Source organism: Setaria viridis, chromosome 7, assembly GCF_005286985.2.
Source record: "Setaria viridis chromosome 7, Setaria_viridis_v4.0, whole genome shotgun sequence".
Lineage (NCBI taxonomy): Eukaryota > Viridiplantae > Streptophyta > Magnoliopsida > Poales > Poaceae > Setaria > Setaria viridis.
The window spans coordinates 30,446,224-30,572,593 of NC_048269.2; the positions used below are offsets into that span (position 1 = coordinate 30,446,224).

Below are 126,370 nucleotides of genomic sequence, written 5' to 3' on the forward strand. Positions count from 1 at the left end.
TTGTCTGGTTCGATTCGTCAGGTTAATGGTTAGGGTTCTGATCTGTTCGCGGGTATCGTGATCTCTTGTTCGTGCGAGAGGATTGTATGGTTTGGGAATGGTTGGATGCGTGGCATGGTGCGGAATTTCGTTTTCATTCTGGGAGTTTGCTGCTTCGCTGCAGGCTGCGTCGGGGGCGGTGCAGTGCCAACTGATGGATATGGTTCATCCTGGAGTGGTGCCGATGCATAAGGTTGATTTCGATGCTGATCCCTTCTTGGTCTTTCGAACTTCGAACTCGATTGATCTGTATTTCGGTGCGGACGCGTTGGTGTTATGTTGTTTATTAGTTGACTGCAAGTTTCTCATTTGTGCGTGTTTGCAGGTTAATTTTGACGCGAAGACAGAATATGATATGATTCAGAACTACAAGGTTCTTCAGGATGTGTTCAACAAGCTGCGCATAGTCAAGGTACTGGCTGCCAGCCTTTTGATTGCGCGCTTGATGCATTTTGATCTGTGGAATTTGTGCATGATCTTCTCCTGTGCTTGCCATTGGTGAATAATGTGGGTACAATAATAGTCAGGCTTCTGTGGTAGCTTGTGTTCCAATTTGGAATGGATGTTTGCAAATTCAGCAAGACATTAACAGTTATACAACTCTATAAGAAACTTGCTGCATGGCAATTCCATTGTAGCTCTTCTGTGTAAATTCTAGTCTGCAGCATTGCTGTTTGGTTGGGTGCAGCACACGTACAAAGTAGTGTAGAATCTGGCAGACTGGCATGCTATTGGATAACATGGAAACACAAGTACCATTTTTGATCAGGTGCTGCTAGATAAAATGGAGATAAAAAGGAGAGTAAAATGCACTGTCGGTCCTTAAACTTGTAAGCATGTGTCATCTAAGTTGTTCACCACAGTTTCAAAGTGTCTCAGTCAGCATCTGCGTGCCTACATGGCATGCTGAGTATGTGCTAGTGTGGACTCATGAGGTGCCTGATAGCTTAGGCCTACACGGCAGCGACCCCCTCCTTTCTTTCTCCCTATCTTCTTCCTCACCGCAGCGGAAGAGGGACCAGCGGTCCCAAGATGCTCGGATTACAACCGCTCAAGTTACCTTTTCTGTGCATTGGTCCGAGGATGAGGAGGACGGCATCATCGAACCTGCGCCGCTCCTCCCAGCCGATGAGGCAGCCGACCTGCTCGCCAGGGTGTGCCCGCGCCCACAGACGACGGACGCCGCGCGCTAGACTAGTGTGGCGCTCAGGTCCTTCTCATCGCAGTACACCTCGCACATGACTCCATCGGGCCGCCGCTCGCAAGCCGGCTGAGTGCCGTGTAACTCTGGGAATCCACTGGGAATTCAATTTGTCACTCTATTCAATGATGAATGTGGAATGCTTAGAGGTTTTTCACGAAAGTACCACCACCATGTCACCCTTGATCTACCTTATTTGCTATTTTTTTTCCAATCCGAGCGAGCAGAGGAAGCAAATAGACAGCGGATCAAGATTTCTTTCTCTGCTTCTTTTCTTTCGATTCAATAGCAGAACATTTCCTTCTCCCAAGTCTCAAACTCTCTCGTCTCCATGAGCAAGTGTGCAGCCGCCGCCACCACGCTCTTTGTCCTCTATATTTTCTTCATTCTTCTACACGCACAACCACCGACTAACTTCTTCCTCTTGGTCCTTTACCACTAAACCACCACCAGCAGCTGCTTCCACAAATCCCCCACCTCAGTCCCTCCATGCGAGCAAGCAACAAATCCACAGCACGTTGCAGATACCCACCTACTCCCTCTCCGCTGCAAGTCCCCACATGGCACATGGTTGTCCATACGTGCGAAGCTGCGCTCCAACGTGATGGTCCATGACGGGCCATCAGCTGCACATCCGAGCTCCTCGGTGAGCAGCTCGTGCATCCTCTCCACAGCAATCGCTCTCTATTTGGGTTTTGGGACATGGCAAGCTGCTGGTCCCTCTTCCGCTGCATGGAGGAAGAAGATAGAGAGAGGAGGAGGCAGCTGCTGTGTGGACCTAAGCCATCAGCCACATCATCAGTCCACGTTGACACATAGTCAGCATGCCATGTAGGCACACGGATGCTGACTAAGACATTTTGGACCTGTGGTGAACAACTTAAGTTTGAGGAGTTGAAACTGCAATTTCAGAGTTCATGGACCTAGATGACATACACTTTAAGTTACAAAAAAAAGATGACACACTCTTACAAGTTTAAGGACCGCCAATGCATTTTACTCTAAAATGGACAACAGTGGTGGTTGTTTCTATTGCTAATTTCATAGGGCAATTTTATATCACCACAATAATAGGGATATTACCTTTTTCATCTACTCCTTTTTACAAGGGTGGATGTTGTACTTCCACATGAGCATCAATAACAGTTTATGCTACTGGAATGTTAACTGATTTACAGCTCTTTTTCTAACAAGATGAGTCAAGATTGCTTCATCTGGGTCATGCTGCTGTCATTTCTAGTCATTTTGCAGCATGGAAGTTCTTTGTTGCTCTCGTAGATGATTATGTTTTCTTGCAGAATATTGAGGTCAACAAGCTTGTTAAAGGACGACCATTGGACAACTTGGAATTTCTTCAGTGGTTGAAAAGATACTGTGATTCTGTAAACGGTGGAATTATGAATGAGTACGATGTCTTGAATCTTGATTATGTTGACTGTAATAAAAAGTTGTCCCTTACAAAGGAATTGAGAAAACTGTCTTCTTGTTTCAGAAACTACAATCCTGTAGAAAGGAGGTCCAAGGGATGCAAAGAACGTGGCTCAAAGGGTTCCAATAAGTCATCTAAATCATTGCAGGCGAACAGACTTTCTGGTGGTGATTCAGCTGACGGAGGTAACAACAATTCATCTGACCTTTGATTAAGTGCTTGTCTATAACTAAATCACATGGCTGCATCTAGAAACCATCCTTTGCTTCATCCTCAGTGCATTTGTTATTATAAACCGAAATAGTAAACTACAGGGAATGTTACTCACTTGTCTACTTATGCCTTATTACTATCTCCATGCTGATCTGATTACGCAGGCCCTGGAGTTGGAAAAGTATGTAACACTTTTGCTGAAGAGCATTACGTAGAACAGATTCAGCAGCTGTCTGAAAAGGTATGGGTTATTTACTTCGGGTTGCTGGTTACATTTATGTACATTCCATTTAAAGTCGGAGTCATTGGAGAAACCTTGGTAGCATTTCTAGTGACCGGCATGGCAGTCAACTCTTATTTCAAATATTACATTATTTGGTAGCTGTTTATGCTGATAGATGTGGCCTTTAATCCAATCATCCCATGATGTCGAACTTCACAGGAACAGTAATGATGTTGAATTAAATATAGCTGTTGATATGGTACTTCCTTTGTTGAAAATCAGATTGCAGACCTGAAAGTTTCTGTGGACAGCATGGAGAAAGAAAGAGATTTCTACTTCTCGAAGCTGCGTGATATTGAGATACTGTTTCAACGACCTGAGTTGGAGCATCTACCGGTAAGAAAAAAAATCAATTTGATATTCATGTGTTTGCACAGGAATGGTTTGAAATTGTGTATCCTAGCAACTTGAACTATCAGAAAATATTATTATGCCCTTTCTAGTGTGTTTCTCTGAGCTTAAGGGACTGTTATACTGTTATCCAAAAGTAGTCTACTAGTATGTTATATCCAAACGAGTGAGTGAATGCCATCTGAGCTCACATGTGATTCAGGAACTGAATAATATGGGTGTCCAATCTTTTTTTTTCTTGAACCGCAAAATAATTTTGAGTTATACTTGTTTTTCTTTCTTTAGGTGATTCGCTAATGACCTGAACTTTCTTTTGACAGATGACTAAAGCTGTTCGGAAGATACTTTATGCGGCTGATGCAAAGGATTCACCACTACCTGATGCGAATGATATAATCACCAAGTCACCAGGCTTGTTCTCAGACGAAGCCGAGTGAGATGTGCACGCTCCATGAGCTAATTTGTGGCTATCTATTGTCCACCATCGTAGTTCTGAATCTGTAGCTGAGCAAATCACATTTGACATGAGCCGTCATTGCATGTCAAAAACAGTTTTCCTGTAAGAACTTGCTACTTGCGAGTAATTAACTAGTTATGTTGAATTCATGCTCAACGTGCCAGTCCCTGTGTGTCTTCCGGGGAGAGATTTTATTCTGGCATCTTTGACCACAAGTTGCTTGTTTATCTAATGTTCTACCTGCACGAAATTATTCGGGATTGGTTTGAGAAATGTTTAGCACGATAATTGACCTGTGCACTTCATGCACAAGTAAACTTAAACTCCAAGACTCCCGGTGCTAGAACATGGATGCATGAGTGTTCAAAGTTGCAACTCATGTGGAATCGTAGACCCATCAGGACTTAAAACCTCGTAGCCACTCACAAGTTACAACTGGAGTTTGCAGCAAGGCCTAGCAGCATTGCCATCTATAAAAAAAGGGCGGAATCACTCTTGGTGAAATCTTAGCTAACTCTAAGCACACTCGTCCAACAGCTAGGCACACAAATAGGAGTCCGGAATAAAGCAACGATAGGTTGATATGGCACAACCGAGATAACTTAATCTGTGTTCAAGCCTTCTCGGGAACAATTCAATGCTAAACTGCTTAGAATCACGTGGAACCAGAACTTGTCCCTGAAGCGTTGGGTTCCCCATCATCCGAAGCCCTGATTTTACGCCTCCCCTTGGTACCTGAAGAAAGCCATACCATGGCAGCATTATCATCAGCACTGGGGATGGGTCCAATATTGGCTAAAGCATATCTCCGAGCATAGATGAAACCAAACTGTGTTTTGCCAAGCAATGCTTATCACTCCAAATGGTAGAGGAAGCATATGTACCTGGGACATAACCTAGTACCCTTTCGTGGCTAGCGACCATGGCGGAAATGAAGAATACTGTATGTTTCATTGTGTGAGTCATTGTAGGCCTCAGAATCTGCAGTACCCAAACAATAGAATCACAACCTGATATTTCACAAAAGAGGAAGGGGACAAACTGTATGACAAAATATAAAGGAAACCCAACCATAAAAAAACATGAAGATTCATATTTTTGGGCTGGTCTCATGGAGATTAAAGATCAATTTCTATCAACGGGAAGGTTTGAAATTCACAATGGGAAACAAACTAAATTCTGAGAGGATAAGTGGGTTGAAAATGCACCTTTGAAAGAAAGATTTCCATCTTTGTATAATATAGCTAGGAGAAAAAATGATACAATTGCCAAAGTTTGTAGTTCTGTACCTCTGAATATCTCTTTTAGAAGAGCTTTGACAGGTGACAAACTAATAGATTGGCTACATTTAGTGGCCGAGGTGGCAGTGTATAATTTAGATGAATAGAATGATATGTTTCTTTGGAATCTGAATGAAAACAATGAATTCACAGTAAAGTCAATGTACAGAGAAATTATGAAACAGGAAGGATCACCCTCTTTGTGTGTCAAGATCAAGATCAAGGTGTTCTTTTTGAACCGGGACTAAAAGGTCCCCTTTAGTCCTGATTGCAAATACCAACCGGGAGTAAAATGTAGCGCACCCACTTTTCTCCCGGGCCGAAATTAAACCGAGATTAAAAAGGGTGGTATCTAAAGTCAGTTCTCTAGTAGTGCTTCTTTCCATTTAATCCCAACCGAATAAGAGAAAGTCTTCCGTGGACCTCCAGGCCTCAAATTTTGTTGGCCATGCATACGTAGCTCTGAACTAATCGGTTGAACTATGTATCTCTGGATCAACGGTAGCCAAGAGTCCGATGATCACTTGCACTTGATTAACTTCCCGTTGATATTTCTGTTTCACCGTAGAGCCGACAAATATATCTATATCGGCTTCCAAAATCCGAGCCGCCATAATATCCAGGAAGTATCTTTGTGATATAATCTGACGAGAGCCCCTTGAATAGGCAATTTGTAGTTGTCATTGGAAATGGTTCGTCCCACTGCGGAGCCGATAGATGTATCAACTGTTTTTCGTGGAGCCGACAGAGGTATCTGTATCAGCTATTTTCTCAATCCAATCATTATGGCGATAGATTTCTTTATGAGCAGTTGGCTGGATCTAATAAATATTTAAAGGCTTCATCTTAAACTTCATCTGAATGATACGTAGCCGATAAATTTATCTAATCAGCTTTCAGTAACAATGTTCTGAGGCAGTATAATAATAGAATCATGTTGCGTCTTGATCGCCTTTAGATTTTCTATTCAGGTCCCACCGGGCATGCTAAAAATACGTTGACGCAAAAATCGGACCATTGACTCCTGTGACACACTAAAGGTCTAGGAGATTTGCTTCAATCCGGTGCAGGTCCGGTAGATCGGCGCGCGTGATAGCGAAAATAGTCCTTTTGGAGTTCGAGGCAACCGGCCGGTCAAGCCGATGTGATCCTGGCACCAACAGTGATGATGGTGTAGCAAAATAAAGCATGATGAATAAATTATCAGCTATGAAGCCGATTCCAGTATCCTGATGAGTGTGAGTAGTTCATCAGCTATCTAGCCGATACAACACAGTTGGCGATAGTGAAGCATAAAAAACCATCGGCTAGACCAATTGCACACGTAACATTAGTTTTTATCAGGCAGACTCTTTGAATTGTCGGTACGTAGCACTACCAGGCTTGTTTTCTGAAATACAAATGAGTTAATAGCATTATGCATGAGCCTTCTTGCATGTCAGACAGTCAGAGGCATACTTCCGCGGAGTGATTTAATTTGTTCTGTGATCTTTCATTTTGCTTCTTGTTTAATTTGCTTGTTCAGTTGTTTGGCCGATATTAACGTTGGAATCTGAACAACGATACAATGAGTCAATGACAGATAGACGTTCACATGAACGCTAATGTTTATGGTTAAGAGGTTCCAAAGGAAGCGAACAACACTGGGACTGGAATTAATGACTCAATCACGAGAAAGAACAGGGCGGATCTAGCGTGGGGGCTCCCCCTACAGCCATGAAACTCCATTGGAGCAAAAGGTGGAGGAGGAGGAAAAATGAGGAGGAAGATGAAGAAAGCAATGAAGAGATGAAGGTGGGAGAGGAAGGGGAAGAGAGCCCCCCTACTTCCCAGGCCTGCATCCACCCTAAGCCGAGCTTCCACGATCTTCCTGATCTCGTCTCAGTCAGCTCCGTCCTTGCCGAAGCTTGTCCCCGAAGCGTTGGGTTCCCCATCATCCGAAGCCCTGATGGCACGCCTCCCCTTGGTACCTGAAGAAAGTCATGCCATGCATATGGCAGCATTGTCATGGTGGATCCAATATTGGCTAAAGCAAGTCTCCAAGGCTGTAACCAAACAGTATTTTGCCTGGTAATGCTTATCACTCCACATGGTTGAGGAAGCATTTATACGTACCTATTAGTACCGTTGTGCGTGCAAGAACCACCTCTGAAATAAAGAACATTGCAAGTATCATTGCGTCAACCATTGTACGCATCAGAATCTGCAGTACCCAAACATTAGAGTTACAACATGGCACAGTAGATGAAGGATACAATTTATATGACAAAATATAATTAGCCAACCTCATATGCCTTATTACTCTTTGAAACCGCCCTGAATCTCTCTTCCAAACTGTACATTTTTTGCTCAAAGTCGCACCAAGCGTCGTCTGCTTCCCGCGCAAAACTGTAGCTATATGCAGCATTGTTAGCATTTTCCACAGCATCCTGAAGCAAGATGTGGCCTACTGCGGCCACACCCCTAAACGCGCCAAGGAGTGAAAAATTGGACTCATCATTGAACTTCTTATCATGCGTGTCCTTTGCTAGCTTAACGAAGATGGATACATACATCATGAGGGTCTGAATTTCAAGGGAGAAAATTAGTACACAATTACCAGTACAATCGAGAGTTGTCCACATTACTCGCAGAGTTACCTGCTTTGTTGTGTATGGTGAAATTCCATCGTGCTTATCTAGTCTGAAACCAGCATTGTTCTGGAATCATTTCAACATGAAACAATTGAGTAATACTGCATACATAAATTAGAAGACATGGAGGTGTGTTGAGGGAATAAAAAGTCAATGCTGTTACCATGACTTTAGCAGCCAACCTCACACCTGTTGCAGCTATCATGCAAAGATACAAGGAAAATGTTGTGGCTTCTATGTGCTGCAATTCCCACAAAAGCAAAGTCAACATGCATGTAGAGACCTAACATATTTCACTAAATTTGTAAAATTTAACCAACGGTTTCATTGTGCTAAATATTCAACATCCCTATGGCGTTGATTTTAGGATGGCCATACAAAGGGCTAAATACAGACCTACAGGGGAGCTTTGAAAATATACTTTCTTATTGATTATCTTCTAACTTTGGGCATTCTTGCTGCTGGTGCTAATAACTCTCCGTGCAATTATTTTACCCAATTTATTGGAAATGAGACTTACAAAAATGCTGGTATTCCGAGAAGTCATCGCCTTCTCATACTCCTCAATTTTTTCTATGTCTTCTCGAAATGGCATATCCTTTGAAAACAAAAGGATGTCAAACAAGCATTAGGGGGAAAAAAATGTAATACTCAATGTCAATAGAAGGAAGATGCATGTTTTGTTATTAACCAAGCAATCATAAAATCTTTTCAATCACATAACAGAGGAAGAATGACCTTATCCAACTTTATTTGCCAAACAATTGTGAATAGGGAAACATTCAACTCTAAAATAGGAGTAACACTTACTTTTTCCATCTCGTAGGTCTTCTTAAAGCTCTCATGAAACGTCGTGACCATTGTCTCGATCTAAATTGAAGCAAACCAACAAATAAAAACTCATATAAAACAAGACAGACTTGGGAACCTAAGTAAGATAAATAACTCCTCATCGTACCCAAGAAACGTCACTTAAAGAAAAAAAATAAAACTATTTCTTTATATATATTTGTGGCGAGCTGGCATAGGATTTACTCTACGACACCACTTTACTTATTCTCACATTCTAACAAGTTAAAAGGATATGAAGAGTTGAGACAGTATTTAGATGTATGAAATAATAGAAGAAAATGTTAGTTCTGAGTGCCTTTTGGTTAGATTTTATTTTTATTGTACAATCCCCATGCATAAAATCTGGAGCATGGAGAAGGTTATTTTCTTTAAAAAGAATTGTAGGATTTAAACATAAATCCGCCTTAGTACGAACATGGAATTACTTTAAAAAGAATTGTAGGATTTAAACATAAATCCGCCTTAGTACGAACATGGAATTAATTTGGACGTCTCTATTTTTCATGTAATAACTGCTGATGATCTATCTAGCTATGGCATGATCGAGATAGGCAGGCTGGAAGAGAGATGAATTTAATTTGTTACCCAGCGCTTCTCGTCGTCCGGATCCAGGCCGGAGGTCCCACCGCCGGCGCCTTTCCGAGCACCGATCGCATGTCGGTGGGCCGTCCTAAGCGTCGACGTCCTGACGTTGAGCGAGGCGCTGCCTCGCCAGCCGAGTGGACGGACAATGCGAGGCGACGAGGTACTGAGGCTCAGCTGGGGTGCGCGCACGACAAGGCCGGATGGACACGGCCGGAGCGCCGCCATCCGAACGCCTTCAATCGATGGAGTTTAGATGGTTTTTCTCGGCGAGGGGGTCGTTTTGCTTCTCTTCATCTCTCTGTGCTTTGGAGATTTTAAAAAGTGGCGAGTTGTGGTACGACTTGAACACGTACAAAACAATGTTTTTAGTCGGACTCTTTGACATTTTTTTTTTATTTTGGACTTGGTACGTACGTGTGGCAGGCTTGTTTTGAGACGAATTTTGTGGAGCTGCAATCTACTAGGATGAACGTATGAGTTAGCGCTTAGGTTGTCAAGTACATGTGCATGCTGTTGTTTGCATGGGATCCATTCAAGCTGACTTGGATCCATTCAAGCTGACTTTAGTCTTGTGTGGCGTGAGGGCCGGGCTGAATGGGCTTAGTCCCGGCCCGCTCTTTTGTGTGGCCACAGCCCACAGCACAGGCTATAGACTATGGATTGTGGAATCAATATGTACACCTGAATTCTTTTTTCATGGAGGAAAATACAAAATTGCTTAGATATGTCTGATCATCCTACCGAAGGTACCACCACGATTAGTCACGATTTTTTTTCAGTTCCAGAGACATCCCGTACGGCCGTACATATGTGCATTTAAAGTATTATCTTACATGGGCGTTCAAAAAGAGCTCGCTACTCTAAGGGTGTGTTTGGTTGCATACACCACATGGTGCACGCATGGATGATCCTGGATGGGGTGGTTCAACCAATTTACTTGTACCGTAGGATTCACTCTAATTAGTAGAATAATATATTAAGTGGGATGGCCTCATCCTGGATGAGTTGGTCCAATTCACCCAACCAAACAAAAGGATCATTGTTATTTTGAATCATTTCATACATGAATCAAATGATACAACCAACCAAACATACCATAAATTGCACCCCACGTCCAAGTTCAGTCTTACATGTTGACTTCATATCTGTCACTCCACAGAAGCACGAAACATCTGAAACATGACGCGTCTTGCATTGAACCAAACTGAAAATAAAAGGCAGGAGTAAACATACGTAATCGAGAAAGTAAATTTGAGGCCCAATGTTATAGCCCATGTAGTTGTCTTCACCATGTAAAATATAATAGCAGGAATGTTGGTCTCCTCCAACAAAGATGGAACGACTATTTCACTATTCCTTAATTGCAACAAATTAAATAGCAATGGTGGAAAACTAGTCCATGATTTTTTGCGAACCTACAAACAAACAGAACGACGAATTTATCCAATTTAAGGACACTAAGATATATACCTTACACAGAACAATTGAACATTAATTGGCAAAGGACTTTGATATCTGAATAGACATAGTTTATGAAGGCTCATTACATGAAAAAAAAAGAGAGAGATTGCTCAAATGAGCACAAACCGAAATGACAGGAAAGGCAAGATAATTAGAACATCTCATTTCGCTCCTGAAGAAACTATTCAGAAAATGAAACTAACAATTCTCAGACAAAACTACAGCCGAGAAAATAGTATGTGATGAGATTAAAAGAAGAAAAGAATGGTGGTCAAAAGAAGCAAACAATTTCCTCTATATTTGAGGTGCTCAGTACCAACTAACTCCATAGATATAGAATATGTAAGAGACACACAATGAGATCATCTAACCCATTTTACACATACAGATAATTTTCCCCATATATTTAGTAAGCAATGAAACAAAGGATTATTTCATCAGGTCTTTGGAAACAGATGATATACCATATCAATAGCTGCACTGAAGGCCACAGGTTGTGCTGCTGGACCTTGTAACAAACTTTTCTGTAAAGAAAAAACCTAGAAATTTATGATTTGTAGGCAATTATCTCAAACATTCTTCCATAAACTTCTGTGAGTCTCCATCAACTTGAAAGGCAAAGTTTTAGATAGTGCTAGTTTGTGAGTATCCTTCTAACATGTGGAAAACACGACTCACTTCAGAACATTATCCAATGGATAGGCTGAGTGATTCACAGAGCACTCTGAAACAGCTTGCAATGCACATGCCAAAAGTGAAGGTATGGAGTCACGTACTGACGTACTGCAGGTCTGCAGCCACAAATTTAAGAGGACACCAGTTCAATTGATTGGCTCGCTATATCACCATAAAAGTTGGAGTAGTTTCCAATTATTGAAGCAAGGTTGCACTTTCATACTCTCATAGAACCAGCACCAAGATATCGTTATCTGGCTGAGCAGCAGACCTCAAGGACGGCTCTAGAAATGGGACTATGGGAGGCAAAAATTTGCAATATCGTTATCCATATATGTAGTATGCTATTACAATCACTGAGGCTTTGCAATACTTTTCTGCTAGGACCATCGACCATGATGTATTGATGTATGTATGTATGACTCTCGATACTCGATGAGCTCTCGATACCATCTGATTCGCAGCGCACATACGATTCAGGTGTTGAATATTCTGGGGGTGGCTAATGTTTTTCATCTAGATTTTTTTTGAGCCACTAATTTATTTAGAGTTATAATCCTTGTCCTTTCTGGATGGTTTACTGCTGAACTGAATTTTCGTTTTACAGTTGACAGATGGCCAAAGCGTTTCAGAAGATACTTTATGCAGCTGATGGTGATGCAAAGGATCCACCAGATCACCACTACTTGAGGCGAACGTTATAATGGGGAGCTTGTTCCCAGATGAAGCAGAGTGAGATGTGCCGCTTACATGAGCTAATTTTATGGCTCTCATCTATTATCTGCGGTCTAGTTGTGAATCTCTAAATGAGTAGATAACATGTGACATGAGCCTTCTTGCATGTCAAAAAGAGAATTCCGTGGAGTGATTCAATTGGTTCTTGTAATCTTTTTGCTCGTTGTTATTTAATCTGATGTTCTGCCTGGAACGAAATTCTATTGAGGTTGTCTTTGCGAAGAGTTTAGCATGACAGTGCACACAATCTTCCTGCACAGTGAAACTCGGGAGTTCCAGTATTCTACACGCTTCCTGCATGGAAAAACTTAGCCTCCAGCAGGCAAATGCGACGAGGCCGTCCAGCACTTTCTTTTTTTTTAATAAACAGGAGGGTGACCCCTACTGATTATATAAAATAGGTAAAACAAGTACAAAGCGAAAACAAAGTAAAAAAGAGCAAAAGACTAAAACAGAGAAAGGAGGGGGAGAAAAAAGGAGTTCAACCAGCAAGTTACAAAGCGTCTACCCAGTCTAACATTAGGGGCTGCAAATGGGTCCTAGCCCTATGAAGAGCTACCTGACGAAATTCTGAAACAAATTTCCTTGTGACGTCCCTGATCGTCCGAGCCACATTATTGAAAGTCCAATCATTTCTGGTTGTCCAAATACTCCAAGTCATGAGAATTATGATTTCCATAGAGAAAGGTAAAAGTAGCTGTCTTCGAATACTATTGAAGATGGAGGTGGCCGATCTGGTGGAGGGGTAAGAGATGCCAACCGAGCGCCAACACATCTTGGCAAAATTGCATCGCAGGAAGAGATGTGTTGCTGTCTCACGTTTTTGTAGGATGCACATTTCACAAGTTGTGGATTCCAAAACCATGGACCTCCTGCTGAGGACATCTTTGGTATTAACTCTGTCTTTTATAAGTAGCCAAAAGAAAACTTTGTGCATGTTTTGACATTTTGATCTCCATAGCCAACTGTGGATCGGGTGAGCTCCTCTTTCTCCGATGAGGGTTTTGTATGTCTTGGAAGCTGAGAAGATAGGATTACCCCAGCTGTAAACCCATATATCTTGAGGCTGTGGATTGTCTATCTGTTGTAAGATTTCTTGTAATTGTGCGAACTGGCCATGTGCCTCTGCTGACAAAGGGAGATGCACTGTATTAAGCAAATGGCCTTGTAAAACCTCCTTGAGTGTGATTCTTTCATCTTTTGCAAAGGAAGCTAGCTGTGGAAGATCACGGGATAGGAGATGATTGTTCCAAGAATCCTTCCAGAACAAAACTGTACTACCATCCGAAACTCTAGCAGAAGCTATCCCCTTGTATAAGTCAATGAGTTTCACTATGTCTCGCCACCAGAAGGAACCTTTCCTACGCCCCAGGGAGGTTACCATGTTGATAATAGCTTTCCCAGAGAAGATGTACCCAGGGAGTATCCACTTTGGAGAAAAATTTATGCAGGAATTTGAGCAGGAGGGCTTCATTTTGAGTGTTGATGCTGATGACCCCCAAACCCCCTTGTTTCTTGGGCAGACACACCAAAGGCCAAGCCGCTTTAGATGGTTTCCTAGATGTCAAGTCCGAACCTCGCCAAAGGCAGTGCTTTCTAAATTTATCAATCTGGGCAATGACCCCTTTTGGAAGCTTGAAGGTAGCCATGTGGAACATTACCGTTGATGTTAAGACTGAATTGATAAGTTGTAACTTTCCTCCTTGAGATAGCATGGTAGAAATACCACCCAACTTCCTTTCTACCTTCTTAATAACGGGAAGAAAATCCTCAATCTTCGGTTTGGTCATTCCCAGGGGCAGGCCAAGATAGGTAAAGGGGAGGGAGCCAGCTTGACAATTGAGCAAGTTAGCAAGGTCCTGCAGGATTTCTGGACTCGTGTTTATGGGGACCATAACTGTTTTGGCAAAGTTGACCTTCAGGCCAGTGGATTCTGCAAACATGTCTAGGATGGATTTTAAGTGTAGGAGTTGACTCTGATCTGCTTCCATGATTAACAGGGTGTCATCTGCATATTGAATAACTGAAAAATCCGTGCCCGCCCCATTTTCAATGGGTAGTCGAATCCTACCTTCCTCTTTGGCTTTGTTGAGAATGGACTGCAGGAGGTCTGCCGCTAACACAAAGAGGAGCGGGGAAAGTGGATCACCTTGCCTGACTCCCCTTTTGCAATGGAAAACTTTCCCAGGTACCCCATTCAGAATTACCGAGGAGGTTCCTGAGGTAAGAATACTTTCAATCCATTTGATCCATATGTTCCCGAAGCCTTTATGCTTTAGGATTTCCAATATTGCCCGATGCTCTATTTTGTCAAAGGCCTTTTCAAAATCCAATTTAAGAATGACCAAATCCTTCCTAGAGGCTTTACATATGTGTAAGAACTCAAAGGCTCAGGCCAGGCAATCCTGGATGCTTCTGGACCTGATGAAACCATATTGATTTTTATGAACCAGCCTTGGGATGACCTTCTGAAGTCTCTCAGCTAGAATTTTGGTGAGAAGCTTGGTTGATGAGTTAAGGAGAGATATTGGTCTGAAGTCCCCCACCTCCAAAGGACAGTCTTTTTTCAGGATGAGAGTGATATATGAAGAATTGATACTCCTTACACATACTTCCCCATCATAAAAGGCATCACAAAGGGAGTAGAAATCATGAGCTATCAGATGCCAGCATTTCTTTATAAATTCACCATTAAAACCATCTGGACCAGGCGATTTGTTGGCAGGTAAATCCTTAATAATACGATCAATTTCTTGTCTTGAGAAAGGTGTTTCTAACAGATCCAGGTGATCTGAGGGAATTAGAAGAGATTGGAGATCGAAGTACATGTGAGAGAAATTGCTTCTTCCCATTCTGTCTAAGCCCAGCACTTTCATCCATACAACCGGTGAAATCGTTTGTGAAATCTAAGCCACTCAAAAATGCATCAAACAATATTAGAGCAACGATCCAATAAAAGACTGATGCTTGCTTGAACGCAACTGTTATGTTTAGGAGGTTCCTAGTAGGAAAGAAAACATCACAACGGTTCTTGAACTAGAATTAGTAGTGACTCCACGAACTCTCAGCTCTTCTTGATCTCCAGCCTCAGATTGCGTCGAAGCCGCTGTACTTGAGGTTGGCATTCGCATACACGATCTTGAAGTACATGACGAAAGAGGTCAACCAGGCCCACGAAGAACTCCATCTTGTCCACGATGTCGGCCGAGAGCGGCACCATTGGGTCAGGGTACTCCGAGATATTGTCATCCTTGAAGAAGGTCCTGCGGACGAGCTTGATACCCTGAATGCAGTTGACCAGGGCATCCGCCCTCATGTACCCCTCCCTGGCCTGCTCCTCCAAAACAAGGAAAGCTTGCCCGGCTACGCCCAGTTCCTGCCACAGAAGATTCATCGTCACAGGTTAGTTTTTCTTCAACAACAACACATACAAGGTCAGATAGGAACAGAACTGTAAACTGCTATCGAGTCTACCTTGACTACGTCCGGATGGACATCCTCCTTGGCCAACAGGAACTCAACCATGGGCGTGCACTTCTTTGCAGTACTGAAGGCTTCGTCCAGCAGCGGGCTCGTCGGGGTGGGGTTGGCCACGAACGCAATTGGGCGCTGCGAAACCTTGAATATCTCCATCTCCAATCGGAACGTCGACACCATGGCTTGAAAATCAGAGCACCCAGTTGTTTGGTTAGTATTTTCAAACTAGAACGGAGTACCGACAGCTGAACCTGAACATAGATGGGAAATAAGAAAACAGCAAACGAACATAATCTAGGTCAAGAAACAATGAGATTCTTCCTCAAGAAAAAGATGTAATCTTTATCCAGTACTTGCATAGTTGTGTTCAAAATCATAGGTAAACACGAAAGAGTTTGATTAGTTGATTCAGACAAGAACAAACGCCCATGGGTTAATTTTTGTGAACAGCTAGGTACTTGCAGTCTGTCCAAATTTTAAAATCAGACAGCTGGCATACTGTCCAAATTTCAAAATCAGACAGCTGGCATACTGATGAAAGTGGGAGTAAACAACAGTCTCATAAACTAGGCTAAGATCTGTTTAGCACACAATTGAGACAAGATCCAAAACGATGGAGAAAACAAACTGGGCCAAAATTTGGCCCATTGAGGGGGCCTCTCCACCGATTTACACTAGGCTGCTAGATGAACGAAACTCTCAACTTCTAGATTGGCACAACACCACATAACCAAGTAAGAATGCAAGATGCAACACGACGACGAAACGAAGCGCGATGGTGGATAGTAGGTGTGGGTACCTCATGGTCGGGGGACACTTGGTCGTCGTCGCTTCCTCCCGGCACGGCACCCGCAGCGGCCACCACCACCGCCAACCGACGACTCGTGGTCTTGGAGGCCAGGAAGATCGTGGGGATCCCCAGCGCCAGCGTGTTGCCATGACGAGGCGGTGCTCCGGTAGAGATGAAGCCGTAGCAGGTGAAGCAACCGGCCGGGGACGACACGGCGGCCGGCTGAAACTCAGAGAAACCAGTTGTTTGATTAGTCCTTTGAAACTAGAACGAAAAGTAGGCAGTTGAACCTGAATATGGATGGAAAAAGAGAAACAGCAAAAAGAACATATACCGCGCCAGGATTTTGTTCAGAAATCGTTCTTGTGAGAAAAGATGTAACCTTTACGCAATCAGGGTGGGGTTGGCCACAAACGCAATTGGGCGCTGTGAAACCTTGAATATCTCCATCTCCAATCAGAACGCTGACACCGGCCTAAAAATCAGAGCACCCAGTTGTTTGGTTAGTAGTTTAAAACTAGAACGGAGTACCGACAGCTGAACCTGAACATAGATGGAAAATAAGAAAACAACAAAGGAACATAATCTAGGCCAAGAAACAATGAGATTCTTCCGTAAGAAAAAGATGTAATCTTTATCCAGTACTTGCATAGTTGTGTTCAAAATCATAGGTAAACGTGAAAGAGTTTGATTAGTTGTTTCAGACAAGAACAAACGCCCACAGGTTAATTTTTGTGAACACCTAGGTACATGCAGTCTGTCCAAATTCCAAAATCAGACAGCTGGCACACTGATGAAAGTGGGAGTAAACAACAGTCTCATAAACTAGGCCAAGATCTGTTTAGCACACAACTAAGACAAGATCCAAAACGATGGAGAAAATAAACTGGGCAGAAATTTGGCCCAATAGGCTGCTAGATGAACGAAACTCTCAACTTCTAGATAAGCACAACACCACATAACAAAGCAAGAATGCAAGATGCAACACGGCGACAAAACGAAGCGCGGTGGCGGATAGTAGGTGTGAGTACCTTGCGGTTGGGGGACACTGGGCCATCGTCGCTTCCTCCCGGCACGGCACCCGCAGCGGCCACCACCACTGCCAACCGACGACTCTTGGTCTTGGAGGCCAGGAAGGTCGTGGGGATCCCCAGCGCCAGCGTGTTGCCATGACGAGGCGGTGCTCCGGTAGAGATGAGGTCGTAGTGGGTGAAGCAACCGGCCGAGGATGACACGGCGGCGGGCTGAAACTCAGAGAAACCAGTTGTTTGATTAATCCTTTGAAACTAGAACGAAAAACAGACAGTTGAACCTGAATATGGATGGAAAAAGAGAAACAGCAAAAAGAACATATACCGCGCCAGGATTTTGTTCAGAAATCGTTCTTGTGAGAAAAGATGTAACCTTTACGCAATCAGGGTGGGGTTGGCCACGAACGCAATTGGGCACTGCGAAACCTTGAATATCTCCATCTCCAATCGAAACGCCGACACCGGCTTGAAAATCAGAGCACCCAGTTGTTTTGTTAGTAGTTTCAAACTAAAACGGAGTACCGACAGCTGAACCTGAACATAGATGGGAAAATAGAAAATAGCAAAAGAACATAATCTAGGTCAAGAAATAATGAGATTCTTCCTTAAGAAAAAGATGTAATCTTTATCCAGTACTTGCATAGTTGTGTTCAAAATCATAGGTAAACGCGAAAGAGTTTGATTAGTTTTTTCAGACAAGAATAAACGCCCACGGGTTAATTTTTGTGAACAGCTAGGTACTTGTAGTCTGTCCAAATTCCAAAATTAGACAGCTGACACACTGGTGAAAGTGAGAGTAAACAACAGTCTCATAAACTGGGCCAAGATTTGTTTAGCATACAACTGAGACAAGATCCAAAACGATGGAGAAAACATCCTGGGCCAAAATTTGGCCCATTGAGGGGGCCTCTCCACCGATTTACACTAGGCTGCTAGATGAACGAAACTCTCAACTTCTAGATCGGCACAACACCACATAACCAAGCAAGAATGCAAGATGCAACATGGCGATGAAACGAAGCGCAATGGCGGATAGTAGGTGTGGGTACCTCGCGGTCGGGGGACACTGGGCCGTCATCGCTTCCTCCCAGCACGGCACCCGCAGCGGCCACCACCACCGCCAACCGACGACTCTTGGTCTTGGAGGCCAGGAAGGTCGTGGGGATCCCAGCGCCAGCGTGTTGCCATGACGAGGCGGTGCTCCGGTAGAGATGAGGCCGTAGCAGGTGAAGCAACCGGCCGGGGACGACACGGCGTCGGGCTGAAACTCAGAGAAACCAGTTGTTTGATTAGTCCTTTGAAACTAGAACGAAAAACAGACAGTTGAACCTGAATATGGATCGAAAAAGAGAAACAGCAAAAAGAACGTATACCGCGCCAGGATTTTGTTCAGAAATCGTTCTTGTGAGAAAAGATGTAATCTTTACGCAATCAGGGTGGGGTTGGCCACGAACGCAATTGGGCGCTGCGAAACCTTGAATATCTCCATCTCCAATCGGAACGCCGACACTGGCCTGAAAATCAGAGCACCTAGTTGTTTGGTTAGTAGTTTCAAACTAGAACGGAGTACCGACAGCTGAACCTGAACATAGATGGGAAATAAGAAAACAGCAAACGAACATAATCTAGGCCAAGAAACAATGAGATTCTTCCTCAAGAAAAAGATGCAATCTTTATCCAGTACTTACATAGTTGTGTTCAAAATCATAGGTAAACGCGAAAGAGTTTGATTAGTTGTTTCAGATAAGAACAAACGCCCACGGGTTAATTTTTGTGAACAGCTAGGTACTTGCAGTCTGTCCAAATTTCAAAATCAGACAGTTGGCATACTGATGAAAGTTGGAGTAAACAACAGTCTCATAAACTTGGCTAAGATCTGTTTAGCACACAATTGAGACAAGATCCAAAACGATGGAGAAAACAAACTGGGCCAAAATTTGGCCCATTGAGGGGGCCTCTTCACCGATTTACACTAGGCTGCTAGATGAACGAAACTCTCAACTTCTAGATCGGCACAACACCACATAACCAAGTAAGAATGCAAGATGCAACACGACGACGAAACGAAGCGCGATGGTGGATAGTAGGTGTGGGTACCTCACGGTCGGGGGACACTGGGTCGTCGTCGCTTCCTCCCGGCACGGCACCCGCAGCGGCCACCACCACCGCCAACCGACGACTCGTGGTCTTGGAGGCCAGGAAGATCGTGGGGATCCCCAGCGCCAGCGTGTTGCCATGACGAGGCGGTGCTCCGGTAGAGATGAAGCCGTAGCAGGTGAAGCAACCGGCCGGGGACGACACGGCGTCGGGCTGAAACTCAGAGAAACCAGTTGTTTGATTAGTCCTTTGAAACTAGAACGAAAAACAGACAGTTAAACCTGAATATGGATGGAAAAAGAGAAACAGCAAGTAGAACGTATACCGCGCTAGGATTTTGTTCAGAAATCGTTATTGTGAGAAAAGATGTAATCTTTACGCAATCAGGGTGGGGTTGGCCACGAACGCAATTGGGCGCTGCGAAACCTTGAATATCTCCATCTCCAATCGGAACGCCGACACTGGCCTGAAAATCAGAGCACCTAGTTGTTTGGTTAGTAGTTTCAAACTAGAACGGAGTACCGACAGCTGAACCTGAACATAGATGGGAAATAAGAAAACAGCAAACGAACATAATCTAGGCCAAGAAACAATGAGATTCTTCCTCAAGAAAAAGATGCAATCTTTATCCAGTACTTGCATAGTTGTGTTCAAAATCATAGGTAAACGCGAAAGAGTTTGATTAGTTGTTTCAGACAAGAACAAACGTCCACGGGTTAATTTTTATGAACAGCTAGGTACTTGCAGTCTGTCCAAATTTCAAAATCAGACAGCTGGCATACTGATGAAAGTGGGAGTAAACAACAGTCTCATAAACTGGGCTAAGATCTGTTTAGCACACAATTGAGACAAGATCCAAAACGATGGAGAAAACAAACTGGGCCAAAATTTGGCCCATTGAGGGGGCCTCTCCACCGATTTGCACTAGGCTGCTAGATGAACGAAACTCTCAACTTCTAGATTGGCACAACACCACATTTCCAAGTAAGAATGCAAGATGCAACACGACGACGAAACGAAGCGCGATGGTGGATAGTAGGTGTGGGTACCTCACGGTCGGGGGACACTGGGCCGTCGTCGCTTCCTCCCGGCACGGCACCCGCAGCGGCCACCACCACCGCCAACCGACGACTCTTGGTCTTGGAGGCCAGGAAGGTCGTGGGGATCCCCAGCGCTAGCGTGTTGCCATGACGAGGCGGTGCTCCGGTAGAGATGAGGTCGTAGCAGGTGAAGAAACCGGCCGGGGACGACACGACGTCGGGCTGAAACTCAGAGAAACCAGTTGTTTGATTAGTCCTTTGAAACTAGAACGAAAAACAGACAGTTGAACCCGAATATGGATGGAAAAAGAGAAACAGCAAAAAGAACATATACCGCGTCAGGATTTTGTTCAGAAATCGTTCTTGTGAGAAAAGATGTAATCTTTACGCAATCAGGGTGGGGTTGGCCACGAACGCAATTGGGCGCTGCGAAACCTTGAATATCTCCATCTCCAATCGGAACGCCGACACTGGCCTGAAAATCAGAGCACCTAGTTGTTTGGTTAGTAGTTTCAAACTAGAACGGAGTACCGACAGCTGAACCTGAACATAGATGGGAAATAAGAAAAACAGCAAACGAACATAATCTAGGCCAAGAAACAATGAGATTCTTCCTCAAGAAAAAGATGCAATCTTTATCCAGTACTTGCATAGTTGTGTTCAAAATCATAGGTAAACGCGAAAGAGTTTGATTAGTTGTTTCAGACAAGAACAAACGTCCACGGGTTAATTTTTATGAACAGCTAGGTACTTGCAGTCTGTCCAAATTTCAAAATCAGATAGCTGGCATACTGATGAAAGTGGGAGTAAACAACAGTCTCATAAACTGGGCTAAGATCTGTTTAGCACACAATTGAGACAAGATCCAAAACGATGGAGAAAACAAACTGGGCCAAAATTTGGCCCATTGAGGGGGCCTCTCCACCGATTTGCACTAGGCTGCTAGATGAACGAAACTCTCAACTTTAGATTGGCACAACACCACATAACCAAGTAAGAATGCAAGATGCAACACGGCGACGAAACGAAGCGCGATGGTGGATAGTAGGTGTGGGTACCTCACGGTCGGGGGACACTGGGCCATCGTCGCTTCCTCCCGGCACGGCACCCGCAGCGGCCACCACCACCGCCAACCGACGACTCTTGGTCTTGGAGGCCAGGAAGGTCGTGGGGATCCCCAGCGCCAGCGTGTTGCCATGACGAGGCGGTGCTCCGGTAGAGATGAGGCCGTAGCAGGTGAAGAAACCGGCCGGGGACGACACGACGTCGGGCTGAAACTCAGAGAAACCAGTTGTTTGATTAGTCCTTTGAAACTAGAACGAAAAACAGACAGTTGAACCCGAATATGGATGGAAAAAGAGAAACAGCAAAAAGAACATATACCGCGTCAGGATTTTGTTCAGAAATCGTTCTTGTGAGAAAAGATGTAATCTTTACGCAATCAGGGTGGGGTTGGCCACGAACGCAATTGGGCGGTGCGAAACCTTGAATATCTCCATCTCCAATCGGAACGCCGACACTGGCCTGAAAATCAGAGCACCTAGTTGTTTGGTTAGTAGTTTCAAACTAGAACGGAGTACCGACAGCTGAACCTGAACATAGATGGGAAATAAGAAAAACAGCAAACGAACATAATCTAGGCCAAGAAACAATGAGATTCTTCCTCAAGAAAAAGATGCAATCTTTATCCAGTACTTGCATAGTTGTGTTCAAAATCATAGGTAAACGCGAAAGAGTTTGATTAGGTTTTTCAGACAAGAACAAACGCCCACGGGTTAATTTTTGTGAACAGCTACGTACTTGCAGTCTGTCCAAATTTCAAAATCAGACAGCTGGCATACTGATGAAAGTTGGAGTAAACAACAGTTTCATAAACTTGGCTAAGATCTGTTTAGCACACAATTGAGATAAGATCCAAAACGATGGAGAAAACAAACTGGGCCAAAATTTGGCCCATTGAGGGGGCCTCTCCACCGATTTACACTAGGCTGCTAGATGAACGAAACTCTCAACTTCTAGATTGGCACAACACCACATAACCAAGTAAGAATGCAAGATGCAACACGACGACGAAACGAAGCGCGATGGTGGATAGTAGGTGTGGGTACCTCACGGTCGGGGGACACTGGGTCGTCGTCACTTCCTCCCGGCACGGCACCCGCAGTGGCCACCACCACCGCCAACCGACGACTCGTGGTCTTGGAGGCCAGGAAGATCGTGGGGATCCCCAGCGCCAGCGTGTTGCCATGACGAGGCGGTGCTCCGGTAGAGATGAAGCCGTAGCAGGTGAAGCAACCGGCCGGGGACGACACGGCGTCGGGCTGAAACTCAGAGAAACCAGTTGTTTGATTAGTCCTTTGAAACTAGAACGAAAAACAGACAGTTAAACCTGAATATGGATGGAAAAAGAGAAACAACAAAAAGAACATATACCGCGCTAGGATTTTATTCAGAAATCGTTCTTGTGAGAAAAGATGTAATCTTTACGCAATCAGGGTGGGGTTGGCCACGAACGCAATTGGGCGCTGCGAAACCTTGAATATCTCCATCTCCAATCAGAGTGCCGACACTGGCCTGAAAATCAGAGCACCTAGTTGTTTGGTTAGTAGTTTCAAACTAGAACGGAGTACCGACAGCTGAACCTGAATATAGATGGGAAATAAGAAAACAGCAAACGAACATAATCTAGGCCAAGAAATAATGAGATTCTTCCTCAAGAAAAAGATGCAATCTTTATCCAGTACTTGCATAGTTGTGTTCAAAATCATAGGTAAACGCGAAAGAGTTTGATTAGTTGTTTGAGACAAGAACAAACGCCCACGGGTTAATTTTTGTGAACAGCTAGGTACTTGCAGTCTGTCCAAATTTCAAAATCAGACAGCTGGCATACTGATGAAAGTGGGAGTAAACAACAGTCTAATAAACTGGGCTAAGATCTGTTTAGCACACAATTGAGACAAGATCCAAAACGATGGAGAAAACAAACTGGGCCAAAATTTAGCCCATTGAGGGGGCCTCTCCAACGATTTACACTAGGCTGCTAGATGAACGAAACTCTCAACTTCTAGATCGGCACAACACCACATAACCAAGCAAGAATGCAAGATGCAACACGGTGACGAAACGAAGCGCGATGGCGGATAGTAGGTGTGAGTACCTCGCGGTCGGGGGACACTGGGCCGTTGTCGCTTCCTCGCGGCACGACACCCACAGCAGCCACCACCACCGCCAACCGACGATTCTTAGTCTTGGAGGCCAAGAAAGCCGTGGGGATCCCCAGCACCAGCGTGTTGCCATGACGAGGCGGTGCTTTGGTAGAGATGAGGCCGTAGCGGGTGAAGCAACTGGCCGGGGACGACACGTCGGCGAGCTGAAACTGAGAGAAACCAGTTGTTTGATTAGTCCTTTGAAACTAGAACGAAACGCAGACAGTTGAATCTGAATATGGATGGAAAAAAAGAAACAGCAAAAGAACATATACTGCGCCAGAATTTTGTTCAGAAATCGTTCTTGTTAGAAAATATGTAACCTTTACGCATAACTTGGGTTCGAAATAGCAGATGGTTGCGCAACACGAAAGAACAAGTCAAGTCACGAAAAAAAATTGATCAGATGATCACAGGAATGCACGCAAAGAAAAAAAATCCAAGATTTTTCTCGGCACAGTAACAATTTGGCCAAGATTCGGCCCGTTGGGAGGCCTTTCCACCGATTGAATGACTAGATCGACACATGCAAGCGCTTGACGAAACAAAGCGATCTCGCCGGTAGGCCTCTCCATCGATTTACACTAGAGGATACTGCTAGATCGGCACGACACACAAACAAGCAAGATGCGGCACAGCACACAAACAAAGAACGCAAGATGCAACGCGACGCGATGAATGAAAGCGTGACGCTGGTAGGTGTGTTAGCGTTACCTCGCGTTTGGCGGACGCCGTGACGTCGTGACTCCCTCTCGGCGAGGCAGTCGTAGCGGCCACCACCACCGCCAGGCGTCCACCCTTCAAGGCGCCCACGGGGACGACCGACAGCGCGCCGTGACGTGGCGGCGCTCCGGCAGTCTCGAGGCCGTGGTGGGGGAGCTTGACTCCGGCGAAGGCGCCATGGACGAAGTAGCCGGTCGCCATGGCTATTCCTGCTCTCGCTACGCAAATCTACTAGTATGCTCTGCTCGCTGGCTACTTGGCTTGTGTAGTTGTGTGTGTGTTGCGGAGGGGCACAGGGTTTCTTTATAGACGTGGTCGGCCGCCGGACAGGGGAGTTGGAGTGGGAGGGTTGGAGGCTGATCCTGCAAAGTTTGTTTTTCTGCAGGAGATGCTTTCCCCGGCCGTCAATAAAGGAAAAGATCCTTCCTCAAGGCTGCAGCATGCAGCTTATTTCTGGCACCAGAAGTTGTCGCCTAGCGAACAGAGGCTGGGGGAAGGACCGCACGGTGGGAATGATCGCGGTAGTTGGAGCTTGATCGGATTGTGCTTGAGACCTGCTTCGAACTGGCCATGCATGGGTCACGCAGCACAGGCGACCAAGCTGATCTCTCGTGCGGTGCGTGTATTGTAGATCGCCGGAGCGGCTGGCCGGTGCTGGTTCACCGATCCTCCGTCTCCGTCACCGTCAGCGTCCATCGCAGGGGCCACGTCAAGCGACTAGCGTCGAGCAGCTGCCGTGGCCGACAAGGCTGCATGCAAAGGCTTGGCGGCCGCCTGGGGCCTGGGGCTATAGTACAGCAGCACCTGCATCTATTGTACTATCTGTTGATCAATCAGTTCGAAATTTCCGCCGTGGTCCTGCGCCTTTGTCCTCGCTGAGGACCCGGAAGGTCGCTCTTGCTACGCGCCCGTGCGCAGGCGAGCAACATGAGACCGTTGAACCTACTCCAAGTACTAGTTTCCCAAAAAGTGAATGACAATAGCTAGAGGCTCTTAGCATGTGTTTGGACGGGAGACAATGAAGGATGGGACGGTCCCATTCTAGTTTTGTGGGATGGGACGGTCCCATCTAGTGTTTGGTTGAAATAGGATGGGATGGTCCTGTCTTGTGTTTGGTTGGAGAAGTTGAGGTGGGTGATATGGATGATATTTTTGACACCGTTAGCTACATTATGTGTGGGTCCCACATGTCATCCTATACCCATTCTATTTCTTTTTTCCTTTTTCTTTTTCCCCTTATCTTCTCCACGCCGCCACCCCCTTGCTCCACCCCGCTGGTCCTGGCTGCGGAGCTCGCCTCGCCCCCGCCATGGAGGGCCGCCTTCTCTCCCCACCAGGCCGGCCTGCCGCCTCACCCAAGCCGGCCGCCGCAGCTCATCCCGCCGGGATGGCTCCGCCCGCGGGATGGCTCCGCCTGCGGCCACCTCCGCCTATCGGGATAGCTCCGCCTGTGGCCGCCTCCACCTGTCGGGATGGCTCCGCCCGCGGCCACCTCCGCCCGCCGGGATAGCTCCGCCCGCGCTGGGGATGGCTCCACCTGACAGGAGAAAACAGCGCTGACGGGAGAAAAGTGGGATGCCCCCGTTCGCTCATTTTGGAGGGATGGGGGTGTCCCGCATCTGGAGGGAATATCCCCTTGTGGGGATGGACTCATCCCTAGTGTCTCTGAACCAAATAGTGGGACGAAGTGGGATCGTCCCGTCCCATCCCACTTTATCCCTGGAACCAAACATACAATTAGGGGGCGCAGATTCACAGGTTTTCTTTACACACAAGAAACATATAGCTGGCCAGGTGCCTTAGGCTGCGTATGGATCATGGAGTGCTAAAATTTAGCGAGTGCTAAAGTTTAACACTTCCACCCATTACCACTCCATTTGGAGACATGATTAATGGGTGGAACTAAGATTTATGAACTGTCATTTTACTCCTTGTCTTGGCATCTCAAACCCCCCCCCCCCCCCCACCCCCCAAAAAAAACTTTGCCAAGCCACTAGCACCCATAAGCAGGTCCCACCCCCCCAAAAAAAACTTTGCCAAGCCACATAAGCAGGTCTCTCCTAGGGAATGCTTTTACACCTTTTTAAGTGGGGTAAAGGTTAGTGCTCCCATTAGCACTCACCATTAGTACTCGAGTTTGGATGTGCTAGTGCTCAATTTTAGCACTTTTACCCGTTAACACTTGGATCAAACAAGGTATTCTTCCTTTTTTTGTAAATAGAATTTTTGAACACGGAAAACCCAGCTACCAACCAAACATAATTGGCAAAATACTTGTTTAACTAATACTGTCAACGTAGATTGATTCCAACTACTTTTCCACATTATAAATTGGAAAAGCACACCTCCAAGTCTCGTTGACCGGTCGATGTAGATATTGTTTTGTTTCCATCGTCAGGCAACACGTCCCACGGATGCACGAGGACGTGCTAGAGATGCTCCATGCATTGCATCGTTTAATAATTGTACCAAAACTCACTTCAATGCAAGAATCACGTAGTGCTGCTTTTGCCATACTCAAACAAAATAGAGTTTGTCTCAACACTCACCAGTGAGCACCAAACTCTGAGAAACATCTTTGCAAGCTTACTGGGGGCAGGCCCGATATTGCATAACCTCATGGGTGCTTTGGCCTGCGCAAAAGGGAAAGGACAGAGCCTACATGTATAGAAGCAAACAATATACCCTATGATCTCATACATCTTGGAATTGTTTTTGAGGACACTGCTTTGCAGAAAAACTTCAAGTTAATTCCAGCATGTGCATGAGCGACTGTTTTGAGTTTCTTTCGTCCTGTGACACGACGGCTTCTCAAGTCCCAAGCTCCCCAGTACCTGTACATGGATGAATGGGTGTTTGAAGTGGCTACTCATGCATGCTGCATGCATGTAGAATCATACCCCATCAAGGTGCGCCGTGCACGCACCACGCGAGGGAGACGGAGCAATGCTGCCCTTCGATCCCCATGCTGCATATATAAACTTATAAAGGAACACGGTACACGTACGTACCTGCATAATAACAGCACAAGGGTTTCAACGAGTCGGTCGTCGGCGAGCACATGGCCTTGCCTTTCGATCCCCATGCCACATGTATCACACACCAGTTCTAGTGTTATGCTAGGTCTCTATATGCTTCCTCAGCCGGCCACCAAACCAAACCTATTGCTCATGTCCTAGCACAAACGGAACGGCTACACCACAGCAGCGCACACGACCTTCGATCGGCAGGCGAGGGTGGCGACGGAAGGCTGCCATTTTCTGTTTCTCTAGATTCGAATGCTTTGTAGTGTCGCCACCACAAAGCATCCCACCCTACTTCCGTTGTTGAGCTCGGCACAGCGGCGGCCCGAGCTCTAGTGGCGTGCTCCAGCCGCGCCGGCGTTCCGCCCTTCTCCCCGTGGTGGCAGCCTGTCAGCGGCGACCTTGGAGGTAGAGAGAGACGGGGGCAGGCTGGCGAGTGGCGAGGCAGAGAGGAGAGAGGGAACGGATAAGAGTGGAACCCAATCAACATGGAAAGATATGCTATTGACTTACGTCAGGTTGAGCGCCATGCTTTTCTCTCTCTTCGTTTCTCTTGCCTCCACATAGGATGAAAAATGATGTGGATCCTAATATGGTAACCATTACGGGTATCCTAGGACTTGTAATGGTACTTGGTAATAGTTGTTACTTCCGTGTTCCGTTCATTTTCGACTTGCTTTTAAGCTATACAGCAGGAGGCATGGGCATCATCCGGCCCATGCATCCAACATTCCAGCTTCCCTAGCGTCGTGTCGTTTGTTCTCCGTAGGACCGTAGCACACTTGACGTGCGCCGCGCATTGCCGCTTCTACCGGTGTACGGCGCAGAGCGCGCCCCGGTCGGGATTGTTTCTCCTTGGAGCGCAAGGCTCCGTGTGGCCGGATGCCAACTCCCAAACGGCCTCCCCGGCCATCGCACGAGGCAGCGACAGCTGCACATGCGCAGGAGCTGATCTGATCCTCTGCAAAGGAAGGAGCTCTTTCTCTTGACCATCTCGCGATTCTCAAAGGTCAGCGCTGGACCCCCATCTCCTCTGAAAAGCAATCAGGAAAAAGTAACCTTCAGGGAGGGTGATTGGAAATTAAAAGCCTCCATCTCCATGGATCGGGAGGAGTTTTGCTCTCGCATTATATTTGGCATTGGGATCCTTCGTTTTCATATATCTAAAGGACAAAAAAAACAAATAATATCTACAGTTTGATAGGGTTTTACTAAAAAAAAGGCAAATCTTTGGCAACCCTCCCTTTTTTTTCAGATGTAGGGAAATGAGGGGGCAACAACCCGCCGGACGCTACGATCAGCCCGCACGAGAGGTTAGCTTGGTTGCCTGCGCGCCCATGGCCAGTTCGAGGAAGGAAGCAGCTGCCTCCGGCTCTCAGCAGTAGACCATGGCCAATAGGACTGGGCATACTTAACCGAGAACGAACCGAATTCCCCGAGAGGGAACTGAAATAACTGAAACTGAGAAATTCTATCACTGGTTCGGTTCCAGTTCCTTACTAATCGAGTTAAGTCCAGTTAATTCGGTCCTTACTAATCGAGTTAAGTCCAGTTACTGATCTGTTCGGTTCGGTTTGACCGAATGCCCAGTCCTGATGGCCAAACGTTGCAACCAGCGCCGATCGTGCAGTTCGTGCTCTCGTGCCTGTGCCTCTTCCGTCGGTTCTCTCCTTGCCATGCGACAGCCCCTGGACCCTGGTGGCTGGTGCACAGACTGCTCATCTTGTCGAGTGTTGCCTGTCTCTCAGCCAGAAATCAGATGCCTGCAGGTGCAGGGAACGGGAGAATCTGGACCAGGACCACCTCGCAAGGCCAGCCACCACCGGACGTCACCACCTGAACGGCTGAACGTTTCTCTGTTTTCTTTCTTTCTTCTTTTGAACGGGTCACGGCTCACGTACGGGTCACCTGATCAAACGTTTGAATGGAAAAATGAAGTGCTTATTTTTTTTAAAAAAAAAGTTGAAGTGCAACCCCACGGTTTCTTTTGCACCGATTGGAGCGAACGTGTCATCCCGCACGCACCACTGCACCAGCAAGACCGATCCGGTCGGTGCACTCGGACTCGGTAAACTTGGAACTAACGTTACGTGTTGCAAAATTAATGATCTATTCATTCATTTTTACTTAGTACTCCCTCCGTTCTTGAATATATGACGTTTAAGACAAGCAAATTAGTTCATTTTTAAACTAACTAGCTTGTTCTAAACGTCATGTATTTAAGGATGGAGGTGGTCTTGACCGTTCACGTTCGTCCACGTTCGTTTAGAGGAAGAAGCACGTAGGTTGCGTGACAAAATCGATCGTGGTTACAAATCAAGGCAGACCAGCATAGCCAAACAAACGTGTCATCATGCTCCGGAGGCCGGGCCGGGATTCTTGGCATGGAGCACCTCGGCTGACCGGCCGGCCGGATCGCAACTTCCAACTCCAACCGCCTCTGCGGCTCTGCCCATGGCTGCTCTGCCTTTGAGCCGACAGCAGCAGAGAGCCCAAGCTTACGGAAAGGAATCGGCATTCAACAATGTGCGTGCCCAGGCCCACCCCCATGCGCGCGCCGTTCCATCGAACGCGTAGTATGCCCGAGTGCCTAGTGCAATTTTTGTCACAGCATCTTGGTTGGTTCCTGTCCAAACTATTTTAGGATTCAGTTCAAGAATAAAAAAAATGCTCTTATGCACAAATGCAACCTAAACGAACTATTGGCTCGGAATTTACGAACTGACCAATTTTTTTATCTAGAACAAATTTAGGATAAGGAAAGAGCACTACATGACTTCGATCACGGAGCTACTATCACGCCACGCATCGGTGTATCTCTTCTTGTGCATGCGGGCGCGCAGATCGCCGGAGCCGAGCGGCCGGCGGGTGCTGGTTGGGGGCTGGCTCTTCACCGATCCTTTCCATCACGGCGTGCGCCGCCGATAGCAGGGGCCAGTGGGACACGTCCAACGTCCAGCAGCTGCCGTGGGGCCAGTGGTCACAGACAACGCTGCATGCAGGCGACCTGCCCGCCTGGGGTTGCTGCATGCAGCGCCTGCAGCAGAAATTTCGCCGCGGAGCGTGGTGCTGCCTGCTGGCTGCTGCGCCTTTGTCCTCGCTGGTGACTTGGTGAGGATTGCTCTCGCTACGCGCCCGTGCGCAGGCAGGCAACATAAGCGTGCACACCATTGAACCTATTGCAAGTACTTAGTGTGGAGAACAAACAGGTAGAGGCTCTTAGGTTGTGTTTAGTTGCCTAGCTTAGATTCAGCTTGGGTAAGAGTACTTAGCCATGGCCAAGGTTAGCCTCTGTGGCGGCCGGGGAAATGAGTTTTGTGTTTGGTTTGCTGGCTTAGTTCAGCCTGATCTTCAAAAAATCATTTTTAGTTATTTTTGTAACCAATTCACAAGCTTTCCTCAACCACAAGAAACATAACTGGCTAGTGTCTTGTTTTCTTATTATTTTTTTTAAAAAGAATGTATGAACACACAAACAAAAAACTCAATTACCGACCAGACATAATTAATTTGCCACATCATAAATTGCAAAAGCACAAGCCAAATCACCCATGAGACTATGCAATAACTGCATCACCCATAAGACCCATAACTGTCGGTTGGCAAAATGGCAAGGGACACATGGGATATAGAAACACATAAACTTGCATGTGTTAAGTGGAAGGAGACATGCAAACGAGTGTCGGGAAAAAAAACCCCACTAATACGGTTTTTGCAATTTTCTCTTAACTTCAGCATAGTAAGGCGTTGCAATGTTAGCTATCCTACCCAGCAAGCTCACAAACGTGATTATCAATTGCCACTACTCTCTTAAGTCTTCGAGCCATCAGATTCCTCTTCACTTGAAGCCCTTGCAGCACGCCTCCCCTTGCTACCTGCAGAAAGTTGGGCATTGTCAAGTTATTATCATCGACACAACAGGACGGTGTTTCGTCTAGCAATGTTTTCATGCCAAACGGCGGAGAAAGAGTATTTACCTGGGATATAGCCTAGCACCTTTTCGCGCCTGGTGAGCATTTGCGAAACAAATAATACTGTAAGTGCCATTGCCTTCTCCATTGTAGGCCTCAGAAGCTGCAATACCCAAATTAAATGTAAGATTACAACACAACACAAAAGGGGGAGCCACTACTACAGAAAAGCAAATTGTAGTCCTTAAGGAGACTGTGTAGAAGCAAACAATATACCCTACTACCTTATACATCTTGGAATTGTTTTTGAGTACTGCCCTAAATTGGTCTTCCAAATTTTTAATATTCTGCTCAAACTCGGGCCAACTGTTGTCTGTGTCCTCGACTAATGAATTGTAGTTCCACGAGCCATATTCAACAGAGTCAACACTTTCAATAGCATCCTTAACTAAGATGTGGGCTATTGCGGCCACACCCCTAAAAGCACCAAGAAGAGAGAATACAGAGTCATCATCAAATTTCCTATGATATGTGTCCTCTGCCAATTTAACAAAGATGGACACATACATCGTGAGGGTCTGCATTTGAAACAAGAAAGTTATTGCACATTTACGCAGTACAATTTAAGAACTATCCACACATGAAACATAGTAATGAGTTACCTGCTTTGTTGTATGTAAATAAGTTTCAGCTTGCTTATCATGTCTTAAAGTTGCATTGTCCTGAGATTATCTCAAAATGAAACAATTAGTGTAACACTTGATATGCACAAATTAGAACAAATCATTTTGAGAAAAAAAAAATCAATGCGGTTACCATGACTCTGGAAGTCAACTTCACAGCTTTTGTAGCTACCATGCAAAGATGCAGCGATAACGCTGTAGATTCCATGTCCTGCAATAATTCCGACAAAAGTGAGTCAAGTTTATCAGCGTGTTCCTAGTTCCTAAGCATCTTTTCCATTACCAATTATTGTGCTAAATATTCGACATCCCTATGACATAAGGATAGGGAAACTATGAAAATATAGTCATAACCTTACTATTGGAGTTTTTTTCCTGCTAGGAATAATAAATCTCATTACAGTTTTACTCAATAAATATTTTAGGAAGGGGACTCACAAAGATGCTAGTGTTCCAATAGGTTATTTTCTTCCAATATCCGCAAATTGTTTCAATCTCCTCGCGGAACGACATATCCTTTGGAAACAAATAGATCAAAAACAAGCATCAGTAAAAAAAGATATAAGATATAATGATTCTGCCACAAAATAGAAGTAATACGGACCTTATCAAATTCACAGTTCTTTAATTCCTCTGCAAAGTTTTTGAATTGCTCGTCTGTCTGAATTAAAAAACATCAGCAAATAAAAATCCACATAAAACAATATATATGATCCAATAACTAGTCAACTTTTGTATATTTCTAGTGTGTATAAAAGTCGTATAGAAACTGCATTTTACTGATTTTGCAAACAATTGATAGAAATAATAGAAAGTATACTTTCAATGTTTTTTAATGCTAATACGTCCTTAAAAAGCAGAGAGAGCATGTTATTGCACTGTAGTTTTTTCCTTTTTTCGATAGGCATCCGCCCAGAGAAAACTTAATAAAAACACATTTGATTGGATGGCTAGGCTACCCACTTACAAATTAACGCACAATTAAAGACATCTACTCTGCTAACTAACTCTACTAACCCCCTCCACTAACCAAACTAACTCTACTAACATGCTTGCCGCGGCTGCACCTTCGCCGTCACCGACCAAACCACCACACAATGCATACGCACCTCTGACAACATGATCGATGACTCACGGTGCAACCAAGGATGGCCGAAGCGAGACACCAAGCCAATAGCTCCTAAAGCAATAAGGTATTCTAGACAGCGCCTCCAGAAAGGATGCAACGTCGGCGGCGGCGAACCCGCCTAGGATCTGGGCAAAGTTTCCTCCGAAGACTCCCACCAGAGGAAGGCCACTGCATTCGCTCCCGCCAAGACCGCCATCGCCGCAAACAAACCTCGCCGCACAGGACCTGCAAAAAGCCACCCACGCAAGGGAGGCCGGTGTGCATCTAGCTGAAACTATACACACTGAAATCTTCTCCAATCCAAGTCGAGTACTACAATTTGACCTCATCTGCCGAGAACGGATAACTTAAATTCCAACAGTGACATTATAAAAAAACTGTGATAAGTGAGGGTCAATGGCATGTAATGTAACCAAGAAGATGAGTGCATTAATTGCGGTTGGGAATGTCACTACACGAATATGTTTTAATAATCTATGGGGTGTTTGGATACCTTTGCTAAACTTTAGCAGCTAAAGTTTAGCAAAGTTTAGCAATAAATTTGTCAAACCTAAACTTTGCTAAATTATGGTTGCTAAACTTTATCCCTTTAGCAATTTGGTTGCTAAATTTGGGGGCTGGACACCCTTTGCCCCTCATTATTGCTTGTGTGGACCCCCTCTCCCCCCCTCGCATTAAATAAGGACATACAAGTCTTTCTACACTTTATTAAATGTTGTTTAGCCCATGGATCCAAACAACCATGGCTAAAGTTTAGCAACTCAAGTTTAGCAAAGTTTAGCTGCTAAAGTTTAGCAAACGGATCCAAACAGGCCCTATATATTTGCAAAAGAATTCAATGCAAGTGTGTAGGCATTCACAGCACTGTGGGCCAGCAGAGATCGGATCATGGCAAAACTATCATAGATTGAAACACATACTATGCAGCCGAGAGTGATAAGACGGGCAATTGAAGTCGTGTTACCAAGTGCTTGCCGCACGGCTCCAAGGGCCAATCGGGGTCGCCTCTTTGAACACCGATTCCGTGACGGTGGCGCAGCCGGGGAGCCGCCGCCCTGCCTGCCAACCCGTGGCTGACGAGCGAGGTGCTTGCCTGCCGTCCGAACGCCGGGACAACGCGAAGAGAAGACGACGGGCTGCCGATGCACGGTCGGCGCACGCCCACGACGACATGGCCGGATGAGCACGGTCGGAGCGCGGCCATGGCGCCGAACCTTAGGTTGGATTTGGTTCTTATTCCGTTATTCGTGGGGGCTTTGATCGCTGTACGTGCTTTTGATATGATATTTACATGAGTTGCGACTTGCCCGTTGGTGCTACGACACGTACCGTCTCGTTGCATGCCAAGCTGTAAGACGGCAACGCAAAATTGGGCCATACTGTAGCTTCGATCGCGTGACTAAGAAAACGGCCCAAATCCAACCGTTACTAAGAAGCAATGCGTATCGAATCGAGCCCGGTCTCTCCCTGACGGGGCCGGGGTGGCCGACCCAGCAACGACTCGGTTTTATCAGCCCAACTGCGTAAGAGGCACAATTTTTTTTCACCTAAAAATTTCCCCAATTCACACACCATCTCCATCTCGTCGCCGATCGATTCATCGATCCAACTCCACCTCCACATCATCAATCAATACATCGCCGTGCCCCCGATCCAACCACACGAGTCGACACAGCCCCGCGATCCCCTCTCTCCCTCTTCCCTCCTCAGATTCGCCGCGATCTAGCCGGCGGCGGGCGGCGCGATGGCGGGGCAGAACCAGCGGCTCAACGTCGTGCCGACGGTCACGATGCTCGGCGTGATGAAGGCGCGGCTCGTCGGCGCCACCCGCGGCCACGCGCTGCTGAAGAAGAAGTCCGACGCGCTCACCGTCCAGTTCCGCGCCATCCTCAAGAAGATCGTCGCCGCCAAGGAGTCCATGGGGGAGACGATGCGCGCCTCCTCCTTCTCCCTCGCCGAGGCCAAGTACGTCGCCGGGGACGGCGTCCGCCACGTCGTCCTCCAGTCCGTCCGCGCCGCCTCCGTCCGGGTCCGATCCCACCAGGAGAACGTCGCCGGGGTCAAGCTCCCCAAGTTCACCCACTTCGTCGACCCCGCCGCCGCCTCCGGGGGGCCCTCCAACGCGTCCCCGAGCCTCACGGGCCTCGCCCGCGGCGGGCAGCAGGTAGCCGCCTGCCGCGCCGCGCACGTCAAGGCCATCGAGGTGCTCGTCGAGCTCGCCTCGCTCCAGACATCCTTCCTCACGCTCGACGAGGCCATCAAGACCACCAACCGCCGCGTCAACGCGCTAGAGAACGTCGTCAAGCCCAGGATCGAGAACACCATCAGCTACATCAAGGGGGAGCTCGACGAGCTCGAGCGCGAGGACTTCTTCAGGCTCAAGAAGATCCAGGGCTACAAGAAGAGGGAGATCGAGCGCCAGAGGGCCAACGCCAAACTATTCGCCGAGGAGCAGCTCGCCGAGGATCTCGCGCTCAAGAGGGGCATCTCCGTGGGGGCTGCGGCAAATCTGCTGGTTGCTGGAGGGGAGAAGGACGACGACATCATCTTTTGATTACCTAAATCATTCAATCGGTGCGTAGAATCATCAATGCCTTGTCCTTCTGTTCTGGATCTGGGATCAGAAACTTTCACAATATGTGTTCGCTGCGATGATTTCTTTAATTCCTATATGGATCCATCCAAGTTACCTTCCCTAGATGTGTACATGATGTCCAAAAGTATTCCTGCCTGTGATAATTCATCTGAATTCTAATTTAGCCATTCATTAATATGAACAAGATATGCTATTAACAACCACATGGCTGAAATTTTCATGCATACATGGTATCAATATCTCACTTTGCATCATGTTTGTATTGTACACTTGCAGATTGGTCGCGTTTGTTGTATTCCTGCTTGTGTTGGTTATCTGAACTCTAAAGTGATGTTCATTCGTGAAATTAAGATTTCGTAATCACAAACACATTAAATTACTCATGGCTACATGATATTACCGTTGCACTTCATCTGGAAACAATATCCGCTTTAGGATTTTATATAGGAACCGGATCTTTGCTCCATAATGTTTCGATGGAAGTGGCCACTGGCAATTAAGATTTGCTGAGCTTCCTATCATTATGGTTCACTTTTAGATTGGTCACACGGTATCTAATAACCAAAAAAAGGAAGATATGGCATATATTACTAAATCAATAGCGGTAAGTGTGGTAGGGTATTCTAAACAATTTAGCAGTTTATCTTAAACTGCAAATTAGCAGCAGTAGCCACTATTGTTCCAACTTCCAGGTGTTTGTTGCACAGGTTGGAAAAGGACAATACCTACAGAACTTCATATACTCCTTGTCATATCATATATGCATATTTTTTATTGATGAATGTTATGTTTCTCTGGAAAAGGACCTGTTAAAATATTTGTGCACCATTTATTGCTGAGAGAGTTATCAAGTGATAAATTTGCAGATTAGGGAAAAAAAACTATTGCTGCCCCCTCTTGATTTTTCTTTGAGCTCATCCACTGGGAGCTAGAGGAACATGATGATATGAGAAGGGAGGGCTGGGAAGGATGGTAGCGCCAGCATTGCAGAAGTAGTTTTACTTTGCTCCTAATCTAATGTGATAGTGTCAGACACCAGGATAAAGTTTATGCGCAGTTTGCGAAGTACGAACATTAGTGTAACAGAGCAATCAGATTCTTTTCATGGCCTGTTAAGTTCAACACTTTAGCATTATGTCAGATGTGGTAGCTCAGGATAGAGTTGAAGTGTGATTTATAAGCACCTGGGTAACACTGCATGTAGATTCTTAAATTTTGAAGGCCAGTTCAGTTTAGCTTTCAGCTTGTAGGTTGAAGTTACTCCTGTTAGTTTGTTTGAACCCAAGTTCACTGGATGCACTGCTCAGTTATATTTTTTTCGCAAGGCACACCAAAGAATCAGTTATGTTAACTTATCATTGGCGTGCATTCTGGACCTTATCTGAAATCTCAGGATATTTTTAATTAACTTTAAATGCAATATCATTTTTCAGCAGTAATAAATGAATATGTGGATAAGAGGAGTTGCAGTCTGTTTCACACTGTACTACTAACTGCTTTATTCACGATTAACAGTTCCATTGGCACTTCATTTCATATATATGTACATGCTATAACTGGAAATCTCTGTTTTTCAACATAGATGCAGCGCTGCAGCTGTTTAGATTTTCATTGCTTTATCCTGAAATTGCTTGTGTCTGTATGCGTTATGGCTGCTATGATATGCTTCATATGCTAGAAGTGGATTTTGTTTTGGCCTGTGCACTCTGTCGCATAAAATCCTGAGTGTATGAGCACATGTATAACACTGCAACCCAAGGCCAATTCAATTTAGCACTTCAGCTCTTCATAGTTGGAAGCAAGTCCTGCTAGTTTTGCTTGAATTGAAAGTTCACTGGGCATGGGTTTCTCTCACATTAAGAACTCAATTATATTTTTTGTAAAGCACATCAATGTTTCAAGCATTGCGGACCTGACCTGAAGTCTAATTATAAAACCACAATTTTACCACTGCCAATTTGGTTAACATAGTGCACATGCTATGATTGAAAATGTCAGGTTTCTTATTTGCACTAGGTGTAGCCTAGTTTAGAATTTACCATGCTAAGATGTTGCACTTCTCTTGCTGGGACTGGACATCTCACTTTGTATGGCATGTGTGTACTTCCCACTCTTCTTTTTGAGACAGTGATGTTTACTTTGGCTTGAATGATCTGATCAAATGTGTCATGCTGTTTATACCTTTCAAATACACAGGTGTAATCAACACACATGGAATTAGTCTATTTCATCTCCAGATTTTAATGGTTTGCTTCTCCTTGCAGTGGCAGAAACAATAAGTCGATGCTGGTGCTCCAGAATTGTACCTGTTCATAGAGTGATGGCGGTTTTGTTTCAGTGATGAGTAATCTGGAGCCTGGTCATCCAAGACCCTGAATAATCTGTACTTGGAAACCAAACATTGCCAATGAACTTCAGCACGGAGTGTTATGTGCAGCTGGTGTAGTAAATTCATTTGGACCATATTTCCCTGCATGTTCATTATAGTTGTATTTATTTATTTAGAGGTGCGTGCGGATTGCTGTACTGCACCTGCTCTGAAGTCGCAGAAAATGTATTTGCTTCTGGATGTGCATTCTGATGCAGTTCGTTATTTTGTTTCCTTGCTCGCCTGTTGGTCTAGCCCCTGGGAATGAATAGTGATGTGCCTTTGTGCGTATCTGCCTGCGTCAAACCCATCGCTGCTGTGTGCCTGTCTGGTTGGCCGAGGATGCTGCCGAAGGAGCCCATGTTATTTCATCTTCACGCCTAGGCTACCAAAGGAACCCATGTTTTATTAGCTTCACGTCTATGCTGACCATTGGCCGACACTAATGGTCAAGCATGTGCATATGCGTATTGCTAATCATGCCAAATAGTGCTGCAGCGTGTGCTGTTTGCAGGTGTACATCACATGGGCGTCGTTGTCTCACTCAATTATCAGCAATTCCACATGTATATTGCATCAAAGTTGGAAGCAACTCCTGTTAGTTTGCTTTAGCAGAAAAATGTCTAAATTCTACATGCGCACAGCCAATTTCCTCGGTATACCACATGACATGTCTGCAAAATTATAAGAATAACAGAAGGGCTTTGAAAACCCGTCTCTGGTAATTGCTTGTTTGATAGCTCTGAGTAGGGCAGAGAGAAGCCTACATAGCAGCTAGTGTTCTGCCAGCAAAGGTGGAACAAAACTGAAATTCTGGAGTGTCTGCTCAAAGATGTGACCTACTCTCAGCAAATTCCCCTGGATAAAATGGCAGAAGTAATATTTAGTGGGCTCTGAAAGTAGAACTGCTCAGATCCTGAAACACCACAGATTAATATCCAATACTATGTCAGCAACAACAGTACATTACCTCACTGAATGGTGATCCGATCATCTGTAATCCAACTGGGAGCCCCGCAGCTCCACCTTCAACAAATCCGCAAGGCACAACCAATGCAGGAAGCCCGGCCAAATTAACATTGACCTGCGTAAGTTGTCATTTGCAACCCCTTCAAATTTCTATCATGAGAATTAATGTAACAGCTTGAAGAGAATTTCTTGTCGGCAGGTGCTTTAGAATAGAGACCAAAGTAGGCACAAGTCAACATCAACCAAAGAAAAGAAAGTATTTAATACCGTCATGATATCTCCTGCATACATGGCTAATGGATCATTTATCTTTTCACCTGCCAAAAAGATTTGAGTTATCAATCCTGAAGAAATCAGGGAAGGGACCATACTCATAAGCAGATTACATCATACCTATCTTGTAGGCTGCTGATGGCGCAGCTGGTGAAATAAGAATATCATATCTTTCCAAAGCATCTTTGAAGCTTTCCTTAACCAATGTCCTCACCTACTACAGTGCACGTACTTTACTATTTTTGGTGGCATAAAATTGCTAGTAAGCGGTAAAATAACTAAAACACAAACATTGAATTGGATGCCACAGCTCTGATGTTACCTGCTGCGCTCGTTTGTAGTATGCATCATAGTACCCAGCAGAAAGAGCATAGGTTCCCATCAAAATTCTCATTTTCACCTGGAAAGAAACAACAAAATTACTTTGTGATGTAACTCAAAATGAAAACAACTGTTTCAAACACAAAAGGTCCAGGCACTATCCAATACTACAGATCCACTTGTACGCTATGTGAGTACCACTTGTATGCTATGTGAGTACGATGTAATAAAGATGAGTTAACATTCCAACTACCACACTGTTAGCAACAATACATGCCCACAATGGGCAGACCTACATGTGTAGCCTCAATTCACAACAGCCAAATGTGTCTTTAATTCTGAAAGCTTTGCTTATCGAGAGGGCAGATATGTTTTCTAAATTAGAAAAAAATCTACTTGATATTTGCAAGAAGAGTGGAGCATATAATTGTCTCTTTAATTATAATACTACTCAAGATCCAGTGCCTATCCAAGGTCACTAAAACACTAGAATGAAAACACATTCAGACAAAATTTATGGACAATGTGACTAGCCTCTGAACTGTGATGACATGGGACAAGTGCATAACTGTACACAATGTGACAGCTCTGGTCCTAAGTCCTAAGCAACCTGGTCACTTTGCTAAGGTGCATGACTACGTCTGTAGAAACAGCATGCACAAATATTGAGAAGTCAACTGATGAGTATACTAGTGGAGTATGGTTATGATGTATTGATCTGAGAATGCTGTACCTCGTGACCCAAACCGTTAGCCCGGGACTCTCCATAAACCTCGTTCAAATCATCAGCTGAAACCTGCCTTCCATACCTGAAAATGGTGTTCCAAAACATAAATCCTTCACTGTGAAAATACAGGTAAAAGAATAAGGTTTAGTTACAGCAAGATCACCTGATACCATCATAGCGTGATAGATTAGATGAAGCTTCAGATGAAGCTAGTATGTAATAAGCTGGTAAGCCAAGAGAAAACGAAGGCAGTGAAACCTGAAATATGATAGAAGAAAAAAGTTCAGTAAATATTTCTTTCAGAAATCCATTGTAGAAAAAGGGAAAATATATACTTATTTATTGTTATATATTTAGGAAAGAGGAAAGTATCAAACCTCTTCCACCACAGATCCAAGCCGTTCCAGGTGTGAAGCAGCACCCTTGATTGATGATACAACTCCAGTGTCCACACCTTCTCCAAGAGTTTCTTGTATAATCCCAATTCTTACACCATTTAATGGTTTTGATTCAAGTGAATCTAGAGAGACTAACTCTGATGCATAGTCTGGAACATCCTGAAAAAAGTGACTAAAGAGATCAGGTTAAGCAGCAATGAACCCAATTTTTAATGTTTGCCTTCAGATTGCTAATGGATCATGATCCAATTGCAGAGGTTTATAATTCAAGAAGTATAAAATCAGTTTAAGGTGTTATTAACAAACATGCAAGCCTACCATGTGGTATAGTCCCTCTGCAATCTGTTTTTAATTGTTTTGAGATATTATCCTATAATCTCTTTTCCAACCAAGGGAAAATGACCCATGTGGTGCCTTTTCTTACTAATGAAAAACACAAAACAGTTAGGTAGGTGAAAGTGCACAAGTAGTCCTTATCAGAACACATTGACATTGACAGGATCACTAGCAACCAATACATATCAAACCATGCAATGTCTGCAAGGAAATTTAGTCTGGTGTCCAAGCGTAGAACTAATCCATACAGCTCAATGAAGGAAACAATGTGTGAAGTCACAGACTAATAGTTATTGCATTGTCTGCCAACAACAGCAATAATCAAGCGGTTGACTTGCAACTATACCAACCAAGGTTAAAACTTGAGCATAGTTCCCAACTCACTCGCACAAGAACGTATTTGAACTGGAAGATAAAAGGAAAATGTAATTTTAAGGTGAAGCCTCAGTTTCTTTACCTGCGAACTGCTGGTTGAATCCATCTTGTCATGGCCCGCGACAACAGACAAGATGGTTGCAGTGTCAAAAACTGATGAACCAAAGCATCCCACAACATCCAGCGATGAAGCATAGGCCATGAGGCCAAAACGAGATACCCGACCATAAGTTGGCTTCAACCCCACTACGCCACAAAACGACGCAGGTTGTCTCACACTTCCACCTGTATCACTTCCTAGTGACACTACGCACTGTCTAGCAGAAACAGCAGAAGCAGAACCACCAGACGATCCCCCGGGCACACGTGAATCATCCCACGGATTTGTTGTCACCTGCATATCACCAACAATATCTGTCACATCACTCATATCTGCATCTTAGCGCATGAATGGTATGTTGAGATGGAGAAGATTGCAAGTGCATGTTTAGTTCCTCTTCAAAAGAAGTTTCGACACGCAACTAACCAACTACATGTATTAATATGGCACTAACATTTTCCTGGAACCAACAAAACTCGTAACAGAGTTTGGCAACGTCACAAACAGTGTCGCCACATTTTCGTCTCACTGGCTGCTACCAACCAACGTAAAAACACTTACCATGCTCGACACTTGTTTTTGATATTTCATCCCAAACGGCAATGCTCAAAGTTAAAACAGTCCCGTTGAAATGATATGAGAATCTGGTCCCCAGACCTGAAACGCAGAGCCCTCGGTGGTGCTCCCCATGCCGAATTCGTCGAGGTTCGTCTTCCCCACCACAATGGCGCCAGCCTCGCGCAGCCGCCGCACCGCCGTGGCGTCGTACGCCGGCCGGTATCCGTCCAGTATCCGCGACCCGCCAGTGGAGGGCATGTTGGCGGTGCAGAGGTTGTCCTTCACTCCCACCAGCACTCCAGCGAGCGGCCCCACCGCATCCTTCTCCCCGGAGGCAATCCTCCGGTCGAGCTCCTCCGCCTCCCGCTCTGCGGCGGCGTCCGCGACGTGGATGAAGCTGCGCACGCTCGGCTCGGTGCGGCGGAGGCGGGAGAGGTACTCGGAGGTGATGTCCACCGCGGTCCTCTCGCCGGAGAGCAGCGACTCGCGGATGGAGAGGATGGACGATGTGGCGGGCCCCGGGGCTAAGGTCGTGGCGGGAGCGGATTGGACGGAAGAGACGGCGGTGAACCGGCGGCGAGCGGGAGTGGGGAGGCGTCGGTGGGAGATGAGGAGGCGGTGGGCCTGGAGAGGGGGCGGCATGGCGGCGGGCGCCGGGAAGGTTCTCCGGCCGACGCCGGCGTGCGTGGGTTTTGGGGATTGCGGATGAGGAGTGGGAAGGGGGAAGGTGCGAGGATTTGGGATTGGGATGGGAGGATACGACGGGTGGATTGGAGCCACGTGGGACGGAAAGTGATGGAACGCCGTCCGATCATATCAGGAATCGCTGCAGTTAGGCTAGGCGAGAGAGATGAACAGCCAACGCATTCATCTTCTACGAGGAGCTTGAGAATTTTCTTTTCCTTTCTTTCTCGTTCATGTGTGCAAACATTCTGAAACATTTTTATGTCTCGTAGAGGCTCTAAGCTTTGACATTTGACTGATTGCTATAACAAAGTCAAAAAATTTACAAATGCAGATAATGCAATTGCTTCAAAATAGTTTAACGGGGATATATTCACTCTCCGAGCAAATCCCAGGCTTTTTAAGATGAACTCAACTATTTCAACTACTTAGCAACAATATTTTTACCAATATTCATCGAGTTAGAAAACATAACATCAACTCACAGCAACTGTTGAGCACACCATAGTCAAATGCCATTAAACATGACAACAACGGATAGAAATATACAAACTTAGTTGTGAATCATACCAATCATGATTCTCGGTCTCAAGTCAAAATGAATACCACAACAGCTGTTAGATTAGATGGATGGGTTGCTACCTACCCTAAACCATCAAATGCGAAAATGTCCATCTCAACAGAATTAATTATGCACGTTCTTCCACTCTCACATGTATTGCTGATGAGATCCCATGTTTCTTACTCTCTTATATTAAATTGATTTCTACCATATTTTTCCTACTAAAATAACTTTGCGCTATATCAATACCAACTCCTAGTAGTTTATGATTGCTTTTAGTTTGACTTTCCAACCTGCTTTTGCTTCTTAGGGCCTGTTTGACAACAAGGTGTTAAAGTTTAACACCCGTCACATCGGATGTTTGGATGCTAGTTAGAAGTATTAAATATAGGCTAATTACAAAACTAATTGCACAAATGGAGTGTAATTCGCGAAACGAATCTATTAAACCTAATTAGTCCATGATTTGACAATGTGATGCTACAGTAACCATTTGCTAATGATGGATTAATTAGGCTTAATAAATTCGTCTCGCGAATTAGCACAGGGTTTTGCAATTAGTTTTATAATTAGCTCATGTTTAGTTCTCCTAATTAGCATCCGAACATCCGATGTGACACTGTTAAAGTTTAACACCTCATATCCAAACACCCCCTTAAAAAGCCAGTAGCCAAACTAAAGGGACATGTTGTAGATAAGGTGCTATCACAAAAGTAGCTTTTGTGTAGTTCGATTTTCACAGCACCACTGGGCTTGCTTTCAGCAGCTGTGAGGGCGTCACTTTCGTGGAAATTACCTGCACTGCCACTCCTTACGTGCGTACCGATTCGTTTTTCTTGTCATCTCCCCTCTTTCTTCTCGAGCGGCGGAGCACCGCGACTCAGCATCCACCCGCACGCCGCTAGGGTTCCTGGGGGCGCACGGGGTGAAATGCGGTGGCCGGCCGGCAACGCTGGTGACTTCCCTCTCCACCACCCTCTCCACCCCCCTCTCTCCTCTTCCCGCAAAGGCCATTGCTAGGGTTCCCCTTATTCTCCAGCAATGCACGGGGTAAAACGCGGCTGTCGACCGGCCACGCCGGCGGCGGCTCTCTCCGCCCCCCTCTCTCCTCCTCTCGTGAAGGCAGCAGCAGTTGGCATCAGTCGCACTCACGGTGGCCGGCGGATCTAGGTCCCTCCGATTCCTCTCTTTCTTTCCTAATGCCGGCGCCTGCTCTTTTTGGTCCTAACGCCGCCGCTGGCTCTACTGTAGGCCACGACCCCTTTGTTTGACTAGCACAAAGGAGCCTCTCCGATCTAGCACGTCCCTCATCTCCTCCAGGCTTTCCATGCAGGAACCGGCGGACGGCGCCCCTCATCTGCAAGAACAGGGCAGGTAAGGCGGAACCGCCCAAATTAACCTGGCTAAAGTACACTTAAGCCGCTTAACACGCGATCAGGTACTTTAAATAAATCAACTTGGTCGTCCGTCGGATTTCATCCGATAAACCACTTATCTCAGGATCGAGAAAGCAAGACTCGCACGAAGGTGAGTGGTTACAGAGATTACAACAGTCCATCTCAATTAAGCAAGCGCATTAAATTATTACAACCTCAAGTTCAAAATTCAAGCAAAGTTTGCAGAGTTCTCAAATAACAGAAATAACTGAGCGGAAACTAAACATCGTTGCGGGATATCATGACGAAGCCGATCATGACATCAATGATCCCGATCCTCGTTGTCCAAGGAGGGATCCCACTCAACCGTCCAACCAGGAGGAAGTTGGGAAGGCCAAGTGCCACTTGCAGCGAGCTCAGGGGCATCAACATCACCTGAAAAGATGTGCCACAACAAAGCTGAGTGACTACGCTCAATGAGACTTAACCGACCGGTGGTACTACTCCACCCACACCTAGACATGCAAGCTTTTTGGCTCTGGGGTTTTGTTTTTACCAAAGCCGACTAGTGTAGGTCCTTACTTTCAATATTTTAGCCACAAGTTCTATTGTTGTTTTACCATTCTAAGTTAGCAACTATACTAAACCAAGCATAGTTTCCAAGCAATTAATACAGGTAACAAAATTTGATCATCATCATCTTTCATTCTTACTCAGTGTAGCATAGCGATCAAGTAGTCCCAAACTGTGAGAGGCAGACAAATCGATTCAAATTTCTTAATCATGCATGGCGAACCTAATCCCATGATATCCGCGCACCGCGAAGGATCGCTTCATTTGTCAGTCGTCCCCATCGATTCCCAGACCCGTGTCGGGCCCACTTCCCTTGGTACAAGGCTCCATAGACCCGGCTTCTGCCGTTCTATGACCGCGCTTGTCACCACATGCGGCCACAAGGGAACTCCATTCCAAAGACATTGGAACGATCCGCTCACATTCCGATTCAATCAGGTACTAGGCTTCCCCATCCCATACTAGTATAAGATTAGTACTTTCAACACTTGATCATGAACACAATCACATCTCGACCTTAGTCCAGTTTCATGTAGACAGATGGGGCAATCCACCAACCACCAAAAACAGTTCACAGAGCCCTGCCCCGTCCATCGTCTTTATAGTTGTAACGAAAGGAAAGCAAACAACTCCTATAACTCGCGAGTGACAGGAAATCACTCGACTTTTACCGAGTCCTATTAAGCATTGCATCTACTCGACTCAATATACTAGTGCTCATATCAAAGGGTACTACGTTCATGCATCTACGGTTTCCATCAATTCCTAAAAATGTAAATGCACAATCAAAGCAACCAAATATATTGCAAGTACTTAAAGATAGGAAATCATGCCCCTTCACACGGGAAGTTAGGGAACTGGTCCTCAGCTTGCTCCGGTACGGGCTCGGCTCCGACTTGCTGTAGATCAGCTACGGCTCCTTCTTCTGGTGTCGGGTGAAGCTCGTATATTCCGTCAGCAAGGTTCAGCTCTACATGAAATGCAAATGCATCAAGTTCAATTTTCATGCTTTCTCATAGGATGCAAAACACGAATTAACACTGCAGTATAAATTACATCATGACCACATTCACCTAAACAAGGTTCTACAGCTTCTTTATCTGCATAAGGTAAGATATGTTGTGGTATAAAACATGGGATTGATTTGATGGTGATTGGGTACATATATACAACTTAACTTTATTAAACTTCAGAGTGGGAAGGTATCCTAGTCTGAATATTTTTTTTACCTCTTCCAAAAGTTAACTTTATCATTACTCAAGGTTTCTTTCTTCCATTTAGCTAGGTTAATCTTCCAAATTTTATTTCTATCTTCAAACAGTAAGCTATGAAGCCACAAATTTAACAAAAACTTAATTTTGTCATAGATAAGCTACTGCATAAATTTAAGGTCCATTGGAGGTGCATAAAAAGAATTAGAATTACTTTATTACCCTAAGGGAGCATATACTTAAACATTTTTAAATAAGAAACCACAACGAATTTGCATATGAAATTTTAACAATAGGTTCCAGAGGTGAAATAGAGCCTCTGGTGAATTTTTCATACTTTTTAGTGAAGGGCATTTTTTTCCATACATTTACCCTATTTATTATTCCCTAAAAAGGAAAATGGTTTTCTTCCTACTTCTGATCAGGTTCCATATTTTTCCTACAAACTACACTACACCACTGACTTATTCCAATTTGTTTCACATTTTTATCATCTCTGTTTTAATTATTGTGCAAAAAGATAAAAGCAACCTTAGATTTCGATGATAAAACTAAAATAGAGATTTAAACATCTGAGCTAGGCTCCACATCATTTTTATAAGATTCCATTCTCTAAAAAAACACTTGAGAGTTGGATTTACTATTTTAGCATTTTTTGCAATTTATTATGATTTAAATGGCTTAAACAAGGATTAAAACGTATAACATTAATCCTAGCAGAGACATCTTCCAAAAGTATTTTTATTAGAAGCTACACTTTATACTGAGTCTAGCAAAATTGGTTTGATATTTGTTTGAATTTTCTACGAGTTTTGGTGAATTTCTAAAGTTAAATACATTTTCTGCCAATTATAAAAGAAAAACCTCTGCAAACTTACGGTCTAGCTCCTAGGTCTATAGGTTAAACGCGTAGAGGTCCCTAACTTTTAGCGCTAAGGCCCCTGGAAGAAGGAAAAAAGGCACAAGTGTGTCCTTGGCGGTGCACCCGGCGGCGGTCCGACCCAATTCCGGCAATGCGCCAGCCAATCCAGGGCAAGAAGTTGCGGGGGAGGCATGGGAGCTCATCGGGAGTCAATTGGCGGTGGTTGGGGGTGCGGAGGAGGCTTGGTGGAAGCGGAACGGTGCAAGGGTGGGGAGCTTCGGGTGGCGGCGAAGTCCGATAGCGTGCCGGCGTCGTCAGCATTAAGAGACCCCAACAAGCGGCTTGGAAGCTTCGCGTGGACACGACGGAGCTAGCGGTGGGGGTGGCGAGGAGCGGGAGCTGCGGAAGGGGGAGCTCCATGGAGAGGTGGCTTGGCAGCGGGCGTGAAACAGAGCAAGGAAGCGCGGCGAGGTTGGGCGAGCGGGGGAAGGGGGCAAAAACGGCGTCGGACCTCAATTTATAGGACCGGGGCGGAGCGGCTAACGAGGCAAGGCCGGAACTAGCAGCTGGGGACCGGAGGGGAGCCGGGGCGCTGCTGTGGCCATCAATGGCGGCGGCACCATTGGCGGACAGGGGGGGTGACCGCGCGGGGTGAGGCAAGTGAGGTGATAGGCTCAAGCGAAACGAGCGTGCGCGTGAGGAACGGCTTTACCGGGGCGTCGGGTTGGCAAGGCGGGCGCTCGAGGTGTCGCGGTCGGGGCGGCGGTTGGTGGAGGTGACGGTGTCGGGAAGGCATCCGTGGGGGTGCGCGTGCTCAGGGCCGGGCGTGCCCTCAGGCGGAGCGGGGTGGCGCATGCATGACAGGGCGACCGTGTGCTCATTGGTCGCGGGGCGCACGAGACGTCTCCCTGCCGCGGCCGGAGACCGAGCGGAGGTGTTGCACCGGTGAGCGGCGTCCACATGGTGGGCGGCGAGCGGAGCGCGTGCTCGGGCGCACTCTGGCCGAGGGATCCGCGGGATCGCTTCGCCGAGTCGATCTTCAACCGCCAAGATCTCCCAATTCTTGAACTGTGCAATATTAACTTCCTTTACAAAAGTTGTAGTCCTCAGATCCAAGTTCAACTTTCGTAATTGAACCGACTTCAAATTCGCAGCAGATTTGAAGATACAAAGCTTCAAAGTTTGGAGGAACGTCGGATTTCCAGACTTAGGGAAAAACGGCGGTTTGGCCGATTTTTAGGTTTTCGGCTTACTTGAGCCCTAATTTTGAAAAGCTTATGATGCAAATTTGACCAGAGTCCAATCGAGAAAGTTGTTGTATCAACTTAGTTCTCAAACTCGTATAAAGGATTTTGCTGGTATTCTGTTCAAGTTTTGTGAGATAAGCTTAAGCCAAGATGCATGGTTGAACTGCTTCCAGACTTGGCCTAGATTGCTGATTGAGGTTGGGTTGACTGAACTAGCTGAATTTGACTGGGGTTTTGGAAGCCTTCTGCGTAGATTTAGACTTTACTCCTTTAGTCAAACTTGTTAAGGGCTTGAAGCTCTAAAACTTTTGTATAGGGCTCATCTTGAGTTTATTTTGAAAAATTCTAGATAAAGAGCTTCAAAGTTGGGGCTTTATCTATTTTTCTTAAACGGACACAGTTTTGTACTTCTGAGTTTTTGAAGGTTTTATTCTCAGATTCAAGCAAAACACCAAAAATAAAAGTTGTTAGGAAAGTTGATTTCTACAACTCTTAGTTGGAGAGATTTTTAAGTTCTTAAGCAAAAACCTGAGTTATGTTTTAAACAGTTGTTTAGCTTGTAAGGGCAAAAGCGTCTTTTTACTTGTCTTCACAACTACCAATTGTTCTTCTTTATGCTCTAATTAATTTATTTAAGATTAAATATATTTTAATTAGGCTAGGTTATTACAGTAGGTACCTCAAACTCCCCCCTCTTCCATCCTAATGATCTGCAGCATGTTAATTATTAAACAAAATTGGTATAAGATAAATTGGTGGATGCATGATTGTTACTAGTTGTGTGATAAATTGGTGGATGCATGATAAATTGGAGGATGCATGATTATTATTGTTGTTGTTATGATTGTGAATTGAATAAATTTTTTTTCTTTATACAAGAATGGCTGATAAGGCAGATTGGTGTGATGCTCATGTGAGGAATTTCATTGACATATGCAAAGGAGAGATAGAAGCTGGGAGTAGGCCCGTGAAAATTTTCACTAGGATTGGTTGGAAAAATCCGGTAGCTAAGTATGAAGAAAAAACTGGGCTGAAGCAAACAAAGAAACAATTGAATAAAGAGTTGGACAATATAAAAAGGAATATACATGGTTTATGGAGTTCAAGAATTCTACCATTGGCCGAAGTAAACTATTGACTGCTCCAAGGATTGGTGGGATGAACACCTAGCTGTAAGAACTGTGTATTGTCCTTTTTTTTCATTTATCATTTTGCATTCTTCTATATGGGTTGACTTGCTAACTTTATCCATTTAATTTCAGAGATGCAACAATGTATCAAATGCAACCATGTTAGGTTCAGAAAATAAGGACCGAAGCACCTTGATGATCTTCATATGTTGTTTGATAAAATACATGTTAGCGAAGCAAGTGCATCTTGTGCTAGAGATATTTCCTCTGATGACTCAAGTGATGAGGATGTGGGTGAGATACAAAGAACTCCAGATAATGATGATGTCAAGTTAGCTACTTTGAAAAAAAATCAAAACTAGGAAAAAAGAAACGCAAGGACTCCTCTACTGCTACCGATGAAAAAGATGAGAAAAGCCCATTCTTTCGAACACATGTTTGAAGATAGAAACTACAGCAGAGAAGATCTCCACAAAGTGTTGAAGCATCATCAGCACCTCCAACCAGCCAAGTCCCTAGCATTGCAGAGGTCATGAAGATAGTGAAAGATTGTGGGGTGCAAGAGAAAACAGCTCTAATGCATACATCTACCTTTCTAATTGTCAAGTCTAAATTTAGGGAGGTCTTTAGCATGCTGGAAACAAATAAAGGAAGGTTCAACTTGCTTGATGCAAAGGAGTTGATGAGGCGCGTGTAGAAGCTTTCAGTTATTTATTTCTAGTGTTGTGTTGCAAGAATCATTTATTTGCTTCTATTACTTTTGAACCATTTCAAATAATGTTGCTTGTACTCTAAAAGATTATTTACTTGAATTATTGCTTCTATGTTGAGAACCATTTATTTGCTTCCATGTTGAGAAACATTGTTGTCCACATTACTATAATTTAGTTGTGCCATTGTTGTCCATATTTTGATTCTGTCATTGTTGTCCAAATTTTGGTTGTGCCATTATTGTCCATGTTTTGATTCTGCACATATCATTGTTGTCATAATTATTAATCTATTAATATCTTGTGTAGATGGCTAACAACATGGAAGATTTGGCAAAAAATGGACAAAAGGGTCTACTGCTTCTTGCTGAACTTTTCCAGCAGGTTGCCATTATTGGTGAAATGGGTTACCAGTACACTGAGCGGTATTTGCACAAAGGATAACTGAACTTCAATGGGTTACGAGGTGCATGGGTCGTCCGAGATACTTCTATAAGATGTTTCAAATCAGCACTAATGTTTTAATGGCACTGCATGACTGGCTAATCTTGAACTACGGCTTAACATCAAGCAATATTCTTGTGGATCATTGGAGAACTCCAATCATTTTCACAAGTTAAAAATCGTTTTACCCGATCACTCCGAACAGTTCACACTAAATTTCATGAAGTACTGAATTGTTTGCGCAAGTTAGCAAAAGACAATATCAAGTCAAGATATCCTACTTTCTGTACTAAGCATGATAAGGTCAAGGAGGAACATTTCTAGCCTTATTTCAAAGGAGCTATTGGAGCTATCGACGGTTCACATGGTCCAATAGCAATGCCAGCAAAGGAAGTGGTCAACCACACATGTCGACATGGCTATACATCTCAGAATGCGCTAGCTGTTTGTGATTTTGACATGAGGTTTATCTTTGTGTTTGCTGGTTGCCCAGGTTCTGCACATGACACACGGGTCCCGAATCACGCGTTAGCAAATTTTCCTTCTTTTCCCGTACCTCCTAAAGGTATACATGTTTCGTTACTGGTTGTCAATATTTCTATTGTTATTTGCCTTTGTTGATTTGGTTTTATAGGTAAATATTACCTCGTGGACTCTGGTTATTCAAACCGAATAGGATATCTCGCCCCTTTTAAAGGAGAGTTTCAATTTTGTAATGGGCGTGCTCCTCAAGGAAGGATGAGGTGTCCAATTTCTTGCATTCATCTCTTCGAAATGTCATTGAGTGGGATTTTGGAGTCTTGAAGCAAAAGTGGTGTATTTCGAAGGGCATTCCAAGTTTTCCTACTCGTACTCGAAAGCATATAATTATAGCTTGTATGGCATTGTATAATTTTATTCGTGACAACAATTTGCAAGATAAGTTGTTCGATAGATGTGATGCTGATGAGGAGTACCTGCTACAACACAGTGCCACAGCACAAACATAAGGAGATGACACTCCAGATGGAGAGAATGAGGATACCATGAATACCATCTTAGTAGGATAGCCGATGCTTTGGTTAGTGCGAGAGGGAGATAGTTATGTTGAAGAACCATATGTCTTTTGTAATATTCTATCATTTTATTTATATGGACATATGTTAATGGTGAATGCGAAACTTGAAAAAAATTAAGTTTCTCTTTTTTAAATGGTAATTTGCATGCAAATTAGTGAAGAAAATAATGTTTTACAGTAAATTTAAATATCAGCAGTCTCACGGGTGCATTACATATATTTCTTACCAAATCTATAATTTCACCTATAATTTCATAATTATTAAAAAAATGACTTTCAGCTTTCTAGCAGCTCACAGCAGCTCACGGCTCAACTAAACGTAACCTATATCGACACAAGGCGCTGCTTACTTTTTTTTAAATATATTCGGTTACACTCGTGAGAAGAACATGTATTGCTGGGATACATGTACGCATAACGCATGCTATACCCAGGGAAAGACGCTCATGGAAGTGAAGGCAAACAGTGGCACGCCCGCGGAAGGCGAGCAGCTTGGGTGGCTCCACCCATAGATTGGTGTGCTGTGCGCTGGAGGGGAAAGCCATCAGCCACATCGCCCTCCCCTTAAAAAACCTCCCTCACCTGCGGGCGGAGCTTGCGAAGCTCGCCCACTCCCTCCCACCCTCGCAACCATCAACCGTCGCCCACGTTCCCACCGCCGCCGCCTCTATATCTCCTCCCTCCCCCCTCGCATGCCCCGCTCGCCGCCGCCACTTCCCCCTCCTCCTCCTCCGCCTCCCGCCCCCAAGTGACCCGCGGCTCCTCCCTCCACCGCCGCCGCATCTCTTCCTCGCGCAGCCGCCGCCGCCGCCGCGAGATCTCCGGCTGCCCGCGCCATGGTCGCCGCCTCCGGCCTCGCGCTGCCGCGGGCGGCCGCACCCTGCCCGGCGCGCACGCGCGCTGTCCCCCGGGCCGGCTTCCTCCGATTCGCGCCGCCGGTGGCGCTGCCACCGCAGCAGCTACGGTGCTGCGCGTCCACTGTCGACGATGGTGTGGTGTCCGCAGAGGCCTCCAAGCCCCGCCTCCCCAGGTGACTCCGGTCCCAAAGCCCATCTATGAACCTCATTCACGCAATGATTGGGCTGTCGTGACGCGATTGCTGAAGGTCTGGATGCGGTTTTTCTAGTCTGCTCTCGTGCAGACGGTGTGATTTTCGTGCTATTCGTATGCTGGGTGTGTTATCGCCGTTTTTTTTTTGCGGGAATGGTTTGATTGTTTCGAGATGCTTATTTTGGTTTTGGCAGTTTTCTGCGAAGGCTGGCTCCAACTGCTGCATAAGGTAGCTCCGGGACTTGCTTTTCTGTACTTATGAATTATATGTGCTTCTCATGATCGAAATCCAGTAGTTCCATGTAGTCAGGATGTCCCATGTAGTCAGGATGTCATAACTGCTCCGGATGCTCCATCCTTTGATGCTCCGATGGTGTCAGTAGCTTAGATGCCTCGAGTTGATAGTATTACCATGTCTCACCACTCACTGGAATAGGCCACCCTGATGTATAGAGTGAAGTCGACGGTAGGCCATGGTTTCCCTGATTATTGACTGGGATCTGCATGTAGTGTGGTTGTCCATTAGATGTGCTGGTGATTGTTGCCGTTTTTGTAGCTGCCACTGTATGGCAATATTTGTGTTGCCCCAACTGTATTGCTAGTATTAATTCATTTAACTGTGCCCCCCCTTTTTTTATCATGGAGCCTACAATATCCACCAGTGGGATGACCTCTATTAGATGAATAAAAATTGCAGAGTGGTTGGTATGGGCTCAAAGCTCGTTGGGTGCGGATCGGCCATCCCAACACTTAGCATTTCAAATGATAACCTGTCGAAAATAGTTGAAACATCAGATGAATGGATTGCAGCTCGGACTGGGATTCGGAACAGACGAGTTCTTTCAGGTAATTATGTTTCTGCCCTCTTTTTAATTATTTCGATTAAGCAAAGCAATCAAATTAGGGACAGTTGTGTTCCCAAGATTAAATATGCACAGCTTGTTTGTTGTTATTCATTTTTTGGTTGAGTGATAACTGAAACGTGTCTAATGTGTGCAAACAGTTTGCTATACCACTTTTGATTCTAGAAGTAGATGACATGAATCATAATGATTTTGTTCTGTCAAAACATTTAAGGAGTTTTTTTTCATAGGCTCTGTTTGAAAATTATGGAAAGACTATATGAACAAAAAAGAATGAGATGATGAAGTAAAAATATAATGATATCAAGACTTGTTATGTTGCCTGATTGTCTTCAAATCTACATAAATAAATGCAGTGTTTTGTGGTTTGTCTGCTGATCTGCAGAGTAACCAAATTGGCTTAAGTCAACACCTAGAAGAGTTCTTTTACCGTCCTTGGAGTGGTACCGTTGACTAAAACATGGTACTAAAAATTGGTACATTAGTTACCAAATTATGGTACCTCTTGGTACTTTTTCCAAGGACTGTGAATAACATCAACGCAGAAATTGATTTCCATCTACTTCTATTGGATAGATCTCAACAGAAAACTGCTATAGTCATTGTAAGTTTGTGTGGTATTACATAATTTACTAAATATGTGAGTAATAGCATTTAAAGCTGGTGTCTGTGCGTCAGCTGGAAATTTTATTTTTATTGTCACAGTTTTAGGTGCAATAGTTTCTTAGTTTTGCTTCATTACCTAATGTTTCTACTTTTCCAATGTTTACAGGAGATGAAACATTGCGAGGGCTCTCAATACAGGCGGCACAAAGGGCACTTGAGATGGCTCAAGTAAAAGCTGAAGATGTGGACCTTGTTCTCCTTTGTACATCTACTCCAGATGATCTGTTTGGAGGTGCCGCTCAGGTATTATGTGACACATTTAAGCATTAGTACATCTGTCACTGATATGATAGATATAACATTTTGAATTCTGTTTCCATACGCGAGAAGCTGTTTCCATACCCGAGAAGCCTCGCATGGCTCTTAGAATGGTGAAGCCTGCCTCTGTAAAAAAGTTCGAAAAAAAAACTTTGTGTAATCTTTCGAAATGAAAACCAACTATTCTGAAATGTTCTATGCTAATGTGAAGCTATGTGCATTATTAAACATGACTAATGGCCCTGTACTCCTCTTATCAATTTTCTGCTAGCATTATAAAAGCTACTGCTCATTTATAATTCAGTGGGCACCATCTTTTGCTTGAGACGTTCACCCGTAACACGTGCCTGGTTTGAAAGATCAGTCACTAATAAGGAATTTGTTATTGATATAACTGCTCCTATATTGTCTTGTTTTCTGTTCAGAGCAGGTTAAGCAACTACTCTGTTTTGGTGTTCAGTAATGAGTAATATCAACATGGTAACAAAATCATTTGTATAATGCAAGCAGGTGCTGACGGAAGTGGGGTGCACAAATGCATTTGGATTTGATATTACAGCTGCCTGCAGTGGATTCATTGTTGGCTTAATCACAGCTACGCGTTTTATCAAAGGTAATTCAGTATTAAATATTTATGTAGCTGGTGCAGATGCTCTCTCAAAAATCGTATATCATTTGGTTAACACATGGCACTGTTGTAGGCGGGGGTATTCGGAATGTCCTAGTAGTTGGTGCAGATGCTCTTTCAAAATTCGTAGATTGGACAGACAGAGGTACATGCATCCTTTTTGGCGATGCTGCCGGTGCTGTGTTGGTTCAGGTATAACCTATTTGCTGTGTAAATATTGATATTCTTCCCCTTTCCCAGTAATTAGTTAATGTTCCATGGCTAAATCTGATGAAACATAGATGGGTCTTTGTTCAGTAAAAGCATGAGGGACTATTAATTACGAATCTTTCTTCAAATTCTTTTGTCCAATTTCTCAGTTTAGAATTTTTCAGGCATGCAGTGCTGATGAAGATGGCTTGCTAGGTTTTTGTGTTCAAAGTGATGGCAATGGACAAAAGTGCGACTTCCTTCTGTAAATTTTGAGATACTGTTAGTCCATTCTAAATGTATGTTGGCTTACTTGGTTTCTCTTAATTTACTTAGGCACCTAAATGCTGCAACGTCAAATGATGAGTCAATCTTATCCAACACCAATGGTGTTCCTGGATTTCCACCAAAGAAGGCAACCTACTCATGCATTCAAATGAATGGAAAGGAAGTTTTCCGCTTTGCTGTGCGATGCGTGCCGCAGTCCATTGAGAAGGCTCTCGAAGAAGCTGGTTTGCCTGCCTCCAGTATCGATTGGTTGTTGTTACATCAAGTGAGTGTCCTTACTAAGAATATACTTGACCTGAAGTGTTGCTGTTCTAAATGATCTTCTGTGTTGCAGGCTAATCAGCGGATTATTGATGCTGCTGCCAGCCGTTTAGATATCCCATCTGACAAGATTATTTCAAATCTTGCTAATTACGGCAACACCAGTGCAGCATCCATCCCATTAGCATTGGATGAGGCTGTTCGCAGCGGCAAGGTGAAGACCGGTGATATTATTGCGGCTTCAGGTTTTGGAGCTGGACTTACCTGGGGTTCGGCCATTGTCAAATGGGGCTAATTATTCTCCGTGAAGTCAGTGAACCATGGCAACACATCAAAGATATTGCTTCAATGGCTCTGCATTGGCCTCGGGGGCCTATGTTTGTTTAGTGGTTCATTTCCCCCATTTCTCTGTGCAACCTTTTTCTTTTGCATCTGTCGGTCTTTCTTGCACATGAAAAATTAGTGGCATTTTGTCTTATTCATCAATTCCTTTGGTTCATTACACAGCTCAGTTGTCCATGTGGTTAGCAGAAAGCTTGTAATGTAGTTCGCATTAGTTTTGAGTTGTCGATGGAAATATTTGCATTTTGCATCGAGATGACAATGACGGCACTAAAGAGGAGAGTACACTGTAAATTTAATGGGCCTTTTTTGTCGGAAACTTTTACTGAGCTATGGTTGATCTTGTGGCCCCAAGCAATAAGCATGTACACGGAGAGATGGACATATAATGTAGGACGATGCTTGGTATATTTTATTTTGCTTTTGTTATGCTCCTTGCGGGAAAAAAAAAAGGGTGACGTTTTGGGTTGTTCGTTGTTAAACATTTTACATCAAGATTGGTGCACAAAAAATGGTATTGCGTGAATTTCTACCTGAGATTTTTAAACGTATTATAATACAGATTAGGAGAGCGAAAGTTTCGTTGAAGATCTGTAAAAAACCACGTGTTGAGTAATAATAAACTTGGTGATATCATAGCTCTTAGTTCCCCCCTCAACTCAAGGCATCAACAGAATCGACAAAAGCGATACTGCAATCACCAAAAGAGCAGTGGAGTCGAGTAAAATTTCGTAGCTAGCCCTGGTAATTGGGTTGTAACCCATGTTGTAACCACACCAATCTATTCTCATAAAAAAATAAATATAACCCACCCTAAACCAAACCTCCACTATCACACACCACACCACCCCAAACTTACCATTGCATAAGTTATACAAATTACTTGCCAAATATGGTTACAACCTAATAAGAACCCATTAGGTACCCAATAAAAACTCATTAGTTAACTTTTTTTTTTGAGTTTGTACGTGACTCTCAACATGGGGCCCACATGTAAGTCTAGCCATACTACTTTGCACAAAGTAGCGGACTGTCAAGCTAATTCATCTGCAACAAGTTTCGGTCAATTCATCCAAAATTTTAAGGTGTGAACACGAGGTTTTAGTTTTAGGGTCCGACTCTTGACGCGGGCCCCACATGTAAGTCCAGCCGTACTACTTTGCATATAGTAGCGGACTGTTAAACTAATTCATCTGTAACAAGTTTCGATCAATTTATCCAAAATTTTAAGGTGTGAACGCGAGGTTTTATTTTTAGGGTCCGACTCTTGATAGATGAGGCTTCAAGCTTTTGGGTTCTTAATGGGTCTCAACCCACGGGTTGAGAGTCTTTTAGATCCAAAAATAATACCACACACCCCAAACACCTTCCAAACTATTTATTTGTAAAACCCAAACCAAACCAAACCATCTAGCAGGCCAACTCATTATAAACCAATTCAAATGAACTTATTATATAAACCAAACCATTAAAACCAATAAACCCAACCCAATTAACAGGGCTATTCGTAGCAGATGGTGGCAAACTCGCAGGCACGCCGATATCAGTTTAAAGAACCTTTGGAGATCAGTTTATGACCAAAATTTAAATTCAATATATTTTTATCAACTGCTTAAAATGTGGCAGACAACAGACGCGAAAGCTGAAACCAGAAGGCATGAAAATGACAAATAAATAAACATAGCAAAAAAAAAAGTTCGATTTCCGGGATTTGAGAACCCGGGTCGCCTGGGTGAAAGCCAGGTATCCTAACCGGACTAGAAGTTTCAACGGACTTTGTATTCAACGAAAGTTTCAACGGACTTTGTAGATTCTATGGTCTAACTCTCGCTGATTGACAACACATTGACCATTCCAGTTTTGCACATGAGCGCACCACTTCGACATTTCTGCGCGTAGAAGCTAATTTGTTGCTGTGCTAGATGGCGTAGTGGGTGATGCGAACAATATCCTCGGGCCTGGCCGGCGGATGCGTCTTGTTCCTCACCCGCAGCTGCTGGTACTCCCTGTACAGGAACCTCCTGTACCGTGGCGCCTCGCCGATCTTGGCTGTGAACTCCGGCAGCGGCTCGACCAACTTGTCGCCGTGCAGGTTGAAGAAGAAGGCGAACGAGTGCCTGTGCACCGACTTCCTCACCACCCGGTGCGTCGCGCTCTTCAACTTGCCGTTGCTCAGCACCTGCATTAGAAGAGGCCCCTTTTATTACTTGTTTTACAAGATCCAGGGGTTCATCACCGCGCTGTCCTGTGGTACCTGTATGACATCGCCGATGTTGACGATGATGCTGCCGTCGACGGGCTCCGCCGGGACCCAGTGGCCGTCCTTGAGGACCTCGAGGCCCCCGACGCCGTCCTGGAAGATGAAGGTGATGCAGTTGCCGTCCTCGTGCTCGCTGAAGCCGATGTTCTCCTCCTCCGTCGCCGGGAAGTAGCGCTTTGACGTCATGTGGTCGAACCCGCGGTTGTTGTTGTAGTTGCTGAGGAAGCCCGGCGGAAGGCCCATGCACTCGTTCAGGATCTCCTGGATAAGCAACCCCAGTTCGGTGAGCTTGCCGTGGCACTCGTCCAGCGTCTCTCTGAAGATGTCAATACGTGATGTGTCAGAACTCAGGAGATTCTTCGTTTCTAAGGGGTGTTTGTTTTGTAGGGGTGTTTGGATATTAGGTGCTAAACTTTAGCAGTGTCACATCGGATGTTTGGATGTTAATTAGAAGGACTAAACATGAATTAATTATAAAACTAATTGCAGAACCCTGTGCTAATTCGCGAGACGAATTTATTAAGCTTTATTAATCCATCATTAGCAAATGGTTACTATAGCATCACATTGTCAAATTATGGACTAATTAGGCTTAATAGATTCATCTCGCGAATTAGACTCCATCTGTGCAATTAGTTTTGTAATTAGCCTATGTTTAATACTCCTAATTAGCATCCAAACATCCGATGTGACAGGTGCTAAATTTTAGTGGGGTGTATCCAAACACCCCCGTTACTCCTAAAATTTCTGTCACATCGAATGTTTAGATACTAATTAGGAGTATTAAACATAGACTAATTATAAAACCAATTGCACAGATGGAGACTAATTTGCGAGACGACTCTGTTAAGCCTAATTAGTCCATATGATTTGATAATGTGGTGCTACAGTAAGCATGTGCTAATGATGGATTAATTAGGCTTAATAGATTCGTCTCGTGAATTAGCTTCCAACTATGTAATCAGTTACCTCCTAATTAGCCTCCGAATATTCGATGTGACATGAATTTTAGTTTGAACTAAAGATCCAAACACCTCCTTAGAAAATATTAGTATATGTCTATCTGAATGATAGCGGTGTTCTAATAATTGCTCAATTTCTCAGGCAAAAAATACTCCCTCTAGAGTCATTTCAAGGATCTTCAGGAGCTACCAAAATTATAATTTGGGTTTAAAACAATGGTATCTCAAGTACCAAAATTTGGTACGATTGGTAGTACCTCTTTCAAGCACTGTAAAAAGGCTCTAACCTAAGCATTGGTCAAAATAAACAAACTTGAACCTAAATATTTCATAGAAGTAACCAATCGAGAGTTGATCAGTGGACTCAGTACTCTGATGTTCTTCAAGAAGAATACAAAAAAGTCCAAGTTCCCAAATCTGCACTCAACTGATCTGAATCCTTCGTTATTAGAAGAAGAAAAAACTGACCTGAATCCAGCTGGCTCAGTTGGGTACACATTGAACCCGAGTTTCGGATCAAAGACCACCAGGTACTCGTTCTTGTCGGTCGAGTGCGCCGGCTGCCGCCCATAACCGGCCGGGAGGGGCGCCTTGGACGCCGCGGCCGGCCGGACCCTGGCCTTCTCCTCGTCCGGCAGCGCGAAGAACGCGGCCGACTGCTCGAGCGCGCGCGCCAAGAGCTCGGCGGGCACGCCGTGGTTGACGACGCGGAAGAAGCCGTGAGTCCGGCACGCCTCTCGCACGGTATCGGTGCCGCGCGCGATGCCTCCCTCGTCCCAGGTGAGGAAAGGCGTCAGGTCCACCACGGGGAGGGCGCCGCTGGCCGCCATGTCGATGGCTGCGGGTGTTGCCTATTGCGTTGATGGTTGAATATAGTCAGTTGGTGGTGCCTCTAAAGAAGTTGTGATTGGGATCGAATACCTAGACGGATGCTAAAGCAGCTCCAAAAGTTTCTTCCAAAATCTTATCTCCAACGGCTCTCCAACCACCTCCATCATCCCATCCTTCCCCAATCGCCTGCCCCTCACGCACGCACCGCGAAGTCGCGTCGGAGGCCTGCAGATCGAGAAGGCCGAGGAGCGGAAGGCCAGGACGCAGATCGAGAAGGCGGTGGCCGTTCAGCAATTGGAGCGCGGGGGGCCAAGAAGCAGGTCACCAGCGCCCTTCCGTCTTGTTTGTTTCTCCTCAAGTCCTCATCTTGTGACGAGCAAAGCGAATCGAAGTTGATTTCAGCAGCTAATCCGGCCGTGCGATAGGGATTAGATCAAATCGAGCTCCCAGACGGACAGATTTGCTAAGGCTGTGAGCACGAACCCACTATCGATCGTTCATCAGGTGTTGATTTCCACCACCGCACCTCGAACTTAGATTAAGCCCACAGTTTGGCTTCGATCTCGAATAAGTGGAGAACAATGGGCCCAATTACAATGATGCGGTCCGTTTTAAAATATTGGTGACTAGTTATTAGTGATTTACTGTGGGTTGATATATCTTGGGAGAAAAAAATTTTAGAAGAGCCTCTGATACATAGTTTTGGGGAAGAACTTTTTAGGAAACTCCAAGAGCCCCCTGGAAAACCACCCGAAAATCAAATTTAGGGAGAAAAGAAAAATTTCATGCTCCAATAGCTCCCCCATCGTTGCCCAAAAAATACGGCAACCCAAATCCGACCTCCATTCTCCCGCATATTTGCACGAGCCCGGCGCTTCCCCCAATCGCCCCTCGCGCGCTCATCCTTTCCCGCGCGCCAGCAGTTTCCGCTAGCAGTGGCACGGTCGATTCCGTAAGGCGAGTGGCGGCGGTGAGTTGGGCGGAGGTGCCATCCACTTTTCCCCGACTCCAAATCAGCAGCAATCAGCTCACCTTGGTTCCCAAATCGGCGCAGCTCTCCTTCCAGCGGCAGCGGCGACCCACCTCCTCACCTCCTCTGCGCCCGCCCGCCGGAGGCCTACCTCCGCACCTCCGCTGCACCCAAGCGGCCCCCCTTGTTGCACCCTGGCAGCCACCTCCCTTCCTCCACAACATCCCTCTTCTCCGAGGCAGCACGCGCGGGAGAAGCGCACGTGCCCGCGCGGGAGTCCGCCAGCGCTGATTTTCCTGCTGCCCACGGACTTTCTCATGGTGAAAAGATAACGTGTTCCTCCTCTTGGGGTGATGGTCTGGCCGGACGTCCGTGGCCACGAGCAGCCGCACATGGGTTGCCCAGTGCTCCACGGCTGGGCATGGCATGGCACGTGGCCGCGATGGGATGGGATGGGATTCAATGGGTGGCGCTGGTGTAGTCCTCGTCCTCGTCTCGTCCCCTGCTGTCCTCTGCTTGGCTTCTTCCATAAAATGGCAGAAGATGCTCGGCTCTGCTTGTCTAGCATTAGCTTCGGTTAACCTACTTTATCTTCTCTCACAGGAAGCTGGAGCGTGAGGGATTTCATGGACAGTGGCATGCCAGCGAGACCTGGGCTTGAGACAGGCAGTAATTTTTAGCCTGCTATCGTGGTTTGATCATCGGATGGGTCATACTATTGCAAGCGATCGAAGGCCTTCAGAGTGTTCAGTGTTTGAGACTGAATTGACGTCGTACCAGCAAGTGATGATGCTTTTCCGAGGGCAGGGTAGTCCCAGCGCATGTAATACAGTTCAACAAATAAGCACAATCCAACCCCTGCACAAGCAGCCACAGTGTGAAAGCGCAAAAACGCTCCGGCGGGGGAAGGGGGGCAGTCTAGCTCAGAGGTCCACGCATGATGATGTGGCAAATGTTAAAATATTGGAAAATTTATTATTGGGGATCTGCTATGTTATGGTATGTTTTTGAGGAAAGAAATTTTTAGTAAAACCTCCAATATATAATTTTGGAGAAAAATTTGTTAGCAGACTCTGGGAGATGCTTGACCATGACTGATACGAGGCAAAGCGCAGTTCTTATTTTTTCCCAACCACTGAAAGTTTTATACAGAAGTTCAGAAAGCGCAGGGATTAGGTGACCAGATGATTAAGGAACATAGTGATCTTGTCACCATAGTGAAACGGGGCATTTTCTTTTTTCCCCTACTTGTAGAACAATTTTGTTATCCTTTGATGTCGACATCAGTAGAAAAAAAATTGAAAACAAAATGTTCCGGTTAAAAAGAAAGATTATTCCAAGGAGAAAAAAATATTATATTATATAGAAAAATTTGGCTCCCACCATGGGATGTCCGGATGTGCCACAAGACTGTACTAGCCTCTACAGGATTCCATGTGGTGGGTTTGGATCCATGCGAAGTAATTTGCTGATTTCAGGTTTGCACGATGAGGCGATGATGATGTAGCCGGAGAACAATTTCTCAAGGAAAGTACTTTCTTATATATGCGCGGCAAGATGACCATAGCCATGTTGCTGTCGTACATTATTTCTGCGTTCGAAACCCATTTCCTCAGGCTAGATGGCATAGTGGGTGATGTGGACGACATCCTCGGGCCTGGCCGGCGGATGCGTCTTGTTCCTCATCCGCAGCTGCTGGTACTCGCTGTACACGAACCCCCTGTATCGCGGCGCCTCGCCGATCTTGGCCGTGAACTCCGGCAGCGGCTCGATCCACTTGTCGCCGTGGATGTTGAAGAAGAACGCGAACGAGTGCCTGTGCACCGGCTTCCTCACCACCCGGTGCGTCGCGCTCTTCAACTTGTTGTTGCTCAGGACCTGTATGACGTCGGCTATGTTGACGATGATGCTGCCGTGGACGGGCTCCGCCGGGACCCAGTCGCCGTCCTTGAGGACCTCGAGGCCCCCGACGCCGTCCTGGATGACGAAGGTGATGCAGTTGCCGTCCTCGTGCGCGCTGATGCCGTTGCTCTCCTCCTCTGTCGCCGGGAAGTAGCGCAGCGCCGCCATGAAGTCGAAGCTGCGGTCGCCGTTGTAGTCCCTGAGGAACCCCGGCGGCAGGCCCATGCACTCGTTCAGGATGTCCTGGATGAGCAGCCCCAGCTCGGTGAGCTTGGCGTAACACTCCTCCAGCGCCTCACTAAATTCGTGAAGCATCCGGGAAAAATCCCTTTAGAAATTCTGATGACGATCAGTTTTATTTAGGCGTCCAGATTTGCATTTCGACTGACCTGAATCCGGCTGGCTCGGCGGGGTACTCGTTGAACCCAAGCTTGGGATCAAACAACAGCACGTACTCGTTCTTGTCGGCCGAGTGCGCCGGCTGCCGCGCGTAACCGGCCGGGAGGGGAGCCTCGGACCCCTCGGCCGGCCGGGCCTTGGCCTTCTCCTCGTCCGGCAGCGCGAAGAACGCGGCCGACAGCTCGAGCGCGCGCGCCATGAGCTCCGCCGACACGCCGTGGTTGACGGCGCGGAAGAAGCCGTGCGTCTGGCAAGCCTCGCGCACGGCCTCGGTGGCGCGGGCGACGCCGCCGCCGTCGGCTTCGGTGAAAAAAGGCGCCAGATCCACCACGGGGAGCGAGCCGCTGGCCGCCATGGTCTGTCGCCTCTGGTTGAACGATTGAGAGTTGAGACGCCACAACACGCGTTACGCGTACATGTGCCAACTGTTCACTGGCTTCGCTAGCAACAAGACAATGAGCCATAAAGCAGAAAAAAGGAGGCGACAACAAGACGTCGTTGGGTGCGTCATGGATCATTTGGAAGCGTGCGACTTTTGATAAGGACTGTTAACAATTAACATGAGATGATCACTGGGGGCGGTGGACGTTGTTCTTTGAAAATTAATGCATACACGTATCCAAAGCAACGACAGTTCAACTCGTTCGTTCTGGTGCCGCTCGTTCAGGAAAAGAAAAATGCAACTCGCCAATGCTGATTTCCTAGAGAGATTAACTGACTGCGTGCATGAAACGTTTGTTGTCCAGCCATGCGCAAGGGAGATGCATGCAGGATGCAGCTCGTGGCTAAAATGGACTTATTTTCGTAAGTGTTTTGATAATGGACACTACAAGACTGGTAGTTTTACCCAACAGTGCCTTTGCATAACTGGCCAACAGTGATAGTACATTTGATTCACTAGCTACTGGAACTGTGGGTGATGAGTTTGTGAGGGATTGCACTGTAGGCAATTGCAAAAACTGTAGGGAACAAACCCTGTCAGCCACTTAGAAAAATAATACTAATAGAGCTAACAACTATCGACCACTTCAAAAAACAAAAAACTGTCGGAAAGATGTAGATTCTTGTAGTGGGAGTTTAAATTCCCTTGGCTGCATCTGTATGTCGATATTAGAGGATACGGAATTGAAATAGGTTCAATATCAAATCAGCCATGATATTGAAATGTGATGCGATTCAAATTCTGTTGTTTGGATGTAATTGGATTGGCTTTTGGAATCATAGGAAGCAGTCCAATTCAATACATGTTTGGATGTACAAAAGCATGAAATTGGTATTTGCTCTGCCCTCTTCCACCATGCCCGATGACCATTGCTCCAAGTGCATGAGGTTCTCCTCCGGCCTGCCACCCACCTTATCACCATGCCGGTGGCACCCGTTGACGAGATCCAGCTTGTGAAGCAGCATGGAGAGAAGAGCGACACGACCTAAACAGCTAAGCTCCATAGCCCAATGCCTTAAATCCGCCTCCCATGGAGCAAAGGGGAAGCCACACCACGAAGACAGAGGCTTCCATGGCCACCACCACCAAGAATCGCCACCTATGGAGATGGATGAGGAGAATGGCGGTGCCCCTATCGGATCCGCGCAAGGAAGAAGAGAAGGGCCGGTGACGCGAAAGAAGAGAGAGGGCCGGCGGCAAGGAAGAAGAGAAGGGCGGTCATGGCAAGGAAGAAGAGAGGAACGCGAGGGACGAAGAAGGGAAGAGGGCGAAGTACATGTGGCCATGGAGGGAGACACGACGACGACAACGGCTGCGTTGGGAGAGCGAAGGAGACACGGGCTTCTTTTTTCAAAGGGAAGGCGAATTCAACATAAAATGGAGGGGCGGGGCTCGGTATTGAGGTGAGGGGCCGTAGGTGCGGTGAATATTTGTTGGCATTGAGCTTGATTTTCAATTCCGTATTCCAAACCATAAAAACAACAGGTATTAGAGTTAGCCAATACCAATTTCCAATTCCAAAGCTGAATATTTACACCAAAACAAGTTTCGTGAATTCGGTGGATGTTAGTTGTTTACCCTGGATGCAAAATACCGAGTGCTATATCATTTTTTTTTGAAAGCGAGTGCTATATCATTTTAAGTGTATATTAACGTTGAGATGAAAAGTGATTAATGCACTTGCACACACTAGTGGGCCTCAAGCATCATCGACTTCGATTCAGAGACAAAAAGGCGCTATCAGGCAGCCCATCCAGCCCAAGCGTCAACGTGCGCCGCCAGCCGCGCCAAGGGGGCCCCGCCCCCGCGTCGTTCACGGTCGGAGTAACCGAAGAAGACTGGGAGAGGCCTCGTTGACCGTCTCTCGCCTCGCCTTCATCCCTCCCCCGCTCCCCGCCCCGTGCTTTTTCCCCTCTCGTCCGCTCGCGGCCCCAACCCCGGACTTCCAGCGGCGCACCGCCCGCGAGCTGGGCGCCAACACCTCCCTCTATAAGCTCGAATCCGCACGCCGACGCTGCTGCCGCCGCCGCCGCCCAGGTAAGCGGCCAACCCTCTCGATTCCTCAAAATACCTTTTCGGATCCCTTTCACCGCGCGTAGTTTGTCTTGAAACCGTCCTTTCGATTCCGGGAGCTATGATCCGTGCCCTCTCGATAAACAAGTAGATCTAGATTAGCCTGCGAGGAAGGCGATTCCGGCAGTTCACCTGCTACCGCTGTTGCTAGTCTCGGGGAAACGGAGGCGTGGCCCTGTGCCGTCTATTGGTGGGGCACCCCAAATTGTGGAAGTGGAACAGTGGCGAGTCCCCTGGAGTCCTGTACTGCTGGTGCGGAGCTTATCCTTAGCTTTACTGTCTCTTTCTTACAGCTGGCTGCTTCAGAGTTCTATTTTTGGGGTCTTATGCATGATGGCAGCGTTTCCTGAACTAACTAGTCTGCCTGTATGATGCCTGATTGCCATTTCTGTATGCCTATGCTTTGTTTCTGTGGTGATATGCTGCTTTTGTGTGTATTGATTAAGCCTACTGGTCAATTGGATCAGGGCATTTCTGGCGTGCAGGGTGGCTTCTTGGAACATCAGATAAGAGTGGAAATCATATAGGTTCCTTGCATAATGGTTTGATCGACAGTTTGGGGCTCCTTAAAGCTGTAGATGCTGACTGGTGCCCTTCGCATTAGCTTGGCACCTACTTTGAGATAGAGGTATGCTGCTCTACACCTCTACCTGTGCAACATAATCAAATGTTCTTTGCTATTAATTTTAACCATCCATGTAGTTCCAAAATCCATTGAACCCCTATGTTACGTGCTTTTTGAATGCTTGACTTTGGATCTGTGTCTCTAGTTTTAGTAGGATCATGGGATGAATTAGGATGGAAAGACGCTTGTTGTTTCATTTTCATTTAGCTTGTATCAATATGGTGAGCCTTGTTTATAAACAAGAACACTGGAATGCGTATGATGGAAATGTGAGTTCCACACATGTGTTTTTCATCGCAATACATCACTATTGGTTGTGTAAGGAGTAGGATCTCTTTTGATCAGAAATCTAGGTGCTTCCATTCATTTGAGCATAAAGGTACTCCAAGTGTGTCAGATGTATATATATTTTTTAATCTTGTGCCCTTTGACCTGTGGTAGATGGTGGTACACAACCTGTTAATATGAATGTTTGGTGTTAAGTACAAGCATATTGCTCATACTGCCTGGTTCGGTAATTTAAAAAATGCTTTAGTTTAGAATATATATTCCATGCATTTTGCCATTAAGTGATCCTTGAAATTGCCTTAGGATTTCTATCTCATATACTTTAATCTTCCGCTCCAAGTTAAAAGCTAAATAGAACAGAAAAATGCCACTGTCATTATCTTATGAATTGTGAAAGGAACACTATTTTTTTTAACATAATACCTCTTGGCAATGCATAATCAAACTATCCCGTGGTTTCGTATCTAAAAGGTTATATCTATTATTTGTACGCCAGTTGATTTTTTTAACATTATTATATCCACTCTACTTCACTCTACCAGTGTGTTAGAGTTACTATCTCAGTTCCTTGATTTGTACTTCATAGAATTCCGTCCCTTCTGTATGTGCAACTAACTGTTTCATTGATCGTATTAAGGTGAATGCCACTGCATATTCCGTTGTACTTCGAACTTTGGTAAGAATGTTTGACGGTGCTCAGAAAGCTCAATACATGGATGGACACAGGGAAAGGTTCATTAGGTTGGTCTATTTATCCTAAGGATATTTCTACAATGCTTGCACATCTATTTCAATACGCTCTGGCCTATCCGCACTTTGCATTCAGCATTGTCCTATTCCTTTGTATAATGAAAATCCTATTGCTGAAACAGTTTATATTTCTGTACATTTCATGTCAGCAGCAATATTCATGAGTTGTTTTTCCCATGGTTTACTCACTATTTTATAGGCAAAAGCTGTAAGAATGAAAGAAATTACTCTTGAACTCCAACAAGTACAAAATTGTCCACTGTTTTAGTTTCGTGGTACCCTAGAAACCTGGCATTTGTTGTAGCACTCTTGTTAATTTAAACAGGTCTTTGCCTCTTTAGTGCTAATAATTTTGGTATGATATGTAGAAGTTGCCTTATGTGAGTTTAAAACTAAATGTTCCTTTCAAGTATTATAAACTTGAATTTTTCTGTTGCAAACAATCTATATGTTCTTTGTGTTTTTTTCTTTGCAATTAAGACCTTTGTATTCAATATTTGAATTTGAGTTGTATGACCATGGTTTTTTAGGCTGGAGGAGTCAAGCCCGAGGTCATCTGTACCTTCTGAAGTGGGAGGTGGAAGTGCCTTGAGGTTCAGCATGCCTGGGTTTGGCTATGGTTCATTTAATGCACTAAGATCTTTCTTGTCAGGTGTCAGAAAGGGCTCTGGAAGACTCAAGTCACTTAGACAATCGCTTACATCTGGTGCTCCTAAGACCGCATTTGCGGAAGATCTTAAATCATTTAAGAAGACTATATTTGATCCCCAGGACAAACTTCTTTTTCGGATGAATTGGGTTTTTTTCTCGTCCTGTATTATTGCTGTTGCGGTGGATCCACTTTTCTTCTTCCTACCCATCATCAACATCACCAAAGATGGCAAACCAACCTGCATTGGTATAGATAAAACATTGGCAGTGGCATCAACAATAATACGGACAGTTATTGATTCTATCTATTTTATACGCATAATTCTTCAATTCCGCACTGCTTATGTTGCTCCATCTTCTCGAGTATTTGGAACTGGTGAGCTTGTGATTGATCCAGTGCCAATTGCTATGCGGTACATTAAAAGTTACTTCATAATGGACTTATTTGCGTTGCTACCACTTCCACAGGTACAACCCTTCATTCTTTGTGTCAAACAATGTGCTATTAATTGTTCAATGGATGTATAGTAGGGTGTTTTCATTTGTTTGCTGGTTCAATTTAGTTACCTTAGAAATAAATATTGTTAGATTATTACAGATTTTTACCACCCAAGATGACAGATATATCCTTTTCAATTCTACCCTGCAGTTTCTTAGTTAGGCGGCCTGCCATTTTGCTATGGCGGTTCAGGTCCTCCTGAAATAAATTAAATTCTTATATTCTGGAGATAGGCAGGATCATAATCTTCTATATATGAATGGGAATCTAGCAAACCCTGTCCTTACAGTTAACACTACTCCTATCTATTTCAACCATAATCGCCATGATCCAATCATCCAAATGTGGACGCCAAATGAACACTTTACTAGAACTGAACAAATCAAGTTTTGATCTCCTTAGTTTCCATTGCTCTTTGACAACAAAGAACATTGCATATCTGTGCACCTTTATATTAAATAATATCACTTCACTAACACACAACAAGCATTTATTACTAGCATAAAGCCATTCATATTCTGAAATATGCATGTTTTAAGCATTTCACCAGTTTACTTGTAACTATCTTGTTGGTCATTTGCAGATTGTTGTTTGGAGATATCTCCACATTTCAGATGGTCCAGATGTACTGACTACAAAAAATGCATTGGTGTGGGTTGTCTTGGTCCAATATATTCCAAGGTTGTTACGGATTTTCCCTGTGACTACAGATCTGAAAAGGACAGCTGGTGTTTTTATTGAAACTGCTTGGGCTGGTGCTGCTTACTATCTTCTATGGTTTATGCTGGCTGGTCATGTAAGTGTTTCCCTGTGCTATGCATTACCGCATATTGTTCTATTGTTTGTTACTCATCAGAAGCTTGCAGCATTAATGGCGTTGATCTCGTGAGATCTTACCTGAGATCCTCAAACTGATAACTTTTTAATCTTTATAAAACGTGTTTGTGTTATATAATCCAACGTAAACTGTTTAAACTCTTCACCCATCATGTTAGTTTTCTAGAGGTAAAATGAATATTAAGCATGCATTTTAGGCATCATCAGCATCTTCATGTATTTAATTTTTGAACTTCTACTTGAAGGTTTTCCTTTGTTGACCTTTGATGATATTCTTTCCACCTATCATTGTTGTCTGCATCATGTAAAAGGAATACTCACTGCCAGCAGTGTCCATCGAGGTTGTCTCCCGTTAGTTTCTGTCGGCAATCGTATTTCCGACAACTCATGCTGATGTTATCTTCTGCAGAAAGAGAATTCATTTGTCAGCATTATTTGTTGACCATAATTTTCCTTAGGTGTCTACATATTCCCTTATTAGTTATATATGTGTTTTTTTGTTTGTTGCAGAATGTCGGTACTTTGTGGTACTTTTTAACCATTGAGCGTGAAGATGACTGCTGGCATTCATACTGTCATCTCAAGGATGGATGTGATAGCAACTACTTGTATTGCAGTGCTAATCATAATGGCAACTATGGCAGTTGGTTTAGTAGTACCCAAGTATTCAACCAGTGTAATGGTACTGTTAATAATCCTTTCAACTTTGGCATCTATCAGCAAGCACTGGTGTCTGGAATACTTGGTCCAGGAAACTTTATCTCAAAGTTATGCTATTGCTTCTGGTGGGGATTGCAAAATCTAAGGTACTCCCTAGTCACTGTTGTTTGAGAGATTCTCATGATGCAGAATTTAAATGTGTTCGGATAATTCTGAAGCTCAGCGATGTCCAGAAAATGACTGCAGTTTGGTAGTAATACAAGTGGCTTTTCATTTGTTCCTAAGTGCATGCTAAATTCTGCTCACCCGTTTCTGAAAAAAATCTATATAGGTAACACCACTGTGTTCTATGCGACATTTTTCTTAAACCAGTATAGACTATTTTGTGCAGCTTCAAAGCGCATAAAGGTGATTTTGGTTCTATTTAGAAGATATTAGGAACCGCATGGGTTGGAGCCAAATTGCTGACGACATCTGTAGATATACGTTTGAACATCTGAATCGAACTATTAGTATAATTTGGTTTTCTAACTAAAATTTGCCCAATATGAGATGTATATGTAATGCTGGGCATTATAATCGTCGAGCTAATTTTAGTAATAAAAATACACTGATGCGCTGTCCTGGCAACCTACTGCATTTCAAGCTGTCCTCTGTTCTATCTGTTGGCTAATCCTGTGCAGGATGTCTGGTTCACAAAAACCAAAGTAACCAGCTGGTTCCTTGTTTTCCTCATTTGTAGTGGGACCTACCGTAATAGCTGGAAAACTGGTGTTTGTATTGTCTGTGTCAAGACAGAATGGTAGTATTAACGCTTATGAAAGATGAAGCGAACAAAAGATGAATAGGCAATCCATGAGAGAATGAGAAACTGATCAGTTTGCACCTCCCCTGCTTACTTGCTTAGGTCGAGATCTTGGCATCTAGGTCCTATCCGTGGATTGGAAGTTTGTGCTTCATTTTGCTGAAATGTGAATTCTAGTTAGCCATTATGCCTGCTATCCTAATTTCCATTTCCATTTAACAGTACACTTGGTCAAGGGCTTGTGACAAGCACATACCCTGGAGAAGTGCTATTCTCTATTGCAATATGTGTTCTTGGATTAATTCTTTTTGCTCTCCTCATTGGTAACATGCAGGTAGAGTGATTTTTTCCCCGTTTATTCTGTTGAGCCTTTCCTCTTTATTTGCTTGATTATGAGTTGAAATTCTACAGAGTTACCTACAATCAGTTGCTATACGCCTTGAAGAGATGAGAGTTAAGAAACGTGATGCTGAGCAGTGGATGCATCACCGTTCACTGCCACCAGAGATCAGACACCGAGTGAGGCGGTATGAACGTTATCGGTGGTTGGAAACCAGGGGAGTAGATGAAGAAAGTTTGGTTCAAACTCTTCCAAAAGATCTCAGGAGGGATATCAAACGTCATCTCTGTTTGGGATTAGTGAAAAGGGTCAGTTATTGCTGCTGAACCTATCGTTTTCTGCTTTCTTCAGGTTTTTTCCTTTTATTTCTGTTTTCATTTTTTATATTTGCTGCTGATAGGTACATTTGTTTGAGAATTTGGATGAACGATTGTTGGATGCAATATGTGAGCGGTTAAGACCTGCCTTGTACACAGAAAATGAATACATTTTGAGAGAAGGTGATCCAGTGGATGAGATGCATTTTATTCTCCATGGTTGTTTGGAGAGTGTAACCACTGATGGTGGACGAAGTGGATTCTTTAACAAGGTCCAGCTAAAGGAAGGCTCTTTCTGTGGTGATGAGTTACTCACCTGGGCATTGGACCCCAAGTCGGGCGCTAATTTCCCAGCTTCCAGCAGGACTGTCAAGGCACTCACTGAGGTTGAGGCATTTGCCTTGTGCGCCGAGGAGCTGAAATTCGTGGCCAGTCAGTTCAGGAGGCTGCACAGTAGGCAAGTTCAGCACACATTCAGATTCTATTCCCAGCAATGGAGGACTTGGGGGGCCTGTTTCATTCAAGCGGCATGGCGCCGCTATTACAAAAGGAAGATGGCGGAGCAGCGACGCAAGGAAGAAGAGGCAGCAAGCCGGCCAAGTAGCAGCCACCCTAGCCTCGGGGCGACTATCTACGCTTCTCGTTTCGCGGCTAACGCGATGCGAGGGGTTCACAGATTAAGAAGCAAGGCTGTCCCCGCAATTGTCAGGCTACCAAAGCCCCCAGAACCAGATTTTGGTGTCGACGATGCTGACTAATGAAGCAATCACACTGAACTCGGTCGTAATTGTACTCTATGGTGTCTATAGATTGTGTACAAAATTTTAAACACAGAACATAACGGAGGACCATATCTTGTTTGACCTCTAGAGAAATGCAAATGTATAATTTTTGACTTACTGGAACCCCAACGTTGCCAGCTATAGCCAGTTATCATCTGTGTCAAGTGATCTCATCTTTTGCTTTCCTTCCATGTGAACAGGGGGTGTTTGGATTCTGGAGCTAAAGTTTAGTCCATGTCATATCGGATATTCGGATGCTAATTAGGAGGACTAAATATGAGCTAATTACAAAACTAACTGCAGAATCCCTAGGCTAAATCGTGAGATGAATCTATTAAGCCTAATTAATCCATTATTAGCGAATGTTTACTGTAGCATCATATTGTCAAATCATGGACTACTTAGACTTAATAGATTCGTCTCGCGATTTAGCCTAGAGGTTGTGAAATTAGTTTTGTGATTAACCTATATTTAATACTTCTAATTAGTGTCAAACATTCGATGTGACAGGAGCTTCTAGCCCACACTCTAAGCAAAATTCGTACTCGCATCGGGTTGGTCTCAAAATTGGTGTACTCCACAGGATCTAACGCGGGCAAGCAGTTTGGGCCCAAAAGGACTGCCACTGACATCTCTGCCATCGTGGGTAGTGGCCACATCCCGCTTGTGAGATGCTGCCCTTCCTCGTCCGCCGCCGCCGACGCCTCGCCCTTCCCTTCTCCACCCTACACCCGCCCGCTCCCGCCGCCGCCTCCACGCCGCCCTCCTCTCTCGATGCCACGGCGGTGCTCGAGACGCTGTCCCTCTACGTTAACGACTGGCGCCGCGCGCTCGACTTCTTCCACTGGTCCGCCTCCCCCGCCGGCGCCAACCTGCCCCCGACCGCCGCCACCCTCGCCCGCGCCGTCGACATCCTCGGCAAGCACTTCGAGTTCCCGCTCGCTACCTCCCTCCTCCTCTCCCACCACGACCCCGCGCGGGGGGACCCCGCTTTCCTCCGCCCCGCGCTCCGCGCCCTCCTCAATCGCCTCGCCGCCGCAAATCTCGTCGACGACGCCGTCAGCGCGTTCAACTCCACCGCCGCCTCCATCGGCCTCCGCGATGAGGCCTCCTTTCACCTCCTCATCGACGCGCTCTGCGACAACCGCCGCGTCGACGAGGCCGATCACCTGTGCTTCGGCAAGGACCCGCCGCCGTTCCCGCTGCGCACGAAGACCCACAACCTGCTCCTCCGCGGGTGGGCTAAGACCCGCGCCTGGGCGCGCCTCCGCCAGCTGTGGTTCGACATGGACCGCCGAGGCGTTGCCAAGGATCTTCACTCCTACTCGATATACATGGATGCCCTTTCTAAGTCAGGCAAGCCGTGGAAGGCCTTCAAAATTTTCAAGGAGATGAAGCAGAGAGGCGTTCCAATTGATGTCGTTGCATACAATACGGCGATCCATGCGGTTGGGTTCGCGGAGAGCGTCGATTCTGCTGTAAGGTTGTACAGACAGATGGTTGATGCTGGTTGCAAGCCGAATACTGCCACTTTCAATGCAATTGTCAAGTTATTCTGCAAGGAGGGGAGGTTCAAGGAAGGGTATGCGTTTGTTCAGCAGATGCACAAGGCTGGGTGCGAACCCAATGTGCTCACATACCATTGCTTTTTCCAGTACTTGAGCCGTCCACAGGAGGTCCTCAGACTGTTTGAGAAAATGCTTGAGAGGGGTTGCCAGCCAAGGATGGACACATATGTCATGCTCATAAAGAGGTTTGGGCGATGGGGTTTCCTTCGACCAGTGTTCATTGTGTGGAAGGCAATGGAAGAGCAGGGTCTTAGCCCGGATGCATTTGCATACAATGCGCTTATTGATGCATTACTGGAAAAAGGTATGGTAGATTTGGCTAGGAAGTATGATGAGGAAATGCTTGCGAAGGGACTCTCACCCAAGCCAAGGAAAGAGCTGGGGACTAAGTTGCCAGAAGCCGAGTCTGACAGTGATAATGTACTGAACGGTGTGCTTTGATTTCTGAGAGCTAGAAAGGGACAGCTCTTTGTTATCATTTGACCACTGGAGCTGATTAAAACAATGGTGTGATCATGCTCATGTTCCCAAACATATGTTGCTTTGCATTGAAGGAGATGTAATGTGATTTCATGGACTTTTCTTGAATTAATAGGATGGATCATATTGCATTTCTGTCAGTTATAATGTGGTTGTTCCCTGGGACATATGTGAAATAGCAGGGGGTCTATGGATTGCTGGAAAAAAAGGATTATGAGATGCTCAAGGGGCTCCCATCCATGTTGACATGAGTGAACTGAAGGACTAAGAAGACCCAGCAACGAACTACAGCTCAGGGAGTTTGTAAAATGATGGTCTATGCCCATACTGGTTCAACTTACTGAACAGCTAGTATCAAAAAAAAAAACTTACTGAACAGCCTGACAGTGTATCATGGAACAGGGATGCTGCACACTTTTATTCAGCCAAGTCAGCATATCATTTGCCAATTGGGATAAAAAATGGAAAGAAGTTCAGATCAAATGCAAATTCTTCACTTGGTTGCTCCTTTGGTACAACATTTTCACAGTGCACAAACTGCTAACTCAACTTGCCAGCTTTGTTATCACAGTTAATCGTCAACTCTAACTCTCCAAAACATATTGGCAGCTTATTCAGGGATGGTTTCTGCCCGTAATTCCTTGGTAAATATAAGAAACTGGTGGCACAGGCATGTCGAAGGAAGTACATCCAGGCCCATGAGGAGAAATCCAGACAATATATGTTTTGGAATATTTGAAAAGAAGAAATTGGCGAACATTTTTTAGACAAATAAGCTTGGATTTCATGGAGGTGGTCCGGATCATTAAACAGAACATTGGCATGCGAGGTATTGTGCTGTCAATAGCACAGTAGGAGAGAGAGGAATTGCTGTTGGGAGTCTGCATTGCTGACTTTGCTCAGTGTTGTCGGAAGCTGTCCAGTAGTTTTTCATGTTTCATGGAGGAATTGTTGGTGGATCTGAAGCTGTCCAGTAGTTTTTCTGTCGTAACATCGGATCAACTAAGCACTTTCTGATCTGACTGATCTTTGATAATATGATTTTTACATGCTACTAGCCTTAGTGTCAATGACAAACAAAGCCACAGTGATCGTCATTATTTAAATTGTAGGAATGACCTGGAAACTGTATGGAGCGTCTCCCGATCATGAAATTGCTGTCGAATCAACACAACCTATTATAGACCTGACCGGTTGTTTTTGTGCAGCACCCTTCATCTAATATTGCAGGTCGATCAGCTGAAAGTTGTAAGGAGGATGCTACAGAGATGACAAAATTTGCATGATCATGTTTCATGGAGGAATTGTTGGTGGATCTGAAGCTGCTTGCAGTGTTACTTTGGCCTGTATCCTTTTCTTTCTTAGTTTCTTCTGCTGCAAAATCCTGCACGGCGAGATATACATCGTTACAAGCCTGCAGCGTTCGTTCAGCCTGTAGCCTCTTCTTTCTTTTGCTGGAATCTTTAACATGGTAGCTGAATTGTCCAGTTTTTAGCTGATGAAATTCCTGTGCGTTGGATTAAGCCATCACCAGCAGTCTTGTGACAAAAGTGTGCTTCTGTAGGCACCATGCCTTTCAACTGTGATGTACGACTAGCTGTACATGTCCTTGGTTTCTAGCATAGTAGCCACCGGTACATGTCCAATCCAAAACTGAACCGAACTGTTCGTCAATTCGCCAACATCATGTTGGACGGATCTCTGCGATACGGATGGACTCGTAGCCTGGAGCTGCTCTGTGGTGTCGACAGACGTTCGACCATGTGGCTACGGGCGTACACTCGTTGGTCCATGCATCCCCCCCTGTGCTGCTTGATGCTCATCCACCAAACGGTCGACAGCCTCACCAGAACGGCAGCGGCTGCCTCCCTGCCGTCTCCGGCCACGGGCACGTAGGCACGGCCTGCTCCCGGTAGGCTCTACAGGGCGCTCATGGGTGTGTCTGCAGGCGCGCGTACCGGGAGCTACCGCATTGTCTCCTTGGGGCCTAACGACTTGCCTGAGATCGAGACGGGTCGCGTACGTTACGTACGCGCGCAGGTGATGAGCTCCGGCTAGCGTATCGATCGGTCGCCGATCACAGCCGCTGCAGCTAGCACACCTTGGGGGGTCCGGGCGGCGTGGCTGGAGCCGTCCGTGCCGTCCGTATCGGCAGGTCGGGACGACGCGGGACCATCCGGCCGGGAGGGCAACGCAGTAATGGCGCCGTGCCGACGGCCTGGGACATGTCGACGACACGGGATCCCCGCGGGGTCACTCGCGACCACGGCGCGTGCGCGCAGGCAGCGACGCTCGATCGCGCTCGCGGCCGTGCGGTAACGACGACGTTGTCCATCCCCGGACGACAGGGCGGCGTGCGCAGGCGCGCGGGCAGCCGTTGGTAGGGTGGGGTAGAGTCCGCGTCACCGCGTGGTGTGGCGCCGTGGAAAACGAACGCGCGCGGCCGCTCAGCCGGCGGCATCGACCGTTGCGCCGGCCGCGACGGGCTCCAACGATTGATAGATCGATCGGCCGGTCACCTGAGATGTCAGATGTCCACGAGCTCTCGTTGTCGTATCCGAATCGGATCTGCGTGATCCTGAAATGATCCGCTCGACCTTGCTCCTTGGTCGTCACGGTGACTTATCATATCGCACGCATGTTTAATTTGGGCCATCGGATCATGCCATGCACGAATCGGATGGACTGCACTTACCGATCACAATCACATCAGCAAACTACGACGTTGTCATGCCAGTTTCATCCAGGCAATGGCGTGCAACGACGCCCACGCCGACCGCGACGCGGAACGGCCACGATGCTCGGCCGGCATGGCCGACGCCCGACACGTACCTTTTGGCCGTCGACGGGACAAGCAGCCGTGGTGGCGAGGCTGCCGGTAAGCCAGCCGGGGCGCCGGTCGAAAGAGGCCTATCCGTACCCCTAGCTAGGTAACCGCCAGCAAAACCATGATACGGCCGGAGACGATGGTACGGTGAGTTCGATCCACGACGACCTCGCACCTATCGATCGATCGGGCCTCGCCGTGGGTTTGTAGTTGCGTCGCCGTCGCATCGCGTTCGTAGTGACAGCGGCGGCTTATGGCTCCCTACTACGGCTGCGACGACTGTAGTAGCAGGCTAGCTCCGGCCGGTCACCGGTCGTTGAACAGCATTGGTCGGTCGGTCGATCTGGTGATCCGTGAGTGGACACGGCGAGTGATGGAGACGACGACATGTTGTACGTACGTACCGGCCTGCCGGAAACAGCAGCTGGGCTCCTCGAATTGACGACCTAACCGCTGCATTAATCCACACGGCGGCTCCTTGCATTGCGGCCAATATTGCCTTTGACGTCGTATCGCGTATTTCGCGTCTCGGCGCACGTTTTGTCTTGCGCACAACATTACAGCTAACATTACCTAAGGTACTAAACGTGCACTTGGGGGGCAGGCCCGTTTCCTATTTTTCTAGACAAAGTTCTGGAGTTCGAAACGTGAGTGTACTTGTGCATTCTATTTTATTATAAGAACCACATTTCCTAAAAATTCTAATTCTTGCAGATTATTTTTTTTCAGATGTGGATACATATTTCTACGTTTGATTTCCCAGAAAATAATGGTCACCACCTCAATCTTTTTGAAGCAATACAATTAGGCATTATTATGACATCTTATCTTACTTCTAGTTGGATACTTCTTTTACAGTCCCTAGATTAATCCTCACACATGATTTAGAAAAAAAATACTAGAAAATCTCACAAAAATAAAAAAAACACATATGACTATCAATTTGGGAACTCTAATACTCATTGATAATAGTAGTCATTGGGTCTATATTTTCTAAAAAAGTCACGTGTGCCATTAAAAAATAGTATAAAGTAAACCTCTAATATAACCTAATATAAAGTAAGCACACACCTCTACCCTTATAGAAACATAATAAAAATTAAGCTCTAATCTTTATCTTAATTATCCACCTATTCTATTATAAAAATAATTTAAAGCAATCATCTAATAAATTACCCACCTAGATCAGTATTAGAATAACCTAAAGTATAACCCCTAAATTACCTTTGTCATTGTATAAAAAATATCCCTAAGTACTACTATATACTTCCTCCACCTCAAAAAGAAAGTCATCCTGAAAAATCTCGAACAGACTAACAAAGATATGAAATGATCTTGCCCGCCCGTGTTTATTAGCTGCATTTGATGCTAATTGGCTGAAACAATGGCATATTTATGGAACAAATTTTTTAATCTAGAGTAATTTGTTTTTTGAAACGAGGGAGTATGTTTGTAAATTACTAGCTTATGTATGTCAACGTTAATATAGGAAAAGATAGACTAGGTGTATATAATTGAAAGAAAACCTAAACTCCATCGATTTCTTGCAGTATTATTATTACCTGAGCTGATACCCGCAAAAAGAAAAACTGAGCTGATGAATGGATAATGCTTACGGTTACGGCCTAGTGACGCAGGAGAGTATATACGATCGGCGGCCGGTGCCCAGTGGTGCCCCCACGAGCCGATCGATCGAGCCCCTCGTAGCCATCTATCAGACGTCCAATCCGGGGCGCCGCGCATCAAAAACCGCGAGAGCGCGAGCGGCGCGCGTCGTCGTGCCACGATCGGTCGCGTCGTCGTACGTGTCCCGGCTCCTTGAGCCAAGTGGCACAGTGCAAAGCGGAAGCGGCCTCGCCGCATCCACCGGAACCCGGAAAGGGGGCGGGGGCGGGGCCTTCACCTTCCTTTTCGTGCGCCGCGTCGTTGCACGGTCGCCCCCCGTGGACGTGCTTTTGAGGTTGAGACGAACATTATTTGACGTGATCGTCTCTTCGTGCGGACAGGGCCTTTTTTGACCGCCTGCGCCGGGCGCCGCTGCTGATCGGTGCTTAATCTGTATGATGATCCATGGGCTGGACGAACACAAAAACCATCGATCCTGACGTACCAGGTGTACGTTCCCTTTGGACGTACGGGCCTCGGGGTACTGAACAACAGCCATGGTTAATTCCTATCAACATTCAACAATGCTCGTTGCCGACAGGTTGAAGGACATACGACGGCTATTTGTGTACCTGTGTGATGTGATGTTTCTTGTGTTTACAGCATGTCACATTTGAGTGCGAAGCATGCAGTTTACTATTTGCTTGCACGCTTGTGCAGTCAGGTGACACTAGAATAGTTGGAAGGAATGTTTAGGGAGGTAGCTATAGCACTGTACGCGCACAGGGGCGCGCGTAACCTCACGCGCGCGCGGCGTGCGTGCCCGGGCTTTGAACAGCATCTGGTCAAAGCCGCCGTCGAGACGGATCGCTCGCCACCCACTTGGACTTGGGGCAGTGAGACACCACCTGAATCCTGATCCACACAGGAGCAAAGCTTTGAATTGATGAGCCTATGATACGCCTATACATGCATGCCCTTGGCCAAGTTCCAACGTTCCCAAACTCCCACGCCCCCACCTGGCCAGGCCATGCCACCCCCTATCTCTCTTCCAATTACCTGGGCCTCCATCGCCTTCTACTCCACTCCTGACTCCTGCAGACTCCTCTTCCAATTACCTCTGCAACGCCACCGGCTTAATTGTTTTTACTGCAGCATTATATTACCAGCTTTTACCATGCACGCATGCATCGTTATAGTTCAAGCTTCTTTTAGAGGGATCTTTTTAGTTAAACTAGCACCTGAACTGACATGCACCCACTGCGGGGAGAGGGGGACAGGGTTCTTGTTCATTACAAAAGCATGCAGCTGCTAGTACAAACAGGGAAGCTATAGGCACAGTACGGGCTGGTACAGTTCAGCACACTCTATTATACAAAGGTTAAGAGAGAATTTGACCTTCTCAAAAGAATGGTATTTGGGGGCCTTTTCCAGTCACAGAGGATCTTGTGTGGATCTAATGCACCCAATATTCTAGTGTTCCTGATGTGCTGTCGAGGCAGGGGCTTAACTTAGTTTTAAATTTAAATGGGTTAGTGTAGGTCATATCAGATCATTCAGTAGGGGAGTATACTAATCCCTGCATGTCCATGCCCAAGAGACAAGGCGATGTGCCGGTCCGATGGAGAGCCACAAGATCAGGTGGTACATGGCATGTTTGCCGTATGAGCGGCATTGACTCGGTTGGAACTCGGGAGCTTTGCCTTGGGAACGAAATTTGTTCAAACGAACGTACCCTCCCTTCACATTCTTTTTGTTTGTCCATCCTGTGTGCACGTACCATACACCGACAACAATGCCGTTATTGCAGTTCTTATATAGGGCCATAAAATTTTCCTCTTAAAAAAAAGTATTGCATGCTTGGAGCAGGTTAAGTAAGTAGCTTTATTGTGTTACTAAGCTCCTGGCTATATTAGGGTTAATTCACATAAACTAATTATTAATTCACGCAGTTGTTTGTAGAAGTCAAACAGTGACTTCCTCAAGAAGGCCGTAAGTTTTATTCCAAAGAGAATGGCCAAAAGCCAAAATGTACCTAGCAGTTACTTGCTTCTGAATCAGTTACGGTAACAAATCTGGATCCAACCGTACTTGCAATGCAAGCAGCTAGCAGGGACCATCCTGCTTCCTGCCTCATCTTCTGCTAAGATTCAGAAACTCCAGGTGACTTTAGACAGTGGAACAGTAATAAGAGGTAGCAAACCTGCTAAGACTCAGCTCCTGCAGTTGATTTTGGAAACAGTAATCAGAGGCAGCAAACCTACTGCTCCGGTGTAGTTTTATAACTGCGTCAGGACAAGTAGAAATAATGTAAATTAAGCAGGCACCAAGTTTTGGGGGGAACATCCTTCCTTAAAAAGTGACAGTCCAACCAAAACTCAAGATGCAGCCATACATACAGGTCTAAATTAAAGAATTAGCTTCGAACCAGCGTTCCTAATTGTTTTTTAAGATGTCCTTAATTGGGGAGTTTGACATGTCAGTGCTCGATCAGCAAGGCCGGCAGTGTATAAATATACAGGCGTCTCTGAGGTCACGCAGTCTCAGGCTTGCCGCTTCCTAGCTCCCATTCCCGACTCCTACTGCTCGATCTACTTCTCATTCAGCGGGGACACAAACGACCACCGCATCTGGTTCCTCGATTTGTTTTGATCAGCACAGAGAGATGAGGACTTGTGCTGTGGCCTTTGCCGCTCTTCTGCTGCTGCTACTTCTGGCTACAAGAGCACATGGTACGCTTGCTTCATGCATGGCTATTCATCATCTCCTCCATTAGTGGCTCCTTGTGAGGTGTAGCCTGGACTGATCTGATCATTCTTTCTTATTTCTGCACACAGGAATCAGGCTAGACAGGCAGTTACATGAAGCAATCAACAGCAAGGTCAGTATATACATGAGCTTCTGTGATTGAATAGGCACTTCTTCCTGCGTTAATGAAATTAACAACGACCTAGATTTGCCGCTGTTCTTATTTGTCTGTGTTCTATCCGTATCCAAAGGAGATGGCCGATCCCAAGTCCGGCGACGGCGAAGCGTCCATTGCTGACGACTCAGTGAAGAAGCACTGCACTCCCGATGGGCGTTGCTCAGGTACTACAACGAAGCAGATGACTCCTGCTACTACTGTTGTTGCCAAGGATAGCGAGGTGATGATCAGTGCGCATGCGGCACCAAGGTTCCATGAGGATTACTATGGGCCAAGTGGCCATGAGCCTAATCACCACTGATCGAGCTGTCCGAGCATACCTGCATTTACCGCCGTAGTTCTTCTCTCTTGAGTTCTCATGCTTCATCTTGGTGGCCTGGAGAATGTAAATGGGGAAGCTAGGTAGCTGTAGCACTATTCTGTTCCATTCCATCGTTGTTGTGTACTTGGAATCTAGTTTATTCAGCACATTTCAGTCTGCACAAAGTTTCTCGCTGCTTGATTTCCGGTGCGGATGCATGCGTTTATTCACGTGCGAGACCCACGGTTCCACTCTCTGCACTGTTAAACTAACGATGCTAGTAGCACGGAGATGCGAGAAATAGTAAGCTCGGCTTGTCAGTCGCCGGCTAGGCATCAGTACAGTAACATTTTCCACATCTCGTTGTGCAGTCAATTGCACGTAGTAAATAAACAAGTTGAAGGATAAATATTATTGTAGGCAGCTTTCTCGCATCTTTTACCTTCCACCGCCAGCTTTTTAATCTAATCTAACAGGTTGCTGTAACCTTTGGTGCAGGAGCAAAGGTGAAAAAGGCGCTGGCGCACGCTGAAGCAACGGCAGAAGCGAAGCACCAGCAGGTCAGTGTGTTTTCACTTTTCAGGCTGGCTAACTTCCAGCCACCACCACCTGGATATTCTTACAGTGGTCATGTCACCATGCACGCACGCACTTCTCACCTCCCATGCAGCACGAAGACGATATTTACCGCGTGGTCATTTGCAGGTCAGCTCGACTGGAAACGGTCACACCACGACGGTCGACGACGCCGAGGCAGCGAGCCAACCGCGCGTGGCGCGGCAGCGGCAGCAGACGTACCCGGACCTGATGGACATCGCCGGCATGGACTACTCGCCGGCGACGAGAAAGCCTCCCATCCACAACTGAGCGCCGCCGCCGGCCGGCCGGCCACGCTTGGTGGTTCAGAAAAGATGAGCACGTGAGTGATGCACGCGGTACAAGTGCTTAGCTATAGCTAGCTAGTTGGTGCTTGCGACTGGCCTATTAGCTTTGTTTGTTCATTAGTTTAGCTAGCTCTATAGCTGCTGCATGCTAGCCGTAGTAGTAGTGGCTAGCGAGTGCTCCGGCGAGATCCTGATTCCCGAGTCGTGACCCGACCCCTGCTGAAATAGAATAGTGCATACAGCTAGTGACCCACGGATACTGGACAGCTTCGCAGGAAATGCTGCACCTTTTGTGACGACGATACTACAAATCTTGGCGTTTTTATCACCTCTCTCTCTCTCTCTCTCTCTCTCTCTCTCTCTCTCTCTCTCTCTCTCTCTCTCTCTCTCTCTCTCTCTCTCTCTCTCTCTCTCTCTCTCTCTCTCTCTCTCTCTCTCTCTCTCTCTCTCTCTTCCCCCGCGGATGTAATAATGTAACATGCCTGCCTGTCTGACCGCACTTGTAACACAACACCGCGCTAATTTTGACCGCTTCTCGTCTTCAGTATTCAGTTATTCACCGATCCCATGGTTAATCTGACACTACCCTCCATTGCTGTAATCTATCAGTATTTCGCTAATTTACCGGTGACAGTGGGGTTAGTATGGCATTGTTAACCAAAAGCGCGCTTCCAATCAGGAGATGGCCGGGTTGGTGAGACGACAGCGATCGACAGGGAGGGATGTGTCACATGCGGCTGCTTGTTGCGCTTGATTAATTAGGCGGCCGGGTGGTGGGTTGATTAAGCCGTAGATCGCGCAGCTGCGTGCGTACCGCGCGCCGGAGTCGCGCACGGACGGACGGAACGATGGCCGCCGGGTCGGGGACGGCACGTTGCTGTCGCGCGCCCGCCGAGCCGCGTCGCTCTCGGTCCGGCCGGCGAGGCCGATTGGGCGGGCCGGGCACGGGGGCAGGGGCGATACGTTTGATGTGGGTGCGCCACTCCGGCGATGGCGATGCGGTCGGCGGCGTGCCGGGCCGCGGGGCCGCAAGCCATGGCGTGGTGGAGCCGCGCCTTGTGCTGCGACGCGAAAGCCGGGCAAGATAGCGAGGCGCCGCGTACCGTGCCCACGGAAACTCGCCGCGCGCGCTCGCTGATCGCGCGCTTTGCGCCTTTGACGAGACGATCGCCGTCGGGTACGTGCTCCGTAAGCCACCGTCACGTTCCGGTCTTGTGTTAACTTGTCAACTGCCACGCTTGCGTACTCTACGGCACCGCAAGGCCCGTGGAAAACCACCGATCGAGTATTTGAAGTAAACGGCACAGAGCATGATGGATGCCGAGATGCTGTCACCGGCCACAGCAAGATTCAGAGGTTCTTACTGATGATCGCTACAGTGTTCGAACGGGGTCTTCACTCCTCTGCCGCACATGTATGCATGATGCGCGCTTTGGGACGTGTATCTACAGGGCCCGGGGCAATGGGCAATGCAGCGCATGAATGTATTGCGATCGATTCATGAGCTCTGACGGGGGTGCATTTGTTTAGTGCTTCACTGTATTCTGTGCTCGCGTTTTTGTATGGCTGCACGCTGACAACCACCTGACGCCGATGATCATTGCCTGCCTTACTTCGTGCGTGCCGTTCTGACCTTCTGATGGATCGCGCAGCGGCCGGGCCCGGCCGGGCATCGCGGAACAAGGCGGATGGATACGTTTTTCTTCAGCGCGCGCCCATCCTGTCGATCAGAGAGAGAGAGAGAGAGAGAGATGTATCCTAGTCGATCAGAGAAGACTTCTGAGCCTCCTGTTGGGATTTTCTCCAACATATAAACTACTCGGGACGAACTGGAAAACCAATCTGTCTCCTTGAATATACTAGTATGGTGATCAGAGCTGGTAGAGTATTTTATCCTATTACTTTTTTTCTTCAATAGTTTTTAGCAGCTTTGAGTGCTGGATAGTTAAGAACTGAAGGTCGGAGACCCATTTTTCCATTCTGCAGGAAATTTTGTCCTTGCATTGAGTCAAAGTCAAAAGAATGATATTCTTTCTGTGCTAACCTTCGGCCTAGTTGCTCATAGGCGGGTAGGATGGCGTGCAGTCTGTGTTTTTTCTGGTAAAACAAAGCTTTTAGCCGTATTTATTCACCGGAAGGCCCAGCCTTTCGGCCTTTTTGTGAGGTACCAGCCCATTGGTTTCTAGTCCAAGTTAGAGGCAATCATGGGCTTTACTTATTGAGATTCTATCTTGGGCTAAATGGGCCTACCTATGCGTGTTGGGTCAAGCGACTGGTCCCACTAATCCTCCAAATGCACTCACAAAGTCACAAGCCACGGCTATTTTTGGAATGGCTGTTTTGGAGGTGCGACAGCAGGTCAGGGAGCCTCCGTCCCCTCCGTCTCCGGCTCTCGCCATTATCGCACTCCCAGATGGGAGCAAACACCGAAACGGGCCATGGGGACACGAGAGAACATACGATGTGAGATTCCCCAGGCGCAGCATTCTGGTCTGAATCGATCAGCCGGATCCCCTGTGAAAATTCCCACCCCTACCGTTGGTCCATCGAGGCCATCTGATTGAACACGAAGGTGGGAGGCGAGACGGACGGACGGCATCTCCGGATGGCGCCGGCGTCCTCCTCGCCTGCCGGCGTCGCCTGTTTCGTCGTGCTCCTGGTACTCGCCGGCGCCTCCGTTTCGCACGGTTCATTTCAGGGCAGGAGCGTTTTGTCAGGTGCGCAATGTTTTGTGCCGCTCACGCCTTCGTTCTGGGTGCCTCTAGATAAACTTGATGTATCTTTTCCGGTATCATCATCCCAATTGTCAAAACTCATTCTCCCATTTTGGCGTCTGTTGAATTGAAATCCCCTTCTTTTGTGACCTTAATTTATTCTGTACAAGCAAATAGGGATTTTTTTTCTTCTACTGTGAATTGTGATGACCAATTGATAAGCACGGCTCCTAACCTGCTCACCATGAATTCGAGCAGATGAACAAGGCAGGGGGATACTGGCTCTATGGAGGAGATCGCTTGCCGACGCTGCTACTCCAGCGAACAATTCCCTCGTCTTGGCCGCGGCGAGGACTCACCGGAGCGACCCCTTCGCCAACCTCACCGCGTACACCGGCGGCTGGAACATCAGCGACCAGCACTACTGGGGTGTATGTCAAATCACATCCAATGATCCCACCTCATATTTTTCAGCGTTTTATACAGTGTCTCCGTTTTGTCTCATCTTTTTCTCCTGTCTTCCTCACTTCTCTGCAGTCCGTGGCGTACACCGCGGTTCCCCTCTTCGTCATCACCGTGCTGTGGTTCATCGGCTTCGGCGCCGTGCTTCTCATCATCTCCTGCTGCTGCTGCTTCTGCCGGAACAAGGACAACGCCTACTCGCCGTGCTGCTACTTCACCTCCCTGGCGCTTCTCATCATCCTCACCCTGGCAACAATGTGACTACTCCCTTTGTTCCATGGAGAGAAAGATTGTGCAGTAGTATGTGCTAACGATCGTACTCGTTTGATTTCCTTCCACAACTGCCGATTTCAGCTCCGGGTGTGTGCTCTTGCACTGCGGTAGTGACCTGTTCCACCACAGCACGATCAAGACCGTCGACTACGTCGTCGGGCAGGGCAACCTGACGGCGAACAACCTGAGGAACTTCGCCGGAAGCTTGGCGGCGGCGAAGAGCATCACCATCGACCAGATCTTCCTCCCAGCCGACGTCCAGCAGAAGATCGACGTCGTCGAGGAGAAGCTCAACTCCTCGGCGAACGAGTTCTCCACTCGGATGCTGGAGAACTCCAGGAAGATCAAGAATGTGGTGAACCACATGTGCGTGCCGCTGCTTAACACCAGATCTGCAGTGCGTTTATTAAACATGTGCCTTTTCGTTTTGCTGGTTTTAGGGAGCACGAGTTGATGGCTACTGCAGCTGTAATGGGTGGCCTTGCGTTACTCGGATTCCGTAAGCATTTCGCCTCTGACCTGATTCCGACACGGACAGCTACCGGATCCCTCTCTCTGATATCCTCATCTGAATCCTGAACATTTTTCTTCTTTTGCAGTGTTCTCCATACTGGGGTTGCGGTTCTTTGTCTCCATGTAAGTAGTATTACCATTCATTTCATGGCCCTGTTCCTGTCTTTTTTCCTCATTAGTAGACATCCATCGCATAACTCTGCAGAATGGTGATCCTGGCATGGTTCAATCTTACCGTCACCCTCATGAGCTCCGGTGTCTTCCTGCTCTTGCACAAGTAAGCATGCAGCTTCTGAATCCTGGACATGGGAGGTGCAGAATGAGAAAAGGCTAACTATGGCCGTGCATTGGCAATGGCAGCGTGGTGGGGGACACGTGCGTGGCGATGGACGAGTGGGTGACCCACCCGCAGGCGCACACGGCGCTGGACGACATCCTCCCGTGCGTGGACGTGGCGACGGCGAACTTGTCGCTGTACCGGAGCCAGGAGGTGACGGCGCAGCTGGTGGCGCTCGTGAACAACGTCGTCGTGAACATCTCCAACCGGGACTTCCCGCCGGGGCTCAAGCCGCTCTACTTCAACCAGTCGGGGCCCCTCATGCCCGTGCTCTGCAACCCCTTCAACCCGGACATGAGCCCGCGCGCGTGCGCGCCCGGCGAGGTCGACTTCGAGAGCGCGGCGCGGGAGTGGAAGCGGTTCGAGTGCGCCACGGCGGGGCCGCCGGGGTCGGAGGTGTGCGCGACGCCGGGGCGCGTGACGCCGGCGGCGTACGGCCAGATGACGGCGGCGGCGAGCGTCAGCCGGGGGCTGTACGAGTACGGCCCGTTCCTGGTGCAGCTGCAGGACTGCTCCTTTGTGCGGGAGACGTTCACGGCCATCAGCGACAACAACTGCCCCGGGCTCGAGCGCTACAGCCGGCACGTCTACGTCGGCCTGATCATCATCTCCGGCGCCGTCATGCTCTCCGTCGTCTTCTGGATGGTGCACACGCGGCAGCGACGGCGGCGCGCCATGTCCAAGCAGCTGTGACTGTGAGATTGTGGCTCTGATTGAGCTGTACAATTGGTATTTGTGCATATGAAAGTGAAAGCGAAAGATGACGCATGGTTGCTCTTTCTTGGGTAATTCTGCGAGTGGTATCATGGCTATGCCAATACCTTTGCCATCGACGCGTGGGGAAGGAACAAACGTGGCAGTGAGGACTGAGGACTGGGACAAACAATCAAGGACCCATGGGACTCTGTTTTGATTATATCTAGGAATTGGGTCATTTAACTTACTGATGATAATAATGATGATGGTACGTGACGTTTAAAAACAAGATTCCTTAATGATATACGATGCCTCAGGCAAAAATTAAAAACCAAAATCATCTGGTGTTAGATCAATTCTAGAAACGGGATGAATTAGGTTTTTTTTATTAATTAATAAGATAATTGCCAACCAAATTCAAGTTGAATAGAACTTGAACTACCTCATATCAAGATAGGCTCGGTTCCATAATAATTTTATCTCGTGATATTTCAAAAACAAAAATAACACTATCTCTGTTTTAAATGTTCAGGACAAACTAATAGTTAAAGACGGAGGGAGTACCGTGTGTTTTTTTTAGATATTGTGGTGCTTTAAACATTTTCTAGTAGTTGGGGCATTCTGTCAAGTTCCGTACGTTGGCACTTTGGAATTTCCAGTGTACTACAAAAACATGAAAGTGAGCTATACAACATTAGGTAGCTGTTGCAGTTGCATCTCGCAAGAAATTTGCGCGAGACCTGCTGTGTCACAGACGCTTAAATAATTGAGACTGTACCAAGTAGCATTCACAGGTCCAACAGTATTAGGTGATCGTGACCACACAGGTTGAATCCCACTTGATCAAACATACTTCAGAGAGCATGTTTGTTTAACTGTCTCCTTCACAGCTTCGCCGTTTTTCTTTTTTTTTGAGAGTAAGCTTCGCCTTTTTCAGTTCTACGAAACGGCAAGGTCAAAAGGGAAATGCCCTTTCTATGATTCAAATTTCAGACCGGAAACCGAGACGATCACGCACAAAGGTGTAGCAGTAGCAAAGCTCTGCATCTTCAGAATGTGCAAAGGCTGTGCTCGCAGCCATTAGCCTACGGCGAAGTTAAACGTGATACGATTCAGCACTAGCTCGTGTCCATAAAGCAAAGCAGAGTACGTGACAAAAGTCACAAGCACCAACTGTGCCGTGCCGTGCCATGCCATTGCCCGGCCTGGAGTAACGGACGGTCCAGATCACCTGGCCATCGTTTCCCAAATCAGACGCGACATGCAGAGCGTACAATTATTCCAGCGCGCCCGGTCGCTTACCCACTCCCCATGACTTGGTATAAACCCCCAGCTCCTACCACGATCGCCAGCGCCGGAGCGCCCAGCAGAGAGCACACCTCGGCCGCGGCGGGCATGGACTGGCACGCGTGGCTGTCGGGGGCGCGGCTGGAGCCGGCGCTGGTGTACGAGTACGCGCTGGTGCTGGCGCGCAACGAGCTGGAGGCCGACGACGTGGCCTTCTTCGACCACGAGCTCCTCCACAGCATGGGCATCTCCGTCGCCAAGCACCGCCTCGAGATCCTCAAGCTCGCCTGGCGCGAACGCAGGGCCCGCGCCCGCGCCCGGACCCGCCCCGCCGCGCTGGCCCGCCGCATCCTCGGCCGCGTCGCCAGGTGCGTGCGCGGGCTCGTGCGCCGCGACGAGGGCTACTCCACCGCGCTGGTGCTGGTCCCGAGCCAGCAGCCGCCCGACGCCGGCCGCAGCCCGGCCCCGGCGGGGGTCCCCCAAAGGCAGCAGCGCCGCGGCAAGGCGCTGCGGAGAGCCACCTCCGAGCCCAACAAGGGGTCCACGCCCAGGTCCGCCATCGGCGGCAGGGCCGCCGCCGCCGTGCACGCCGTCGGGGACGTGGAGAACGGCGACGGCGACGAGATGGTCAGGTGGGACCGCCTCTTCCAGGACCTCAAGCCCAACTGACGCTGCCATGATCGTCGGGAACTCAGTCATCAGTGTTTAGTAGTGTGCTAATGATTGTGCCTAGTATGTTCAATGTGTGAGTGATGTTGATGTGCTCTACTCCGCGTCCAGTCCCGTCGATATTGTTGCATGTACAGTCCACATAGTCTATGATCGGAACTGGCCGTCAGACTTCTGGTTTGGTTTTTTTGTTTTACAGTGAGGTTGCTGCTGTGCAATAAAAAAAAAAGATGAATTGGTGATCTCTGCCTCTGTTCTTTCGCACAAATAATTCGATCGTACGAGTTCATAATCTGTTCATTTGCCACAAGTTCTATATACGATGATGAGATGAGCTATTTCTGAACCCTTGACATTTCAAACCAGCATCAATTTGGGGGTTGGTCACTAGCTCTAGTGTAGTGGTTACTCGTAGTGTGGTGCGGGCATTTGGTGCCAAGTCCCAACAGTGCGCCAGTACGTGCCACCCTGCCTACTGCTCGGTACACATTGAGCGACCTCGCACGTACCAGTACATGGCAGAAACAGCGTAACGTACCCGATCCAGCCGATCAAGCGGGCACATCCTATACTGCAGTGCCATCAGTTGGCTCGGATCTGATTATCTGAAGGACTTTCTTGGTCTTTCAGCGATCTGAATCACAAACGACAGCTTGCGCTGTCTGTCCAGTGTAACTTCAAAAGAACGTTACCCAGACCGGCAGTCAGTACGACGTTGTACGAGAAACTACTGCATCCAACTAACAATCGTACAGTAATTCATGTCCTCGAGACAAACAGTACTACCAACACTGTGCAGTTGTAATTGTTTCAGCCCAAATGGACAACTGTGACACCTAGCAGATTTAACAGACGTAAAAGCGGCTAAATGTTTCGATGTGTCCATGATGCACTGATGTGTGCTCCGAACCACCATGAAAGATACTCACGTGACCACATGAGGAAGTTCCAACAGAGAAATCATCGAACCCAACAGCTAGTGCTGATTGCTTCCGTTTCCCAGGCAAACTACAGACTGACACTCATACAGTTCAGTATTCCTAAAATGCAGAGTCCAATGAAACAGGAAGCAAGTAGCAGAATTGAATCGATATCTACACTGCACCCAGGTACCCTTTGTTAAGACAGCTGCACATGCTTCGCGTACATTGTTAGATGATGATTTAGTCTCTTAACTGTTGATGAGGATTGTTTCAGTCTCTTCTATGCAGACAGCCAGACAAGCTGCCTCATCCTTCTCTCTGTTTTCTTCACTTGACTAGACCTGATGATCCCCACATCTGAATACTGATGTTCTCCATTTTGCTAACTTTCTGGCCACAATCACAAATAGCTACTCTTGAAATTGTTACTGAGCTTGGTTGTGCCATTCGTTAGATGTTCAGGGCAATGACAAGGTGGCAACTATAGCTATAGGCCCATAGCAGCTACAGTGCAAATATAAGGCTATCCCATTACAATGTATGTGAAACACTCTCAGGACAGAGCTATCCAATATGAACGTATGATTTGAGATCCCCACCACATCCTAATTAACAGTGTGACTTAGTTTCATTTGCTTGAACAAGCATTCGCGGCAGGAAGCAGTAACCCACAAAAAAATGATAAGGGAAGGCCACCACCCATTGTGTTGCACTGTTTACAGTTATTTCTTCACTATAAATATCAGCTTATATCCTATTCCCTCCATTCCAAATTGTAGGTCGTTTTAGCTTTTCTAGGTTCATAGATATTATTATGCATCTAGACATACACTATATCCAAGTGCATAGTAAAAACTATGCACCTAGAAAAGCCAAAACGACTTACAATTTGGAACGGAGGGAGTACTAAACAATCAGTCATGCTTTGTGCAAATCTGGAGAAACGAAGTGAAAAGTGAAAACCATGTGGATCCTTTTGCCTGCTAAGTCAGTAACAATTGTCGCGGCATCCAGACTCTGATTTTCTATATAAAGTTCCTAATATGTAATAATAGATAGCAGACCACAACATCTCCACTGTCTCCATTATTCAATCAGTAAATTCATCTGGGTATGATCTTACTGTTATGAATCAGGTAAAGGCATAACCGTGGTTTCAATCTGAAGGCTAAACCATAATTATACAGGCTGCACTTTGCAGAGATTAAATGACATGTCAAGTAGATTCTTGAAGACAGATTATCAATCTAGCACTACTGATTTCATTTAAAGTTTACGAAAGAAGAAGATAAAACAATATCTCATCAAGTCATCATAATGATAAGTACAGAACATGGGCTTTATTGGAGGATAAATTTACAGATCTTTTCTTGATGTAAAACAAAGTTTCAATAGGATGATAACAAGAAATGATGGGTGCCAAGATTATTTGATAGAAAATAGAAAAAAAGGAACTTAAATTGTAAATGATATCATAATGCCACAATTATGAACCATACCCAAGATTTTTCAGTTCATGAGATAGTATTGTTGAAGTTTGCTATGTGTTTTAGATTTGCTAGTAGCTCAACAAAGATATGGTATGGTTTAGCTGATACTATAGAGAGACAGTGGCTCCAGTCTACATTGTTGTGATTGTTATATTGTCCGCCGCTCTTATAGGACGAATGGGGAACAAGAGCCCTTTGATTCTAACAGAAATAATTATATTCAGCTGGAGAACATATGAAAAGGCATTTCAAAGGTACATGGAATATATTATCATCAAGAGTGTCAGTGAATTCAAATCTGTGCAGGAATGACTACATCAGTTGCTACAATATGCTGAAATCAAATGTATATCATGCTTAAGAGTTAACTTTAGAAAATACTGAGATTCTAAGCAGTAAGATAAAATGCCAATGGAGCTATAATACTATCAGTTAAAGTTTTACTATTCAAGGCATGATGAATAACTTGCACAGACAGAAGATGAAACTGCATGAGACAAGCAACATCAGGCATGGCATCCAATTTGCAGTGCCAAACAAAAAGTTAGCAGTGGGCTAGTCAAATAAACTGAGAACAGTAGAACTGCATGAGACTAGCAACATCAGGCATGGCATCCAATTTGCAGTGCCAAACAAAAAGTTAGCAGTGGGCTAGTCAAATAAACTGAGAACAGTTGGCCTGTTCGCTTCAGCTTATTCAGCCGGCTTATCAGCCACCAAACAGTGTTTTTCTCTCACAACAAATCAGCCGTTTCAGCTTTTCAGCCGGCTTATAAGCTGAAGCGAACATGCCAAGTAGAGCAATGGACTAGAGCAGCTCACGTAGAAAGATCAGCATAAGATACATACTTACATAAGCATTCCAGATGATGCTGGGATTACAGACTACTATCTACACTCACTGATTTCGGCTTACCAAGCTCAAATGTGCAGCAAGAACATCCCTGATCCTCTCCCCCTCCTTGTCCTTCTCACCCTCAAAGTCCACAAACTCATCAGCATCAGCATTCCCCTGAATCTCCTCAGGCATCGGCTCCCCGCATTTGATGAGAAAATTGTGGAGCAGACAACCGGCAACTACAACATACGGCAATGCCTCTTGGCACTCACCCTTCCAGCATTCCTCCAGAAGCCTCCACCGTGCTCGCACATGGCCAAAGGCACTTTTCACCACCTGCAGCCCGTGCGCGTGCACATGGTTAAAGATGCTCTCTTTGGATAATAAGTCATCAGTGGCATTCCCATGTTTGTACGGTGTCACAAGCCAGGGGAGCAGCGGGCAGCAAGCAGGCCCCAAGAAGTAGCGGGGCACCGAGCCACCGATGAGCTCGCCCTGAGGCGCATTGGCGAGCACGATGGACTGGGAGGTGTACAGCTTCGTCCGTGGGAGGATCTCAGCCGGAGCCATCTCCGGGTCCCACCCGATGGAGACGTCGAGGAAGCGACCGTCGGCGTCGACCAGCGCCTGCGCGATGGCGGCCTCCCCGAACCGCGCGTACCCGAGCGCGCCGCAGCAGTTGGGCAGCGAGAGTGCGCAGAATCCCGGGACGGCGCGCGCGATCCGGTCGGGCGCGGCGAGGTCGAGCAGCATGGCGAGGCGGTCGGCAATCGCGCGGCAGACCTCGTAGAACGCGCGCGCGGCGACGGCGGGGGACGGGAGGCCGAAGCGGCGCGCCACGGCACGCGCGGGCGCGGCGTGGGCGAGGCGGAACAGCGCGGCGCCGAGCTTGTGATCGGCCGGGAGCGCGAGGGACGAGGACGAGGCGGCGGGGGCGGGGAGATCGAGGGCGTGGAGGAGCTGGAAGAAGGCGGGCTTGGACATGCGGAACGCGTCGCGCCAGGCGGAGTCCGGGAGCGAGGGGGAGGAGAGGAGGCGGAGGAACCAGGAGGAGGGCAGCGGCGGCGACGGCGTGGGCGGGGAGAGCGAGAGGGAGGTGAGCGTGAGCGTCTGGAGGTGGAGCGGGAGCAGCGCGAGGAGGCGGGACACGGCGCGCGCCGCGGAGAGGAGGAGCGGGTCGAGCGCCAGCGTCTGGGACGGGAGCAGGAGGAGGTCGCGGTCGGACGCGAACCGCAGCGCCAGGGTGACGGAGGAGGCGAGGAGCGCCAGCAGCGACGTCAGCTGCGGCGGCGACTGGGGAGCCGGGGGCGCCGGCGGTGGGGGTGGCGACGACGGCGCGGGAATGGGTGCCCGGGCGCGGCGGGAGCGCTTGCTGCCGGAGGCGACCATCCTCGGGAGGCGAGCGCGCGCGCCGCGCGTGGTGGGGAGGTGGTGGTTGTTTTTTGCGGGTTTCGGGGAGCTGGACGGTAGCGGTGGCGACGGCGACAGGTGGGAGTGGACTGAGCTCTGGCCTCTCTGGGGTGCGCGAGCTGCCGAGCTCGTTGGGTCAAGCGGTGATGGGCTCCCCACTCGCCCGCCTCGGGCTTGACGACGACATGGGCTTTTGCAGGTTTGCAGCTTGCGGCAGCGGCAGTGCCGGCCGCAGTGGTGGGGGGAAACCGGAAACGGGATGCTTTCTCGGGAGACGGATGTGACTGCCACGTCGTCGTGTTGAATGGGGCTTATGGACATGCAATTAATTCGCAGTAATTTTCGTGTCAGGCAGGAGTCCAGATTGGGCTGGCGTTCATGCGGACTGTTGGTAGCGGGGGTCCGGCCCAGTTAAAGATTGGGCCGGGCTGCTCAGCAAAAGGAGGGGACGTAATTGTTGGTCCTGACAACATCAACAGGCCCGAACATGGACATAATACTACAACACTGCCTTTTTTGCCTGGATGAAATTTTAATGCACGAATTTGTTACTAACTCCTGGAAGCTCTGTAATTCTTGGTGCACGTTGCCCCACAAGATCAAAGAACTTTTGAATTATATGTATGTATATATATGACCTAAAACTCTTATGTTCAATCCTTCAATTGCAATATCAAGTTTGATTCAATTTCCTTGCTATTTGCGCAACAAAACTACATATATCTTCCTTCCAATTCTGCATCACGTTCCTAGGATCAAGTGACAACAACAAAAAAAGCATTCCCGCCATGCCCCTCTTGTTGAAAGTTCTAAAAAAGAAATCAAATGATAGAGCATAATCAGAAGATATATAACCTGTTCGCTTCAGCTTATCAGCCACCAAATAATATTTTTCTCTCACAACAAATCAGCCGTTTCAGCTTCTCAGCCGGCTTATAAGTCTAGCCGAATAGGCCGATACTTGCCAATGATATTTTTAGGACCCACCTATTGGAGCTTAAGAAATGGTGAATTCTTATTTCTTCACAGCCTTGAAATTCTTACTTCGCCTTCATCGCCTCTCTCCGGCGGTCTCAGGTCACCAAACGGGGCATGGGTGAATTTCCAGCGTGCTTCGCTTTTCTTTCTTCCCCGCTAAGTCTCCCGAGTCCCAGAGACCCAGAGTCTCAGATCTTGAGAAAGGCGAGGAGTTCCCGACTTGCGCCCAAAGAAGATGGCATGATTCAACCAGCAAATTGTTTTTATTCCAGACCCTTACGCATATATGGCACTGACATATATACCCCACACATCGGCGCACCCAAAAGCCACCGCAAAACCATCGGCGCACCCAAACACTCAAGCCAACTCCTCCGATCAACCCCGATGGCGTCCGATGAGGCCCCCGCGCCGGCGGCGGATCGAATTCGGGTGGTCGGCAAGTGGGTCGGCGCGCTGGAGGTGGACCTGGGCGCCTGGACGGTGCCGATGCTGCGGGCGGAGGTGGCGCGGCGGGTGGGGGACGGCGTGGACCCCGAGCGCGTCGGCCTCATCTTCGGCGGCCGCGTGCTCAAGGACGACCCCCCCGCCTCGCTGCGGGAGTCCGGGCTCAAGGGCAACGCCAAGGTGCTGTCTTCCCTCACCTCCCCCGATCGCGCCAAGGAAATCGCCGCCGAGGCCGCCGAGGCGAAGGCCGAGGAGGAGCACGCCGCTAGGCTTGTCAGGCTCTGGTAAGGATCGTCCTGATGCTTTCGATCGAAACCCTAGTTAATTTTATGTTATTTTATTTTTGGGGGCAGTTAGGTTTTCTGCTCCCTTGTCCAACAGTTACGTATTTTTTTAACTGCAAAATCAAACGGATGTTGTTCCTGGTTATGGGATTGAATGCCATAGCAAAAAATTGCTAATTCTATAGTGATTTTTACGCCCATGATTTGTTTGTATGATTCTGTGATATAGAAAAATTAGGAAGAACCATAAATTTGTTAAAAATGTAATGAGGATCATAGTCCTACTTCGTAATGTGGGTAATTGAGTACCTTGTTTTTGAAATTAAAAATTCAGTACCCCAGTCAATGAATTCACATGAGGTGCAGGATAGAGCCTGAAAAAGGCAGGTTTGTTTGCTGGTACACTTTGAAACGAGCTTTAACCAGGATTAACTTCTAAGTTGCACTGAACTACTCACAAAATTCTTTCATTCGATGATCACTGAACAATATGATTGTCTTGTAGGGATGCTGCCAAAGCATTGTCTCAAAGGCACACAGATGGCTCCTTCCTTGAAGATGAAGACTACAACTTAGATCTTGAGGATCAAAGTGGGCAGAAAGTGATGTTTGGATCTGTTGATGATATGAAGTAACGGACTAAATCTTCTAATGAGAGTTTCTCATATGATGTATACCATATGTAACTCCATCATCTGTGCTATCTTTAGGGCTTTGAAGATGGCTCTAATGCTTCACCAAAAAGGTAAAACTCAGATGAAGAAGAAAATGTACAAGGAAGCACTAGATGTGTTAATAATGGCTGAGGTACACTGCCTTTTACTGCCCTACTATGCTTCCTATCTAGCTTATGTGATTGTAATGTGTTATTGCTACTGCAAGAAACCTGTGGAGCTTTTGAACTGCAATGCGTTGACATGCTAGGTACTCAAATATCTCTACACTGACCAATTCTTCGTTGTCTTTACAGGAAGCTTTCTCCCTTTGTGACTCAAAACTCATTGAGGTAACTTGAATAATAGTGAAGAATATTCTTTACTTTGTATCAATAAGATTGCTGAAATTTTACTTACAATTGGTACGTGTTCTGCAGAAAGTTGATAATGTGCCAATGCTTCAACTAGATATAGTATGGTGCTATTTTGTGCTTCGTGATGTATCGTGCTTAGAGGTTGCAGGGACTCGCCTTGAAAAAGCACGAGTAGGATTTGAACGTTCCCATGGGAAAGATTCGTCTCGCTTCAGAATACTTCAGGCTGGCCGGCAAGCAGATCTTGCTATGTGAGGCTCTGTACTATATGTTTGTTACTGAGCATGCTTATTTTCATTCAGAAGTCAGATTTGCTACTTAGACATAAAGGTCGTGAAACATTTACGGAAAAATTTGTTGAAACATTTAAGGGAAAAATTTCTGTGGAACTGTGGATGAATGGAAGGTCCCATCATCTTCTTTTCTAAAAGGGAAAACGGACCAATATATGGAGGGTGATATAGAAATTACATTTAAAAAAACAGCTCAGGATTTTACTCAAATAACTGTCCTTTTGAATCATTGCAGTTGACTCCTAACATACATTTTTGTCTCCCATGTGTAATAGTTATGTAAGGCTGGAGCTTTTGGAAGGAGTGGTAGCATATTATAACGGACGTACTGAAAAGGCGCGTGGATCTCTCACTTCCGCGCAAGCTAAATACCTGCAGGTACATTCTGTTGATCATCTTTTCTTTTCGTTCTGTAGCATATAAGCATATTGTTGTTCTGCTCGTCAGTGCTTTAGCACCTTTTCATGTTGGACATACCAGTCTCATTCTTAATTTCATTAATGGATATGAAATTTAGCTTCAAGTACCAGATGAAGCTATATCGATGTTAATGGATATGGGCTATGAAGCACGCTCCGCAAAAAGAGCATTGAAGATGACTGGCTATGATATTCAATCATCTGTTGATCTCTTATGTGAGGAGCGTGAAAAGAAAATTCGTAGAAAAGAGGAGGACCGAGAGAGACAAAGAGAAATTCTGTGAGCTTCTCATCAAGCAGTCTACCCTCCCTTTTAATTTCTTTATCTTTTTTTGCTTAGTAGTGAAATTTTTCTTGGTGTCATCATAGGGAACAAATGAAATATGGTAAAACTCCCATGAACAAGGCAGTTGACCTTCAGAAGCTGAAAGGCTTGACTACCATTGGGTAAGAATGTTGATCTATTTACATTTAGACTCAAGAGTTGTTTTTTTAATTGTATTCTCAAGTGTTGTTGTTCTAATGACTTGCCAATGGGATTGGGGCCTAAACCTTGAATACTAGGATATATAATGCCCAAACAAGGGGGATCTGAGTCAGTTAGTAAATCTGAAATAAGAAAATGGAAGTGCTTGAAAAGGCCACCTGATTGCTCGACACACCTAGACGATTTCAGCTGAAATCATGTTCTGTATGGGCTTAATTTTGTTCAACATTTGGTCGATGTTTGCAATTCTTAAGTCATATTTCATACACATTTGTTGTTAGTAACAGAGGAATGCTATTGAGCAATGTTTGTGATGTTCGGTAGTAAAGTTTCATTTTGTTGGTACATATAGTGTTGGCTAAATGCCTAAATCTCAATATCATCTTACAATAGTTCTTATTGTTTCTTTTTCAGAAAAAAAGGATTTCTTTTACAACTTAATTTTTAGTTACTGCAATGTTACCTTGATTTTCCATGTGGTTCATGTTTTGTTTGATCTAATTTAAGATGTTATGAACCAACCTTAGAGGACTTTTGGGACACCCATTCCTGGCAGACACACTTTGCCCTCTAGAAATTGAGTCTTATTCAAAGGCAGAATAAATTTCAGTTGGTTGTGCTTGGTGACGCTAATTTTACATTGCTATTGATTTGTGCTGCCATATCAACTGACCAGTTGTTTCAATTTTCAAGATTTGAGAAGTATCTTGCTGCAGAAGCACTGCGCATAAATGAAAATGATGCTGAAAAGGCATTAGATCTTTTGACAAATCCTGAACAAAACTGCATCCTGCAAGTATGCTTTCTCTGCACCCTCTCTGTTTTGGTATGCGTAACAAGCTGCTCCACAGTTATTTACACATTCTCTTTGCTCAGAGTAAAATTCAGGCAAAGAGGAGCCGGGCATCTCGTGGTATGTATGGGTTAACACATTCATCATCACCCTTCGAAATGCTGTCCTCAATAGTGATGAAATTTCACACCATTTTTTTGGTTCTCTTCTTTCTTGCCAGGGATTGGTGCAGGATCGTCAAGCTCGAGGGCAGCTGCTGCCAGGACTGGTCTTATCAACAATTCTCAGGCTTTTGCTAGTGCTCCACCACATGCTGTGGATGGAAATGCTCCTCCACATGCTGGAGATGGAAACCCACCAGAGGGAAATGATGCAAATGGGAACCTGCCAGAGGGAAATGATGCAGATGGAAACCCTCCAGAGGGAAATGATGCCCAGTTTTTGGACTCCGAGGAGGCTATGAACAATGAAGAAACTGAGAACGAAGATGTAGATATGACTGATGAAGTAGCTGTGGATGATGAAGACACAAACTCGCATCCGGTTCCAGCCAGGGACGTGTCCATGGAAAGTGAGCTTGCCCATGATCTGACGGGGGATGCCTTGGATGACTACGATATCGAAGTCAGCGACGAAGGACAGGCGATAGCAGAGTACTTGAGCTTACTGGAGTCAGCTGCTAGCTCGTAATGTGCAAAGATCTACACTACTAGATAGGTATCTCCAGCTTGAGAATGAAAAATATTTAGGTAGTGTCAAATGCTGAGTTTGACTTAGTATGGTGGGCTTGTACATAGTGGTACCCTATGGAATAAAATGATGCCTGGAAATTTCTTACCGTTGCATCGAGCTTGTCTCCCATGGATCGCTGCTTTGCTTAATGTCGCATACAGAATTATGCGGGGCTCTGAACATGTTTGCCGGATATGTTAGTTTAATTCTCACTCGTTTACAGCGGTGTCTTTCTGAATTGAATCTTACTAAAATAAGGCATCCTAAATGATTATAGTATGCTAGCTCGTGATGCCTTCCAAGTTTCTGGAGATGACAATTGACCATGTACCTTAATTTAACGCCATTTTTTAGAGAATAAAATCCTCTTCCAAGGGATTCCGTCGAGAGTCAGAGCACAACAAAGGAAGCAGTGCAAACATGAATTGAATTCGGAACAAAAATAGTTTGTTACAAGATAAAGTACAAATGACGTGAGGTGACAGTAGACGCATATACAAACATGCAACAATAATAGCAAATCGAATCAAATAAGGAATGCGCTAGCTGAGCAGCCCGGAAGCGAGTGGCTTTCATCACCCAAATCCGTGGAGGAGCCTTTCAAACTTTGTGCTCGAGGGGGGAAAATGGAGACCTTTTGCTGTGCACGCGTGCATGGGATATATTGGGATGGGATGGCTTAATTTAAGCGCATTTGTAGCCGGGCGGGACGGCGCAGCCGCAGTTGAGGAGCACCTCGAGCGCGATGGGCACGTAGACGGAGAGGTCCAGCACCTTGGCCTTGAGGGCGGTGCACAGGCACGCCGCCGCGGAGAGGCCGGCGACGCCCTTCACGAGCGGGCAGCACTTGACGTTGGCGTCGCCGACGTGCACCTCGTTCCCGAGGATGTCCACGCACGCGCCGAGCTTCAGCGCGTCGATGGGGCACTTGTCCGACGACGGCGCTGGCGTCGGGGTCGGTGGTGTCGGGGGCGGCGGGCACCCCTTCCGGCCTCCGGGCGTCAACGGCGGGAGGGGGACTGACGGCAGGGGGACCGACGGAATGGGGACCGTCGGGATGGCGACTGGCGGCAGGGGGACCGACGGAATGGCGACTGGCGGCAGGGGGACCGACGGCAGGGGGACTGACGGAATGGGAACTGACGGAATGGGGACAGGGAAGCCGCCGGCGGGTGGCGAGCCTTTCTGGCACGAGCCGCACTTCGTCTCCGCTTTCTCCCACGCGAGGGCGAGCGGGGAGGAGGAGAGGGCGAGCACGGCGAGGACCAGCAGCGCGGTGAGCTTGGCGGACTCCATTGCTGCCGCTGCTTCTGCTAGCGAGAGCTGAGGCTTCTGTACGAACGAACCTGCTTGTGGCGGGAGGCGTCGTCGGAGCTCGCCGCTTTTATAGGCCCCCGCCGGGGCGTCATGGGGCCGGGCATTATTGCGCGGCGCCGGGGCATTGCCGCATTGGTGCGGTGGCATGCAGCGCGGCAACAGCTCACGTGGAGCCAGTGGGATTGGCAGTGCTGGACGCCCTTGGCTCGTTGCCATGGCGCCAAAAACAGGCGCAGCGGCGTGTGACACTCGCTTGGTCGCGTCCGCGGGCATGATTGCAACGTCACTGCAGACTGCATCGTCCCTTCCGTTGCGCTGCTTTGGCCCAGCCCTAGTAGTGCCTGATTTGCATATATCCGATGCTCGTCGTTTGCCTGCAGCTACATCATCTTCCAGGAAGGGCAAGCTGGCAAACGCAGATAGATGCTTGAATGGTGGTTGCCTGGTTGGTTCAGAACACGTAAGAGGACGGTACGGTAAAACTTATCAGTTTAGTTTCACCTTTTGGGTCCTTTCTGTTGCTGTAGATGAATCTGCAGTGTGCACTCTACCCACGGAGGTATATGCAGTTGTGCACGTCGATGGAGTTCATCTGACGATGCATTTACCGTGTCCAGGTCTGAACTATATGCGATCATCTCTCGGCGTCGGCCAATAATGTGCAATGTGATTGAATTTGAATATAGGCAAGAAGCTTAGTTCTACTGGGTGCACTTCTTTCTTCACAGAGAATTATCAAAGGGCTTGACCAGATTACTACCTTTTGTCACTGTTATAAATAGTAACCCCCTGTTGTCATGAATACTTTACGTTTTTCATAAAATTTTGGTCAAACTTACAAAATTTGACTGCCTAGCTTTTCAAATTTTATTTTGAAAGTACAAAATCGTACTGTGTGTACATTTATGTTTACAATTACTTTCATAGTCTTACAAAGCAACACTGAATATGTTTTTTAGGAATCAAGGGGCAAGAAACTCACTGAACCTGGCGGAAGGAGTAAGCATGGAAGCTACATTAGATCAGAGACGAAATGACACCAGGATCGGAGGGGCTCTATCCGGGTGGCTTGGAGCACGGCAGACCCAAAGCTTGACGTGTTCACAGAGCTGCCTGGTGATGTCGCGCGGCGAGAGGCGGCGTGCATAAAAACCATCCTGTTCTGGACCTTACAAGTCACCCGAGCACGGCGAGCGCCGCGTTGTGTCCGGTCGGCGGCGGTGAAGCGAGCAACACTGAATGTTATAAATACATCCTAATAAAAACAGTGATATTGCACATAAGAACTATAAAAGACAAAAAAAAAAGTAAAAAAAGAAATTATTTATGAGGGCAAACTTAGTTCTATTGGGTACTGTACTTTTTCTTCGCAGAGAATTATCAAAGGGCTCGACCAGATTACTACCTTTTGTCACTGTAATAAATAACAGTTCCTAGTTTCTCATATGCATACTTTACGTTTTTCATAAGATTTTGGTCAAAATTACAAAAATTGACTGCCTATTTTTAAAATATTTAATTTAAAAGTACAAAATCGTACTGTATGTAAATTTATCTTGAAAATTACTTTCATAATCTTAGAAAAGCAACACTTAATGTTATAAATACATTCTAACAAAAAAAAGTGGTTTAAATTGCACATATAAGAACTATAAAAGACAAAAAAAATAAAAAAATGATAAATTACTTATGAGGGCAAACTGTGGATGCCAATCAAGTCCACAAAACCAGTCAAGTTGAACTCGATCGTCATGCCCATGCGGCCTAGTCCTCGCTTCCTACCAGTTGCATGCGAGGGACTGACAGAACTACATCTCTGGCTGGGGTCGGTCAGCCCTAGAGCAATCGCAAACACTTTCATGCATGCGTAGATCTGGGTCGGATGACTGTGCGCTGATGTCTCATCATACGTCCATCATAACGTGCGAAACCAGCACGGAGTAGCCCCTCCTCACAAATTATACGCGAGCAGGTCTGCTGGTCGTCATGTGACGAGGGCGTGGCGTTACTGATCCAAACGGAATCATGCATGGCCAGTCGAGAGCGATGGGACATTTTGCCTGCTTTCTGCTGATCATATGTTCTCAGATCAGATCGATCTCCAAATTATTCGAGGCACATATACTTTACAGCAACCTATAGACTCTTCATCCCACGCAGAACAAACGAATTTACGGGTACACATTTGACCAAACTTGCAGTTGCAGATGGCGAAAGGCCAATGATGGATGCAATGTTACTTCGTCGGACAGCAAAGCGAACAAGGTTTCACATGGACAGCAAGTGCCGCATCAGAGAGCATGCACAGATGCACCCGTGACCATGCATGGTCAGAGTGTCAGACACACTTGAAGCCGTCGGGTAGCTCCGACTTGCAGGCGCTGGCCAGGGCCCCGACGCCGACGGTCCACTCCGTGGGGATGCCGAGCACGCTCTCCTTGATGGTGGTGCAGAAGCAAGCGGCCGCCTCCGCCGCCGCGAGCCCTTGCACGACGTCGCAGCACTTGTCCCCGAGCTGCGCGCCGGCCTGCAGGCCCGCGGCGCCGAGCGCGCCGACGCAGGCCCCGAGCTTGACGGCGTCCCGGGGGCAGCCGAGGTAGTCCTTCCAATGCAGCACCTTGCGCGACGCGGGCGACGCCGCGGCGGAGACGGTGGCGGCGGCCGCGGTGAGGAGGAGGAACGCGAGGGTGGCGGCGGCGGCCGCGGCGGCTACGCGGGTGGCCATTCCTTGCCCAGAATTCAAATGCTACGTGCGGCGTGCGCCGAAGATGACCTGATGGGTGACGCGCGTTTCCAACTCTTTTATAGCACTCCCTTGGGGCCTTTGGCATGCATGGATGGCACGGGGTACGTACGTACATAGGTGCTGTAGCTACGTGCCGAGGAAAATGTTCGCCTATTCTGTTGCTCCCTCCAATGCAATCTCATAAATATAAGTAGTTTTGTCTTAGTCAATTTTTTTTCACTATAACCTTCAATAACTAAAAAACCAAATAGTTTTTCAACATAATGTTGATGTTACTAGATTCATCATGCATGAAAATTAGTTTTGTAATATAACTTTAATTCATATTTGAAATGTTATATTTTTATATAAATTGGTAGTGAAAGGCTTCAAGTGTTACTTTGTGCAGATCTTACATTTGTGATTGGTGGGAGTAGCTATTTTGACTTGTTCGAGGTACAACACCTCCTTTTACAACTAAGCACAATGCATCCCAGAACTAACTAAGCACAACTAGCCAGCTAGGATGGGGCAAAGACAACTTAACCCAGAATTACAACACTAGTAGCACAACTAGCTAGGAAAAATAGTTTCATAATATAAAACTTATGCATTTGAAAGATACATCTTTTTAGATATATATGGTAATCAAAATGCCACTTTGTAGACATGTCGATGTCCTAAACTGTTTACATTTGTGATTGAAGGCCTGCTGGGTGTGACGTGCGTTTCGTACTCTTTTATACTACCACCGTTCTAAATTATAGGTCGTTTTAGATTTTTTTAGGTTCATAGATATTATTATGCACATTGAACATGATGCATAATTAGAAAATTCAAAACGACCTACAATTTGGAACAACATACTTTTTTTTACCTTGCATGCATGGCGTGGAGTACTCAGGTGCTGCAGCGAGGTGTCAAGGAAAAACGTTGGGCGATCTCTCTCCCTCCGAGCACAAATAAGTTATTTTAGATTTTTATTAAGTCACAAAAATATTTTCAACATGATGTGGTCAACATTTTGAGTTATCGATGGTCAACTAAACATCTAAATAGTTTTGCAACATAATGCTGATACAACTATATATATTCACCATAAAAATAGTTTTGATATTACAAACCTTTTATATTTGAAATTATATATATTTTCTATAAAAATTGATGGCCAATATAATGCGTCACTTCATAGACGTGTTGATGTCATCCTAAACTACTTTTTACATTTGTGATTGGAGTAGCTATTTTGACTTGTTGAGGTGCCGAGGTATCAGGTATGGCACGTCTTTTACATCGGTGGGTAGGTGTAGACGTGTAGTAGTACTGCAGCAGTAATTTGTAGTACTGTGTCGTAGAATGCGATGTGTGTTTCGGAAGTATGTGACGCCCGGAGACGGGGGTCATGTGGTGTGTCGCCCTCGTAAAACGACGGGCAAAGACGGTGACACGGCCGGCCGGAAAACGAACGGCTATCGCCAATTTGCAATCCCGGTGTGGCCCACGGTCAAGTCGCCGGCCGCGCAAGGCACACGCACTGCTAGGTGAGCCACCAGCGCCGTGCGAGAGCTCATGTGAGGAGCCGGTGGCTTCATCGATGCAGCGAAGCGAGGACAGTGGTGACGATGGAGAAACGCATGCATGTGCCGCGGGTGGCGACACAGGTGCCAGCCTACCGTCGTTCAGCTAGACCTAAGTCGCTTCGGCATCCCATCAGCCAGCTTTCGGGAATTGGCCGGGATACACAGCCTGTTCGTGGCAATGACCTCCACGGACGCTGCGACTGCAAGGATATGGATGATAAGAATCGATCGGCAGAGGAAGCTCTGCCAGGTGCCAGCCTCCACACAAAAACGTGCCGCGAGGCCGGCGCGGCGTGACAATTCGGCCTCACTGCACCAGGCGAAATCGAGTAATCGTTGAAGCAGGCTTGGGCATTTTTTTGGGGATGCATCATGTTTCCCGGTGGCCACCGTGCCGGCATGGATGGTGTGATTGTGATGTGAGCCTGGGGCGGGCGGAAACTAGAAAGCGGTGAGGAGGAGGGGATGCGTTGGATGACTAGGTGTTGATCTCAGCAACGAAGTCTGGTGCTAGGTTTCTTTTTTACTTTTCTTTTCCGTCGAAAACTCTGGTGCTAGTTTTTGATGTGCAAAGATATACTCTACTAGGAGTATGTAGGTATCTCAAGCGTCAGGGGAAAATACAACTAGTCTATACACATGTTTGCCATAACGAAGCTCTAAATGGGTTCTACAGCCTGAGGTTCGCCTTCCTTCGAACTTGCTTCATAACAGAAGGCGAACAAGAGAGCAGGCTGGCTCCAGAGATGTTCCAAACAGAGCAGGATAAGTGCACTAATCAATCAACAGCTGCAGACTCTCAACCCAGATGCGGACCCAGAGACCTGCAAAACACCCGGCCCTTTCAGTTTCAGCACGCAAACCGAACTCAGTACTCCGGCCTTGTTTAGTTGCCCTGAATTTGGATGTCCAAAATTACTGTTGTAGCACTGTAGCACACTGTAGCGTTTCGTTTGTATTTGTGAATTATTGTTCAAATATTGACTAATTAGGCTTAAAAGATTCGTCTCGCAAAGTACAACAAAACTGTGTAATTAGTTTTTGATTTCGTCTACATTTAGTACTTCATACATGTACCGCAAGTTTGATGTGACGGGGAATCTTCTTTTTGCATAGTGTCAAATTTGGGAGTTTGGGTGGAACTAAACAAGGGCATAGGGTAAGCGTATGATCATTATTATGACAAAAAACTGACATGTCCCAGGTGAAAAAAATGGTGACCCAATGGTGAGGAGGACATGAAAATTAGCACCGGTATATAGCAAATAAGGGAAGAATAGTGTTTCAATGCAAGTGCATCTTATCACACAATGTCTCCCGACTCCCGTGGCTTTGTGTACCATGCATATTCGAAACTTCTAATTTCCAGAATATACAAATGCCATCAGATGGCTCACGTCGACATGAAGCTCTGGCATGTTTGTAGATATGAAGTTTCAATTGGCATCGTTAGTGGTGTTTTTCCAGAATTGATTCTTTATCCTGGCATACGCCGCTTTGTTGCGATTTTGCAGTCAGAAATCCATACTACAACACGCTACTAAGGCCTTCTAATTGTTTAGGATACGATATCTTGATATCTTACAAGCTCTGGGAGATTAAAATTGGCAAGGCGCCTTGATTAAACAATATAGAGTTGAGAAACACTTTCAATTTGAAGGGATTCCATAGGAAGCATTGCAAACGAGAGTTTGATATGAAAAAAAATGGCAAGGAAGAAGGTACAAAGTACAAGTGACATTTTTATATAGTACAACTGACATTTGAGTAGACACTAGGTGCGTATACGAATGCGCAAAAAGAAAAGCAAACAACATAAGCAATGTACGGATTAAATAGCTCAAACACCACAATCTTGTTGAAGAGCATTTCAAACCCTACACTCGAGATACAAAGTGATGCTTTCCGGTTCATACCTTCATTAAAAGGTGGTGTGGTCCAAGACGTCGATGCTGGGGCGTCGAAGCTAGGGGCGTTGGTGTCGGAGGAGGTCGAGACGAAGGCAGGGGCGTTGGCATCGGTGGAGGAGTTGGCGGAGGGGGTGAGGATGGTGGGGGCGTTGGCGTCGGTGGCGGCGACGAAGGTGGTGGTGTCGGTGATGGAGGTGGTGGCGACGGTGTCGGGGGAGGGGGTGTTGGAGGTGGTGGCGACGATGGCGGGGGCGTTGGTGCCGGAGGAGGTGGAGACGAAGGCGGGGGCGTTAGTGTCGGAGAAGGTGGCGACGATGCTGGAGGAGTTGGCGGAGGGGTTGAGGAAGGTGGGGGCGTTGGTGGCGGCAGCGCCGAAGTTGGTGGTGTCGGTGATGGAGGTAGTGGCGATGAAGGTAGTGGTGTGGGTGTCAATGGTGAGGATGGAGGTGGTGTAGGTGTTGGCGGCAGCAAAGGCAGGGGTGTTGGCGTCGGGGGTGATGATGAAGGTGGAAGTGTGGGTGTTAGTAGCGAGAACGGTGATGGTGTGGGCATCGGTGGTGATGAAGGCAGGGGCATTGGTGTGGGTGTCAGTGGTGACAAAGGTGGAGGCATCAGTGGCGACATTGGTGGCAAAGAAGGAGGTGGAGGCATGGGCGCTGGTGGCGATGAAAGTGGGGGCGTCAGCTTTGGGGGCAACGTAGGTGGCGGTGTTGGTGCCAGGGATATCGTAGGTGGAGGTGTTGGTGTGGGAGGTGACGTGGGCGGTAGCATGGGCATGGGTGTTGGTGGTGATGAAGGACAAATGAAATTCCGATGAAATGCTCTACTGGCCCTGCAAGGATTTTTCTCAGCAACTAGCAAATGTGGCCCTCTTAAGGGCTTGTGTGATCAATCGATTTCGATGGTCAATGGAAACGTGGTCTTTGTTGATACCACGGTTATAAAATCCATGTGCTAAGTTTGCAGTCTTTTGCCCATCTCTTTACTCAATGCCATAATTAATTACTTGCAATGCAACGTTGCTTGAGTGTTTACACACTTTCCTCAGTTGCAGTACAAGTAAACACACTATATTTCTTTCAGAAGGCAGTGATCGATATAGGTTTATCATGTGTTATTGATTTTGCGCGCGCCGGGCCAGGCATGGTGCAGTGGCAACCGTCTTTTGCCTACAGCTACGTGTTCCCCGAAGGGCAAGTGGGCAACGCAGAAAGATGCTTGAAAGGTTGGTTTCAGAACACATGGTGAAAAACTTTTCAGTCTCAAGAATGGATGAAAAATCTGTTGTAATTTTCTCTTTCTTTGATCCTTTTGTAACATGTACAATACTCAGTAGTGGGTCACACCCCTCCTGTTACATAAAAAAACTTTACAGTCCCATTCCGGTGAAAAATATGTGTGTAGCGCGTTGCATTGCATGTCTAGTGACGATGGATCATCCCGGTTGAATACGATGCGGGTGTTTGGCACTAGGTTATGATCTTGCATTGTATATATAGTCATGCTCACGCGTACTCATGTGACGCGTTGTTGTCGTGAAAGGATGGGCGGACGGAGACGGTGGCGCCGCCGGCCGGAACGACGTTGGCCGATTTTTGATTCCCGGTACGGTGGTCCACGGTTGCAACATGCTGCCAGGTGAGACAGTGCCGTGCGAGAGACGTCATTCCTGGGTCTGGCCTCTAGCGATGCGGCCGAGCAACGCCAGCGCGGCGGCGATGGGAAACGCGCGGCTAGCGAGAAGGGCGACACAGGTGGCGGCCTACGATCGCTCTAGGCCTCCACACAGGTGTAATCTGTCTATCCTTCGGAGCAGGGCAGGAGAAAGGCTTTCGGGATTTCGTCAACCTGGTCGTGGCACTGTGCTCCACAGGCCCCAGGAGGAAGGGTGATAAGAATCCATCTCGATGCATGGACGAAGCTAACACTACGCCACAAAAAATTTGTAGTGAAGGTCAAAATATATCTGTGTTGGCGGATTTAGCATCCGCCAGGAACCTTGAGTCAGCACAAATCGTCATCTTTACTGGCAGGTGTACAACTACGAACACAGATACCATTTGCACTGGAGGTGCCTTTTATTACTCGCCAGCATTAATAGTTGCACGGTTAAAAAATAGCGATGCTGGTAGCCGAAGCCACCAGCAGTCTGCCATGTTGCAGCCGCACGGCACAAATGATGAAGCTCCTCGTAGGCAGCACTGGCCGCCACTCCACCGCTTGTAGCCAACTGCAACGCCACCGCTCCATCGCTCGTAGCCGACAACAACGCCTTGATCGTAGCTCGAGCTGCTTGCACGCAGCTAGCCGCTCCACCGCCTGCTGCTCCGTCACCCGCAATGCTCGAGACTATGGAAGGAAAATAAAGACAAAATTAGAAGGAAAGGCAAGCAAAATGTCTCATGGGTATTTCAGCGAACATCAACTAGTCCATCAATACATGCGCAGCTAGCAAAATATGAGATGGACTTATCAACAAAGTGCAAAGCTTGCAAGCTTACCCACGATGCGCCGTGGAGCTGAGGAAACTCGCACGCGGTATGGTGAGTTGCTTGTCCAGAGCACACCCCTACCACATGGAGAGACGTTGCTAGCCACCCCTCTTGAGCCTTCGCTAGCCACACTGACGGAGCAGCTGAGCGAGCTGTGATGCGCTCTGCGGCCCCATGCGGGCGGCTCTTGCTGGCCGCCCACAGGTGCGGGAGCAGCGGCGTTGACCCTGCTGGACGCGCGCTCCTCGCCTCGCCGGTGACGACCATCCGCGGTTGCCCCGCACAGCCTGAGTTGGCTTCGCCGGCTGCCAGGGAGAGAGGGAGAGACTCAGTGGAGGGAGGGAAGAAGAGATAAGGGGGAGAGAGGAGCGATCAGGAAGGGATAAGGATGAGTGGCGATGAGAGGGAGAGCAGGAGATAAAAGAGAGTGAGCGCGCGGTCAAATAAAATTTTCATTCTCTACAAATTTTTCGTTTCCCGCGCATTAACTGCATAGATGGGCACTTATGCCCACCACCTGTACAAATATGGGGTGTTTGTAGTGACGGGTGACTTAAACGCCCACCAACAAAAATCTGTTTAAATTTTTCTTTTTACATTCAAATTTATTTAAACTAAGCAAATCAATTCAAAAGTTATTGAAACTCCTACAAGAGAATATATATGTAATACATATAAAAATTAGATTAGAATATATAAGATAAATATTTTGACAAGGTAGTTCATAAACTTGAAATTTGGATTTGAGTTATATGAAACATTATAAGTAATGTGTGCATTTGTGAACAATGTATAATCTAATTTTTTTATAACACACTGAAACTTTTAAGTTAAGGTTGTGGACTTATAAAATGATTCCATGTCAACTTATATAATTTTTGAACCATGTTTAGATATTATTAAAAATTATTTTCATCAAAACATTTAATAGAACAGACTTGTGAATCTTTCATACACATTCATGATTTGAGTCAAAACGGAATATAGTTTTCTGAAATTTGTAATCTTACATAAAAAAAATTTAGTTCAAATATCAATTTTTTGAATAAGCATGTTTATAATTATTTAATCCCTAGAAAATAGTAAATCACTTTAAAATTCTTGAAACTCTTACACAACGACATATACTTAATCCAATACATGTTACAAATATATTATTATGTGTAAGATAAAAAATTTTAGCTAGTTAAAATCTTTTAACCTCTCCTATCTATGTAAATTGAAAATGTATTTATGCTGATGGTTGATATACGTACTGGCGGGTGCTTCTATCAACCGTCAGCACAAATGTATTTGTGGTGACGGTTTCTCACACGGCGTCCCTGGAGATAATGTGTTGTCGGGTGCCAGCAAAAAAATCCACGTGCCAGAAAAAAAAAGTCCACGTATCAGCACTGCACTGACAACGCTGTCCACGCCCTGCGAGCGCGCACCCTACTTGTTGGACATTGGGACGTTGACAACGCTGCGTGCAGTTCACCTCACGTTTTAATTAGGAGGGGGGAGCGCACACCCTGCACTGCACTGACTCTCCGAGCGAGGCACCCGGCGGGCGGCGCGCACTGGCGTCCGATCGCCTCCACACACACAACCGCGAGTTACCTAGCGGAGCACGTAGTACGCGCGCCCGGCCCAGGGCCGGAAACCGCCTTGCCCACCGACCCCCACGGCAACAGGCGACGTCGAGTAAAAGAGATCTCTGGATTTGTGTTGGTTCGTCGTCTGATTGTGTGTGGGTGGACGTCACGCACGTCAGGACGTGGACGAATCCCAGTTTCCTGGTGACTGGGTGGCAACAACACTCGATCTACCTAGGAACGTACTAGGGGCTGAATGAAAAAAATTAGATCCTAGGTTTCGAAAAATGCCAAGAAATTAAAAGATATATCTTCATTTATCAATGTAACTGACATATAGATCTTTCTTTTCAATCAAAATCATATAGAGCGCAAATGCACCATGAACAGCTAGCAAATGTTCGATCTTTGTCACTAGCTGCCGGAGTGCACGCCGCTGCTCGGCAGCTGCTTGGAGGTGGAGAAGGGACCCTAAGATTTGGAGCGCCACCTCTTCAGTCGTTGAGGCAACTGCGCCCTCAATCAAAATCCTTACAATGAAAAGGTGATAGTGTTGGCAATAGCATGAATCTCCTTGGATTTAATTGCTCATAAACAATGTGCCTGCTCGAATTCCAGTTTTCAGAAGGTATCTTGGAGGTAATTAACATAAACCTGTCGATTGAGCTAGGGTTTGCGCCTTTCTTACTCTTTTCACAATCATAATTGTATATGCTCATTCTAGAAGAAATGATTGAGAAAATAAAACTCCATCTAGCTAGTATCACAAGTAGAAGAATGCTAACATGACTCAAGCCATCTAAGGAAAGAAACAACCTTCCTGCGGTCTTCTTGTAAAAAGAACTTTCTTGCAAACAGGAGACTTGGTGCAACAAGGCTGCAAACTCTACACACATTGCCCTAAGGAATTCGAACCAATCAGTAGGAAATAGCACATCATTGCCGCAACGCTCCACAAAGCGCTTTCTAGAGTGGTACCCACATAACTTGTCATGGCAAACTCAGAATCCTTTATTATTTAAACAACAAATTAGATAATTATGCACTAAGAGAAGTTCTAGTGGAATGACTGGGATGGTTAAGGACGTTGTATAAATAAAATAATGATGTGTCCATAGAGTTGAGGAGGAGAGAGAAGTAAACCGTTCTCATGCAATAATAAACCGGTTCATCGCGAGAACAATTAGTGAAAAATGGTAGATATGGAGAGAAAAAGAGGTGATTGGATAAGAATTTGTTTAGAATAAAACTACTCGTAAGGATACAATTTCTATGACTACTGTCTATATAATAGCAATGCAAGTATGGAAACCGTCCGGTATAGTGTATGGGTTGAGACTGGGAGCCATTTATTTTTACATTTTTGTGGTCGCAAACTCTGAACGTGCTCATGTAAGGTCCTTTACCACTGTGGCCGGCATGTAGCGAAGGGCGCGAACCATCGACGTTGGGAATCTCAACGGGACGCTCGTGGAGAAAAACTTTATAGTGCCAATGTGACAGGAATGATGCTACCGTCGAACAGGGACGGAGGGCGCCAAACTGCCAAAGGGGACCGAGGCTCCTATGCTCTACACAATAACACGACAAAAGATGTGTACATAAATAGAAATACATTATTTCTATTTTTATTCCTTAACTATAAGGTGGTCCGATTTTTATCATTTATCTTCAAAATCATAAATCTTATCATTCCCACCTATCAAAACCTCTAAAAACACGTTCCTCAGCAGTTGCATATGTGGTCCCTTAACAGGTGAGCCTTAGAAAAAAATTGCCAGGCCGACAAAAAAAAAACTGCATACACCCCGAGCGCTGTTCATAGAAACTAAGTATAATAATTTTCTTGTGTCATAAAAAAGCATCAATTCACTAAAAATTCCTATAGCCTAATCATGTGTTGCTCACACCCTTTTTGCAGAACAAAAGTTCCAAAAAAAAACATAAATTTTATTTGGCTCACTTAATTTCAAAATGTTGTTGATTGGCAACCCAAAGTTTTTATTCTGGCTCCGTCACTACCATCGAGCAAAGCAGACAATGAACAACTTGAGAAATGAATGTCGTTTGTATTTACTCTTGGTGCAAATATATACCACATGTTACAAAGGGTTACATACCATGATACCAACTGTACAGGTGTGAACACTGACCAAATGCTGTGGTTAACAACAGAATGCGCGAAAAGTATGGCTTAGCTCTTATAAGCACGAGAAACACTGTTATGATCACTTATATACCTTACTGAATTTTAACTTTTATAAATTTATCATGATCTCCGCATGTTATGCTTTCGCAACGTGCCGTAGTGGAGCCCTGTAACAATGTGTCACGCACCACCGAATCAAAGCAATTCACGGCACAATGGAATCAGACAGTGGAAGCAGCGAAGACATGGCAGATGGCCTTGTGATCTTTGCCTACTTTTACAGGAAGGATATCAGGGCCTTCACGACCTTCTCTGGCCTGCGGAACATGCGAGAGATGTCAAGGATCAGCATAATGGTCACCGATGTCTGAAGGTCAGTGGATGTAGACATAAAGCATGGTATCAGTAAAATATGTATGGTTTATGATTCGTGCAGAAACTGTATATAACATAAACGGACTGAAACCATCAAGCTCCTGAAAACAAGTACCAGTCCTCCTGCGGCATATGACCAGCTCCTTCTATCGCCTCCAGTTTTACAACATCTGGATTAGCTTTCTTGAATTCCTCTGCTACCGACAGTGGTAAGTACTTGTCAGATATTCCCCATGCGAGCAGTATTGGTTTTTCCCAACTGCAACAAGATAATGTTTTTTTCGTTTCAGAACAAGAACACAATGTCGCAGGTTTAGGTGCCTTTTATTGATTGCTCATATTCAGAATGAATTTTCTGATGCTGCTGAGTGCTACTACAAACTCCAAGGTCGTATATAATAAATCAAAGTCTTGCCTGTCTGAATTAGATCAGAGGCTAGAATGCGTAATGAACATGGATGCTTGGTTTTTTGGATAAATCTACCTGTTGGATGAAAACCCAGCCGAAATTCTACTTAGTACATCTTGGAAGTTGACCTTCCTGGCAGCCTCAAGCAAAGCTAAAAGAAAAGGCAAACAAGTCAAAATTACCAGACAATTGTAGCAACTAGAAATTTTACAATCTCACAAAAACATAGAAACTCTGCAATTAGATTACTATATTTGTTCTGAAAGAAATGCTCATAGACAACACAGCAGATAATTCTGGATGTGCATGATGACATTCATTTATGGCAATTGCATGGTGCCAACTGACATAAAATAATTAATTCAAGTATTCTGAAGTTCCTTTCATTATTGGGAAAGTACATCGAACTGAATGGCAAAGCAATGCATATAAAGTGTTGGAAATATACTGCTTGGGAGTAAGAACTCACCAAATCCAGGTGCACCACTGGATAGATACGGCAATCTGTATACATCAGCCTTTTCCAGTTTCAGCACATAGCTGACAAATAAATGGAGGACAAAATGGATCATTTTAAGCTACTGTGCAAAATGAATAGTATAAAATTGCATCGTATGGACAACAAACCAAACTTTATTCTTCTTTCAAGCAACATGCACTACAGCAAGAAGCAAATAGGCACAACGAACAGTTTTTGTGCGATAAGGATACATACGCGCTACCTGCTTCAATGAAACGCTCAGCCAAAACAGCATTTTGACAAGTAAATTCACCAAAGAGTGGCCACCTGCATTGAAAGATTCCTTCTGTTCAGTTAAATAGTTATATAAATAAAATATTGACTGCAAAAACTAAAAGAAGAACATCAACCACAACGTAAGTGAGAAATCATGACTAGAAAATGGGTCACAATACTCAGTCCATTTGTACTCTAGCCAATATTATACGGGGAAAGATGAATGTGTTACACTAGTTTACTAAATAAAACAGATAACTTAATCAACCTCGACATAGAGTAGTATACTGCAACCATTAACATAAAAAAAATGACAACTAAATAGAAGAGCTCAAATGCATATTTTTAGTCAAACTTACATGCAAAATTTCATATGATTATATTCCTATTCATATCACAGATACACAAGTTTTGAACCCATGTGTTTGAAATCTACTAAAGCATACATATAGGTTGAATCCAGTATATGGGAGAAGAACGGATAACTACTGAGAGTGAGAAACCAAGCTGAATAGAAATAACTAACTTTAGCTGCTGAAATAATCCAGGAACTGGAGAAGAAACAGTAAGTGGACTGTTAAGGATTGCCAACTTAAGGACTCTGCTTGAGTTCTTCAGTGCCCATGTCAGCCCATAAGAACCTACAAGAAATCCCTGCAACGAAATTAAAGAAAAAATTTGCTATATTGAGAAATGAGGATTTCTCCAGACCATGATTTTTCTGAAAGTTTCACACTGTACCTGGACAACTAAGAAGAAGGGCTCAGTAATATTTAGAGTACCAAGAAGATCATCAAATGCCTTATGGAACTCCTCCTCTGCAAATGATACGACATACATGAGTCTTTAGGAAATTCCTCTAGTTTAACACAAATTTTACTGACCTTTATAGTCGAATCCATATCCGGGTTGTGGCATCTCACTGAACCCAAATCCAAGCCAGTCAGGTGCAAAACAGTGGTAGCCAGCATCTGCCATCTTTTAAATTCAACAGCTACTTAGGGGATGGAATGATTGACAAAACAAAAGCAGCAGAGTGGTCAATAATCATATTATTATTATTAGATTGAACATGAGGGTCCTTAGATTTTTATGGGAGTCGACGACAACAATGTTCAAAAGCAAACAAGATTTTTTTTGAAGGGAAGCAAACAACATATTTTGTTGCTGTTGGTTTCGGTTTCAATAGCGTATGGAAGTATAGCCATCTGGTTTGCAAAATCAAAACAAAAATAATTCATGTCCGTGTAACACTGTAAATTTTTCTAATGAACTTTTGCATATGACAATGGAAAGTAACTCTTCTAACGAACTTTTGCATATGCCTTCCTAAGTAAGAAAATTGCAAATAAACTGTCAGAATTAGCACCCAATTTATTGCTGAATAATGTGCGGTACCAACGGTGTACAAGTTCAGTGAAGCTAACCTGAGCCATAACCACGCGGTAACTAAATGATTGAGTAGGAGCCCCATGAAGGAACACGATAGTCCCACGTCGTGCATCAGATGAGCCTACAATGTATCAGCAAACACATGTGACCAACAATTGCGTGTGTTTTGCTTATCCAAGGTTAATTATTAATGAGGGTTGTGGTTGCCGTCCTTTGGTTCATTTCATTCAGCAATAAAACTAATGGATGAACTGATATAGCACCTAAAGCTACAAGAAAGAGAAAAACTCTGTTTTCACTTCCCATTGTAAAGCTTCACAGAGTCATATTGCATCTCATTTGCGTTAATGGAGTGTTAGAGTGTAGTACTACTTTGTTGGTCTGGCACCAAGTCATCAAGTGTATCCAATCTATCATGCAATGTTCTTCCTGACCACGAAGAAAAAGATGAACGAATAGTACCTGTTTCCCTCACGAACCATTTAAACTCTCCTGATCTCACATACGAACCGTAGTCCCTCCCCTTGTCCTCGATCCTCTGGACGCAACAAGGCGAGTCACTAGTCAAACGGTTGAATACGTATGGTTCATTGATCTGAAATTAGAAGGATAAACCACAAGGAGAGGAAGCGAGGCATGAGGCATTACGTAGAGCATCTGGCCGACATTGCCGTCCTCGGCGGGAACCGCGGGAAGCTGGATGGCGCTGCGGCTGGAGGGGTTGTCCGTCACGAATCCGAACGGGTTGAACCCCGGGTCGCCCTCTCCCTTCTCCTCTTCCGCCGTACCACTCCCATCCTTGCCGCTCGCCGCGACCGTGGCGTACCTGCCTCTCGGTCCCGTCCCCCACCGCAGCCTCCCGCTCCCGCAGCTGAAGGCGCCACCGCACGGGGAGGATGCAACCCTGGTGGTGCTGGTGCTGGTGGTTTTGGAAGTGGAGGAGGCGGGAACGGAGGGGAGGAGGAACAGGGCGGGAGAGGAGGAGGTCGCGCAGGGGCAGCAGCGCGACATGGCAGCGGCCGGTGGGTCGCTGCGTTGGTGGTGCTCGGATGGCTCGGGTGGTCGTGGTGGTGGTGGATCCCGTCGGCCGAAATGTGGCCGCGGAGGAAGCGGAGCGCCCCCGCTCGGGTGGCGCAGCGGCGACGAGCCACGCGAGCGAAGATTCGGAGGATTGGTGTGGGGCCGGCCAGTTCCTTCGTCTTGTGACCTTTTTGTGGGTGTGAGACGCCGGTGACTTGTGAGGTGTGGGGTGTGCGCCGGACTGGGCACCGGCGCTTGCTGCGCCTTCATTTTTAGCCGTCACTCGAGACCCGAGTGGTTAACATGACACACTCCCTCCCAGCCTCCCGGGCGGCCGGGCGTGACACAGTTTCGCTTTCGCCCGCTCCATTCTCTTCACGCAGCATCTCCACCAGTGAGGCCTGAAATTTGTAGAGGGCAGGGGCACCCCCCCTCCCGCGGGGCAACCAGATGAGTGTGTGCCTTGAATTCTTGTACGTGGTGCTAATTTGTAGATACGAAGTTAAAATTTTCACTGTAGTCATAGTTCTTGAAGATTTGCTCTTCTATGTATCGATGCATCCTTTCTGACTCGGTCAGCTTTGGTTAATTGGAAGTTTGGATACTATGGGGTGTTTGGTTCTCCCCCTAAAGTTTAGCTTCCGAATGTCACATCGAATGTTTAGATACTAATTAGAAGTATTAAATATAGACTATTTACAAAACCCATTAGACGAATCTATTAAGCCTAATTAGTTCATGATTTGACAATATGCTGCTACAGTAACCATTTGCTAATGATGAAATAATTAGGCTTAATAGATTTGTCTCGCCGTTTAGCCTCCATCTGTGCTTTATAATTAACTCATATTTAGTCCTTTTAATTAGTCTCCGAATATTCGATGTGACACGGACTAAACTTTAGCTCGAAGAACCAAACGCCCCCTGTATACCCTTGCTGCTTTGTTCATTGATTCATATTATTTTATGAACAAATTGTAAGATCATTGTTTTGTAAATCGTTGGTGTGTAAACTTGAGGCCTCGATGGGTTTCAGTGTACCTAATGGAGTCAGGGATGGGGGCCACTATTTCCCGTTTTGATGACGAACAGACGCCGGAGACGACGGTAGGTTTTGTGGGGATATCTGTGCTTATTTGAGCTAGATGCTACGAAAAGAGACCTATGTTTTGTTTAGGCTAAGAAATAGTGGGCTGCATTGATGCTTTGTTAGAGGTCATGCACCGTCACACGAACTGCACGCCCCTAGAAACATGCGTGTGCAAAGATACATTGAAAATATTGTGGCTTCTACATGCTCCAATTCGCCCAACTTAAAAACAAACTCAATATGAATGGAGAGACCTAACATTGCTAAACTTAAAAACTTAACCAACGATTTCATTGTGCTAAATATTCGACATCCTTATGGCATTGATTTTAGGGCGGTCATCACAAAAAGGTTATATATAGTGAAGCTTTGACAATACTTTGATAGTGATTATCATCTACAGTCGAATATGCTTCCGCACTAGTAGCAAAAGCAGTCGTTGTAGTTTCGCCAGCATCACCCACCTGCGATGGCACGGACAAAGAAGCATGATATTTTCCGGGGAGATGAACTGACTTCTGGATTAGCGGCACTGGGGAAGCGGACATAGAAAGCCTTTTATGGGTATTTTTGCTACTGGTGCTAATCCTCTAGTACAACAATGTTACCCAATTTATTAGAAAGGAGACTTACAAAAATGCAGTATCCCAAGAAGTCATTGCCTTCTCATACTCGTTGATTTTTTTCTATGCCTTCTACAAATGGCATATCCTTTGAAAACAAATAGATGTCAAAGCATTGGGAAAACATTATAACATAGAGGACAAGTCATTCATTTCTTCTTCATCATCAATAAATGCAAGATTTGTGTTCTGCTGTTAACCAAACAATCATGAAAGAAAGATTCGATAACAAAATAGAGTAAGAATGACCTTATCCAACTTGGTTTGTGAAACCATCATGAACAGAGAAATATTCAACTACAAAATAGGAGTAACATTGACCTTTTCCAACTCATACTACTTCACAAATATCTTATGGAACTTCTTGACATGTTTCTCGATCTAAGGTGAAGCAACATAAGCAAACAGAACCTCATGTGTCACAAAATGTTTGGGAACATAAGATAAATAACTCTTCATCGTACCCAAGAAACTTCACTTACAAAGAAATACATATGATTTAATCAATGTCACCACATTAATTATTTCCACATATTAATAATTTAAAGGGATATGAGATATGTTGAGACAACATTTAGATGGATAAAATAATAGAAGAAAATGTTAGTTTTGATTGCATTTGCAACAAAATTAAGAGTTTTTTAATTCACCAATCCCATTTCAAATTGAAGATTGAGCTTTTGGACAAGTCCTTTTACTGTATCAATGTCATTCATAAACAATATAGAGTATGTAGAGATTATTTTAATTAAAAAATATATGATTTAAACATAACTGCGTATAGAATTAATTTTAAATTTTCATCGATGCAATACTTACAACATTTCGTTGATGTATTGAAAATGGAGAAAAAAAACTAATTGACTATTTACTAACGATGCACCATGAGGAAGAGGGGATGAGGAAGATAGAGGTTGTTCGTTCTAAGCTTAGCAAGTTTGGATTACTAAAAAGAAAAACATCTCACTCCGATTGTTATGTTATCTAGTGGTCAGTATGTCTATGTTGTATTTTAGTGATCTTAAGGTTCCGAAAGGGTAAATTGTTGTGCACCAGCAGTATTTCTAGGCGAGGTGCATCATCAACCATTAGTTCATTGAAATAGCACACCCAAGAAATAGCGACCCTGAGGGTGCAAACAATCTTCAGCTTACGAGAGGCAAGATGCGGCCTGCTTGGATGCTCCCTGCTTAGCACAAAACCGAGAGTGTCCAAGTGGGGGGTGTGCTCAAACAAGCCATTCAAATCAGAATTGGAAATAATACACTGCATTAAGCACAGCTCCCTGAGATTGTTGAGGCGGGGCAGCCAGGTGAGCTTGGTCATGGTACGAAATTCCTAGAAACCAAGGTGTAGACGATGAAGGTTTGAGCAGCTAAGAATCTCAATAGGAAGCTGAAGACCAAATGGCAAAGGGTTATGAACGAGAACTACATCCCTAACTTCCTTTTCCAGGAGGCGCGGAGCCCGAGCAGCGGAGCGTCAAAGAGGGCCACCGCGGCATTGTACACCAGCCTCGTTACGCTCCAGGGCAGCTGCAAGGATAGGGCGACCTCGAGAAACCTGGAAACCAGATCGAGCGCATCGTGGAACCTGTTGGTTGTTCTTATGAAAGGAATAAGAGTACAGCATTGTATATGTAAAGAAGACAAGACTTTACCTAAACACGGTGTAGTCACCAGCATCCGTCGCTGCATCCACGCAGGCAGGGATGCACTGCAGAGCGCGATCACAGCCACCCTGCAAACCAGAAGCGAAGTCGTCACCAAGGTCCTCCTGTGCCATGAACAAAGCGGTGCATATTTGACTTGCACGTTAAACAATAAACATGCTACAAAATCCGATCTTTTGAATGAGCTCATCTCAATTGCAGTAGCTGCCTTGCTCAGTGGAGGACTGACCACGAACACTCTGTGTGTAGAGAGAGAGAGTAAGTTGCAGAGAAAGGGCGTAGCTCGTCTTCTCAAGCCATCCTTAGCGAAGAAGCGCCCGCGCGCGTGCCGTTCATTCGACACGAATGCCACCCACGAGGACAAAAAGAAGCCACCGAAATCAAACTCAAGCAGGCCAAGTAAAACCCCGTTCAGGTAAGCGCTCTCTGGCACCGCAAACAGCGTACCGAAAATGACCGTGCAGCACTAGATTCTGCACCACTTTAGCCTTTCGATACTGTATACCTTGCCCCGGAAATAAAGATAAGACGATGGACTCATGGTCATGGACAGGACAGATGCTTCTTCGAAAAACAGCACAGCAGTTGATCCATGCACCAACCGTGTAAAATGATCGGATATGTCTCTGACAGAGACTAACTCCCTCCGTCCGTGTAGGTCATTTTAACTTTTTAGTCGTATAGATGTTTGTATATATGCATCTAGATATAGTGTATGTCTGGATGCCCGACACCGCTAGCGCTCGGACGTTCCGTTGCAACATTAAAATAAAACATCTGCAACATCGAAAACTTATAGTTGTAACATTAAAAAATATATGAAAAAATGACTACATCGTTTGATTCTGGGATAGAAAATTCCTGCCGCAACATGAACACTATGTTTCATGTAACATTCACTGTGAAACATGCGGGAACAATAGTTGCAACATCGATAATTAACTATTGAAACATATCTCGAGCCATCCGATTTTTTTGATTCTAGACGTCAGAGTCTTAGCATTTCCGTACAAACATCTATGAACCTAGGAAATCAAAATGAACTACAATTTGAAATGGAGGGAGTATTTATATGGTCTGTCAAAACATCGATCAGATAAATGCGATCTACTCATGCATAAACGACATCCAGCATAGAAGAGACACTAAAATTTCAGTTGAAGAGGATTTGAATCTAAATTGGGAAGGTTGGAATCGTATATGGTCCTTTCAACTGAGCTAGACTTAGTTCCTGAAAGTAACTGTAGATTGAGAATTTGAGAAATGGAAGCACGATCGACACAATGATAAATGGAAATAAAGCAGATCGATCGGCCATTATTCCTAGCATCATCTATGGTGGTGCACATACATCATCTTGGTTCATGAACCTCAATAGCTAGTCTGAAACTATCTAAGCTGCGTTGCCGATCGACAGCGATCGCAGACCTTGAACATCAGATGGCAACGGCTGCGACGACGGGCATCTGGGGGCGCATGTCCTGCAGTTTTGCCTGCAGGCGTCCCAAGACTGAAAGCAAGGCTTGGGCTGATTAGTGTTACAGCAGTAGCACGTGCTTTGTCTGCAGTTCTCCTTCACGCAAAATACAGTAACAATGTTACTGCTGTTACCATCACTCCCGTTGGGGTCATCCGCCAAAGTATGATTGGTTGCCACATTATAGTTTCTTCTCGTACTCTCGACCTCCGATCCCCCAGCACTGGGCGATCTCCCCTGCCTACAAGTATCATGTTATAACTTAAATGAGAATGGCAATGGCCGCATATATTACAAAACATGTGAATTAGCACACTTTATCTGTTTTATGTTTTTGATTTGAAAAGTGTTGTTTGACTTGATATGACCCCTAAAATTAATTTTTACAGTTACTCTCTTTTATTGCATATTTATTTTACCAAAAAGTCACGATAATAGAAAATTACTTTCAAACAGGGATGCCAAGGTACCCTCTTTGTTGCAAGTACCATTGTACTAATTGTTTGTAGAAAGAAAAAATATTTGAATATTGAAATGTGCGAGCGTCTTGGAAACAATAGGAATATATTCATATATATAATACTTACAATAGGTTGAGGCTAGCAAGCACGCAAAGAGCACCACCACCAATACCACCATTACATTCACCCGGCTAGTTACCCCCATTTATCCGTTGACGGAGATGTGAAAAGATGGAAATTAGTCTAGGACGAGTTCGACCCTCCTTGGCCTGTATGGGTATAAATAGATCAGCACTATATAGGGATACATTCAAGATCATTTTACAGATGTAAATTTAATTATTAGCACATCAATTACACATGTAATTAGTGCATATTATCCACTGCCAATATAAAAGAGGGTTTCATTTTGGTCTTTTAGAAACTAACTTAGAAGAGTTTCATTTTGGAAACTAACTTAGAAGGGTTTCATTTTGGTCACTATTTAAAACATTCCCATATAAAAGAGGTACATAATTAACTATGCCTGCAATGATCAAACAGCTTCCATATTAGTATATAGATATTTAAGTTTACATTAAAGTAAACTCCTAAGTAATTGTTGACTTGTTATTTACTCCCTCTGTTTCAAATTTGGGCAACATAGATGCATATTTTTTACATGATGTATATCTAGGTGCATAACAAAAACTATGACGGAAACATTTCCTTATTTAAAAAAACAAAAGCTATGTATTTCAAAAATCAAAATGACTAACAATTTGGAATAGAAGGAGTGCTTGCTTCATAAGTAATAGCATAACACCTTATTACTTTAATATACTTATAAGATACGCTAAATTATACTACACACCCCCAATCCTAAAAATCATGTCTAGAAGATCTTCAAAATTCTGAAATATATTGTCATATAGCGCACATGCATCACCTAAAATTTGTTTCAAGTCGGTTCGAGTCTTAAAATAATTTAAGTGCATTTGCTTTAGAGGACAAAATATATTGTCGTATAGGGCAGATGCATCACCTAAATTTGTCATTTTTCTAAATGACTCAAACAAAATCAAATTTAAATTTTGATGGATGTTGTACATGATTTCACCTAGAGCTACAAAGAGTTTCATATTTTTCGAGAGCCGTTAGAGATGATTTCTACTGTATTTGCACCATTTTCAATTGTTGGTGCATTTCTAGTGAGATGCGTGCACCCAAATTTAGTAGGGGAACTCCTAGAAAGTACTCCCTCCATCCCAAATTATATGATGTTTTGGCTTTTCCGTATACATAGTTTTTTGGGGTATTTGTATTCATACCTCTGCTTTGAAGTGTAATTGTGCTTATGCCCTCATTTTCTCAACTTTATGATTTTACCCTCAACTATTCACAAGTCAATGCGATTTTGCCCCTAGTGCAAAATCACATTGACTTGTGAATAGGTAAGGGCACAATCACAAAGTTTAAAAAACGGGGGTAAAAACATAGTTGCACTTCAAAGTAGGGGCAAGATCACAAAAAAATCTTTTTACTATACATCTAGATATGATGTATGTCTAGATGTGTAACAAAATATATAAATTTAGAAAATCTAAAATGATCTAAAATTTAAAATGGATGGAGTACTTTGTTAGAGTTTTCCTTACTAAAATACGTCTTCAAAGTACAGAAGGACTACGTGGAGTGGAAGCACCAAGGTGAGTTGAGTTACAAATATAGTATGTATTATTTTGATCATCATTCAAATGCTTTTATTCCCGAAATAATCAGGGCAATAGGTGGTGACAGAATTTTTTGTTCTATTCAAGTATTACATATTTATTACTTCGATTTGGTTACAAAATACTAATTAATTAATGAACAATCGCACCACTCTCAAAATACCTAGAAATCGGAAAAAATAATTACACATTGTAGATCAAATCAGGTTGGATATCAGATTCTACAACCAATCCTAATTTGCATCCTTACCAGAGCATCTCCAATCGTCTACTTTAGGATCCATAGTGGATCGATGCATGCATCCAAAACCTAGCTACCCGGAGCTGCGGCCTCGTCGCCGGCTGTTGGTGACGGCGACCGCGGGGCCTGAACCTCTGATGGCAGGGGCGGCAGCGGTGGGATGGGCGCATGGCACACTGGGTCGCAGCAGTTTTGAGCGCATTCGCCCAAAGTTCGATAGCACTGAGGAACCGGCAAGAGCATGCAGCAGTAGCACGCATCCCACTTCGGCATCGTGCATTCTTTGTCCTCGTTACAAAATATCAACTTGCTCTCACTGTTATCCCGACCACCCTCATTCAGACTGTCTGACACAGTACAATTGGCTGGAATGGGATGGTTAATGGTTTGGTTCTTCCTCCCCGTACCCGTAGAAGCCGGCGACCCCTCTCACCTGCGATTATTTGATTCGTCACAAAACTTCCATCCCGTCAGTGAAACAATACATCAAAATTGTATTACAGCTGCATGAACGAGAATGAGTACATATATACCCATTTGAAAATTTAACAAAACATTATATTGTGGTGTTTGGATTGAGGAATGTGGATCCATCACCTTCTCGCTCCAGTTCTTCCCATGAGGGAG

General features: G+C 45.8%; 15 protein-coding genes and 1 long non-coding RNA gene across 18 annotated transcripts in view; 9 read left to right on the forward strand and 7 right to left on the reverse strand.

Moving 5' to 3' along the window:
* LOC117862576 (microtubule-associated protein RP/EB family member 1A) overlaps positions 1-4,136 on the forward strand; it is a 4,528-nt gene extending 392 nt beyond the window's left edge. The window contains exons 2-8 of the mRNA XM_034746069.2: positions 164-232; positions 365-451; positions 2,539-2,645; positions 2,733-2,854; positions 3,047-3,123; positions 3,388-3,501; positions 3,837-4,136. Of these exons, the coding sequence (XP_034601960.1) occupies positions 164-232; positions 365-451; positions 2,539-2,645; positions 2,733-2,854; positions 3,047-3,123; positions 3,388-3,501; positions 3,837-3,953 (693 nt within the window). The 3' untranslated portion in view covers positions 3,954-4,136. The remainder of the gene's footprint in view (positions 1-163; positions 233-364; positions 452-2,538; positions 2,646-2,732; positions 2,855-3,046; positions 3,124-3,387; positions 3,502-3,836) is intronic.
* Positions 4,137-34,880: 30,744 nt separating this feature from the next.
* On the forward strand, positions 34,881-38,502 carry LOC117863496 (V-type proton ATPase subunit D). The gene is made up of 2 exons (XM_034747222.2): positions 34,881-35,878; positions 38,165-38,502. Exon 1 carries the CDS (start codon positions 35,049-35,051, stop codon positions 35,856-35,858), a length of 810 nt encoding a protein of 269 aa, XP_034603113.1. The 5' UTR covers positions 34,881-35,048; the 3' UTR covers positions 35,859-35,878; positions 38,165-38,502.
* Positions 38,503-38,816: 314 nt separating this feature from the next.
* On the reverse strand, positions 38,817-43,043 carry LOC117863495 (glutamyl-tRNA(Gln) amidotransferase subunit A, chloroplastic/mitochondrial). The gene is made up of 10 exons (XM_034747221.2): positions 42,425-43,043; positions 41,750-42,061; positions 40,936-41,115; positions 40,722-40,816; positions 40,565-40,640; positions 39,833-39,910; positions 39,631-39,724; positions 39,505-39,554; positions 39,239-39,352; positions 38,817-39,126 (listed from the first exon to the last, which is right to left on the reverse strand). The coding sequence occupies exons 1-10, from the start codon at positions 42,965-42,967 to the stop codon at positions 39,043-39,045; spliced, it is 1,626 nt and encodes a 541-aa protein (XP_034603112.1). The 5' UTR covers positions 42,968-43,043; the 3' UTR covers positions 38,817-39,042.
* A 9,696-nt stretch (positions 43,044-52,739) lies between these two features.
* Positions 52,740-57,045, forward strand: LOC117864281 (beta-ketoacyl-[acyl-carrier-protein] synthase III, chloroplastic). 2 transcript variants are annotated; one of them, XM_034748327.2, is made up of 8 exons: positions 52,740-53,211; positions 53,929-54,077; positions 54,867-55,003; positions 55,529-55,631; positions 55,720-55,838; positions 56,021-56,085; positions 56,172-56,388; positions 56,458-57,045. In XM_034748327.2, exons 1-8 carry the CDS (start codon positions 53,018-53,020, stop codon positions 56,677-56,679), a joined length of 1,206 nt encoding a protein of 401 aa, XP_034604218.1. In that variant the 5' UTR covers positions 52,740-53,017; the 3' UTR covers positions 56,680-57,045. The 2 variants fall into 2 exon arrangements, with proteins under 2 accessions (XP_034604218.1, XP_034604219.1); XM_034748328.2 differs by lacking the exon at positions 52,740-53,211 and adding an exon at positions 53,227-53,460.
* Positions 57,046-58,384: 1,339 nt separating this feature from the next.
* Positions 58,385-61,297, reverse strand: LOC117864282 (flavonol synthase/flavanone 3-hydroxylase). The gene is made up of 4 exons (XM_034748329.2): positions 60,870-61,297; positions 60,417-60,799; positions 58,981-59,302; positions 58,385-58,905 (listed from the first exon to the last, which is right to left on the reverse strand). The coding sequence occupies exons 2-4, from the start codon at positions 60,776-60,778 to the stop codon at positions 58,645-58,647; spliced, it is 945 nt and encodes a 314-aa protein (XP_034604220.1). The 5' UTR covers positions 60,779-60,799; positions 60,870-61,297; the 3' UTR covers positions 58,385-58,644.
* Positions 61,298-63,080: 1,783 nt separating this feature from the next.
* On the reverse strand, positions 63,081-64,489 carry LOC117863109 (gibberellin 20 oxidase 2). The gene is made up of 2 exons (XM_034746703.2): positions 64,041-64,489; positions 63,081-63,949 (listed from the first exon to the last, which is right to left on the reverse strand). Exons 1-2 carry the CDS (start codon positions 64,403-64,405, stop codon positions 63,367-63,369), a joined length of 948 nt encoding a protein of 315 aa, XP_034602594.1. The 5' UTR covers positions 64,406-64,489; the 3' UTR covers positions 63,081-63,366.
* A 1,859-nt stretch (positions 64,490-66,348) lies between these two features.
* Positions 66,349-73,236, forward strand: LOC117863710 (probable cyclic nucleotide-gated ion channel 6). 2 transcript variants are annotated; one of them, XM_034747527.2, is made up of 9 exons: positions 66,349-66,529; positions 67,033-67,193; positions 68,116-68,219; positions 68,759-69,347; positions 69,962-70,174; positions 70,726-71,021; positions 71,903-72,014; positions 72,092-72,328; positions 72,421-73,236. In XM_034747527.2, the coding sequence occupies exons 3-9, from the start codon at positions 68,161-68,163 to the stop codon at positions 73,093-73,095; spliced, it is 2,181 nt and encodes a 726-aa protein (XP_034603418.1). In that variant the 5' UTR covers positions 66,349-66,529; positions 67,033-67,193; positions 68,116-68,160; the 3' UTR covers positions 73,096-73,236. The 2 variants fall into 2 exon arrangements, with proteins under 2 accessions (XP_034603418.1, XP_034603419.1); XM_034747528.2 differs by lacking the exon at positions 66,349-66,529 and adding an exon at positions 66,703-66,817.
* Positions 73,237-73,378: 142 nt separating this feature from the next.
* On the forward strand, positions 73,379-76,697 carry LOC117865968 (pentatricopeptide repeat-containing protein At1g80550, mitochondrial). The gene has a single exon (XM_034750251.2). The coding sequence runs from the start codon at positions 73,791-73,793 to the stop codon at positions 75,126-75,128; it is 1,338 nt and encodes a 445-aa protein (XP_034606142.1). The 5' UTR covers positions 73,379-73,790; the 3' UTR covers positions 75,129-76,697.
* Positions 76,698-82,088: 5,391 nt separating this feature from the next.
* Positions 82,089-84,246, forward strand: LOC117864998 (uncharacterized). Its single transcript, XM_034749063.2, has 5 exons — positions 82,089-82,331; positions 82,437-82,480; positions 82,599-82,689; positions 83,325-83,386; positions 83,532-84,246. Exons 1-5 carry the CDS (start codon positions 82,265-82,267, stop codon positions 83,691-83,693), a joined length of 426 nt encoding a protein of 141 aa, XP_034604954.1. The 5' UTR covers positions 82,089-82,264; the 3' UTR covers positions 83,694-84,246.
* Positions 84,247-85,993: 1,747 nt separating this feature from the next.
* Positions 85,994-88,798, forward strand: LOC117863312 (uncharacterized). The gene is made up of 8 exons (XM_034746970.2): positions 85,994-86,427; positions 86,683-86,855; positions 86,962-87,143; positions 87,241-87,525; positions 87,600-87,658; positions 87,759-87,795; positions 87,878-87,949; positions 88,033-88,798. The coding sequence occupies exons 1-8, from the start codon at positions 86,316-86,318 to the stop codon at positions 88,700-88,702; spliced, it is 1,590 nt and encodes a 529-aa protein (XP_034602861.1). The 5' UTR covers positions 85,994-86,315; the 3' UTR covers positions 88,703-88,798.
* A 1,119-nt stretch (positions 88,799-89,917) lies between these two features.
* Positions 89,918-90,905, forward strand: LOC117864982 (uncharacterized). Its single transcript, XM_034749044.2, has one exon. The coding sequence runs from the start codon at positions 90,017-90,019 to the stop codon at positions 90,659-90,661; it is 645 nt and encodes a 214-aa protein (XP_034604935.1). The 5' UTR covers positions 89,918-90,016; the 3' UTR covers positions 90,662-90,905.
* A 2,763-nt stretch (positions 90,906-93,668) lies between these two features.
* LOC117864868 (protein ANTAGONIST OF LIKE HETEROCHROMATIN PROTEIN 1-like) lies at positions 93,669-95,586 on the reverse strand. Its single transcript, XM_072295210.1, has one exon. It carries the CDS (start codon positions 95,299-95,301, stop codon positions 93,973-93,975), a length of 1,329 nt encoding a protein of 442 aa, XP_072151311.1. The 5' UTR covers positions 95,302-95,586; the 3' UTR covers positions 93,669-93,972.
* An 824-nt stretch (positions 95,587-96,410) lies between these two features.
* On the forward strand, positions 96,411-100,898 carry LOC117863921 (uncharacterized). Its single transcript, XM_034747831.2, has 11 exons — positions 96,411-97,031; positions 97,537-97,662; positions 97,742-97,838; positions 98,002-98,037; positions 98,125-98,312; positions 98,630-98,732; positions 98,872-99,053; positions 99,143-99,220; positions 99,954-100,056; positions 100,137-100,173; positions 100,274-100,898. The coding sequence occupies exons 1-11, from the start codon at positions 96,415-96,417 to the stop codon at positions 100,741-100,743; spliced, it is 2,037 nt and encodes a 678-aa protein (XP_034603722.2). The 5' UTR covers positions 96,411-96,414; the 3' UTR covers positions 100,744-100,898.
* A 293-nt stretch (positions 100,899-101,191) lies between these two features.
* On the reverse strand, positions 101,192-104,842 carry LOC117863922 (uncharacterized). Its single transcript, XM_034747833.2, has 2 exons — positions 104,442-104,842; positions 101,192-102,544 (listed from the first exon to the last, which is right to left on the reverse strand). Exons 1-2 carry the CDS (start codon positions 104,825-104,827, stop codon positions 101,470-101,472), a joined length of 1,461 nt encoding a protein of 486 aa, XP_034603724.2. The 5' UTR covers positions 104,828-104,842; the 3' UTR covers positions 101,192-101,469.
* A 5,479-nt stretch (positions 104,843-110,321) lies between these two features.
* LOC117865589 (uncharacterized) lies at positions 110,322-111,204 on the reverse strand. The gene is made up of 2 exons (XR_004642570.2): positions 110,819-111,204; positions 110,322-110,666 (listed from the first exon to the last, which is right to left on the reverse strand). It is a non-coding gene; the product is annotated as an uncharacterized lncRNA (long non-coding RNA).
* Positions 111,205-114,435: 3,231 nt separating this feature from the next.
* Positions 114,436-118,628, reverse strand: LOC117865745 (uncharacterized). Its single transcript, XM_034749989.1, has 11 exons — positions 118,096-118,628; positions 117,910-117,985; positions 117,483-117,568; positions 116,940-117,033; positions 116,797-116,873; positions 116,582-116,709; positions 116,035-116,106; positions 115,789-115,859; positions 115,395-115,470; positions 115,026-115,169; positions 114,436-114,852 (listed from the first exon to the last, which is right to left on the reverse strand). Exons 1-11 carry the CDS (start codon positions 118,456-118,458, stop codon positions 114,813-114,815), a joined length of 1,227 nt encoding a protein of 408 aa, XP_034605880.1. The 5' UTR covers positions 118,459-118,628; the 3' UTR covers positions 114,436-114,812.
* Between the last annotated feature and the right edge of the window lie 7,742 nt (positions 118,629-126,370).

What these genes read in the sequence shown, in the direction of transcription:
- LOC117863496 (XM_034747222.2), top strand. Translation starts at nt 35,049, where the DNA reads ATGGCGGGGCAGAACCAGCGGCTCAACGTCGTGCCGACGGTCACGATG.
- LOC117863495 (XM_034747221.2), bottom strand. Translation starts at nt 42,967, where the DNA reads ATGCCGCCCCCTCTCCAGGCCCACCGCCTCCTCATCTCCCACCGACGC. An exon ending in ATCAGCAGCCTACAAGATAG is followed by an intron (nt 39,555 to 39,630) that starts GTATGATGTAAT and finishes TCTTTTTGGCAG; the next exon opens with GTGAAAAGATAAATGATCCA. An exon ending in TCGGATCACCATTCAGTGAG is followed by an intron (nt 39,127 to 39,238) that starts GTAATGTACTGT and finishes CATTTTATCCAG; the next exon opens with GGGAATTTGCTGAGAGTAGG.
- LOC117864281 (XM_034748327.2), top strand. Translation starts at nt 53,018, where the DNA reads ATGGTCGCCGCCTCCGGCCTCGCGCTGCCGCGGGCGGCCGCACCCTGC. An exon ending in GAACAGACGAGTTCTTTCAG is followed by an intron (nt 54,078 to 54,866) that starts GTAATTATGTTT and finishes CAATGTTTACAG; the next exon opens with GAGATGAAACATTGCGAGGG. An exon ending in ATTGGTTGTTGTTACATCAA is followed by an intron (nt 56,389 to 56,457) that starts GTGAGTGTCCTT and finishes TCTGTGTTGCAG; the next exon opens with GCTAATCAGCGGATTATTGA.
- LOC117864282 (XM_034748329.2), bottom strand. Translation starts at nt 60,778, where the DNA reads ATGGCGGCCAGCGGCGCCCTCCCCGTGGTGGACCTGACGCCTTTCCTC. An exon ending in ACTGAGCCAGCTGGATTCAG is followed by an intron (nt 59,303 to 60,416) that starts GTCAGTTTTTTC and finishes TGACATCTTCAG; the next exon opens with AGAGACGCTGGACGAGTGCC. An exon ending in ACATCGGCGATGTCATACAG is followed by an intron (nt 58,906 to 58,980) that starts GTACCACAGGAC and finishes CTTCTAATGCAG; the next exon opens with GTGCTGAGCAACGGCAAGTT.
- LOC117863109 (XM_034746703.2), bottom strand. Translation starts at nt 64,405, where the DNA reads ATGGCGGCCAGCGGCTCGCTCCCCGTGGTGGATCTGGCGCCTTTTTTC. An exon ending in GCCGAGCCAGCCGGATTCAG is followed by an intron (nt 63,950 to 64,040) that starts GTCAGTCGAAAT and finishes TCACGAATTTAG; the next exon opens with TGAGGCGCTGGAGGAGTGTT.
- LOC117863710 (XM_034747527.2), top strand. Translation starts at nt 68,161, where the DNA reads ATGTTTGACGGTGCTCAGAAAGCTCAATACATGGATGGACACAGGGAA. An exon ending in TCCTCATTGGTAACATGCAG is followed by an intron (nt 72,015 to 72,091) that starts GTAGAGTGATTT and finishes GAAATTCTACAG; the next exon opens with AGTTACCTACAATCAGTTGC. An exon ending in GTTTGGGATTAGTGAAAAGG is followed by an intron (nt 72,329 to 72,420) that starts GTCAGTTATTGC and finishes TGCTGCTGATAG; the next exon opens with GTACATTTGTTTGAGAATTT.
- LOC117865968 (XM_034750251.2), top strand. Translation starts at nt 73,791, where the DNA reads ATGCTGCCCTTCCTCGTCCGCCGCCGCCGACGCCTCGCCCTTCCCTTC.
- LOC117864998 (XM_034749063.2), top strand. Translation starts at nt 82,265, where the DNA reads ATGAGGACTTGTGCTGTGGCCTTTGCCGCTCTTCTGCTGCTGCTACTT. An exon ending in TCTGGCTACAAGAGCACATG is followed by an intron (nt 82,332 to 82,436) that starts GTACGCTTGCTT and finishes TTCTGCACACAG; the next exon opens with GAATCAGGCTAGACAGGCAG. An exon ending in ATGAAGCAATCAACAGCAAG is followed by an intron (nt 82,481 to 82,598) that starts GTCAGTATATAC and finishes CCGTATCCAAAG; the next exon opens with GAGATGGCCGATCCCAAGTC.
- LOC117863312 (XM_034746970.2), top strand. Translation starts at nt 86,316, where the DNA reads ATGGCGCCGGCGTCCTCCTCGCCTGCCGGCGTCGCCTGTTTCGTCGTG. An exon ending in GCGACCAGCACTACTGGGGT is followed by an intron (nt 86,856 to 86,961) that starts GTATGTCAAATC and finishes ACTTCTCTGCAG; the next exon opens with TCCGTGGCGTACACCGCGGT. An exon ending in ATCCTCACCCTGGCAACAAT is followed by an intron (nt 87,144 to 87,240) that starts GTGACTACTCCC and finishes TGCCGATTTCAG; the next exon opens with CTCCGGGTGTGTGCTCTTGC.
- LOC117864982 (XM_034749044.2), top strand. Translation starts at nt 90,017, where the DNA reads ATGACTTGGTATAAACCCCCAGCTCCTACCACGATCGCCAGCGCCGGA.
- LOC117864868 (XM_072295210.1), bottom strand. Translation starts at nt 95,301, where the DNA reads ATGGTCGCCTCCGGCAGCAAGCGCTCCCGCCGCGCCCGGGCACCCATT.
- LOC117863921 (XM_034747831.2), top strand. Translation starts at nt 96,415, where the DNA reads ATGGGTGAATTTCCAGCGTGCTTCGCTTTTCTTTCTTCCCCGCTAAGT. An exon ending in GCTAGGCTTGTCAGGCTCTG is followed by an intron (nt 97,032 to 97,536) that starts GTAAGGATCGTC and finishes ATTGTCTTGTAG; the next exon opens with GGATGCTGCCAAAGCATTGT. An exon ending in AAAGGCTTGACTACCATTGG is followed by an intron (nt 99,221 to 99,953) that starts GTAAGAATGTTG and finishes TCAATTTTCAAG; the next exon opens with ATTTGAGAAGTATCTTGCTG.
- LOC117863922 (XM_034747833.2), bottom strand. Translation starts at nt 104,827, where the DNA reads ATGGCCACCCGCGTAGCCGCCGCGGCCGCCGCCGCCACCCTCGCGTTC. An exon ending in GACGGCTTCAAGTGTGTCTG is followed by an intron (nt 102,545 to 104,441) that starts ACACTCTGACCA and finishes TGAACCAACCAG; the next exon opens with GCAACCACCATTCAAGCATC.
- LOC117865745 (XM_034749989.1), bottom strand. Translation starts at nt 118,458, where the DNA reads ATGTCGCGCTGCTGCCCCTGCGCGACCTCCTCCTCTCCCGCCCTGTTC. An exon ending in GGATTATTTCAGCAGCTAAA is followed by an intron (nt 116,107 to 116,581) that starts GTTAGTTATTTC and finishes CTTTCAATGCAG; the next exon opens with GTGGCCACTCTTTGGTGAAT. An exon ending in TTCATTGAAGCAGGTAGCGC is followed by an intron (nt 115,860 to 116,034) that starts GTATGTATCCTT and finishes TTTATTTGTCAG; the next exon opens with CTATGTGCTGAAACTGGAAA.